The sequence below is a fragment of the Pundamilia nyererei genome, unplaced genomic scaffold (genome assembly GCF_000239375.1).
Source record: "Pundamilia nyererei isolate P.nyererei 1_Seehausen unplaced genomic scaffold, PunNye1.0 scaffold00067, whole genome shotgun sequence".
Lineage (NCBI taxonomy): Eukaryota > Metazoa > Chordata > Actinopteri > Cichliformes > Cichlidae > Pundamilia > Pundamilia nyererei.
Genome location: NW_005187468.1, coordinates 1,792,945 through 1,915,487, shown reverse-complemented (window position 1 = coordinate 1,915,487; position 122,543 = coordinate 1,792,945). Strand labels below are relative to the sequence as shown.

The window sequence follows — 122,543 nt, the reverse complement described above, 5'->3', positions numbered from 1 at the left end:
ACGTTATCTGTTCAGCATCAGTTACCATAGCGATTTAGCTAGACTAAAAGGGAGACACTTCTGTGAAAAGGAAACTACGAGTTTAACCTCGACACAGCTTGCTAAGCCATTCATCTCAGTTCACCAGAAAGGCCTCCTGGGTAACCTGATGTCTCACTTGCTGTTCTATTTCTTTTACATATTTGTAGTAAACTAAAAAAAATCTGGAATATTATATGCACCTCACAGGTAAAATAAAAAACTAATTGTCTCCTCATTTGTTCTTTCCCACAGCATATAACTCCCCTTCTTCACCCAAAGTCTTTCAATTTACTCAGGCAGCACTAAGGTGTTGATTGAAATTTCATTGACTCCACACAAATCCCTGGGCTCTAATCCTCATAATTCTGGCATATTGTATTGTTGTTAACCTCTCACCGCCTGGTAAATACAAATCCTTCCACCTTTCACTTTCTAGTCCATGGATAATTGCTGTAACTTCTCCTCAGAAGCATTCCCATGGGGAGTACCAAGAAGCACATGTGAAACAAACACAGTTGTGCTTGTCACTGTGATACAGAGATTCAGTATACTGGAGATCGCCTGGCATGGAAAGAAGAGGTCTGCCATCATCGACAGAGCAGACACAGTGGCTAATTAGACCTTTGCAACCTCCCAGTGGTGAAACACTTAAGAGTTGAAATTCTAATCTTTAAGGCTATTCCCTGCTGAAGCCAAAGCTTGTTATTTAACAAAATGGAGATTGCTTACTTACAGCTGGATCTCTTTGAGTAGATGCCATAATATATATTATTTTAATAAAAACAAGGAAAACTGATCAATAGAGACAAAATGTATGGCCGTAATCGAAATGACTTTCCTGTCTGAGTGTTGGTCAATCCAATGAGCATTGTCAAACAAATCCTTTTTCTGCTGGCAAATACAAACAGTTGTAGTCAATCATGCTCATTAATTAGAAGTTAATAGGCCTTGACCTTATTAAGTTAAAAGACACCACTTATTCAAAGATTTAAGGGAGTGTGTGGATACATTTGAGCCTGTATACTTTTAAAGTTGTGTGGATTAAAGAAAATCTAAAATAAATTCAAGCTCATTAAAGATGTATGCTGTGCAATCATTCCTCCCTTGAACAAGAACAGTTCAAAGAAATCATTAAACACCCCAAATTACCATGACACTCATGCACATGATGAATGCAAGTAAACTTCTGACCACAACTGTAGGTCAAATGCATCAGAGGGCATCGGAGGGCAGGCCCATTGGAAAGGGGTTAAGGAACGTGCCACTGTCACCAAAAGAAGAAGTCACTGGCTGTAGCTGAAATGAAAGGACATATTATAGGCTGCTGATTACCACATCGTATAACAAACCCAGGTCTGACTAGCCTGTGGCATGATGAAATGGTCAGAACCATCATCAAAGTCACCCCCACATCGAAGACATCTCCAAGTCTCCTCGACAATTATCATTGGGATATTGTGTTTCTAAGTTTTAAACATTACAGCTAATGTCAGTACAGGTATATCGGTACATCTCTAATGTTATTTTGTTTTATATCTTTATATCTATCCTTAGAGGTATGGAATCCAGATTGTAAAATGCAAAAATCTGGGACTAACAGATATGCACGTCTGAACTGAGTTTTCAAGTCATTAGGTAGCTTGAAATGTTGGATGCATCACTGATAATTCACTAGGAATACACCAGTCACTGTGTAAAAGGCCAGACATAAAAACAGCCAGTACTTCTCAAATAGACAGAGCAAAAGAGAAGTAAAAACTTCACATTCGTACATTAACTGAACCCAGTCATGACCTACAACAGGGTAAAACAGGTTATCAGTGGGTTAGCTCATATTTTAGACTGTCAGGGGTTCCTCACTAGCACTTTTCCAGCATTTAGATGCATCTCTTCATATATTTATGTGTCATTCACACATTGGATGACTTGTCTAACATTTTAGATAAAAGGGTTCACATTGTCTGTCTTGCTGAAAGAGCAAGAGGGGCCGCATGCGTGCATTTATGTGCGTCTCTGGCTTGTGCACCTGTGTGCTACAGAGAGAGAAAGCACACAGTCTGTGGCTGAGGAAATCATGCCTGATGAGTAAAATCATAAATACAGTCATTTATGTTACAGTATTGTTGATTCAGATCACTGTTCACTGCAGACCAAAAATAACCTTCAAGCCACTGGACAACCAGAACTGGGGTTCCCGATAGCCAATCTGCCACTACACGCCACCAGTTTCTTTAGTTGTACAGAGCTTGATTTGCCTTCTTGGACTTAACAAGTAAGAATCAATTATTTTTTAGCAAACAAAATATAATTGTATATCATGTGTCAATCATTATGTAACCCCACCGATTTTACCTCACCAATCCTTACGGATATTCCAAACCACAGGAGTAGCCTAGAGGCAAACAGTCATAAACCATCAATCAATATACAATGGCTTATTAATTAATGATTGGTCAAATGTTAGCACATTATCCTGTCATAACTGTTTGCTTGCACACTTCTATATAAGGCAGTTCTGCAAAATTACTGGATCTTGGCAATCGATAAAAACCGCATTCTAGCTGTCCACTGAGCTCAATCAACGTCAAACTGTAACCACGCTGGTATGTGAAAAATTATTTGACTAAAGCACTTTTGATGCTTTCGGCTCCACGCAGATAACATCGCATGCAGTGATCCACAAGATTGAATCAGAGTGAAACTGACTCCTGTAACTCAATATGTAAATGTCAGCCAGGCAAGGTTCACTTGTAGCAATTATCCATGTACAAGATCTTTGATTAAGCCAGCACGGTGCAGTTTACATTGATTGAGAGAGTACATTTCTAAACGGCTGCTGTCTCTCATGATACTTTTTTCCTTACCCAACTCACTGATTACTAGGAGGTGTGGTGGTCATTCTTCCGGTGCACTGATGTATAAGTCAGTTAGCCTTTAAATAGGTGTTTTATATTTGAACAAGAGCACACTTTATAATCATCAACTTTTAAATATCTAAAAGGTTTTCTGTGAAAAAACATCTTGATAGCAAATGTAAAACAGAATGTAAGATTTTTAAAGTTAATGTTGGCATCTCATTACACCTTTATGGTTCCATCTTCATCTTATCTCATCAGATGCAGTCCAAAGGTCTTTTTAATTCTCACTAGAAAATTGGTTGAAAATCATATGAAATATTAATAAGGTGTAAAAATAGCATATTTGTGAGCTAGTTCTTTCCTTTCTTTACACCCTATCTGATAAAATATCAAACTAATCAAGCTCCTCTTGTAACATTTTTAATTGGAAGCAGTCCGCCGGCTACACGGCTTCACAATGTGAGCTGCATAATAAAAACGATTAAATGTTGATATTTATTTAAAATTTTGAATATATATACACACAAAGAGAGTGAAGAAGTGAGATTTTGCTTTCTACTTCCTAAAAAAAAGATAAAGATATATATTTTAGCTTGATTTGTCAGTCGAAGCTGGTTGTGAAGCAATCACACCTCGGCATGTTCCTTGACTCAAGTGTGACAAGCGGGACTTGCCCAACATGAAACTGTGAGTGACATGCTGCTGGTTGGTATGTGCTTCACTTCACACTTATATGCTCCTGCAATGATGGACAGCACACACACACACACACACACACATTCATCTCCACGGGGAGAGATGTTCCAGACATAGGCCATACAAGACATAAATGATCCACAGTGCCCGAAGAATATGTTACAGTGAGTTGATTCATTCACGTTGTCAGCAATCTATCTCTGTTATTCTCTTGCTTCAAAGGAGAGACTTCAGCTCCCCTGCTGCCTTTCAGCTTCTGTAAGCATTCCACGGCTTTGCTGCACATGATTTTGAAATTGCTTATCAAACACAACACAAAGGATTATCCCTGACTCACATCAACAAATAACATGGCGTGAGTTTATCTTATAAGATTAATAAACATGTTTTCACGATTTAGAGAAGTTAGACTTGTACAACACCAGTGAATGTAATTGTGCAAGACTCCAGCAGTGATATTAATGCAGGAGAGCATGTGCACTTTGTAACATAATTAAAAGTTGTCCAGGGGAAGGGACTGCTGCAGGGTGCAATTACTCATAACTGCCAATGTGATAACATGAAAGTCTGCAAATTTCTATATTGTGCACAAATTTAAGCATGTTTCAAATTGGTGAGACACTTTCTTTCACAGGTTGTGTGAACGCGTGCGTGCACGTGTCAGATTAGGATCTATGGGTTTACACAACATGCATCACACATACACACATGTGAATGAATGGACTGTTTAAGCTGCTATCCTGTCTGACCCTTGTGCAGTGTCTGTTAACTTGACCAGTATTATCCATTATCATATTGTAATATGATTACCTTTACATCACATTCAGCGACCCTCATAGCCACTCTAGACATTCAAACCTACGTGGCGAGTAAGCCCATTGTACTCTTGATTCATGACAAGCTTACAGCTGTCACCTCATCATGCCTAACATTAAAGCTAAATCAATAAAAGCTTACATGCCCAGCAAACACTTGTACTTTCATGATAGCCATTTCATGTTGTTGCAGATTTTTTTAACGGGCCATTGATTTGGCAGACGCAAACAAAAACAAGGTGGAATTGCATTTTCAACCGTTTATAATGTAGTTTTGAAGCCACTAAGCTTGTCTGGGTTGGATGCTGCATATAATTAATGTCTCATTGTTTGTGTTAGACAGGGTCATTGAGGTTAATTGAGTCTTACTTCAAAATACTGGCTGGGAGCCACACGTGCAGTCTTTACTGTATATTCATTTTAATTAATATAAAAGGAGTAGGCAGCAAGCTTTGCCAAGACTAATGATGGGCAAATGCTGTGTAAACAACAACAAAGGCTGGCCCTGTTCAGCTGCCTGTGCAATATTAGCAGACATAGCGTCTAATCGTACTGTGGCTGTCACCACTGCTCTCTTTCCGTCGCTGATAGATGGGCTACTCGAGTGAACTGAGTAGAGAGTAAAGATAACCTCCCAAACAAAGCCTTGTGGGTACTGGATGCTGGAGCGCTTGCAACGCACGCCACGATACCAAGCTCTCACACTGCATCTCTTTGAAGCACACTCTGGAGCAAGTAAACACGCTTTAAGGGGGCTTTGTAGATGACCTTTCTGTAACTCTTAACTAAAACACCAATAATTAGCCATATGTTTATATGCGCATTCTAAACTTAAACGCCTGATACATTGCAGTTTGCACGGATTCAAGTCCACCTCTCAGGACGAAAATCAGCGTTAGTGAGCATTCATCTTTTTCCATTATCCAAAAAGTATTCACTCTTGTTCACTATCACTTTAGAGTGACAATGTTGCCAACTGAATTGATCTGACAAGTAAAGAAACTTCAACTTAAGAAAAAAAAAGCAGTTTTTGATAGTCAATGCATCACTTGATTCTTTTATCGAGATAAACGGTTATGATCTCTTGTAGGTACCTGCACTGTTGACTAACAGAGAAATAATCATTAGCTTTAATCATCCATGCATTTTTTGACTGCTTCTATCACCAGACATTTTCCTGTTATGTTTTTATTAATTATTATTTTTTCCTAGATCATCTGTGACATTTTACCCTATTTTACCCACATCTCTGCAAATCTCTATGGCTACGTTCACACTGCAGGCGAAAGCCCATCAAATCCGATTTTTTGACCCTATGCGACCCATATCCGATCATGGTATGACAGTGTGAACGGCACAAATCCGATATTTTCAAATCCGATCTGGGTCACTTTCGTATGTGGTACTGAAACCAATACATATCCGATGTTTTAGAAAGCGACTGCTGTTTGAAGGGTCATGTCGCATTAAATCCGTCTTTTACGTCACTGACACAAGACAGACGCCAATTATTAGCGCCGGAGAAGCGCCCGATAAGACATCGCGAACACTTCGTGGCCAAAAATTGGAATTGAGCATTAACACCTGCAGTGTGAACGTAGCCTTTGTAAGGAAGGTGCAGCATTGCCTCATTTGCTGAGATGAACAGCAGACTTTCTAGGCTTGGGAGCCGACTTTGAATATTACTTGACTCTATATAACATCTTCTACAGTGTTGTAAACTGCAGGTTCTAACGTTTGGCACTTTTATTTGACCCTTAGTGGTAATACTTGCAAAATGTTTTGAGAGTGCCCTATAAAACCTGATGAACTACTGTTCTGAACCCTCTATATTTTTCTTTTATATAGCTAACAGTAGTTTTCACACAGAACAGTTGGGACTTTTTGGATACTGAAAAGTAGGAAGAAAATGGGATTTTGATAATCCTCTCTACACAGTGTCAGCAGTATCTCAGGAACATGAGCTCTAGCGGTGTAAGTCTACCAAGGATTTGATTGTTGCTTGTGGTGTTGACTGCTTCAAGCTCCAGTGCTCCACTGGATGGGAAATTATAATACAGTTCAGTAAAGTTAAAAATAAATAACGTGTAAAAACATGAGTAAATCTGAACATCTGGAAAAATCAAAAACATTTGGGGACTAATTTCTGTAGTTTTTAAAAAGAAATAAGATTTCAGGCTTCATTTTTAAAATATTTGTAAGTCTGAAAACTGTATATTTTGTTCAGATTTTATGGTGCCTTCACAGATGTGCAAATGATGCACCCCACGTGTATAAATGACTTCAGGCTGAGAGAAAATTTGGTCTTTCTGGATATTGATTTGCATAGCACGCTAACCTGGTATCATGGCAAAACATTTAATAGACACAGCGGTCCACAGTGTCCATTTCACGCTTCTCTTCTACAAAATGTTAAATGAACATGCAGAAAATGTGTTTCCAGCAGCAGGAGATATCAGGTACACAAAGCAACAATCAGTTTTTAAATTTCTGCATGACCTTTTGACCTTAACTCTAACCTTGGATTACATACATGCTGGTAACAGGAAAGTACATTTATAGGTTTGTAAAGTTTATTCAGGTGTTGCTGTTGTTGTTTTTTTAATTTGGATCATTTTTTTTAATTTTTAAATTGTTACATATTGATGAAAGGTGAAATATAGGGGCAACCTCAAACAGATGAGAGGACAGTATCTTACAATTTCTGATTAAATCTCATCTAACTATTTTACATAGTTTTAACATTTAAAAATTGAAGTATTTTGTAAATGGTAGCCAGTCAGCTATTTTGGTGAATTAATTGGATTCAGTACATCAGAATCCACCTGATGACTTCTGAAAAATTGTTTTCTTGTGATATACGACTTAACATTGTATTATGTTTTTATTTACATATATATTTCATTTTACACAGCAACCCTACATTTTTCAAAAATGATTTATATAAATCTGCACAAATGTAAATGTTTACCCCATAGCTTCTAAGAATATACTGTGTTTAACAGCTACACGGTGTCAGATGAAACACTAAAAACTCAAAAACCATTACATCCACAGCATGGCACTGACCATACAAATAAAACAAACTCAGCATAAGAAAATGCAACACCCTGATGCTGACAGCATTCTGATGACAGCCGGAGTGTAGGCCCAGAATTGGTGATGCATACAGTGTACATAGGGTCAAGTGTAATCACAGAGAGTTTTACGAGAAAATTAATCTCTCCTTGATTGCACTCTATAGGTTTTCTAAGAGAAGTTGTCAAGTGTGATTGTAACTCTCCAGTTTGCTATCTTGACCTTAAAGGTCTCCTTGAATATCAAGGACCATTCACATGAAAACTAAATCACTCTGGGTTTTGTTATTGTTTGTAGACCAGTTTTTAGGCTCTATCCTGGCGACAACTCTGCCCACAGGCTTTAAGCGGTGTGGTCTTTTTTATATGTTTATCCCATCCTCGTCAATATCATGTCTCTCAGATACCTTAAGAGAATTTCTTCACACTTAACACAAACATTTACTTGAATTCAAATGTGAACTAATATCGTGGTCAAAGGTCAAGGTCAACCGCATACAACACATTTTGGGCAATAACTTAAGAATTCATGGAGTAATTAAGACATACTTTACACAAATGTCCAGCTGGATGAATAATGCCATTCTGCAACCCTAAAAATAGAGTGACTCTGCTCACACTGAGCAAAAACATTCTCTGATTTAAATTTGGCCACCATCCCAGGCTCTTGCTTCATGTGTATGCATGCTGCGTCTCCTCCCCTGTGTCAAAACTGCATCTGCACCTTAAATTTTGTTTGGGGAAAAGGGAAAGAAGTATTCAGAAGAAAAAAATTGAAATTAAGGCATGTGGTGAGAAAAGATTGTGTTAGGTTGGCCACAAAACCCAGGAGGTTACAGTAGAACTGTGCTGGTAGTCTGGCCCTGGTGGACGAATTCATGGCTACGAATGTTGGAAGAAAAAAAAATACTACGCTCCTGGCTATTTTCCTCACTTCATGCACAACCCTTGGTCATGGACAGTGCAGCCTCTTCCACTGAAAACTGTTTGGCTTTGTAGCAAGAGATTCAGCTTTCATCACAACAAGCTTGTATCAACATGCAGAATGGGACAGTTTGGCAGGGAAGCTGATCTTTGCTCTTTGTGCAAGCTTGAGATTCATGGTGAAATATATGTGTTCCCCCAAGTGGGTCAGAATCAGGCTTTGAGCAGGAGGACTGGAGGCTTTCCATAGATGCATCAATCTGACTTATGCAATCTTGAATTTATATCAGGTAATGTTTTTTTGCCCTCCCCGTGAGGAGTTGGGAAATTTCTTGTCCCATTTTGTAGATTAAAAGCGTCAATGTATGTAACTGTGCAGCAGAAAATTCTAGTCATCTTTGTAGCCACAACATTCATCATGCTTTTACTGAGCCTAAGCTTCAAATGTAGAGGTGTCGATTTAAAGGTCATGAAACTGTGGTATTTGTTTTTCTTTTTTCTTTTACACATTCATACTGCTTCACAATCGTAAGCTGGCATTCAGTATTTATTGAAGATAGATGATGGGGACAGTAAGGATGATAACACTAATAATTCAATTGATAAATCAGGTTGGTCAGGAATCTATTATTACCCTGTGCCTTTCTCATCTATAACCAGTGGCTGAACCCCGCTAGCAGTCATTTCCCATCTCACAGACTGTCTGGATGACTGATCAGGGTTGTGATTGTCTCCCTTCTCCCCAACACACCACCGCCACATACGTCAGCAGCAGCACATACGTCTTGAGCAGTCTGTAACTCGAAGCCAGAGTACTCTAAAGCTCCAGTAAATGTTGCAATCAACGCATGAATTGGGCCAATTCCTCATAACCTTGTCTTCACATGGCACCTCACCTTGAATTGTAAGAGTGTGAGACCCTAACAAGAGTTAAATCTGTCAGCAAAGCAGCTCTATTGTTCTAGTATGGTTGAACATGGGAAACGGACTTACAGTTGTCTGTCTCCCGACAAAAGTTGCACTGGCATTGTTGACCTGATATGATGGGCTTGCCACAAACCACGGGAGCAGTATGTGCAATCAACAGTCAGTTGACATTCCACCCTATTTCATGAATCTTTTCTGAGCTCTGGTTTTCATTATTAGGTTTATTTTTTTATTTATTTTAGAGTCTATGTAGACACTTCATAATACAAAAATGTGAAATTGCGCTCACAGGTGTACTTTCTTCCAGTTCCACTGAAAGCCCAAGTACAGAATATTCATTCCCAAACATGCTTCTGTGTCTTCAAAACCATTTTTGATTTGTCACTATCTTTTCTTCACGAGATCAATACCACTCCCTCATAGTTTGAAAAGTTGACTTTGTGGACTTTTGGTGAAACAATTATCTTTTCTTTCAACAAAGCCAAAGCTTCTCCTTCAAAAAAAGCAAATCCCATCAAAAAGACTTCAAAAGGCAGCTAATTTATAACCACATTCAACTTAGCGATGAGTTCCAATTGACCATTGCTGAGGGGAGATGTTCGATCTTCAGTATTATGTTCAGTCTGGTGGCAGAGTTCTTTATAGGGTTTTTTTTTCTAAGGAGAAAAGCAAAATCAATCATGAAAAAGCTACACATGACTCATTGTTAAGGCTCAATCAAAGCAGCCGCAATTTCTCCAAATAATTATGAACAATCTCACATCTTGGATTGCACATCTTTTCTAGCCAATAACAGAGTTGTGTAAATTGACCGTCCTTTCTTCTCTCTGAAAATCTTCGCAAAAATAAACAAAATGTGTGCTGATCAATCCAGTAACATAAGTGTACCTCCTGTCAATGTCTCCAGCTTTACAATAGAGACTTGATGCTTGGAGCCATTAGTTATGACCAACTTGCCAGATGAGGAATTGATCGTTGGCAGGTTGTAAATGCAACAGCAATCATTTCTTAAAGAAAATAAAAATGACCGACTGTGTTGCCATATATGGATGTACGACTTGCTTAAAAAGTGTCAACTTAAACTACTATTAATTTACTCTGAGAGTGAAGTTATTTCAATGGTGGTTGTTACTATACATTTCACTCCTTAACAAAATGCCACTTTTTAAAAATTTCAGCATGAAGTCTGTTCAAACATACAAATGTTTCCAAGTGTGTGCAACTGCTTTTTGAACTGTATTTTGATGAATGCTCTCCTGCTGTGATGACTGACATAAAAGTTAAAAATTGCCGGACCTGTTTTTACATGTGTTTAAGTGGATTTTAAATGTAGATGAAAATATTTTGCCTTTATAAATTTAATTTCATCAAGGACATCTATGTGAGTGTGGTACTTTCACCAGTTTTACGTATCTGAGAAAAAAAGAGTTGCTAGTCCACCCGGAGGTTAAGCTTTCAACAAGTCTACAGGTTTTACATGTGATTCTGTTCTACTCTAAAACCGAATACTTGAAGTATATTTTTATTTGAATGCTTGTGTACTTTAATTTACTGATGTAGGATTTTGAATTTTTGACTTGTTATGGTGTATTTTTACATCAACACTTTTACATAAATAGCAGATTTGCCTCTTCCTCCACCCTGGATTAAAAAGTTCAACATAAAATGAAAAACGTGGCTGTGTATGACAAATTTGGATCATTTCTGTTCACTCCCTTTGTGTTAATAAAGTGTATTCCTAGTACTTTTAATATGGGAGGAATATTGTAACCTATGGCACTTCTTACAATGACAGGGAGACAAAACTGATGGTGGTATGAAGATTTACTGCCAGCTGATATCTGGTTGCCACAACTTCTGAAAGTGTGGAAAACTGACTGAAATATGCATTTTATATTTTAAATTGAGTATTTGTCAAAATGGGGATCTCCCCTGCTCTCGGGCCTGAATCAGCCGAAGTGATTGAGAGCACAGACCGCCATCTCTCTATAGAGGGCACCCACAGACCCAGAATGTCTTGTTTGCTAGAGCTGTGTACATTTTGTATTTGAAAGAGCAGCAAGTCAATGAATCTCGATAATGCGAGAGCCGGGCCACATAACTCACGTTGATAGTCCTTACATTGTGCCAAGAGGCGATAAATCTGCTCTGTGAGACATGAATATGCAGTGGCAGTCAGTTTGGCTTGTTCTTGCTTGCATGCCCCGTAATGCACAGTTTATTCCTCTCCCCCATTCCAAGCAGAAAAATAAAACCAATGAGCCACAGCACTATCTCATCAACAGCTTTCATTAAGCATAAAAGAGTAGCGGTCCATTTTTAAAAACATGCTTAATAGTTGCAAATCATTAATGTTAAAACAAAATATCAATTCATATTTTTTTTTCCAGTATTGACTTGTCAGAAATCAAGCTTAAAAATATAATTTGATTCCCTTGATGTCAGATCCTAGTAAACGTTTCTAGGAAACGACACATCTATCCATGTAGCTATTCATTTTAAAGTAAAACATATATTTATATATGATTAATCAACTAAAAGCATGTTTAATTTAAACAGTTTTATTTTAATCCTGGAGAGCTTTAGCTTTAATCTTCTAAAACTTATAAGGTTAAGTTGCCTGTTTCAGTAAGGTATAACTCAACAAGTAAAATGTGTAATTTAAGCAGCAAATTCCATACATCTAGGCTGTCCAGGCTGTGGAGAATGAGACATAACAAGCACTCTGCTTATGTATATGCATGTGACCTGCAGTTTATGGTTGACGGCTCTGTTTGGGTTTTTTTTTCTTCTTCTTTTAATGGCAGGCAGGCGTCAAACAGTTGGGGGATTAATGCACTCACGGACACTGACAGAACGTCTCCAATAACAACGATAAAAAAAGAAACCTGCTTTGTGAGTGGTCCAATCCTCACTTGGCACTTATTTCTTTCATGCTAATAATTTATCCTATTCACAGTGCTCTAGGCAGCTGGATGTTTTTTCTTCTTTTTACTTGGGGCAAAGAAGTATATTGCAATTTCTATCTAATTTCTATCTAAGTGTCTGAAAAAAGACAAGAAGCTCCAACAACAACAGCTCGCAATAAGACAAACCCAAAAATACTGTATAATAAACATGAGAAGATATTAAGTACCATAATGTACGTGTACACAGCATTTGGAACAAGCAGTGAATCAAGTGATCATTCGGATCCCTCTCACCTCCATAAAACACTTCTTGGACATAGTTGACAACTATGCGTAAGGACGCGTGCCTCTAGTGGCACCGTGGAAGGAGGCTCGTCAGACGCACGCTGATGCACAGCTTTCAGCACTACCTTTCCATCCAGCACAAACTGGAAGATTTGTAAAATCAACACTGTTTAACGGGGGTCCCTTTGAGCAGATTGGACGTTCTTCGATAACCAGCCCTGTGCAATCACCGTGCGCAACTGGAGCGGAGCGTCACGGAGCTGCTTTCCTCCACTGTGTTCTGAACTGTTAGCGTTAATGGAATGAAAGACTGGAGTGACTAAACTCCAACAAGCATTTTATTTCGTGCCACTTAAGTGTATTGAAAATCCTCTGCGCTTTTTCTCTGTTTGGCTTTCGGACGGCAGAATCGTCCGAGACGACCCAAAGTTCCGCAGGCGCAGTTCTCCTCTTCAATAGAGGTGTTGGAGTCCGGCTCGGCTGTTGCCGTGGTACTTGCCAGCAGACAGATAGCATCGTCGGTAGGAGGGGATAAAGAGACTCCTGCAAGCTAATTGTTGCAGCCTGCGTTCGCAGGTGTTTCGCTGATCTGCCTGTGAGGGACTGGCGGCTTCATCCTGATCGGGTCGCTTTTAGACTTGTGAGAAACAGAAAAAAAGAAACCCCGGGAGAATGTTGCACCAAGTACAATGAGCGCTGATTTGTCGCAGACTCCAAAATCCATATATGCTCCGTCGAATTCAGTTTTGATGAGCAATTTTGACTCGTCTTTGGAATTTTAAAAAAGTGGATCCCGCGACTTTACAACCATGCGAAATACTTGGCTGTTCCCCCGGAGTGTGATTAGGGATTACTGGACATCGCTGATTGCATGTCTCTTTTGGATTCAGTACTCTTACGGGATGCCTCATGTTATTCGAATAGGTAAGTTGTCCACGGTTACATTTGCACACACACGTTTGTACTCTAACCCTGAAAGTTGATGCCTATTCAGTGCATTTCAGCGTTCCGCTTTCTCCGCGACAGCAAATAGTTTTTGTAGTAAATAAACAGTCGCTTTCATTTACCGCTCTCCACAGCCGGGTCGGATGTAAATATTCGATTTACTTATACGACGTGCAAATGGTAAGCAACAAGAGAGAAGTGCATTAAAGCGCACGCTGCCAGTAATATCGAGAAACACTCGGAAACCATGCAATGAAATATTGTGGGTTAGTGTGACCTCTATGCACCCTGCTTTGTCTGTTACATTTGCTACAGCCAGCATGTTGAGTCACCAGCTAAATAAGGCTCATTGCCATGCCTTCTGGAAGTAAGTTTTTAAAGACAGTCTGTCAAATTAAAGAACATAGTTATAAATCAGAAAAAACAAGCTCCATCCAAAAGTTTAATATCGTCTTATATAATATATTAAGGGGATAAGGATGTTCCCACAATATCAGTCAAATCACAGAGTAACACGCTTACTATATATAAACAGTAGCATTTTCAGGTAAATCTTGGTTACTTCATTTATCTACACCGACGGACCCTAAAAAAACGAAGCCAGGTGTGTGGTGGCTTTGTCTTTTTCTCATCACTCACAGTGGAACAATGTGCGAATTGTCATCCGGAGCTGGCAATGCGCTGAAACGTTTTGCGCGGCCAAGAGACAGAAACAGAATGAAGATCAATACGTTTTTTTGTCACAAGGCAAATCGTTTTTGACATTTGGCAGAGTGCAGTGCAGGACAATTACTCAAAATGGCACTGGTCCACATTAACATACCATTACAACAGCCTGAGTACAGGGAGTGAGAGCATCTTCCAGCTGTAAATGATGGGCGAAAGTGGAATAATGTTACAAACAGGGATAGCCCATGTGTTACACAGTAACAGCGGGTGAATTGCCTTAATAAACCAGTTGTCTCTTTCTATGACATATCTACAAATCATCAACATCCCACAGTGATTTTGTAATTCATAATTCCTGGCGAGCACTGTGGGTGGTCCCTGAAAAGCTACATTTAAAATAAAGTTATCAGACTCCAACATGAAGATGTATAGCAGCAGTTTATTGCACAATAACCTTGAGTGAACGCTGTTGACCTTCTGCATATTTAATGTGCTTTTTGAATTAAAGCCAAAGAAACACGATGCATACACTCAAGATGTGTGGAATAATGTTTACTGCTGAACATAATATGAAGATATCGGGCAGGCCTGTGTACCTGTGATTGACTACAGTGTTGTGAGGAGCCATGACTCCTGACATCACACTTTATGGACTTTGGTGATGTATTAGAAACTGCATAAATCCTCAGGCTCGCTTTCTTCTGCTCTAACCTGAAATTTTTTGGTTAAAGGGCATTTTTCCCTCTTATTTCTTTATCTATTTATTTATTTTTATCTTGACAGCAGCTCAATTGAAGACCCGAAATAGACTTGACAGCCTTTTATTTTTAAAAATGTCAAAGTGCTGACAAATTTACCCTGAAATGTGCTACAGTCCTACTATCGCTTTTTATAGAATCTATCATAGCTTCCAGTGCAGGATCAGTTTAGTTGTATGTTTTTTTATGTTTCATAAGAGTAGAGACATACAGGAAATTGAGAATTTACCCGAATGCCAAAAATAGGGGAAGAAAAAAATCGAAAGGCTCATCTCTCTATAGGATCTTTTAAAAGTGAATTTGTATGCATGATAGCTATGTGTGTATTCATGTAATTTGTTTACCTTACAGACAAATATTTGAAAGGTAAAGAAAAGAAAATATATCTCACCATATTTACATTGTGTAATTTTATTCATCATAGTAGCTGGAGTGTATGCAGCCTGCGTGTATTATTGTAAACATACCGCATTGTTCTCGGGGACAGAATGTTGGGTATTGTACAGAACAATTTATTTAGGAATGAGCGCTTTTTTAGAGCTGATGTGCAGCAGACCTGTTTTCCCTGTTTTTTCCTCTCTTTTTTTGCAATTTGATACTTGGTTTGGAAGTCTGTGCACGCACTCTGTGTCACAGCCACTCCACTAAAACCAACAGAGGGCTCTCTTATAGTCAGTGCAGGGTAGCTAATGTTGCTCCTCAACACTGGTTACCAACATAAGCGAACCAGTGAAATTCATCGAGGTGGGCGGTGGTATTTGAGCATGATACTCTCTGTCTGTGCTGTGTCTGCTCTTGGTTAGGTGGCCTGCAGTTCTCCAAGTACACCATCTGGGTAATGGTGGGCATCCAAGGTAGAGTTGTTGCCATTGATTTTAGTGCTTTTACAGTGCATTGCTCTAAGTTGAGGCCAGATGGTCGCTTCGTCTCATTCAGCAGCTTCTATTTGTTGGAGGGAATAAAAGACTACTCCTCCTGTATTTGTCCTCTTACATGCTGTGCTCCTCTTTAGTCTCCCTCTGCTTGCTTTTCATAATTCTTTTTCTCTTTCTGATATGTTTTGCAATCTCTCATCTCATCTAGGGACCATTTCAGTTGATGATGCAATGTTTTTATAATAAAGACAAAAGTGCTCAAGGATGCGAGTGCAGTATTTTTTTCCGCCTCTCTCCAAAGATAGTGTGCGTCCTTAGATAATTTGCATGTTTGCCAACATGGAAAAAGATGGTATACAAATGATTTTATTGGATATGGTAGCAGCTCTTTATGCCTTATTCTGTAGCCCGAGTGCGCGGCATTCTGTCTGCAATTTGCTAATGCTCTACACACACTGCTTTCTTCCCAAGACAGGGATCGCCAGATTTGAAAATGTGTTCAGATGAAAATATATTCATAGCGTTCTTGAATTATAATATATCTACCAGTGAAGCATACAGTAATGACAGATTAATATACGTTGTCTCTTTCATCTGCGGATTGATGAAACTAATTTATCATTTGTTGTCTCTTTTTTTCTCTCACTGAGGTTATTCACTGCCTGACAGGGATTTATTGAATAATCAATTACTTTATCTACCTAATACTTACAGCACTTAATCAGTGTCAGTTAATCAATCTCTTTCATGATTTCGTGTTGATTTCATTTCCTCGGCTCCACAACACCTGGTCACATGCATTTTTCACTTAGGTTTCCTAAAATGCTTTGGGCAGGCAAGACTCCAAATTTAATTATTGCCTGGGAAACAGCCCTGACATTAAAGCTCCGCAGCACTTGAAGCTGTATGCAATGTGACCACTCCGAAACTTGAGTGGGATAAATCGGGTTTGTGGTCACCACTTTTGGTTGAATTCTCCAAACACAGAGCCACTTCAATTTCTTGTCGTTATCCCTGCACCAGCAGCAGAGAGAGACTGAGAAGTTTTCATGTGATTAACTCTTCTAGCGAGCTATAGAGTGTGCAGTCTCCTCTCGCACGCTCCCTGAGATCCTTTTTCGCTTGGGGTCTGTGTAAATGTCTCATCTGAAATGACTCAGACATATTTCAAGAGAGCGCAGAAAACTGTAATGGCACTTTGCAATTCTACTTTTAACAAAGTCAAATCCAAAAGAAGGGGTTGTATCGAGAATTACCCAAAGGAGTGTCGCAGAGAATTAAAAAGTGTTTGGTAATGAAAAAGAACAATAAGGAGATATTGCATCAAAATATGTATCAAATTAAGATGGCCATCAGTTGCTGAGTGGGAATGAATATTTCATTTTCATCTAAATTTAATCCCTCCCTAGACGCAGAGAGAGGGAGGAAGCAGGGAATAAGTAGCCTGCTGGCGGAGACTTGGGGCTGGGAGTTGTTGTGGTGAATATGAACAAAGGCTTGTAGAGGTCACAGAAGAATTGGATACAGAGAGTAGCTTCTTTGATGTGTAATTCCATTATCTGTTAGTGAAAGCAGAGATTGAAATGGGAGGAATACAGCGGTTGTTTTACCTGCAGTAACACACACCCCTTCATCCGCTTGTATAAACATGGATGGATAAACGGACTGCAAAAGAAATAGCAGAGGCCTATTTTCAGTGTCTTACACTCTCGGGCATCTGTATCTTAGCTTACACACACGTGCGCGAACGCACGGACACACACCATATAAACCCATATTCTATCCACAACATTTTCTAAAACATATGTCTGGTCTCACTGGGGCTCTTGTACACAATCCAATTCCATTCTCTCTGTCAGCACACTCGTGGCTCATCATTAGCTTCAATCTCGCTGATGAGAAACGGCAGATGTTCGTTTTGTTGAGCAGAGTACCCGTTTCTGAACGTGCTGCCTTCTCTTCGCGTCTGTGATCCTGTTTCACCGCTTTAGAAGGAAACATGCTTCCACAAACAAACATGTGCTCCAAGCGTGCCGTAATCTCTCTCTTCTGACATGCAGAGCACGTTTTTAAGAGAAGTCATTGACGGCAGTAATCATGTATTAAACATACAGCACGAGTTCAAGTCAGAGAATATTTGGTAAATGGTATGTGTGTGTGATTTTATGTCAAAGACAAGGTGCAACGAATGCATAATGCTACGAAATGTGTTCACAGTGTGTATTCTGATCACATTAACAAGAGTGAACTGCAAAGGAAGTGCAGGTACTTAGCCCTATGTTCAGTCACACACAGTAATGATCATCCAATAATCCAAGCCACTAGGGGCTAATAGAGTGGATCTACCAAACAGTAAGATAATCCTGTGACACAGCAGGGCCCTATCTAGCCCCAGCTAGCTTAGCCTAGCTGCTGCTCACACACCAGATGGTGTTTTCATATCATACTACAAAGTGGGTGCTCCACAGTGAAAAGTCTGCTGCAAGCATATGCTTCTGCCTATTGAAATAAATAAGCCGGCGAGTTCCTTATGGCTATAAATTTCCTCATTTTTATTCAAAATGTGTCGCAAACACTTAAATGTTATATGTGTGTTTGATGTTAACTTGCAGTTTAATGTTAAAAATCACTGGTTGTCATTTGTAATCTTTTATGGATAAAACATAGGGGTCAGTGCACCCGAATTACCAAAAAGCTAACAAATAAAAAAAAAGATTCTTATTTATCGCTGGATTATTTCTGGATTAAAATATTAGAATGATGTACTGTAAAATGTAAATTATACTTGAAGAAAAAAAAGCAAAAGGAAGAAAAAGATGTGCCGCTCGCCTACAGTTTAAGGGTATAACAAGCAAACGGTGACCTTGTATTCTTACACTGAATTATAAAGATTATTTGACGACCATATAAATATTCCTGTTAGTGTATAATATCAGGCTACTTCCCAGAATAATTTCCCATTAGGGAATAAATGACATCTCTTATAAATTTTACACAGCTTCTCAGGTTTGTTGTAGTTCAATAGTAGCTTTTCTCGATATGTAGCACCTAAGAATAGTCGGGAACCTCTGATGTCAGTGTCTTTCTTAGCTTACTGCTAAACTCTACTATCCATACCAGCATGGCAGTTGTGTTGGCAGGTGCGTTGCGTAACTGTTACGCTGAAACTTACACCTATCTAACCACTTTATTGCTGAAAGCAGCAACTTAATTAACCCTGTCGGCATGCACTTCACATTGGCTACATGGATTTAATGGTACTTCTTACTACACACTCGAGCTGATCATTCCCCGCAACGCTGCACCTACGTAGCACAGGGGTTAGACTGAGGCGTAGTGATACAAGAGCATCATTACAAGTCAGGTTTCTGCTGCTCTCATCAGCTAATGTAGGGATCTTGAACTGGTACTTTGAAGCACTCACCTTCAGGGGCTGCCCTGCCCCCCCCCCCCCCCCCGTTAATTTGGATGATAAACCTTTTTAAAAACTCATCACTGAACTCCGTGTCGAGGTGTCAATCAAAGAGAATAACTTGACTGGTTTTTTTCCTTCAATTTGCCTGATTTCGCCTGTGGGCTCCTCGGGGACTCAATGTCACTGTAGCACGATGTGTGCTTTTTGGACTTGACAGTGTTTTGAAATTCATGGCATGTCAATGTTGGCTATTTCCTTGTGAATGTTTCTGTACCAAGGCAATGAATTAAATTTCATGCTCTAGCCATTTGTCTTTATTATGTGCCCTTGTCCTTTCCATTTGACTCTTCAATCTCAGCCCTCCTCGGGGCTCTGCTGGAAAAAGTCGAATAACAACATCAAAACTGTTTGAGAAGAGAGCTTGATCACAGGGCATTTCACTTTCAGGGTCATGCTGGTAATAAAACATAGTTAATTAGAATGATCTTGTTGGAGGTAATTCGGTGATTATTTTTTTTTATATTTCAGCACGGGGAGCAATTTGTCTTCACTGTTCCAGACAGACTGTATATGTTTGCAAGCCACGCACACGCCATAGGCACACAAAATACTGCAGGAGGCGGAGGAAAGGGAAAAAGAATGAGGGTGGCTACATAGATGAAGCTAGGGGACTCTTATTTAGCTGGTTAATTAGCTTGAACCTTTTGATCCCAATTTTAAAACTCACCACATTGCAATGCTGGCTTCTTTTGTGTGCTGCCCCAAGCCAGATAAAACGCAGCTTTATTCTTGTGCCTTTTTAACACCAAGGCTTTCACCAGAGCTGTATTAGCTTTGCTTTCCCTTCCTCCAAGAGCGTCATCCTTATCTGTTCCCAGACGCTCTGTGTAAAACCTGGTCACCTCTGACACCTCAGTTACATACAGTTATGCACACGTATTGCAATAACAAGACCTTTTCTTCCCGCAGCTTTAAAGCAATCAGAATTTGACAGTGGAGGTATCAGCCACATTGCACAGGTTTAAATCCTATTTCACTTGGGCTAAGGACAATGAATGGAGGGTGACACTGTTTCATTCTGCCCTTTTAATCAAGCTCTCATTGTTATAGGTGCACTGCAAATGTCAGGTCTTGGTTGTGTGATTCCCTCAAATTGCTGTTCCATGACTGTAGGGAGACGTGAGTGCACGAGCACATGTTTAGGAGGGGGAGAGAGTGAGAGAAAAAGAGGAAGTGTGAGTGTGTGCATGACAAGGGGATGTATAAGGGGAGCTGGCATAGAGTCCCTGGAGCGTAGGGGTAGAGCAGGAGTTACTAATCAACTGTGAGAGAGCAGGCTAGAGAAGACTCACCCTCTATTTCCCCCCAGAGAGAAAGTGAAGGAACAGATAAGACAAACCTCTTCAGGCCAAAAACACTACAAATGAATGGCTATCACCAAAAATATCTTCGGGGGGGGGGGCGCAGAAATCCTTTCCTTCACACTCTGCCTCACACATCTGTTTTCACCCCTTTCCTTTTCATCCCAGCAATAACAAATGCGAGGACTACCACTACAACTGCATAAGACTCAGGGGTTACCTCGCTAGCCCCTCTACTCATCCCTCCACTGATGGATAGCCAGGAGGTTGGAAGCCAATGTCGATTTAGTTAACACAGCCAATACCCAGAAGATTCCACACAGCACTCGCACTGCGTGCAGGCGAGACAATCTGGGATAGTCTGTCCTCCGTCTCAGCAAGTGTTTTACCGGCTGCCGATCTACTGTCCAGGTCGCCCCCGGAGAACAGTGTGGTTAACCGCAAAAATGTTCCCCTGTGACTCATCTGAAGACAGCTTGTCTGCATGTGACCAACCTCAGATATATGGAATGAGACAGAGATTATCATTGACAGGAAAGAGAATGAGAGACTGTGGGTGTTTTGAGGCTGGCAGGACGTTTTAGGAAAGCTATTAGTGATGCTTGTATGAATTGCAGCTTTTAATGTAAAGCCAAAAAAAACACTAGCAACTATCTGTCCCTGAGGGTTTTTTTTATACCCTTTTAGATGAGGTTTGAGAAGTACAGATGGCTGTCATAGTAACCACTTAGTTGGCGATCTAGATTGATTAGTGTAGATTATAGCTTGTGATTAAACAGCAGGTTTTTTGTTCAAATCAATTCTCTATCACAGAGAGTTAATGAAGAATTAGGCTTCTGATTGTTCCTAAATCATGTTTTTCAGTTTCAAGTGCTTCTGTTTTTAGCCTCAAATATTGTTTTCCTCTCTTCAGTGTTGCTGTTGCACTGTCATTGCATCTGCAGTCAGTGTTATTTATATCAGGTTAAGAAGTTTGTTGATGTTGATGTTGCAGCATCTTCTAACTACAGGACATTCCACTTTTTGCTTTAAGAAATTTCATCTGCTTTTGCCCCCCTAAACTTTCCTGCTTAGTGGTTGCAGTGTTTAAGAAAATGCTGCTTAATATCCCATCCGAATCCTCAATGTCAGAGTTATGTTTTGACTCGTATAGAGAAATAAAACAGAATTAGTTCAGTGAAAGATTTCTAATTTCTGAATAAAATCAGACAAACTGCCAGCTATGTTCCTAATTGCTTTTCACCAAGACTGAATATAATACCATGGAATTTGCCTGCTCCAAAATAATCTGCAATCAGGAAGCATTATCTGGTTTGATGAAAAGGATCAATTGAAGTAATGCTGCAATAATCATATGCAAATTTAATGAGGCATCTGCAGTGTATTAGTCTGATTATTTTCACTGCTAAAGCAAACAATGCATGTCCTTCTTGCCTGCCATTTTAGTCAGAAATGGCATAAAAACATTAGCGCTGAATAAGATTAGCAGTTTTTAAAGCACAGTTACAATTTCTATTTACTATGTAAAATGTTGCATTTGCCTCGTTTGCTAAAAATGGCATCAATCCTCAATTAAATGTTGCTTGTAATTTTGGGCCATGGCATCTACATGTAAAAACTGGGACTTGGAGAAGAAAAAAAGAACAATTTACTTTAATAACATGTCTAGGGTTACAAATCTAAGCTTACAAATTTAAACTGTAACACTGTTTAGAAATGTCAATGTTACAAATGTCTTGTAAAGTCTATTCTAATATCACAAACCGTAGGGAAGTGGGAATGATGATGGCAATAAAGATATGCAACTATGATGAGGTTTTTATGTCTCTTGCCTTCCTTTTCTTTTAATTCCTGACAAATACGTATATAAATAATTTTTGTTTAAACAGCCAAACTGCGATTGCAGACATTTGCCTCTCCCATTTACACCAATATGTTTTTTCAGCTATATTGTTGCTAATAATTTTCAGAAGATTGACCACATTAAAAAAATAATTGGCTGCATGCTGGCATCAGAGATTTAATGTTCAGTTAATATCCTGCTCAGCCTCTGTCTGCACTGCTCACATATGGAGCGTATTGTCTGCCAGAGTGACAATTCTTTTAAATGTGGTCAGGTCCATTTAAATTAAATAAATCGATTTAAAATGTGCTAGTTCCTTCTTGTCAAATGTGCATATTCCGACATATATGAAAATTTGAGATTAGATGGAAAATTGTGTGTTATTTTCTATCGGGACCTGGTGCAGCACAATCCACAGGTTTATATTATCTACTAGTCTGTAACATAGCTTGAGCTCAGATAGATCACATCACGTTCCTCATCAATATTCTAACTAAGCACAGTCAGAGGCGACAGGATGAGCGTGTGTGTGCGCCAATGATTTTTTTGAGTGGTGGCTATTAGTGAAGGGAAGCCTCTCCAGCCACTGTTAATCTTGAAACAGGACAGGAGGAGCTATTACCTCCAATTATGTGGTGTGGTGAATTTTACAAGTGCGAGTCCCATCTAGCTGTACGACAGGGCTCCAGTTTTTTGTTTTAATTACACATACCATAGTTAAAGGGACCCCAGTCTTCCCCTTTTCTGGTCCTCTTTCTTGTCTTCTTCTTTCCCTCATCTTCTCGTCCTTATGAAAAGATTAAAATTACCACTTAAATCTTGTTCTTTTTAAGGTGGGTAAAATAAAGCTTATAAGTCGCATTCATCGCTTCACTTCTCTTTTTCACCAGACAAAAACTTTAACATATGCTCATTGTGGTAATTCCTTGCCAGAGTAAAATGAGAACTCCCTTCTCTCACCTTTTTGACCCGTACACCTTCTGTCTCCTTAGCACACTGTATTACAAGACTTGCATTTCAATTTGCAAGCCCAATCATCAGGATCTTATAAGCCTGCTGGTTGGAAAGCAATTGAGCCTCATTCAATCTGCTCCCTTCGTGTTTCCAATCCATTCATGATTTTTTAAAGATATTAAATGGCTTGAAAAAAATCTCTTGCAGAACCAAAAGTTTCTTGGTCTTTCGTTTCTTTTGTCTTTTTTCCTAACCGTTGATTGCACCCTCCAGCCACCTTTGCTTCCATCCAGTACTTCCCTGGTCATTTGTGCACCTTGATTTGAGAGTCGAAGGTTTGGGGTGGGGGTGGAACTAACATGGAAATAAGCTGGTGATTGCCTTCCTTCCAATGTGGTGATGGAGGGCTTGAGTGATCGTGCCCCTTGAGCCCCTCCTTGGTGGCTGATTAGCTGTGGAGCCCTGGAGATCCAGAGTGACACACTGGCTCATCAGACTCTACTCAGCTTGTCAGGGACTACCTTGATTACATGGTGCTTCATAATTGTTCCTCATTCGGCTTCAGTGTCCAGTGTGGTGCAAGCTCATCATCATATGAGAGAATGCACCATATGAAGCTTGACATTTCTTATTGCTGGTCAAAGAAGAAAAAGTTCAAAAAAATGCCATCCAGCCAGGACATATGTGTTGCTAACATACGACAATGTTCTTTAGGGCTTTGACGGCATTGTCTCAGAGTCCTGATCTCTCAGTTACTAAAGATAATCAATGGAAAATGAAAAGTCTATCCAGATGCCGGTAAAAATAAAGCATTGTTATTCTAACTGATGCAAGGTTGCACTACACTACACTGCAATCGCAGAAGAGGTTTATGTGAAGGAGTGCTTGCTCCAGATACTGGTCCCTTTCTGCCAACACCAGCGATGGCAAATGGGCCTGGTGTAATGTCTTTTTTAGTAAGGCAATTGAAAAAGAAGAGAGTCATCATGGCATTTATAATCACTGAGTTGGTAGACATGATTGAAAGTTAAAGCAGTCAGAACTGAGAACTCGAAGGACTCTGACCCGGGTTATTGATTCATATGGCTTATGTGGGTGAACTGCCCGAGGTGTGAAACTCATCAAATCATAGACTGTATTAATTATTTTTATGTTCTGGCATTAGCCTCAGGTGACACTTGAATTCCTTAAAGTTGAGAGTTATGCCCACGCAACAGCAATCAAGCTGTAATTCCTTGGCCAAGTCTAGTATGAAGCATGTGCAGGGCATAGTTCACAATCCTGATGGCCTGAGGAAAAGAGCTTTTTCTTTGAGCGTAGAAGCAGATAGTCTGTCGCTGTGGTTTATAATCCTACTAGTTGCGGCTCTGTAGCGTCAAGAGTGTAGATGCAATGGTACACTCCACTTGGCTGAACAAACTACTTTCTCCATGATCTTAGGCAGAGCAATTTGATTGATTTTTGCTGGCATTCAGTAAGAAGTTGTTGACCTTGCATCACAGTGTTATGTCCCCTATCTCTTCCAGACCTACCTAGAATTGTTGGTAATCCTGCCAATCAAAACTGTGTTAACTTGAGAATGGATTCTGAGCTGATCCTGCCGCAACATTTATCGGTGTACAAATATTGCAGCAAAAGAGCAAGTAGATAACTTTGGGGGCCACCTGTTTTAAGGCATTTGGAGGTGTTGTATATTTTCTGATAGTATTAGAAAAGGGTATATTTGAACCCAAACCATGATCTTCAAATACTTTCTGTACTCAACCCTAAGTACTTGTGCCTAATTGAGATTAAAAAAAATTGTAAAATGTCAATTAAATGTTGAAATTGTCCCAGTTAAGGCAGGAAGTCCAGTCTACTGGTGTAAAGGGGGGTGTTTTTGTGCTACAAGTGCTGCTATCTCACCCTCCTCGTAACAGACTTTTTCATCATTTTAAAGTGGAAGTTATGTTGTTTGATTAAATAACAAGATATGGTTCAGAAAAAAATATCATGGAAATACTCAAAAGATCATTTGTTCAGAGGCCTTATGGTTAACCCCAGGCCCATTAATGGGCTGTTGCATGCTTTGGTTGCTGAACCGAAAGATTAGACTTTACATATTCGTCTTAAGCTAAACATTGCATCCCATGCATCAGACAGCTCTGTTACTCTGGTTATGCTTTCAGCTCCCTCGGACCCTTGCTCTGCCTCTGGGGACAGACACAGCAGGACTGCTGTGTTCCCACATTGCGAGTTTTGATTCAGCAGATAGCTGGCATGACCTCCAGTCACTCAGCCCACTCAACCAAGATACATGAAATGACATATCCGTTGTTTTGGCTCCTGGAAGCTATTGTCCATGTTCAAGTCACAAATGGCAAATATGGAGTATGACTTGAAATGTGATAGATGGCTTCGTGTTTTGTAGAATAACTTGCTGACTATTTTTGATGTGTGCAATGGCATTTAAGACCATGCCACTTTATATCTTATTTCTGTGACCACATGCTTGTTCATGTCGAAACTCTTCCTTTACTCCCCAGTTGGCTTTTTGCAGCTGTCAATCTTTGGAAAAATTCACTTGCTAACATTTGCCAGTGTCCTTTCCTTGGTTTATTTCCTGTCATCATTTTTCCTATAGCAAAAGTAATTGCAGAGTCGTGCCTTACCACTGCAGTTGCTTTTTCTTGATCACCTGGCTTTCTGTGAACTTTTATCTTTGATGGTACATTTGCTTCATTCATCTATTATAATTTAGGTGATTTAAGCGGCTCTACATTTACTAGATGTGGAGTATAATACATCCTTTACTTATAGTGCCGCAGCTCCGAAATATGAAAAAAGGCCTCGGTATAAGGGTGATAGACTTCACAGTGCTTGAAGAGGCTTGTATTGAAAAGTAAAACCACCATGACACTCAGTGCAACCATTTACATAAGAAGCACAGCTGCAGCAGATGACTGAGTCCTAACATGATTGATTTGTTCAGTCAAAACATAAAAACCAGTCAAGGTGTTTGCCATCCACTAAAGACAGAATATCTGCTTCATCAGGTGTCCCTGAAGAACTCTGTAACCATGGTATAAATGATATGTGGGTTTATATCCCTTTTTAAATGGATGTCTGTGTTTACATATTTCTGAGTGGTCACAGGAAAGATAATAAAGATACATTAAGTGATAGCATGACGTTTTTTCCCCCCAAACCGACTATGCAATTATTTTGATCACGTCACTGATGCATGGGAATCATTTTAAGTGCTTTTTTCTGCATTTTGTTGTCCTTTTCATTTGATCTCTGCTCAGTTATTTTTACATAGGAGCACTTCACAACGTAACTCTTCTCAGAGCATGGTATATTGTATGATAAAGATAGAAACCTTTTGTGAAAAAACATTACATTACTTGTCAGTGCTATTTATTTAGCAGAGCAAGTGACCAAGCTAAGTGTTTCTCACTAGTGATTTTGATGAAAATATATATATATATATTTTTTTTAATCTGAAACATTTTAATGCTTGCTACAGAAATGCACCATTGCTGTATATGGTCTTCATTCTAGATTGTTCTGAGGGCATATTAAGGAGAAACGTATGTCTTACGTCCTACACATTTTGCATTGTCAACAAGATGGAATAAAGAGAAACATATAGACTAACTGGTCAAGGTCAGAGGTTTATACAGCGATATCTGTCAGCCAGAGCTATAATTTTGGTAACCAGGGAAATGTCAGGAAAGCTTGTTGCGTGTCTTCTGGTTGGAGCACATGTAAAGTACTGTACCATTCGTCACCTTACTTCACTGCTAATGAAATATATTGGAGGTTATTGTTTTTCCTGTTCAGAAAATGTAACTTAAAGGTTAAACCATTATTTGGGAACTTTAGGCTAAGAATACACTGATTGGATTAAATTGTGGCAATAAAGGATTCCTGACTACATTACCTTTATATTATAACAGGTCATTCTTACAAAGTCAGTGGCGACTGAAGCTTGGAGAGATCCTATCTACTTGCAGGTCACACATTAAATAGTATTGTTTGTGCTTGGTACTGCATGTCAAAATGAATGTGCTAAATAAAAAAAACACAACAGGATTATATCAGATGTGAAGGTGCATTATTGCTATATTAGATTCTTTGGCCAATCTCTTTCCTCTTGGAGGTCATCAATGTGGAAATGATTTACTACTGCTCAGTGGTGGAAGTCCACCAAAGCTGATCAATGCATGAAAAATGGGGCCGATTATTTCTTTGCTTAGTATCAACATTTTATGTGCACATGTGCAATTCTCAGATCTACATTGTCAAGTAAGGTAAAATTAACTTGAACATGCCATCCTACAGTTTATACCAAAGAAAAATGTGCATGGCTCTCATTTCCATGACTAATCTACAAGTGAAGTCTGTGTGATAACATAATTAATGGTTCATGGAAATGTGGACTCTACTGTTAGTCAGTGGCAGACTCTTAAGTGCACGCTGTAACATGAGCAAGAAAAACACAGAGTAAGAAAGACATACTCTCTAAAAGAAAAGCAATGGACTGGAGAGTTGAGACAGTCTATTCATCTAGTACCAGCAGTGATGGAGTCTCCTCCTAAATCTGACTCAGTTATTTTACACTCATACTCGGGGTGCAGGCCACCCGAGACCAAGAGAAATGTAACAGCTGCCTTGCTGCTCTGTCTGGCATTCTTACAACCCTTTCTGTTAGAGCCCCTATGCATCTCTAGTCTACAGCCAGAGGGATAGTGCAGGTGGGCCCATCATTTCTCTGTGCACCAGTTTTCCCACTCTCCCATTTGCACTACGCAAAATGGGTGTGACTCTGCAGCCCTCTACTTCCCTGGACAGACAGGATGTTGAAGAAAGACAGTTTTTCCAGTTTTTGCCTTCACCTCTTAATGCCACACTGCCGTTCCATCAATATAACCAAGAGGGGCGATGGAGGAGGAAATAACCTCAGTCCTCAGGAAGGAAGCAAGGAATAATGACAGTCCTTCAGTTGATGGCACAGATGGGCTTTGTCTACAGTGTTTGCCGCTGTGTAGCCAATTGCATTGCATTAAAGTTCAAATAAAAATGCTTTTTTTCATAGCACAGTGTACATCAGTAATAAAATAAAATTTCAACATTTAAATTTAATCTTATCTTGCAGCTCTACATGAAAGCATTGCCATTGGGCTAATTCGTTGAGGGCTAATTGATCACTGATTGAGGCTGATATCATTTAAATTAATTGATGTTAGTGTTTTTTAATCTCATGTTGTGCTTGAATTCTGTATATCTTGGTATCATTATGGAAATATATGTTTTCTTAAATACTGAAGGTAATGCCTCTTGAATGATACTTCATAAATGAGCACAGAGTGGCTGTTACTGCTTACATCACTCATTTGATGTGTTTTATATGTACTGAAAAAGGCAGCAGGTCAATAAGGTTGCAGGAAGCTATGGAAAGAGTGATTGTTTTTCCATAACCTATATTTAAATGCATCAGACTGTCTTACAGTTCTGATCAGACTAGTCGCTAAAAAAGTGAGAAACCTCTGTCATGGCGGATGCTTGATGTTTTTCAACCATTGTTGTGTAATCAGATTGCTTTATATGTATAAATACCTAGTGTTTTCAGCATCACAAAAATGATCTGAACTTCCATTGTTAAAGGGTGAAACGTTACCCCGAAGTCCACTGTCTATTCTCAGTGTATTTCTTCTGTATTGGCTTAACAATATGTAATGTCTCTCAGCGCTGCACAGTTTCCTGGTTATGCGTCACAGCTGGAGACAGAGGCACTCACCTCAGTTCAAAGTACGGTATGTAATTTTGTTGACAAGCTGTAGCTGGGTGCCGGGGAGTATGCTTGGGAAGACATTTTCTGTATTCCCTCTCGGAAAAATCTGTATCCTGACAGTTTTTCAGTGTTCTGTGCGAAGATCTTTTAAGTGGAACATCTAGATATGGTTGAAAATGTAAGCTGTGTTAACGATAGAGCCAACATAATTAACTGCTTATGTACTTATGACTACTTACCACATGACGTTAACTTGTCCGCCAGTGTGGATGTGAGACAATCATGGTGACAAAGTAGGATCTAGTGAATAAGGCCCCAGTCACCCAGGCCTTGATACTGGCCTGCAACCACTGGCAACCGCTGGTCTTGAAGTAAAAATTAATATTTCCAACTGGTGGCAAGTGGTTGCTGGAGGTTGATGACAATTGCTGCAGCTCTGAGCCACAACTTTTACTTTGGTAGTAAACCTTCTCCACTTCCAATTTGTGTTGCACTTTCTCAAGTTTTACTATAGCTATGCTAATGGTTAGTGAGTATCGCCACACAAACATGAAAAACTATAGGCAACCATGGCAATCCGCTAGCAACCAAAACATTTGGTCAACTGATTTCAACCAGCAACAACCAGTAACATCCAGGAACCACTGCCAGTCAGCTTGGGAATACATATTTTTCTCTAGCAACCCATGTTTGTATCATGTCCAATATAGTGGAGAACTCTTGAAATGTGCGCAAGACATCATGTAAAAAACCTCAAGAATGACATTAAAGTTGTAGCTTTAATGGGTACCCTGTTGAAGGTATCGAGTTGATAGAACCTCAATACCTTAAAAAAGATTAGTATTTGAGATAGTTGTATTTCAGCTTCAGAGATGGCCTTTTGTCATGTAAACAATGAGGTGTACTTGTGTTGAAAATCAGAAAAAATGCTATATATATTTCTTGTTCATGTTTTTTTCTGGACGTAGTGCATTATTCATCTTCAATGCTCCTTGGTTGCTCATTAGCTTTTGTAATGGTAAAATATTAGTGATCAAAACTGGTTGTTCATACGTCTGTGAAGGTTCTCAGTTATCCAGGTCATCGTAGTCTAAGGAGCTTGGAAAGAAAAGCGTCTGGACTTCTTTAAGTTGCTTGAAGACGTTTCACCTCTCATCCGAGAAGCTTCTTCAGTTCTAGGGTCAAATGGTGGAGAGTCCCAGATTTAAACCCCGTTGGAGTTTCCCCCCCAAAGAGGGACAAAAGGACCCCCTGATGATCCTCTACCTAATCACATGAGCCAAGGTGTGAAAACGGGTGTGGGTCACAATCAGCCAAGATTTCGGGTGAGCTCATTGTGAAATCTGGCCCCACCCTATCATGTGATTTCCTGAGGTCAGATGGCCCAGGGTGTGAGTGGGTGTTAAGGCGTCTGGGAAGGGATCTCAAAACTGGATTATAGATGGCAGACAGTTGGTGTCGTAAGTCACCACCTCTGTTCAAAGATGGTCGCCATTTATGTCCACTGTGAGCAACCATCTTTGACCATCTGTGAGCGACCATCTTTGAACAGAGGCGGTGTCTTACAACACCAACTGAGAGAGGATCATCAGGGGGTCCTTTTGTCCCTCTTTGGGGGCATACTTCCACGGGGTTTAAATCTGGGAGTCTCCACCATTTGACCCTAGAACTGAAGAAGCTTCTCGGATGAGAGGTGAAACGTCTTCAAGCAACTTAAAGAAGTCCAAACGCTTTTCTCTCCAAGCTCCTTAGACCGGTTGTTCATACATTCACCAGTTATTTCACAACTGCATTGTATTGATTTGCGATTCTACTACATGTACTGTAGGCAGGTTCAAACGTGCACAAGGAGAGGACCTTCACGAAAAGATCATCAAAATTAACCACCACTAACAAAGTAGAAACACCATAGGACAATTCATTGTTCTAGAGATGTACTGCATTTTGTGCTTTGAAAAAATATTTGTCATACCACTGGTCCTTGCTTTTATCTGCTTGCTTTTATTTAATTCAGTTTCAGCTATAGTATGGTAGTTTTTTTTTAGGATTTTTTGAGTGAGAGATGGATGGATGTATTGGATGGAGTGAGATACAATATTCTTCTTGCTATATCAGGGACCTTGTGATTGCTAACCTGGCTACCCTCATCTTTGGGGCTTGTGAATGCTAAACAGCAAACACTGCCTGATGGTAATGACTTGCATTATGGCCTTGGTCCGTCAAAGGCAAAAGATCGATGTTGATGCACATATTATATTGCTCTACTTAGTGTTTTGCCAAACACATTTTAATTTCACAAACTCTCTGGAGTAACAATGGAATCAATAAGGTTTCCTGCTGGCACTGTGATTAAGTTCTCCACCGGCTTGGGATACAACACTCTTTAGGTCAGGGAGCCAATTGTTTTCTACACAGAATTTGGTTCAGGTGCAAAGTCAGTGCTATGGCTACTCGTTGTTAAGTTGTTGTATTTCAGCATCTTTTAAAGCAAGTCCTACTTTTTAGCCCTTCGACCTTTTCCAGATTAGACAATGTTCACTTTGTTATTCTGTTCATATCTAACAGAGTGTAAACATTATAGGTTGAGCGTATGTTTTATTAGTGTAATTGTCCATCTATTTGTTCCATTCATTCCTATATTGTGCAGACTACTAACCACACACACACACGCACACGCACACACACACACTCGGATAAGACCTTTGTTTTCCAGGCCACATTCTATCACATCAGGCAACGATGAATATGAGACAAGTCATCCATTATAAGAATTTGATTGGTTTTGTAGTGGCAAATATCATGGCACCATTTCATCCCCACACCATGGACATTCACATCCCTACAGCAACAGACACATATCCAGACACAGCTTTGCCCAGCCCATCCTTTTTCATAATTTTCTTGTCAAGCATAGCAGCCAGTGTAACGTGAGAAGGAATGCACCAAGTAAACAGCAGACAGAGTCTAGCTGTATCTCTGCAATGGAGTAATTACCTATCAGTGAGGGAATGCACATTGCTGCGTTCCAGAACTCTAGTTCAACAGAATCAAAAGGAATCTTCAAATAAGCTATTAAAATTTGATTACTAGTATTTTTGCAGTCTGGTTTAACCCAGACCATTTTTAGCCTTAATATTAATTCCCACTGTATCCTCAAAGCCTCTTTTATATACATAGATTTTAATGCATTGCCTGATGATATAGATATAATCCTCATGGTCATGACACAGTCATAAGTTTAGAAACTACAGTATGCTAACTGATGCTGTCTTTTTGGTTGTCTGTGTTTTGTGGGTTCCAGCTGAATGTTTCGAAGCTTGTCATTTTTACTCTTGTCTTTATTAAGGTGAGTGAGAATATAGCTCAAGATGGGGATGGCTGTCATGCAGAAGACTTAAGAGCAGAGCAAGCTGTGTGGCATAGTAAGAATCTGTGGCACAGGGAATCATATGGTTAGAGCATCATTAACACAAGGAACAAAATAAGCTCAAGAATTTGTCTAGCTACGGTGGTGGGTAATGGAAAAATCTGTCAAAGACAGATAGGAAATTCAGCAGGTAGTGCAGAACCAAAAGGAAGTATGGTCAAGGACACACAAGAGACACAAACAGACAAATAACAGGACAAAAAAGGGCTCCTTTGAACCATACTCCTCCCGGTTGATCAGATATTGGAGGGCATAGCCCTGGCAGCACGTATACAGTATGTTTCTAACTGTATATGCAGACTAAGTAATAGATAGTGGAGGGATTTCCAGCATTGCATAATGTACTGAAAGACAAATAATTTATCTGGGGGTCATGGAAAGACTCGTGAATACAGATGGTTTAGGAAGCTGACGTTTGACATTTGAAGGACTAATGATCTTATTCATGAAGAGTAAAACTGGCAAATCTAAGGAAGTGCTGCAGCTGTTTCTAGATAGAGGGTCTTGGACACACAGCTACTGATTTCTTTCTCGGTCTGTCTTAGCCTGCCCACTTTCATTAATATAATCCAGCAATATGACAGAGCTTGCATAAGCCATGCATTTAGGTCCTCCTGCGTCTCTCCTGCAGCTGGTTGTCTAGCTTGATAGCCAGCTAAACAACAGTCCAGAGACAGCTCTTTTATCAGAATGCATGTAAAATACACACCCAGCAGAGATTCACCATTGTGCTCAAACTCAGCTAGAATCCCAAGCTCTTCAGAATAGTGGGGACTATTAGATATTAAACAGTCTTTTAACAACTTCACAACTGCACATAGCATGATCAAATACTTCCTTCTTAAACTCACAATAGATACAGCATCAGCCCAATTTAAAGGGTACTGGTAAGTGGCATCTGGTCACACAGATGAAACTACTACCTCTGCATTTTCCTAAATCCCCAAAATAAGGTTTAGATGGTGTGGTAGACAATTTTCTAAAGTTGGGTTATGGAGGAGTAGGGGCCTGAATGAAAATCAGCTGTTAGCAATTGTTGCCTCTGTGCCTATAGACTGAACATGAGGCCCTGGAGAAACTGATGAATGAATGGGGAGGGTGCAATGAATGGGAATTACTTCCTGAGAGTCAGACACTGCTGGGCCACTGGGTCCTTGTGGCCAGATTGTTCTGTTAATTGGCTATAACAAGTGGACCCCAATGCAGCACAGTAATTAAAAATAGTTTAAGGAGTTTATAGTAAAACTGAACTCTTTTTGTTGTAAAAGCATGCACATGTATCGTTATAGATACTCCTATTTAAATGTGATAGGAATTGCATACTGTATAACTGATGGTATGAACCTGGGATTACTAATCTAACCATGTATTGCAGAGCAACAACCCACAAGTCAAGAAGCAAGTATGAAACATACTGTCAGGATTTTAGTCAAAACAGATCAATATGGAAAATGACAAAATGGTGTTGAAGATGAGAAGGATGGAGTTAGAAACCATGTAGCAGTTTTTTATATTACCTTTCCAGTGTGAAACACAGACTGGGAAGCATGGAAGCTCTCTAGTGTTCAGTTTGTGGAGACCACTGTACTGGTAAGGGGAAAAAAAGAATTATTAAATGTAATAGTATGTAGGAGAGAGAAAAGCAATGAATAAATAAGAGGTTATATAGTGGTGCAATTCAAATCAGCCTTGGATTCAATTTGTCGATAGAATGGTAATAGGAAGGCCAGAAAGGAGGCAGAAAATGGCATGTGATTTCCCCTGCTCGCTTGCATCACACCATGCTAATTTGTGTTTCATGCTCTACAAATGCAAGCATGAAAAGAAAACCTTGGTGTGCAATTAGATTTTTTGTTGTTGTTTTAAATACTTTTTTATTTATTTGTTTATTAAGTTACCTTTAAAACATTCAACCAAAGGCTAGTTTTTGTAATAATCACAAGAGCTGTACAGCTGTTAGGTAGTCTTTCACAAAAACTACTTTCAGTCCAAGTGGTGGCTCACGTTTCATTTCCATGATGTCTCTGTAGCCTTGTGGCTCTCTTCAAAGACCACAAAAAGTGTATGAATAAGAAAGGCACAGTGTAAATGGTCCTCCTAATGACTCTCAGCAGGACTACTCGTTGTGTCTTTTATGAGCCAGGAAGAAAGGCGCGCATCATTATACAGTGCCCATCTGAAATCCACCAGCAGCATGATGCTCAACAAAAAGAATCCCCTCCTGGCAAATCGGGCGTAATGGGACACATTAGCGTATCGTTAGCCTGTTAGCATGCCTGGAGGTCAGACACTTGCTGCCAAATTCCCGCTGCTCTAGAAAAAGAAAAGCTGACTCTAGATGTCTGTTCATTCATTTGTGAACAGATAAAACACTAGCGTTCTTACGAGATACTAAAAACGTTTTCAAGATTCAGTAAGGATAGCAATTAATATGTGAATTCAAACCTAACAACAGGGATATCTTAGCTCATCAGAGAATGATATTCATAGAAGGTTTAAGCGCTGATTCTATTGTAGCAGCTGTGCTCAAATGAATGCTAAGAAAATTTCCAGTATGCATTAGGAGTAAATGGCCTGTATTTGCATAGTGCTTTACACATCCAGTCATCCACCCATTCACACACACATTCACACACTGGTGATGGCAAGCTACAGTGTAGCCACAGCCACCCTGGGGCGCACTGACAGAGGCGAGGCTGCCGGACACTGGCGCCACCGGGCCCTCTGACCACCACCAGTAGGTAATGGGTGAAGTGTCTTGCCCAAGGACACAATGACCGAGACTGTCCAAGCCGGGGCTCAAACCGGCAACCTTCCGATTACAAGGCGGACTCCCAACTCTTGAGCCACGATCACCCCAATATAGTAAATACAGTACCTTGTCGCTCACTTGAAATACATTCAACATCCTTTTAATGTTAGGTCATAAAAAAAGGAGGAGAAAAATTGTAGTTTTACCAAGTAATTTACTTTTTTTCCACTCGATCTCTTCTTAGATTTTGGAGGGCGTATAAGAATATGTGCTTATTTAAAATGGCACTTTTACAAAACACAAGAACATATTAATTATTACAGCTGAATTAATGATAGGAAAATGATTTAAATTTGCAGTTGCTACCAGAGAGTTCACCTACAATACTGTTTCTCCTTGTCATGAGGAGATACATATCCTCATTCTGTTTATAATTGCATTATAAGACAGTTAATAGCCCAATGAACTTAATGTCACTGAGGTAGACTACATGACATCAAGGCAGAGATTAATAGGCAGATTAAAGGAAAGCACAGCTGATGATTAAGATGATTGGGGAGAAAGATGGATGACTATGGTCAGGAAGAGTTTAATAAAGAGAGGGGAAAACACGAGGGCTGTGACTGTGGCTATTCACGTGGTGCCATCTGTTGCCCACTTTACAATGCCCTCTTGATGGGATTTAAAACCAAAATATATCAAAGATTTGCATCACCTTCAAAACACACCATCACAGGATCAATGTATTCTGCATCACAGGAAAATGAATCTTAGATAGTAAAAAATGACCTTCTAGATCCTGCAGCACTATCAACAGTACGCAGAGGCTTCGATTTTCTAGAAATGATAAGTGACATTTCAATGCATCACTGTGCAATCTAGTTAGGGGCAAAAGGTGGGAGATGGGGGAATTGTAAGGCTAAGAAGTGCAGGGGCTAGTCAGCAAATAATGGGAAAGTCATCTGTGAGAGATGACTATCAATTAACGGCACTTAAAGCACTAATGATCAGCAAAGGGTTCCTAATGAGAATATGTGAAGGTGGGATCACATCTCTGGAAGTCAAGTGCAGTGTTAAGATTCCAGCAGTACGCTGAAAGCCATGGCTACACACAGTCCCACTCATCACACTATCAAGGTCATTAGATGGTGTAATCAACTTAGCTAGCATTGTTTCAGGGAGAGACAAAGTTACTTTGTTTTAAAGCAGCGACAGGAAACCATGCGCCATGGTACAGCAGGTGATTACGCTAATTAGTTCCTTCTGTCAGCTAGAAGGCATGCTAATCAGTGAAATCGCCCTGTGCAGTGTTTGGGTGAAATGAAAACCTGCACACTGTGGGCTATTCCCTGTCACACGGTTGCTTATCCCTGTGTTACAATAGAGAACTAGAGACTGTGAGCTCAGCCAGACTGCTTCAAAATCTAGGCTACAGAGTTAAGAAGTTTCAAATAATTAGCTGAAACAATTACAGTTACATGAAATGTACGGGGAAGACTTTTATTAAGCAGTAATTATTTATTAAAATGCCTGTAAGACAATATGCCGTGTACCACGAAATGAAAAATAAACACCAGTTGTGATTTCTTTTAAGTAATATAACCGTTAGATATTTTCAAGGATGCATTTTCTGCTTTATGCGTATGTTTTAGGCTTTAACAAATTAACTTGCACTTGCTAATACAAAACCGCCTAACAGCAAGCAAATACAAATGCCCCTCAGCTCAGCGGCACCATCACTGCCCATACCCTAGAGTTGTGTTAGCATTGTGTCCAGTTTACATCTATCTGCAGCATCTTATGGTACTCCCCATATCACCTGCTGGGAAATGTGAGGGTAAGCAGCAGGTGTGTCTGGGCCATTTCCAGTGTTGTTGTTAATTTTAGATTTTGAAAGTCCCATTCTGTCCCCCTTCACCTGTGCCTTTGTAATGCATGATGAAGCATCACTATTGTGTCAAAATAGCAATTCTTACCTTTATTTATTTGTTGATTAAATTCTTTTGGGAAGTTAAAGATGCAGGGATGGAAATTAGATGAGTGGGGCGGGCTGGGAATGAAGATTGTGTTGATTTTTTTTATTTTCTTTTGGGGGGGGGTAGTTTTTTTATTTACTCATTTTTATCCTATTCCCATTTTTTCCCATGTGAACATGTGTGCATTGTCCTCACCAAAACCCCACGTCTACAAGACCACTTACCTTCAAAGAGGGCAAAACACACCACAATGAATCCAATATCTGATTGTTTCTCAAGCAAGAACAGAGAAACAACATGCAGTGAGGACACCCCCACTCCTATCAGGGCCACTAGGGCCTGAACATCAACACACCGAGTGGCCACATGACTGTAACTTACAGCGAAGACCAAGCTGAAAGTGAACACATGTGTGTTGAGCCAGTAACAGGCAAGAGAGGCCAGTGCCCAAGGCCCCAGCAAGACCCAACAAAGGCCAGACAACACATTCTGGTCCCACCCAGGCAGCTCAGACAGCCAGACAAAGGAGCCTACTGCACTCCAGGAGCTGAGGGACAGTGAACCGATCCAAAGCCCCCAGTGGCACAGGTTGACCCAGCTCCACTGGGCGGCCACCCGATCCCCCAAACCCCCCTCTCTATCCCGCAACAGAGCAAAAGGCGCCCATGCTGCCTTGGATGGCTGGACACACAAGCCAGGCACACCTCCCTCTGGGGGCACTGCACAGTTAGCACAGTGCAGGGGGTAAAAACAAAAGAAAGAGAAGGGTAAAGGGTAAACGAGAGATTGTTCAGTGTAGCCAGAAATATTTTAATGCACCATGACTGAATGAATGACACTGAGGGAGTTGTACCTTCATGATGCCACAAGTCAATTCACAAATTCAACATTGTTTTCTGTGAAACACACGGCAAGGCTTAGTTTCTAAGTTTGAGGTCCATAGTGGAATAATAGAGCTCACCGTTGTTGCAGACATGAACAAATAGTATTTCAAATGACACATCTGTGAAGTCTGCCTGAAAGGCACATGTGTAGTTGTGGAAGAGTCATTTAAAACTGAAACCTAGCATACTCATGGCTGCAGAAACTATAATTCACATGCAAGTGGTCAGAATGGGAGTTCCAGGGAGTGATTTAAAAATAATGGAAACTGTCTGGACATGTCCAGGAAGGTGGCCTTGAATGGGAGGTTGGCCAAATCTTTTCATTTTTTACGTACCTGTTCTTGTTAATTTTTTAGCTACCACAGACAGCCATTTTGCCATCACCAGGTACGAATGGAGCAGAATACAAATCCAGTATTAATCAGAATACAAAACAGGGTTTTGTTTTGTTTTTTAGTTAAAGAGGAAGAGAAAAGTCAAGCAGCTGCTGTTTGTCTGAATACAGAGACTGCCACTGAGAGAGAGCACAGATTGGAAAGCAGTAGCAAATACCGATTAAACTGTAGCACACTGCTCTACAATTATTTATTTAATTATTTATTTTACCTTAACTGTTTTTTCAAAGATATTTTTTTTATTATGTCTGTTGTTTTCTGGAAATATTTTAAGTAGACTTTGTTGCATCAGGAACAGGAGACCTACATTAGCTCTAGCTACTAGCTCCTTCACCAACACACTTTGCAAGCCTGTTGCCGATATCATACTGAATGTTAGTTTCTCAGTAATGATTATGATTATATTTGGGTTTAGGAAACCCATAAATCAAAATTGCATTCAGATATTTACATTATAATAGCTCATTGATGAACATTTGGATTTGTGTTTAATCTTTTAAAACTGAAAATGCATATTTATATATATTTTTTGCATCAGTGTCCAATGTTACAAACAGTGGGATCACTGCATATCCCTAATAAGACGATTTTTTTAACAGTACTATAGTATGTTAATTATTTATATGACCACATGTATCATTTAAAACTTCATCTTGCAGCTCATAAAGTGAGCAGGTCTAATGCACATAAAAAAACAACAACTCAAGCAAAGGAAAAGCGTGAACTGAGCTCAGCTTCAGAAAGAAAATATTGTTTGGGGTGGAAAGACCATGATACTGCTGACATTGCACACTCTCAAGCACCTCCAGGTATTTTATTATCTCCGTGGCAACCGGTTCACTGATGACCCCCATTACATACCCGGCACAGAGGTCAGGCACACACTGTGTCAAATAAAATGTATTTCCTGACAATCTCAAAAAGCCACATAGAAAGAAAATGGAGATGCAGGTGCAGTTTTACATAGTGTTAGTTATGAAGCCTGTCTTTAAATATTATGCACAGTTGTAAAATAGCATGCAGATTTTCTTTTTTTAATCTATTTCTCATTGTTTACCTGAGCAAATAAATAAATGTATATGTAATCAGACAACAAAGGGTATGGTAGTACTGGTTTTGTTAAATTAATTAAAAAATGACAAAAGCAATGTGGGGTGTATAGTTATATTTTAGAAACCAACCCAATTTATGTGTAGTTGAAGTGAAAAAATATTTAGTTTTATGTTTATAACCAATATACCAATATATCACTGTATTTATATTAATGGCAAGACTGTAGTACAGAGAACTGTATATTTGTTCTTGTAAGTCTAGCAGGCCAAACACTGCAACACATTCTGTCATCTCTCAGAGTTGATAGAACATGCTTTGTTTGCAACAGTCAACATGAACAACCTCTACAGAGTGTGGGGTTGGCACACAACCATAAGGAATGCACATGGAGTAAAGTTTGATAGGTGGACATTTGGTTCACCTCACATAGTGACATTAAAAGTATGTTTCATGGATGGAACTATGGTAGAGTACATGCTCTATATACACACAGTTGCTCTGAAGCACACAGTTCACAAAACCTGAAGTTATGACCTATGATGCACAGTCATAACTCAATTACTTTGCAGTTAATGGAGTATTGAAAGAAGCAATATACATATATATACGTAATAAACCTGTACAATGAGCCATCTTGACAGGTTACATAAAAATTGAAAGGGTAAACAACACAACAGGAACAAACCACAACCTAAATGTAACCAACTAACTGCAGAATATGAGCCTTGTGATCATGTGATATTTTTGTTTTCTGTTTTATTTATTTAACAGGGACAGTGCAGTTTAACATAGTCCAAGTACAAAACATGAAACTGATGTAATGCACAGAAGTTTATAGCTATTGCTAATTTTCAACCACTGTCCCTTGTTGGGCTTAGAATCACAATACATACATACATACTTACAACAAAACACACATTTTCATAAAACCAAAATACATCATAAATACAACTACAATTAATAGACAATAAATTTAAAACAACAACAACACCAAAAAATCTGTAATTAATACATATTAGTGGGTGCAAATGTTCTTCAGTGTGGAACAACTTTTTACTTGTGGTGGTACAAACACCATTGGTGACACACAATGTGACACTCCTGAGTCCTAAGTACTTTGCAGTGTTGTGTCAGCAGCTTTCTAATAGTCAACTTTTCTAGGCTGCTGTTTTTTTTCCTGAATTTAGAGATAAAGTGTTTTTCCAGATTCTCCAACTGCAGCCTTTGTCAAGTTCATGATTGACTTTATTGTTGTTATATCCAAAACTGTCTTCTTCTGTGGATCGGACACCTTAAGTGCAGTGGCCAGCTCGGTTTCGCAGTCATTAAAGTGCAATATCTTATATCCAAGTACACGATTCAAGGCACTGAAATGCACTCTCTGTAGCTCAGTTTTGTCACTTCCCCTTGATCTGATTGTTTCTTCAGCTATATACGTGGTGTGTTTTGCTTTGGTTTTATAGGAACAGTGGTTTATGTGCCAGTGGTACTTTCTGTGTCCCAGAGTGTCAGTCCATTTAAAAGATCCATTGCTTCTTCTTGTTCTAGCTGCATAGTCAAATAGCAGGAGAAGCACCAGTGACAAGGTTGGTGTGACAAAAAAATAGAGTCATGAGGGAAATAAAAATGAAAAGACTATTTCACTGTAATACATACCTTGTGAAGCAACTTTGCTCTGATATCTCTCCTAAATTTGCTCTGATCTCTGATTTGCATCTTGTGGCTTGTATAAGTTGTGTTTTGACAGATCAGCTTGACAGTTTGACACAGCTGGAGGACACAGGATAAGAAAAGCCCACCACTTCCTCCAATCAAAAAATACTTCTAATATAGGCATCTGGTTGGGAACTAGTGACTCTATGACAAAAATATAATTAGAAGTGCTGTTTTTTTTTCTTTACTGTGATAGGGTGAAAACATGAATAACCTCTTTTTGTTCCAAAGAGACATGAGGGGATGCTTCTCAAGGTTGATTTGCATAAGCCCATCCACTCCCAAATCATCGGGGCAAGTGTCAGACTCCACTAGCTGCTTAAACCTGAGAGCATCCGTGTCCTGAGTGCTATCATTACCTTCATCACTGCAGCCAGTCAGGATCAGGTGCAGTGGTAACTAGACTTATATTTGCCAAATCATTAGCTTGAGTTCCTACTATGACTGATTGCACATATTGCTGCTGTTCCAAACCATATTCTGATGGCTACTATTGGCCAACTTGCACTTCAGTAGCAAGTTAGCATCGATTCATTTGAAAACCAGTCCCATTCACCTAACAACCTCTGTTACCCATCATGTAACAGAGGCTAACTGGCTTGCCATTAAGTGACGATAATTGTTTTTTTCAATTAGCTAGGCTATACAGGGTTTGTGATCATAGACTGTACATGGTTGTCAGAAAAGAACTGCTAAATTGAAGTTGTTTATCTTTTATTTTGCATTCCCTTGTTAGCCCCTTTATTAACAATTTGTATGATTTCAGTTCAATTTAATAATAACATTTCTCAATGTTATTTTCCAAGAGTGGCGATCGTGGCTCAGGAGTTGGGAGTTCGCCTTGTAATCGGAAGGTTGCCGGTTTGAGCCCCGGCTTAGACAGTCTCTGTCGTTGTGTCCTTGGGCAAGACACTTCACCCTTTGCCTACTGGTGGGCCCGGTGGCGCCAGTGTCCGGCAGCCTCGCCTCTGTCAGTGCGCCCCAGGGTGGCTGTAGCTACAATTTAGCTTGCCGTGAATGTGTGCGTGAATGGGTGGATGACTGGATATGTAAAGCGCTTTGGGGTCCTTAGGGACTAGAAAAGCGCTATACAAATACAGGCCATTTACCATTTACCAAAGTAATTGGAGTATGTCTGTGAAGCTTTTCAGTCAATAATCAAGTAATTGGAGATTTTATCATCTACAGCACATAATATTAAATTCAATTTATTATTAAGTTGCTATATCCACAAATGCATATTAGAGAAAAAGGAGTGTATGTGAAAATATCGATGAAATGTTGCAAGATTCCATTTTTTAAAATGTATTAATTGTTTTGTAAAGGTCTTACTTATTCCAGCAAAACAATGCCAAAGTACATTTTGCACATAACACTAGTATAACTAAACAGACACGTCTGCCTTTTAGGCCTTTCAGCCCCTGAAAAGATTTTAAACATTATGAAAACAAAAAAATATAGGACAGACGAGTCACCAAAATGCAGCCGAAAATCCAGAAACAAACAAACAGAAACATTTTTAATTTCTTCCTCACTGAAGGAATAAAAAATTTTTTAAAACTGCAGCATATGGGTTCCACAGTTTCTACACCCTTAAAAAGTGCATAAATGAAGAGGTGATGCAATTTGATCCAGCTTTTTGGAAAAAAAAGCTTGCATCAAATCAACACGACCATATTTGTGTACTTCTCAAAAACAACGCAGAAAGCTGTATAACCCTAGCCATTACTCAGTACAGGGGTAAATTAAATAATTTACACGGCATCCTCTATTTCTCTTTTCTTTTCTTTTTTTTTTTTGAAAACATGAAGTAGAAAGGCTTATCTAAGTACTGGCATCACTTAAAGGAGTTTGTTAACAAGACCACTACTGTTAACAAGTGTAACCACCTCTGACAAAAATAGAAAGTGAGATTTTTGTGCATGCCAGAAACTATAATTTCTCAACTGTGAATATCATTTTAATGGAGGTATTATTCACCCCATTTCCCTTGGCAGAGTAAAAGTGTGACTGAGTATGTCTGTGTCATTTGGCCATGTGGGTGTTTTGGAATAGAGTGTGAGCTTTCACATATCTTGCAGGTTATTTTTTCCAATCACTCAACTGTGTTAAGGAAATGGGGAAAACATATGCTGTACATCAGCTATTATAGATTTTTTTCACATTAAATTATTTTAAAAATGCCCTTTATAGTTGACAATGGATGGCGTCTCTCTTGAACTGCAAAATAAAGTCATGCCTGCCTGTGTACTTAATACTAAAAAAACAAACAAACCCCAAAACAAAACAGTTTTCTGTGGAGTTCATTTAATATATTTTTTTCCACTACTGTTAGTTTCCTACCTGTGATTATTTTAACAAAAGACAAAGCATATCAAATTCTTCTATGCTTTTGGATTAAAGTCACACTGCATTGAACTGAGGTAAATGATTGATAATTCAACAAACAGTATACTGGCAGAAAGGAAAAAAGACTCTGGCTCTTGCACTATAAAAACTAACACTTTATCTCCCCAGAAGCACTACGCATATTAGCCCTCAGTTAAAATAACCACTGTATATGGAGCGGCTAACCTATAGCGTCACAAATTATCACTGGTGTGCTCAAATGTTTGTCTCTTAGCTAATCAATTGCCCATCTGCTAAACCTTTAGTGCTCATGAGAGCAGTTTATATTCTATGAAGTACACTTGAGGATAAGTACTGACAGTGTAAACTTAACTTTTTCCATTTTTAACTGACTAATGTTTTTTAGAGCAAAGATATAGCAACTTTAAATCCAACTGTTGTTTTTCATTGTTGTTCATTAGTGAAGTCAACATTTAGTTGCTTTACAGAAGCTTTAAATGACTAACAGGGCTCCAGAGGTACCATACATGTACAGCAAACTGAGTCCTGGCGCCTACTTGATGATCTCAGGAGAAGTCTCTAGCACCTTCCCACACCTGCCAGGGAGAGGCCTTCCTGTGGTTGCCTCTCCTCTTCCTCCTCCCACTAGCAGCAGGGCAGGCGGTAATTAATTTCCACATTTTAACTGGGAGGCAAAACGCTAGCATCCTGGGACTGAGGCGCACGCCACCAGCCTACATTCAGGATTCATGGGATTAGGATAATTAGCCCCCGGAAGAGTGGGCAGACAGATGGAGAGAGAAGATGGTGGCACCTCGTGGCCGGGGAGGCTGATCCCCCCCAGTTTTTTCTTCTGTCTTATGGAAGCAAAGAAGCTGTAAACAATAGTTTTCGAACTTAGTAAAATCTAAACACAAACAGATTGCTAAATACTTTTGCCACAAAGCATTTTTTTTTCTCCCCGAGAACATATGGTTTCAGAAAGATTTCAATCTAAATTCCTCTGCTGTGGGAAACTGCTGACTAGTTGCAAACATGCAAAGGAGGCGGTGAATCTGTGCATGTCTGTATGTGGGAACAAATGTAAGGAATCCCTGTTATCTTTCAAAATGGTGCCTGCTAATGTGTGTGATGGTTGGGCAGGGTGTTTTGACAGCATCTCTGCTCTCTGCTCTGCTGGTCTCCAGGATCTCTCCGTCTCTTAATGAAAAAAGAGAGTGGACTTGTTGCAAGTCACTGGTGCAGAAAACAGATTAACTCAGCTGGGTTGTATAACAAAAGCATCACCTCAAGTGGTGGACATGAGCAGACACAGTATAAGAAGGGTGGATAACAGGAGTGAAGTTGATGCAATGTACAGCATTGTAGCATATGACCCTAATAGACATAGACATAAATTGTGTTTGAAAATGTGGAGGCTGTGCTATATTTGAACTCTTAATATTGGGTATTGTTTTCAAATGACGAGACTACCTGCATAGTGCTGCATAATGGCTTATTTTTCTTGGTCACACTCCTCTTTTAGTCAATCCAGATGTCTTTAGGCAGCATAACAGGTTATGTCGTGGTCACGGTTTATATACGCATAGGTAAATATTGCTGGGTTTAGCCCATTTATCAGAGTTAGTCAGCACTAAAAGTGTTTGGATTTTTTGGGATCAGTTCAACCTACAGGCGATTCTGACGGTTCATGTAACATGGCTTAATGTCAGGAAATAAATGTGTGACAACTGAAAAGGAGTTAATAGCACCTCTCGACATTACGGCAGAAATGAAGCAGGAAGAAAATCTGTCAAACAACCTAGAGTTATGGCTGTCACAGACGATGAGCTCAACAGCACAGTCTGAAAAATACATTGGGCCCTAGAGCTTTATATGGAGGATAGGACTGATAAAATGTACTGTAGATAAGTGATAAGTTTGAATATTTTTGATATAAATATCTTTTTTCAATTCATTACATGTACTGGGCCAACCCCCTTCTGAAATGAGGCGTTTGTAGTCCCATTACCACAGGTGTAAAGACAGACTACAGCCATGTAGTCTGTTTTTACAAATGTTGGTGAAAGAACGAGTCAAAGTTGTCAGTTGACTCACTAACTGCAGACTTCCAAACCTTATCTGGCATTAACATCAGCACAAAAACTGTGCTCCAGGAGCTTCATTACATAGGTTTCTGAGCAGGTCCTGTAGGTATGAGGTATAAGATATAGAATAGCATACAAGGGATAACATTATACACATACAGTACAGCATACACAGGCTTTGTCTTTGCCTCCACATTCTCCCCTAGTGTACTGTAGCAGCATCACTGGCAATACTAATGTTACATGGCTCCCAATATGTGTATGTCCTAATGAGTTCTACCACTGGCTGACAGCTTTGGTCATATCTTTTCTTTCTGACTGTGTTTCTGTGCTTTGCGCTCCCCCTCCCTATTAAAAGCACTGGGAAAAAAATAAGTGACAGTTAGCTCCAGAGACTCCAGCGCAGTGGTGCAGCATGTCTGTAGCTGGCATCTGACAGACCACAATAGGGGGCCTGCAGTTGTGAATAGGCTGGAGTAGCAGGGGGTGTGGTGGGCTGGCAGTGAAGGAGGGGAGCCAGCAGTACAGTGAAGCCTTTTGACAGGTAGACAGCAGGTGTGAGTAAAAAAGATATACTTGTACCTGTGCAGAATGGGCTGTATCACTCCAAGTGTTTCTGCCATCACTTTTTTTTTTCCTTTTCGTTTGGCTGTTTTTAAAACTGTGGCATTCAATCGGCAGCTGCTACTCTCTTTGTTCGTTTCATGTAAAGCAATAAATCTCTCCTTTCTTCCTATTTTAGTTATGTGCTTTGTAGATTTCAAGTTGCACTTTTCAAATGTCAGAGAAAGGGTTTGTTTTTTAACAGTAATTACAGTGACCTGGTGCAATAACTCCTCAGTCTTTCAACTTTCAACAACTTTTTTTTGTGTGTGTGTGGAAAAAGCAGTGAATACAAAAGCTGCCTTTGAGGTCACTTCATTGAAGTGTTACTCTTTCCACTCTGTAGACTGTTATAATTAGAGAGCACTCTATAGTTAACAGCATCACATGAATTAGTTCCTGCCACATCTGAATCCCAATCAAACTGACCTTCACTTTTACATGAACTCATAAGTAAAAGCAGCCACCTCTGTGTACGGTCACAATAGTGTTTGTAAGTTGATCTTAAACTGATATTATTTATTTTATAAACAGTAGCTCAATGGTTTAGGTCTTTAGTCATATATTTAATTTTGACAGACAATAAATGTATTATCCTTTCATTTGTTGAATTTGTTGAATTCTTTTGTTGCGGAGGAATGTTTATAAAAGCAAATCAATTCTGTTGTGTGTATCAAATGTCATACTGTAATTCACAAGAGACAACAAAGCTAGATGTGGGTCACCTGGAGTAGAGACAGGCGGCTAGTGAGCAAGCTAAACGTCTTTGTATCTCTGTAGGTTCAGAGGAAACAAAAGTAGAATGGTCCTCCATGTGTGCAATAGATTAAAGCCAAATAAAGTTACAGAACAACATGCTCACAGCTAAATTTTATCAGTACATATTGCAAAAACATGATCATTTAATATCCTGTGTATCATACCAATCATAAATCTCTTCCAGGGAGACGAGCAACATCTAGAGCACATGCATCATTTTATATGCTCCAGTCTAAACTTAGCTTTTTTCATCTTTTGGGAAATGAATACAGACTGGCTCTTTGTCTTAACAACAGCACCTGGCAGAGAGAACAACTCTGTAGATTTTGCACGGTAGACCAATACTTGAAAGAAGAATAATTATGTCCAAATTACCTGGTAAGCAATCATTTAATTCTCCTTGTCACATTGAATAAGGATTAATTTGCAGGCAAATATTACACAATGAATTATTGAATAACTCATCTCCCAAGCCAAATTAATCTTGAGGATTGATGGTGTGGATATAACCTGTGATCGGAGTAACATTTCATGAGTCATTGCTGGTGTGCTACGCGATCACGAGGGCATTACCAAGTGATGACTTGATTTCGACTGACTGTCCCCGTTTGGATCTAGGTTATATAAACAAACGGGGGACATGAGATCGGGAGTAGACGGAATTACAATCGCACTGAGCTCTTTAATTAAGTATGTTAACGGATTATGACAGTGCCTGAAACATTACGCATCACATGTAATGACTCATGAACCATTCCTTTCTGATTCCTCCAGACACCCAAAATGATTTAGCACGGTGTCCTCTAAAAGTTGAGTGAGGCTCCCTTGATGTCTGGGATTGGGACTCGGTGATGCACAAACAGCTACGCCACTGTAAAACGTGATTTTCTGCAGTCTGTCATCCCCCCTCAGAAAACTGTAATATGGACAAGGTAGAGTAGGTCATAAGTTTCTTCAAACACCATAGTGCTTCAGGCTGACTCTGCTTTGAATGACAAAATAGGTCCTTGACTTCATCCGCTCACTGGCTTTACAGCATCTCTTTTTTCACGTTTGAAGCACTGGCGTTGAAGTGACTGTTACTAAACTAGTGCTGTGTGAAAGTCCTTAAGGAAGCAAGTGTATTACAGTTGTTTCTCTGTGTGATAGTCACTTGCCTCGCCATGCTCTTGGCTCTCTTTAGGTCAGGCATTATGTTTGCTTTCGGCTCTTGATCCCATAAGCACCCTTGAGATTGGCCAGGCGGGTGCAGTAGTTGCCTCCTGGCATATGGCCTTTATTATACTCTGTTAGATTGGCAAAAGAAAACAACTGCACTTTTTGCTTTATGTGTAAGAGGCTATAGGGCTATAGGGAGGGGTCTCAGCAGTTGTTCAAGGGTGTCAGCAATATACCCAGCAGCATTGTTCAGGCTCAAACTGCACAACCCTCTCCCTAAGAAGTTACATATACTCTTTGCTGCTAATATTTTCTGCCAAATATGGTTTCAGGGGTCTTTGTTTTGCTTGTATGGTGCATCCACACAGGGAACCAAATGCACAAATGTCAGCATGCCTGCAGTGCAATTCGCATGCTGCTTGTGGTTTAGTTGCACAATTTAAAAAGAGCTTTTTTTTGAAGAAAGGAATTCATCTGACATGATTTGCTTTACTTCTAACAGAAGCGCTATAGGCCTCATTCACTTATCGCTGCAAAAACTGCACACAAAAACTTACCATTGGATTCATCAAATGTGCGCACCACCCAGTTACGTTGATGTGCTCATCAGAATCACCGTAAAATTAGTTTGCACTCCCCACCTGCAGTCTGCGTACTGCCCTACCCCCCTTTTTTCCTTATAAGAAATAGCAGCCTGTAAAAAATAAGAGCAATGTCCGACTGCACTGATGAATCCAGATGTCACAGAAATATAAAAATAAAAAATTAACCGCTGTGCTGAATATTGTTTCCACTGAGACACTCACTGTCTCAATAATTGCCATCATATCAGCTTTGACATCAAACCTGATATGATGAAAAACATCTATATCATCCAGGATCTGTGGGAGCAAATCTTTATTTTTTTAAAGAATAATAAGATAAAAAAAAGAAAAGATGCCTATTAGAAAATATATACAAAATTAAAGCCTTTACCATTTCAGTTAGATGTAAAAAAAATATATATATATTATTGTTGAACTTGATTTTAACTATGAGAGTTTGTGGCTTGTAGTGCTTTGAAAAACTGTTAATAATATAAAAAATATTATTATTGTGTTATTATTATTAATATTATGATAATATTATCATATTAAAGTGACTGAAAAAATTACTTGGATGAGTGATGAAATGTTTCACCCACTGAAAACGTAACATCCAGAACAGAATCAGCTTCATAGCAATTATGATACTACTACTTGTATTAATAAAAAAGGTAATTATTATGTTTAAAGCTTAATGTGTATTTAAATTTAATAAGACAGACAGACATGACTTCATTATTTATTTGTATGCATGTCTGAGGCACTTCTAAATTAGCTGGTAGACTACAAACTAATTCAAGTTAGAAAATATTGATGAATCCCACATTTGTGAGTAACACTGCATTGTTTTTAAATGAGACACAATGCTTTTTGACTGCAAATTTACCTACAACAGATTTGTTTGAGTATTTAAACGTTTTCACATTTCTTCACATATATATAAGCACAAAAACAATTGAACCTATTCCATACCGTCACTGTCATTATATTATGCTGCTATCCTGTATATATTGTACATACTATTGTTTGAGTACTTACGATTGTTTTTTTTGTACTTTTTATATTTTACATTTATATTTATTATTGAAACTTGCACCAAGGGAGTGGCACTCCAATTTCGTTGTACTCTGTACAATGACAATAAAGGCTATTCTATTCTATTCTATTCTATTCTATTCTATTCTATATGTAGATTCTTGGTCAGGGTCACTCATGTCCTGATATTTGAATGAACTGTGCAACATAAATGTCATTTTTTTTACTTGCAGCAAATACATTTGAATAAATGACTCGTTTCCTAAACCTAACCATATATCTGTGGTAGCTAAACCTAAAAGTAAACAGCAGGCTAAGTTCAGTTAAACACTGAGTGAAATTTGAGTTAAATTAAGGGAAAATTAACCGTGGAGTCCATGGTAGTTTTTTCTTCTTCTGCTAAACAGTGTATTTTGCAAAGTATATTTTTATAGTGTTTCTAAATGTGGGAAACAGGTTTGAGAATTGCGATTCATTTGGGGGGAGCACTGTGGAGTTTCCCATGGCAACTGTTTTTCGTTAGGTTGTTTATTTAACTTCTTTGTGTCGCTCTGGAGTGTGTGTATTTTCATGTCAAATCTGCCTGATTATTTATAAAAACCTTAATTTAGATTTCAGTAATATTCACCGATAGACATTTTGTATTTCACTGGAGAAGCTGCAGCCTCCTAAGTTAAATAATGAAAGAAAAAACGTTCTTTTCAAGATGTAAGAGGAGCTACAGAAAAGCTTGAATATGTGAAAGGAATGTATGGGATTAAAAACATGACCTTGACTTGACACCAACCCACCTGTGTTGTTGTGGTCAGAGAGAAATTGCAGCATGTGCAGTTATTTTTGAAACCTTTTATTAGTAAAAGCCCCACAAGAAAAGCTGTTAGCTCGGTGGTTTCAGTGGGTAATGAACTTGTCAGCTCTGAGGTTTTAGAGTTTGTTGGCTTTGTCGTTTTCTGTTATTATTCAATTCAGCACCTTGGTCACACTTCTCCCCCTTCTGATTTCTCAAGTCTCCACTTGGCCGCTTGTTTTGCACGAGGAACACATTTTAGCTTCTCTCTGTGGACCCAAGGTATCGAATTGCCTCTCTTTCAAAATAAATAATCTGCCCCCATAATGCCCCTACTGTGTATTCCAACAAATGCTAAACAGCCGAAATGCTGTTCTAGCAAAGGGATTTTCTGTTCTTTTTCAACAGCCCAACAGTAGTATTAGACCTGCCAGATAAAAGCACTGAGACCTGACTGCACAAGATGGTGAGGTTAGTATGAGGTATGGATTTGCCTAAGTCCTTTTTCACTCCATCTGAGATTTCTTGCCTTTTTCATTTGGCAGAGGAAAATGCCATCGGCTCAGGTAGCACACATTTCTCTGTAGTGGGTGGGAAGAAGTTTTTCTGATAGCCCATATGGCCTTGTAATATTTTGCAGCAGTTTCTGGGACAAAAGGAGTATAGCATCCAATTATATAATGCCCGATGTAATAACTTCTTAATCAGGTAGTAACATTGGGCTTGAACAACACAATGTCTCACAATTTCATAATAAAATGAGCTAGGCTGAAATAACCTCAACAAGCTATAGATATTTCCTCAGGTTTGAAATCAAGAAATTCAATGTTGACAATATTTTCAAAGCTGGTAAATAGGCTTTACACTCTACAGTAATATTACAGCTCCTTTATCATTATAAATAAAAAGTGGCAACATGACAACCTCCCTTAGTGTGGTCAGTTGGCAAGCGTGCCAGTCCCGAGTCGCTTAGAGTAATGTGCACTGATTTGACTGTCTGAGCATAAGAGGCGGTGCAAATTTAAACAAGAGAACCAATTAAAGACCATGCTTCCAATCTGAGACCATACTGCCAAATGAAAGGAGCCCGTGATTACAAAGAAACAGCTTCTTGGACGCCGTCCTATCCTGGTGTCGCATTCAACTTCCTGTTCCAGCAGCTTCGCTGACCTGCACTGTCTCTCTCTCTAACACACACACACAGATATAGTAACCAGCATTTTGATTAGTAACTGTAATTTAATTCCATAAAATAATCGTGAATACAGACTTGTGATCTAATAATTTCGCTCTCTAACTCTTCCAGTACATTTGGCCTCATTTTAAGTAACATCTTTAAATTTAAAAGGAATTCATTTTTATTACAATTTGTAACATTTGGTGTGCTAGAATGTAAGACATGTAATTGTTAATGTCAATGTTTAACATTTTACAAACCAAACAAATAATCAGACAATCAGGAAAGGAACACCACGGCTTCTTTTTTATTTCAAAACATAATTTATAGTTGGTGAAATAAGGACGTAAGAAGCTGTCACTCACATAGGAAACATTGTTTGCACTGATGATAGACAGCCCTGTTGCAGTGTTCGCTGCATGATGAAAATAACAGTGTGGTGGCCGTTTTAGTAAGAGCTATAGGATTAATATTTGAAATATTACAAACTTAAAGAGCTTAAATGCTCTCTACAAAGTGTTTCCCATAATCTTGATCTTGTTTAATTATGATTCCATTAGTTTAACAGAAACTGTACTGTAAACGATCATATCAACCACTCTTGTACCAGTAAATACAGACTAAATCAGGATTCCACTGCTGCCAGGTCAGTATTTCCACTGTATTTTTGGGTCAGTGATCAGACATGATGCACAGCCTGTTGTATAGGCAATTCACATCGTGCACATGTTATGTGTTCTTTTAACAACAAAGTGTCGGATGATTGTCAGTACTCCACATGGAGCTGCTCTAGCAGGGTGCCTTGTGCATGTCAGGGATCAAAGCAAATAGTGAAGACAATTTATGCTGTGCAGCCTGTGTGACCATTGCTCAGTGGGCGAGTAGGGAGGAAGTGATGTGAGAAAGGAAGTTGTGGTACTGTGAAGATGTTGGCAGAAAGACAGTGGTGTTGTTAGGCTGCCCGTTACCTTTTAACTCTGCTGATGTCACTGCAAAGCTCTCCCACCTTGAAGCATTGATCAAGTATTGCCTGTGTATTGTGTGAAAAATATGAGGACACCACACTGTTCTTAGTTTAAAAATGTAAACATTTAATGGAAAGCTTGAGCTTTGGTCATCTGGGAATTGTTTGGATGTATCACACAATGTTATGTGAGAGCTGTAATAGCAAGGCTTTTCAAATATTTCTGTGGCATGATGAACTGTCCTCAATTTTAGATAACTTGAGTGACCTTCAGGTTAAAATGTGATAGAGACTTAAAGTGAAGCTGCATTAAAATATCTGATTTACGTCCTTTGAAGTTAGTATGCTAGAGGACTCCAAAATAAATACACCATGCCCATATAGCTGACAATCTGATATTTCTGGTTAACTTAATGGAGAAAAACAAACAAAAAAAAAATCATACATTTTCCAGAGGATTGCCCGTGGTCTTTATCAGTGCCTGTATAATGAAACACGTAGTTAATGGGTTTGTTTAAAATGGTCTAATGGTGTTCTTGGTCTGTGTCCAAAGATACTCAGAAAAGCAATACAGGAATAATTTTAGACATTTAACTTTAGGCCGTATATTTTTGTCAAGGGCACTGATCTCATTAGAATTATTCCCATATGCCACAGACTGACGTTTCTTTTGTGCTTTGGCTTTTTGACTCACAAGTGTTTGCTTTGATTTCGATTTCACTGCAATCGGTGGTGCGAGGGAACTTGGCACTATGAACAAAGATCAGTGATGAGACTCGTTGCACCTGTCAGAGCTGACCAGATCAGGTAATGAGGAAAGTCCCTCAGGATGTTAACGAAGCCATTAAGCACTCATGTGTGAAACTGCGAGGAAACCGGTGTGTTAAATCGTAGCAGCCAAATTAAAATTCACTGCACATGGCACTGAAATGTAAATATCCTGCCTTTGCAAGGATGAGCTGGCCTCTTTCTTCGTGCTCTAATCGGCTTTGAAAAGACGGTGCAAAGTGCTTAGGAATAATGCTTGTGCTCTGTGATAAAAAAGGCAGCTTTTATTATAAACCTACAATAGTCGAGCCGTGTTTGAAAAAGAACTAAAATAAAAGCTTTGTGCATTTTGCATTTAGAATAAATGCCTGTCATTCTGGATTTAACATGTATGCAACAGTTTGCTCGCACGGTATCTCTTAGTTATCGGTGTTTCATTGCAGAGGATGATAAAAAAAAATCAATGGCTGAAACTGCACATCGATACTTTTTCACCAAACAGAAGCAGAGATTATAAAAATAAAATTAATAAACCTCACTAGCATTATTTGTTTCATGAAACTGCACAACTTGCCACTGAGAATGTGTTTACAAGAGAAACTTCATGTAGGCTGTCAATCACATCGCGCACTCAAACAAGTTGATTTACATACAGTCATGAGGGAAATGTGCTTTGAAGCGCATAATTAAGGCGATATTTTTAGAGGTTTTTTTTGCAGTTATGAAATTTTAATATGATGAGAGTTATATTTGACCTGTAATACTCTAAATTTAGATTCTATAAATGCTGAAAATGCCACTCAGAATGTATAAGTTAATATCCCTCGGTTCACTGGTCCTTCACATCCGTTGCTCCTTGCTCTCTGCTAATCCCCATGAGTACATATCCCACTGTACACGCCCTGAGGGGAATAATCTCAAACCTCATACCACCAGAAGATTTGGAGAACGTGGATAAATCATGTGCCTAGGGCTTCAATTCAGATGTGTTAAGATTGGTCTTGTTCCACAGGATGCATACACTCTAACAGACACAGTGAACTTGAATTTCGATTTGAGTGCCTCCTGTCCCAGAAACTAGCCAGAGGTGTCCCATATGATCTGACCCGCACCTCCTACTCATTTGTCTGCATTAACTTTGCATGTGTGGTCCGTCCAATCTAAAGTGGGGCAGATTTATATTTAGACGTACCTGCAGCCTGACTTTGAAAAGCAGGGTGACTCTTGTCTTCAGACCCTAGTCGAAATCACAGCTCTAGACCAATATGGGTTTATTGCAAATATTGGCTTTGACTGCTACTTTCGCATAAGTTGCGCTGCAATCAAATTCCTTTTTTTTTCTTTATTGAATAAAAATGCAATAAAGTATGTCATAGATGTTTATTGCATTTTGGAGAAGTAAAGCAAGAGATTATAAAAAGATACTTACATCCTGCTTTCATTATGCCACTGGTAAAAGACACTAATTTCTGTGGGTGGATGGGTGGGTGAATGACGATAATAGCACTGTCAAAGAGTTTTATATGAAGCTGAACTCAAACTCGTGTTCTCATTATGTTAAGCATTAAAGCAACTAAGTGGTTGTCAAAGCTTCATGGTAATAAGGTGGCCTAAATTAAACAATTCCTTTTCATTTTACTATGGACTTTGAAGCAGCTTGCAGGGATAAACACAGGCCTTGATATTAATTGCGCCGTCAGTTGCAAAATCAATGTCAATTACAAAGCGCAATTTTTGTTACCCAGAGTAGTTCTCTAACCTTCCACTGTGGAAAACTATACATCTAACCCTGTGGTGTTTTTAACCCTAAGGATAAGTCAACTGGTCTGCAACAGGTTTGTGACAGTAACAGTAAAATGTACCTTCAAAGTGCCGCTAATGAAAATGAAGCCCCGGAGCCCCAAAGTGACCAGACACAAAGAATATGAACATAAAACACCACAGTGAAGCCTTGAGGTGGAAAGTTATCACGTTCAGCCTTCCCTGCTGCTCTTTTGCTGACGCTCATCACTTTATATTGATTTTAACATGAAATATAGTATGATGGAAGCTGTGTGAGAATAAAAAGTGATTGTGTTTGTGCGGTGGAGAGCATGGCATGCATATATAAAGAATGCAAGAGGCTACATTTGTGATGGAATACGATCAATAGAAAGGGAGGTGGTGGGGGGGTAGATGAGTAATAGAGGCTAAGAAGGTTTCAGCTGTTCATATTATATCAGAAATGCTTTTACAACTCTGGAAAGGTAACAGGCTAGACTGATTTAAGGCAATGCTCTGTCCTTAGGAGTCCCAGGCAACAAATGTAAAATACCATCATCACATTTTAAGGTATCTTCTGTACCAGGAATTTGTTCCTGTAGGTTTTTGATTGGTACATTGTTGCAACATGTCAACCCCAAACACACACACACACACCTTGCTTAGAAAGTGATTACGTTGAAATGAATTTCAAGACTGTGTTTTTGTCACACACTGCTGTCGTCTGCCTGAACACTGTCTCACTCTGCTGCAGCGGTTGTTGAAATACTGTTGAAATCACTCTATTTTGCTTGCCTGGCAGGTAGAGCCCCCTTACTTCCACACTTACTGAGATTCTTTTTTAAAGCAATCAAACTGAGAAAGGAAATTTAGCTATGTGGTTATGGGTACACAGCCTGTATTTCCAGATCTAATTCTAAACAAGTGGCACTCCACTGACCTGCAAAGGCAAATCCTTATACATGTATAATACCTGCTTGTTTGCATTGCGTAGCAATATTCACAACTCCATGAATGCTACTGATGACATACAGCTATTGAAAAAAAAAAACAACAGAAAAAGCTGGAGAGGGCAAAGACAGGCAGTGGAATAAGTATGGGGTTTGTGTATAAGCTGGTGTATGTGAAGCAGCATTCCCTAGGCTCAGCATCATATTGCAGTCAGGATAAACAGATTAGTGTAGGTAAAGAAAAGGCTCAAACACAATAATATAGCTAAAGTGCAGCTATTATTTTTGTATTACACAGGTCTATCAGCATTTTCATCTGTGACCAGTTGAACAGACACAGCAGTGTTTGTACTGTATTTTGCACTCAGAAAAGAGGAGGCGGCCAAAGCTTCCTGGTGAGTAAGCTTGTTTAGGGTCACGATCAAATTGCTTATTGACAAATTTAGCAAAGGATATAAAAGTAGCCACATTCTGTATTTATCTTTACGTAAGTCAACTTTAAAAACACACACACAAAAACCCACTTTCAAAAACTGCATTCACAGTGTGGCGCTTTTTGTGCTGTTGGCCACCTTAGCATCCCACTGTGACAAAATGCCAAGGCTGCAGGTCTCCGTAGTTTCTGCCACCATATGTGGACAAAGAGTGGCTGTGGGTGAGGAGATGGATGGGGTAGGGAAGGTGATGGACACAGGTAGCTTGGCACAGCTCAAAGCCTACATCCACCTGGCATTAGTTACCATTGTCTCAGTCCCTGTTTTTCTGGCATAGCCTTTGATTGAACTGGCTGTGAGGTGAGGATTTGGCATGGGGAAGGTTTTACCTCCATGATAACAATAGACCACAGACAGGGGAGGTGGCTGTTTGTATCGTGCATTGTGGAACAGCATTGTCTAATGGAGGTTCACTGTGCATTGTGCAGCGTTTCTGGAAAAGGATTTGCAGTTTGTAAAAGGGCATCTGAGCCCCGCTGCTCGGTTTGGCTAATCAATTCAGTGTCCTCGCTGGGTTGTCCCACAATTGTCCTCATGCAGTATGAGGCAGTTTCTCTTTGCTAAAGAACCTAATTGACACAGCCAAGATTTTATAGCATGCAGGGAGAACCATATATCCATTACTTTTAGTTTGGTTTAAAGGGAGGGGGAAAAAATGGTATTTTCATTGCAAGCACGCCCCAGCACCCCTAATCATGACCAGGGTGCCCTGTACGGTGCAGAGCACAGGCTCCCGCCCTGACAGATTATCCGGTGTGAATGTTTGGGAATGATAATGAGATCAAAACACCTCACTAAGCTGGAAAGAGAGGGTGGAGACTGGAGAGGGAGAAAGCTAGCAGGAGCAAGCAGGGAAGAAGGTGAGCGATAGCTGCGATAAATTGCAGAAGCAGAACCACTTGAGCATAAAATTAGATTTTACAAATGTGTTGTTACCTGACAGTTCTCTGACAGAGGAGATATCACAACATTATAGGGCTGCATGAGTACTACTAATCGTATCAAATAAATAAGAATGCCTCTCAGCTGTGATAGAGCTGGAAGGGGATTCAATGTGGACAGTGATTTACAGGGAGAAATAACATAATTAAAGCAGCCTTTCTCATTATGGACTCAAACATTAGAAGCCCAAATTCAATTTATATGGTAATATACAGTATTGTGCTGTGTGAGAGCTGTACATGTTATTGCATATTTGTCCAAATGTTTTGACACTTAAAACATGAATCTTTTTAAATCTTTTCTAAATTCAAGGATTCAAGATTTCTCGTCTTGATTTAAAAAAAAAAAATGAATGAAAAATGTTTCTATATGATACAGCTTCAAAACATCATGGGCAATGTATATATCAAGGATACTAGAAACTGCATCCTCTACCTGCCATCACTGCCAGATATGTAAACATCATAAGAACTTTTCATGTAGTCATTTGGTGAAACGTATGGAGGACGCTATTGCCTTTTAATAGTTAAAATAAATCGATTCAATTTCGCAAATCATACTATGTGCAAAGAAATATAAACACGCATTCTACATAATGCCATTTGACAAAATAATTGTTTATAAGTGGTGGTTACAATAGTAAGTTAAATGCATCATTAAGGCAACAATGGAGTCTGAATGAGTCAGTTTGAATGACAAATAGAAGCTCTAATTCAAGTCGGCTTCACAGAGACACAACGTGTGTGTGAGAGACGAGTCACAGAAACAAGCTTTATTTACAGTATGCTTCAAGGAGAAAGAGTCTATGAGTGTCAACCCATTGCAATATAAATAAATATAATGAGAGTTTTCTATCCCCGAGGTGATAAATCTGTGGGGAAATATTTTACCGCATGTTTATTGCATGACATTACAAACAGATAAAGATTATCTTAGCCATTACAATCCAAAGGTCTTCACAGTCACTGAATAATAATGAATAATAATCCATCAGACATTAAAGTCTACAATTTAGTTTCAGTTTTTATTCGTTTTAGGTTAGCTGCTATTTTCAAAGAGAGTTAAAGCCCTGCTGTCAGATTTACATATATTTTTAAAATCTTTTAAACAATGTCAGATGTTAATCCAAATTTTGATTTCATCTTAAAATATCTGTTTTTAAACACCAGCAATTTTATACATCTTGCTGTGTCGTTGTTATAGTACCTGCTACTTTCACTAGTATCTCAAATACTGTGGCAAGTAAAACAAACGTACTGTTTGAAGCAAAAAAAAGCAAAAATATTACCAGCTCAGTGGCAGAGTTGCTAATTTTTTCAAGGTTAACAGGTTGATAGGCTAATATTACTATTGTTCTTTGATGTCAAGTTTTATTTACTTACATTTTATCCAGTCTTTCTTTTGCAGAAGCTTTTTATTTGAATGATTTTAGCACACAGACAAAAAATGACAAACTTTTATTTTATTTTCTACATTATGACTTACAGTTCTCTGTGTATCAGTATTATTTTTATTAATGGTAACCAGTGTTGGTCAAGTTACTTGAAAAAAGTAATCAGTAACTAATTACTGATTACTTCCCCAAAAAGTAATCCCATTACTTTACTGATTACTTATTTTCAAAAGTAATTAATTACTTAGTTACTTTTTAAAAACACGATTTACAACCTGAATAGGTGATAAAGTGATAGATCTTTCAGCCCAATTCTACTTTTTCTGCATAATCCATCATACAAAATGTAATCAAATGGAAAAGTCTCTTTTTTTTAAACTTGTTTTATTAGTTTTAATCTTTTAACTTTATGCATCAAGCAAAAATTAAATTATATGCAACATTCTCTGACTGGAAGAAATTAGTTTAACATTTAAACCTATTTTCTGCACATTCCAGCACATAAAATAAAATATTTTTTGTGTTTACACTCACTCTTTCAAATAGATGCAAGTAAAACAGAGCAGAAAATAAATAAAGTCAAAGACTCAGCGGTCCTTTTGCTCTATTTTCACCTGTAAAGCAGGAGTGGGTTAGGCGGAGGTTTACCCTGGTGCAGGTGTGCCGCAGCGGTCAGTGGAAGAATCCACGAGTTTCTCTCTGAGTTTTCCATTACATCGTTGCCCACGAGCTTGTTTAGGGTGTTTTTCGGTGTAAAAAGAAGTTTTCTTCCCACGCACAACGGACGCTAATGTTTTTGTCACTTTTTATGGAATCAAACTCAAAGTAAGGTCAGTACTTCCACGCTTTCAACGCTGCACGCTCATACTCTCTCCAGCACTCAATATATGATCCATTGTTGATCTGCGCACAGCTGTTGTCACGAACGTCGCACTCGCTTACGTCACTGTCATGAGACATTCTCGCAAAAAAAAAATCACGGTTTTAGTAACGCAGTAACGCAGCGTTCCTACGGAAAAGTAACGGTAATCTAATTGCCGTTTTTGCAATAGTAATCCCTTACTTTACTCGTTACTTGAAAAAAGTAATCAGATTACGTAACAGACATGCATAAATAAGAGTATAAAGCCACTGATAACTAGAAGTGTTGTGATCCATATCATCTTCCTTTACACCTAACTCCATAACTGTTGCTGTTGCTGGAGATAAATAATTAGTGGCCAAGTTTAACAGATGTTTCAGATAACATTTTAATAGCTAATTTGTCTTTTGCAGTGTTACACTGTGTCACTTGTGGCATTTTGCACTTAATGTGCGTGCCACTCACATGCACATCACTATCAATTACGCTCATCAGTTTTAATTCAACACTATCAACAGTAATTACTTTTAAAATTGAACTGTCGACATGTTGTTTAGCACAATAAAGAGCCTCAATAGTCGATATTCTTCCGTTTCTCTGCTGCAAACATTTAAACCTTTTGTTAATTTGGTGAGTTTGTTAATAATTACTTTATCGACAGTTCTGTAAAATAACTTACACCACTTATTTCTGATAAAGATTAGAGAGGGACTAGCGCATTAGTGGAAATAGTAGGGAAACAGATTGAGAGGGTTGCTGATGAACTGCTGCACTGACACACGTGCTCACACTAACACCTACAGGTGATCTAAAGTCTGATTCACTTGAAAGCCATTTGTTTGGACTGCGAGAGGAACCCTGAGCAGTGAGGTTAAACCCAAGTGAGCATGCAGAGGAGAACCATAGCTAAGATCAAACCCAAAACTGTCTTGCTGTGAGGTGACTTTGCTAACTAATGAGCCAACATGCTGCCAGACATCATTAATTAACAAGCGCCCTTAATTTCCTCTCGTGATACTCATCATTGATTAAATGTAACAGATTCCTGGCCTGATTTATTTATTTATTTTTTGAATTGTGTGTTATAAAATGGAGCTTTGGCTAAGTTAACAACTGGTCTTGGTATTGTGTAACAGTTGGCCTCTAGTGTTTTTTGTTTCTCATAATTATGAACGGACATGTTCTTCCTCAAATTGGCTGCATTTCTGAATGTTCATGATGAATTGTGTGTGTTTTCTTTATGCTGGTCATTGTTTGCTGCCACCATTGTGAAAATGAGTGTTGCGGCACATCCAGGGAGACAGGAAGCTATTCACAGGGAGATTGGGAATCCCACCAGTGAAGAGAAAGTACAAAAGAGCAACTCTCAGAAATCCAGTGGGCGAGCACACATGTATCCAAGAGCATAATGAACTAGTCTCATTGTTTGGGTTTCTGCATTGGTTTGTATGTAAGCAAGGGATTTTATTTTAACAAGCACAACATATCCTGCAATATGGTCTTCATCGTACAATCATATCTATGTTCTACTATTTCTACAATGGTATAACATCGAGAGTGAATACACAGTAGACTAACCTTCTTTACTTATTCATTTTAAGATTAGTTTGATTTGGGATCAGGGAAATTAATTTAAATAATATCAACTTAATATGATTATAGATAAGGTTAGTAGGTGCCTGCCTAGACCTGTTCAGTGTTTTTTTTTTTTTCGTTTATTTTTTTCATTCTAAACAGTAATAAATAGCAACCAGGATTATTTAAAAATCCTCCCGCAGTGCATGTGAATAAATTCCTGGAGTCAAAACCCCATGAACCTTGAAAATTGAGCTCTCTAACATGTCTTTAACCTTCTAGTTTGTCATCTATTCCTAAGTTTAACTGGGTACTGGTTACTTACTGTAACTGCTAAGGTTTTACCTCTGTAGTTAAAAGATTCTGTACACACACATCTGAAAGGGAAAAATGTGTGTTGTTTAAAGAAAAAAAAAATCCTAGTGACATTTCAGTTAAAAGTAAAACTTTGTGATAACTGGAGAAAAATGCATCTAAGCCTTTGGTTGTTTTCTGCAAAAAGACATGAACACTAATGTTAATTTTGCACTGCAAACAAATCTGACCCCAGTCACTAAAAGAATGAAATTACATTAACACACAACAACACAAAAGTGTGTCCAAGTAGTCCAGCTTTATCAGATGTGGGGAAATTGGTGCAGACGGTAGAAACACGTTACACTCAAAACGATTTTACTGCCAAACTGGACAATGTGAAACTTCCACTTAAAAAATTGGCAAAATGCATCAAACCAAAACGAAAAATAGAAAGCAGACCTCTTTTAATGTATTTGTTTTGGCAGACTGTTATTCTTCCACTTATATCACATTATTAAAGTCAATAAATGCAGTAGATGATGAAAATATGTCTTTTCAGTGGTACCCAGATGACAACTAAGCTGGTTTGCAGGCAGTCTGCCACAACACAACAGCAGAGGGTGGGTTCATGCTTGTGCATTTGCCCACATTGTTTGTGGGCACATAACATGTGTGGCTTTCATGCTACAACATTGATTTTTGCAAGGGCATGTACAGCTAAAATGTGAAACCTCTGATTCTGACACTGCACAGCATGTCTCTGTCAGATCCTTTAGGCCCTGCAGAAGCCGCTGTACCCATAGCTTCTGTTTATGATTAATTCCTGAGCTGTTTTTGCATAAAGGCCAAACGATTAAACGCTTACGTTTATTTTTTTAGTCATCAAGCCCACAACAACCACCAGTCACTAGGGAAAAAAATGTGCATTCCCTGACTGGCTGCCGAGTGGTTTCTGGAGGTTACTGGAAGTTGCTAGTGCTGCACTGAAAACCTGTTTGCTCAATAGCAGATTGCTGCAGACACACCAGAAATGGAGAGCCTCCACCTTCAAAGTAAGAGATGGACCTTTTGAAACATGTTGGTGGCAACGGTAACGCACAACTTTTACTTTGATGGCAAACATTTTCTGTTCAGCTGAACTGAATTTTCCTTCAGTGGTCTTTAAAAGGATTTGAACCTATTATAACATAATCTCTTTTAATAAGATAAAAATGTTGCTTGTTGCAATAGAAGCTAATAAGAATCTGTAACTTAAGGAAGCTATTAGAAAATAACTTTCACACAGTGCCACTAATCGATGGGAATTAATAAGTGATTCAGATTCCATTATCGATATGACTTATTGATTTGATTCCTTTATTGATTCTCATTGGCTCCGTTTTGAGAGCACCACCATTGCTAAGCAGCAGTAAAGAAATTACATTCGTCCAAATTAACTGCATGCTGCGGATCAAACGTTTGTGCGTTTTTGTTGAGGTATTTCCCCTCGTCGCTGTGATTACTGTTACTCAAAAAATTTATTTGATACACATAACACACAGAACACTTTTCTTAAAAGTAATGCAGTACGTTACTCCCGGGAAAAAGTAATTTGTTATACTACTTGTTACATAACTTTCATATTGCCCTGTTAAATAGCTGAAACACATTATCTCATAATGAACATTTCCTAACATAAACCCGAGGCTACAACCCCACACATCAACACAAATCCCTAATGAGGACACGCATCTCCAAGATCTTGCTCTTGGTAGAATACAAAGCTGACCGCACAAAGCAAAGATGAAAACCAGACAGATGAAAACTGACTGCTCATCTGCTTGTTACCTGTTGAAGTTCAGGGTCTGGCTGCTGGGGTAGGCATTCACTTAGCTTTCACTCTGGGTTCTTGGCTAGCTTAGCATTAGCATGCTGTCTTGGCAGGTAGTAGCAAAGAACCGAAGTTGTGTTACCAGTTTGGTGCGGTTGTTTATGTCCTGGATGCAGTTTACCACTTTACTATTTAGCTGGTCCTTTTGTGCAATAAAAATAAATGTCTATATCCACGCTCTAGACTGCGTAACTATTTATGCCCTGACATGCAAAATGAAATCAGCTTATTGTAGCGCAAGTGCAAGAACCGATAAGTGGGATCAATAGGCAGGCAAGAAATTGGACTACCAGACAAGTACAAGAACCGGTTCTCAGTTCCCATCTCTAGCGCCACAGATGAAACACTGTCAATCCCTAAACTTGCTTTATTTTTACTTTTTCAGCACCACTGCTAGTTATGCTTGTTTTTGCTGTCAATACACCACTAAGTTTGGGTGATCTAGTGCCATGTGCATTTTGCAATTTAAGTTTGAATCACTAGCTACAAATACATAATCTTGTGGCTTTTCAGTGCAGCTGATCCACAAAGTCCTCAAAGGACAAATTATGGAAACAGCTGCAATTAGTAGCTGATTTATATATTGTGATAGGACCTTAGAGACTAATTAAAGGCTTTTGTGTTCTTGTCTATTGGAGACATGCTAATTTGAAGCCTTTTGACTGAGAATCACAAGAACAAGTCTGAAATTCATGCATCTCAATTTGCACACGCCCACTGCAATAACGAACATTCAGTGTAGTTGTTAAAATGGGAACTTGCAAACATGTCCCTAATATTCGGATGCCTGCATCATTAGAGTAAATTCTGTATGATGCTAAAAAGAACTGCTTGTCCCTTATCTGATGGAGTTGTGGGAGGTCTTGTGCATTAAACCTTGTTATTGTGCTTATGGTAGATTTCTGAAAACAGGCAAAACAAATTATCTTCTGGATTTTCCTTCCAAGGAGCAGGTTTTCCCCTGTTTATTAAATTTGTTAGAGTGCTTCTGAGCAATGCACATTTTATCTTCTTAACAGTCAAATTACTATATACTCCAGCAATTACTTAATGTACTCTAATGAGATTTCCCCATGAAATGGAAGGATTCATTTATTTTAATGTGACGCATTCTACCGGGTAGGTTTATGCATCACATCCCCTTGCACTGAAACTTTGTCTCATAACTAGTAAGATGAGCTTGGCTTTCAGAACTGCCACTCTGGCCACAGTAACAGAACTATATAATTGTGTGATCCAGGCACTGGGGATCTTTTCAGGGGCATCAGTGGGTCACAGGTACCATTTCTAAGCTAAGCTCTCTGCAGCCAGGTATTCTCTAGGATTAGTAAAATACCTTGTAAAAACAAGCTGGCAGGCAGCATTTGTGTGATAGACGAAGGGAATCCAAAATCTCAAACACATGCTGCAGAAAAAAATATGAGGTAAAATGAAATGTATCGCTTTGTATTCTTGGCCCACTAGCTGAAATCAGCGATGTTGCAATATACCGGTATGGGCGACAACTGGAAAATACAAAATGAAAAATTGCTATGAATAATTGATTTTCAAAGAAATAATTGGTACTGGAAAAAAGGCATATGATAACATCGTAAATCATTCAGTGTCATTATGGTTATGGTTGCAGACTCAGTTTGCAGTTTATCACAGCTCTTTTTTCAGTAACTACTCTTCTGCACCATCAGCCTGTCTATGCAAGTTATTAACAACATTCATTTTTCTCCTACACATTGGAACAAAATTAGTTCCAGTAACAAAGCCAGTACGCTAAACTGGACCACTTACACTACATTTGCTCTGCTGCAGTCAGGCTGTTGTTACATTGCTGCGTGAAGCACCCGAGATGGGCAACTGTTAACGACTTAATTCTTAATTTGATTACTGATTTTCTTTTTATTTGCTCTTGATACGTCTCCCGCTCTCTCCATTCCAAGTGTTCTGAGCATATGCTAGCTGCTTCATTAATCTGTGCTACTGTGTCTACATTTTATGGATGGACTGAGTCCCTGCAGTCTGATATATATTTACACTACCAGTCAAAATCTTCTTCTTATTTAATGATTTTTCTCTATTTTTACTACTTTCTATATTGTAGATACGCACTGAAGAAATCAAATATATGATGCAAGATATATGAAATTATGTAGCAAAGAAAAAATTGATAAATAACTCTAAATGTGTCTTTTATTTTATATTTTAAATAAAAAACATTAAATAAGAAGGTGTTTCCAGACTTTTGACTGGTAGCATGGGGGACTCAGTCAGTAAGAATTTGAAAAAAATAAAATAAAATGTAAAAATTTTAAAAAAGCTATAATTATGATATGGATTTTAAGTGCAAATCAGAGATCATGACAGCCCTAGGTGGCCAATTTTAAACTTTGTTGTATTTATTTGTTCAGTGCACTGTAAATAAATATTAATATTAATGTCATGTTGTGAATGTTGTAATGTATGTGAATTGAATAACGTATTTATTGGTAAAAGTATTTCACTGTTCAGCCCTCGTACTGAATGCTAATCATTGTGTTTTTGAATCTGTAAACTGGAATTTAACTATTCACAAAATCTGTTTACTATTGTCAGACTTCGTATCTTCAACACTGGTTAATAGTCCCTTATTAACTGGATATCTTAAGGGGTTTGACATTAGCATGGACAAATCCAGCAGCTTAAAGAAATCCACTAAGGTATATTATTTTAATACAAGCATGAAATAGAGATGTATAAAAGTACAATAAAAGAATAGGAGGAAAATAATTAGGCACTTTCAAATGCTCTGCGGCATCACACTAACACAAAGCAATTTGTTGTTCCTCCTATCATTTCCTGATTGAATTGGAGCGTTAACATAGACTGGGAGTGATTATTAACTGATATCAATATGAGCCTGAGCCTTGACTCATACACCCTATTAATATGCAGCAGAAAATACTTTAAAGGCATCCTCTGTTGGTGTTTAGACGTGTGTGATCCTGGTGTTTAAAAAAAAGCAAAAAAAGACCTGGTTTTGAAAGGTTGTCTGTATATCTGAAATGATGGGCATAAAGTTAAACTTAAGCACTGACATTTGTAACTTTTTGATGGTGGTGAGCATTTTTTTTGTTCCAGAATTGACGGAAGATGGCAGAGACTTTTCGCTTTGTTACTGAAATGGATAATATGATGAGAGTGGAGGTGGAGGAGCCATTGTCTCCATAAGCTGATGTTCCTGCAGGCATCTTTGAAGAAGCTGTCTAAACTGTCTTCTTTAAGGCTGTAGCCGAGACACGAAGGGACTTTGCTGTCTTACATTTGACAGTTCATGTTTGTTACTGTACCAATTACATATAAATTGAAACGCTTAAACTATTTAACATTAGATACGGCATGCGTTAGCTTGGAGGGGTGTTGAAATAATGTTTTAATGAATCCCAGTTAATGGAACGCAAAACACAAATATTAACTTAATAAAATGAGTTTACAACAGAAAGACTCCAGCACCAGCTTTTTTGTTATTTCTAATTGTGTATTATACAAGGAGTAGTGAAAAGGTGGATGAAAGAGGGATTTCAGCTTCAGTCTATCATGTACATCTAGGCTGCCATAGCCTGCTCTCCTTCAAAGCTAGGATATCGTTCCCCCTCTGCCAGCATCAAAGATCTTAGAATACCTTAATTGCCCATATCTCCAGATCCACTTTTTTGCTGGGAAAAACATTGCACAGTTTATAGTGCATGAGAGTAAATTTACATTGGGTGTATAATTTTACGTAGCAAACTGTGATTTGTGCAGGTGATGAATGCAAAACATAATTAAGTTCTGAACAACTCCCACTTTTCTACTCCTTTAATTTCAAAGGTGAACATTAAAGAAACATTTATCTTTACTTCTGCCACTTAACAGAATACAAAATAAAACCCATTGGTTGATAATGCATGTTACTAAAGGCAGGAGCTCTTTCTACATTTACAACCAGTTTTCAGGGGACTGGTATTAATTTTTAATTGAATGATTACATTTTTTTTTCTTTTTTAAAATGTTTTGACACTAAAAATCCATCCTGATTCTATCGATCATATCAAGAAAAAAAGGTATTCCAAAATAAACAAAAAATACACAATATACAGTAGTGGATGTAGTGCAGGATTACCTGTCTGATACACCTCCGTCTAAAGCAATACTGGACTTTGATGTTCATACAGACATGTTTGCAACTTTAGAGCAGTGGTCCTGGCCATCTGAAAATGGGAAAAATGCTTTCCTTTGAATTGTATGTAAAAGAAGAGTGCCCAAGTCCAGTTATCTGCACCAACAATGTGGTATTCGGGGAAAATAAAAGGATATCTTAATGGAGAGACAAGAGCCTGAGATATTCTGCTGCCCTGATGAAACAGCCAAACACACACACACACCTTAAATCCATTATGGCTTTGGACTTCAAACAGATATTGGGTTTTTTGCGCATTTTTTGCTCCATGTTTGCTGAACAAAATTTTAGATCTCACATAATGTGCACTTCTCCCATCAGTATGCGTCCTAATATTTTCTCCATTTAGTCCTACCTTAATTTGTGTCTGTCTTCCTGCTGTTGTTTTTTGATTAGATTTCAGACCAGTTGTTGTGGTGCTTACCCATCTCTCCTTTTTTGTTTTTCAGGTGGAATTTTCGAACAAACAGACGGACCTGTTTCGCTCGTCAGTGCGGAGGAACATGCCTTTAAATTTGCAGTCAATAACATAAACAGAAACAGGACTTTGTTACCAAACACAACATTAACTTATGACATACAGAGGATTAATATCTATGACAGCTTTGAGGCATCAAGAAAAGGTGAGTAACTTGTCTCACATTTATTCAAGGATTGTGACCACAGTGTGGATGAAGGCAGGAATCTGGTTTGTCACACTGTCATTAACTTCATATTAATCTGTGTTTTTGATTTGAGAATTCCCAAATTCTGCTGTGACAGGACATAAGTGAGGTTCTTCTCAAGCTCTTGTCCCTTTCTCCTCTTCAGCTTGTGACCAGCTGTCTTTAGGCGTAGTTGCAATATTTGGGCCCTCACATAGTTCATCATCGAATGCCGTGCAGTCCATCTGCAATGCACTGGAAGTGCCGCATATCCAAGTGCGGTGGAAACATCACCCTATGGACAACAGAGACACCTTTTATGCCAATTTATACCCAGATTACTCATCTTTAAGCTATGCTATCCTGGACCTGGTGCAGTTTCTCAAATGGAAAACAGCTACAGTTGTATATGATGATAGCACAGGTAAACAGACTGGTATATTATAACATGTTACTTCAGTTACTTGGGGTATATGTTTTATGATAATTTTTGTACTGTTTCTTGTCTGATAAGGTCTTATAAGACTACAGGAGCTGATAATGGCCCCGTCTAGGTATAACATCCGACTAAAGATCCGCCAGCTTCCTCTCGACACGCAGGATACAAGGCCTCTTCTCAAAGAAATGAAGAGAAGTCGGGAGTTCCGGATCATCTTTGACTGCAGCCACCACATGGCAGCACAGATTCTCAAACAGGTTAGTGTATTTATAAATGGTCCTACTGTCAGATCTCGGAATGGGTAGAGAAATGAAAGGATGTGGTCCTGTTCAATATATTAATTCCCATCAGATTGGTTTTGATTTAAGTTACAGAGGATTACACATGGGACCGGGATTGAAGAACAGTAACAGAAAATGCACCACTAAAAATAAGACAGCAGCAAGCTGCTAGGGAGTATGGGGATTTCCGCAATTACATTATTTCTTTTTTACATCAGTGTGATTCTTGTGCCCAGATCGCTGGTGCTGGTTCCAAAAGGGAAGCACAAAATGGACACAGCACTGCTAGAGTGCTCGTCCAAAATTTGGAACCGCTGATATGAGAGAGACTACAGGAATTTCATCAGCGAATGAAGCCCACAAATTCTGTCTGCAATAATTTCCTTCCTACAAAAATTACCCCAACTTCAGATATATGAAGGTACATAATGTTCACTTCTGAAATCTGTTGAAGGTGAGCTGGTTCTCAATAGGCACCAAGGCAGAACTGACTCGGCCTGCACCAGCGTAAAATTGGTAGAAAATAGGTGAAATTGAGAAAACTTGGATATTCGTTTCATTTGGAGGACATTTGGAATTATTTTCTTGTAATCATGAGCGGAGACTGTCAGTGTCTCCGAATTTTGGTTTTGCCCATTAAATATTTGCAAACTAATACGACACTGTGAATTCCACAAGGAAAAAAGAACAAAATCCACATCCACATTCTTATTCTGTTTGCTAAACTTTTAACTACTCAGACAAAAAAAATGCGATCTGAGAAGTTTTATTATCAAAACTGTATATAGTGTGTTTTGATTCTAATGATTGTCAGTCAACAAAGAGCTGTCACTATGATGCATGGAGCAGAGAATATGTAGGTGGTCTGATGCTCTTTGGATGTCAGGAACAGGCTGGTGGATCCCTCCACCCCCACCCCTCATTCAGTTTGCTGTCAGCTTCTGTTAACATTTTGCCAAATGCATCATCTCCTCAAAAGTTATTTGAATAACTCAGTCCACCCCAGTTATTGAGATCTAAGGTGACATATATTCGCTCTTGGCCAGTCTGCACATCTCGCGCTAAGAAACCAGTGTCCTCTTGAGAGAAGTGGTGAGAATGCTATAAGGCAAAAAAGCTCCAGACAGTTGTCTTCCATGACTGAGCCGGCCAGAGCTTTTACATAGAAATAAGGGCAAACTACATTCATTGCTGACTGCCTTTTATGTGCCATGGATCAATTAAAAAAGCTCCTTAAACGTGCATCTGTCAAAGTGTGTGCTGTACTGTATAGTACTGTGACCTTACATATAAAACGTTATTGTACTTTGCTGTGATACATTCTACAATACATTTTTTGTGAGAATTTACTTTACGAAAAGTGCATTAGACACAAGTGCATCATATTAACTGTCAATCCCAGGTATTCATCCAAGCATTATGTTCAGTATCAATTACATGTCTGATATTTTTTCTTTAATTAATAGTTGGGCCTTTAAAATATCAGAAAATAGCGAATAATTGCTCATCGTAAGTGTCTCGATATATTCAAATTGCTTGTCACATCAAAGAGAACAAAGAAAACACTGATGAGATATAATTTAAGACATTTTTACTTGAGAAATTACTAAAATGATCAGCTGATCTTTTTTTCCCCTCTTTCATATGTTGACTGACTGGCTAACCATTTTACCTTCGATAAAGTCAGCTGTGCATACTGTCAGTTTGGTAAATCTTCTTTATTTGTAATGCATGGAACAATTTTTAAATAGAATGCGGTGTGATTGTCACTTAAGACTTGAAATGCAAAATTTTGAATGGATACCATCTGTGCTTTGATTAGCTGGCAGCATTCACTGTATTTATCAGCTACTATTAAGGCAGACTGGTCCATTTATACATTTACAAAAAGGTTGCTCCAGACTAAGATAATGAGTAAAAATGAAAAGCACTGAATTCATTTGTAATGAGACTTCCATCAGGCTATTCATCATTGCAATCTGGATGATGCGACTGAATTTTCCTAAGCTTTACACTCTGACATGCTTTATTGGAATCATTTCTTTTGTCATAACAAAACACTTCTTGCAGCATTCTCAGATTTACAGGTTGTCCTGTCGTCACACTCGTCAGACTGGGCAGGCATATATAATAGAAGATTACCAAAATAAAGAGTAAAATAGAAGGCTGACAGAGTTACGCAGCATCGGGAAAATTACAGTTATTAATGAAAACTCCTTCTTATACTATAAAAAATAAAATAAAATTTCAATGTCATGTGTTTAGCTGTCTATAGATGCAGAAATAAATTTGCTACCACATGAGCATAACGTCTTATTTACATAACCTTGGCTGTTTTTTTGTTTTTTTTTTAAACAACAGATGGTACAATTAAATGGAAAACACAGCCACCATGGGAATGTAGTGCCTTTGAATGTAGATGGAGTGAAACAAGTGGCAATGATGGAGTGTTCAGATATGAGGCAAAGATTACCGAGCTCTTTTGATTGAAAGCTCTCTTGTCTGCTGGGATAACGTCACATGCCTCGAGGCATTCCAAACCATTTAAATGCATAGAAAAGCATCAAGCCATTCTGTAATTCTGTGGACCACATATGGTGCAGAAATCCCAGCAAACGGCAGCAGAATCTCACCCGCAAAATGAACAGCATGTTGGTCAACATGCTCGTTAAAACCTCTGTCTTTTCCTGCATTCCTTTAGCATTGTTTACTCTGACAATGCCGTTGATTCTAAAATGCCCTGACACGACACAATTACAGTCTTCTCTGTCCCGTCTCTACTCATTCACACCTTTCTTTCCCATCTTCTGTCTTCATATCCTTTCAGGCCCAGACCATGGGGATGATGACAGAGTATTACCACTATATCTTCACCACTCTGGTAATGTACCATGCTTGTTAATGCAAATAGAGTCTCGTTTGTTCTCATCTTCCCACCACTTGAGTTTTTGATGAATAGTGGCTAATTGCCAATGGAGTTTGGATCCAGTCCATAACATCAATTTTGTTTGACAAGCCGAAGGCATAATGGAGTCTTCTGTTTGCTGTAGTAAACACTTCGCTTTATAGTAAAGTCAACAGAAGTCTTTGAGGTAGCAGCATGGGGAGGAAAAAAAGGAAAACAAAAAAAGACAAACAAAAAAAAAACAAACCAAACCCAGCAGATTGAGATTTAAAGCTGAATGTGACTTTCAAGTTGGTACAATCATTGTATATATTAAACACACACACATATATATCCTCTTATGTACTTGCAGTTTATGCAGTCAAGCAGCCAGGTGATAGTCTATATCATTTATATTCAGGCACTCAAGAAACAAAAGAAATCGCTGCACGAAGAAACAATGAATGACTGACTGAAAGAATTTAGGTTGATCATTTAGATATGTTTAACAGCTTTTGAGTATGTAACCGTTTCCCTCCCATCATGAGTATTTTTAGCTCCCGCTCTGATGAAATGATCTCATCTGACTAATACTAGCAGACCCAGCAGGGTACCATTGCTGCTCCCTACTGCAACCCTGACTATCTGGTGACTGAATGAGAATGAATACCAGCGTGTTCGGTGTTGTTCCTTTCATTCCCTGTTATTGTCTTTGTTTCTGCCTCCCTTGTGCACTCCGTCTCTCCGGACTTGACCAGTCTGTTGTGATAATGCAATATGACATAGCGGTCCAGGCGTGATGTGTGTCATCTTTCATGCTCAATAGCGTGTCAATGACATTGTTCTGCTATGTGCCATGTTTGTATAGCAAACTGGTTGGTTTAATAGGGAATGCAAAATGTCTTTTCATCGCCGGTGCACTAGTCTGTGTGTGTAAGTGCAGCAGTTTCCTGGCTTGTTCTCTAGCAAGATATTTACTTGAGGATTAACTGAAAAACTTTTATTTGATATGATTTTTTTCATCAACAATATTTTTCACATAAAGGCACTATATCTTTATAGAATCAGAGTGCGATATCTATCTAAAGCTGCAATATACTGTCATATTGACAGACACCCCATTAAGAAGATTATACCTTGCGGCTTGATTTGATCCAAAATGATGAATACTTGCATGGTGTACATGGCAATACAATTTTCTCTCGATGGAATTCACTGATGTCTGTGTTTTATCTTCTGAGGTGAGGGAAATGCCGACTTATTAGAGCATGAAAAGGTAACAGCAGAGTGGTATCGGGTAATAACTTCCTTGTCCTTTGAAATGAGTCTGTCATAGCTCCCGCATTGCCATAGCTATCTCTGAGAACCTAAAGACAAGAACTTTGTTATGTTTGGTACCTGTACAACACTTCTGTGTGTATATAGATATACATTGGGGTTTTCTGGTAAAGAGATAATTGTACGGTTACACAAAGTTTGCATAGCATATGTGTGCGTGGAAGGCAGCAGTGCAAAATTCAGACTTGTAACAGATTGCTTTTCTGGCATTGCAAAGGGGCTAAAGCAACCCCTTTTCCAAAAATGCAGTGATGTGTAAATCATTGCATTGTGTGCTTGTAGCAAAATCAAAATGAGGGCAACAATAAAATCTCAGCGTTTGTTGTCATTGTTAAAAATAAAGACGTATTATACTAAATTTTCTATCCCAGTATTTTTGGATACATAGATTCAAAGCTAAAAAACCTTAAACCTGATCTGCTGTACTTTATTGCTGTACTGCTTTCTAGTGGGAAGGGGGGAAAAAGATGAGAAATATTTCAGTGATTCAGAGCAACGACCGTTCTTTAGTAAGTGTCTTACACGCTCTTGTTCTCCCAGCACTAACCCCACAGGGTGCTAATGAAATATCTATGTTCATCCAAATGTCTTTTCCAAGCCCCCTGGCCCATTCTGACACGACATGTGTCAACATGTGACTTCACACTTCAGCTACAATGGCTTCCCCAGAAATTGCAGTGGCTCAAATTGAATTGCTTTTTGCTTATAAGGTACCAAGGGAATGCAAGTGTTGAATTATTAATATTCATTTTTTTTCCTTTCCTTGTTCTTTAATTCTTTCTGAGCCACAAGCAATAATTAGAGTCTTGCCAAATTACAAAAGTACCTATAGAGATCTATTCACATAAAAAAGCAAAATACATCCTGAGCTTTTAGCTTGTGCACTTGGTTCATCATTTTGTAGGAACTAAAGCAACAAAACAAACAAACAAAAACAGTTAAATGGCTGGCTTTAAAAGGATTATCCAGCAACAAAAGCTATTTAGGTCTTTTGAGGTTTGCCTTATGATACAAATACCACTTTCCATGCCATACTTAAATCCTACTTTATTTCACCTTAATAAAGTTATCGCTTTAATCGGCTGCTGTGACATTATCTTTATGTGTGGGATTGAATAAATACTTAAAGACGCTCAGTGGTACTAATTAAGAATCCACTCTTCATTACTTCTGTCCCTCAAAAGGACCTGATGGCCATCGACCTTGAGCCCTATCGCTTCTGTGGCGTCAACATGACTGGTTTCCGCATCCTCAATGTGGAAAACCCTCAAGTTGCTTCCATTGCAGAGAAATGGTCAATGGAAAAGCAGAAACCACCTAAACCCGATTCAGGCCTGCTGGAGGGCATCATGACGGTATGTGGTATATACTTTTGAAGTCAGTCTTAAAAATCTTTAATCTTGTGTGGTTTGGTACGAAATTACTCTTTACCTCAGGAATTATCTCTGCAGTAAGCTCTTTATTTTGATCTTGTGCTTTACTGCTAGGCTTCAGCAATGACTGAAAAAAAGACAAAGAAGTTCATCTTACACATGGCTATCCAAAATTATGTGTATATAATAAGAACCAATTATCCTTTGAGATGTATTCATCACTCTTGTTCATTTTAGTTATTGGGACGTTGTACCTTGATACATAGTATATTTTTAGGAAAACAATAGAGATGTAATCTTAATAAAGCTCTTTTGGGGTAGAGTGGAGCAGGATGCTTACAGCGTGAGTGCACCAGCCACACACACACATAAAGGAAACGGAGACCATGTTTATTTTTTACTGTTCTCATCAGTAGTATAAATAAGGCAAGCAAATCAAGGTTGAAGGTTGAATTATTAATTAGTGTATAATTGATGTGAAAATAATAATAATTAGTAGTAAGACTAATGGTGACTCAACTGTTTATGTCTTTGTAGAGTGTTTAGCTGAAACAATGTTCACCCCTTATTCCAGACAGATGCAGCTCTGACCTATGATGCAGTCCACATTGTTTCCGTCTCATACCAGCACGCTCCTCAGATGACCGTAAACTCACTGCAGTGCCACCGCCACAAACCCTGGAGATTTGGAGGCCGCTTCATGAGTTTCATCAAAGAGGTGATGGGGCATTGGCCTGTTGATATTTGATATAAGTGTTGTTTATATAGAAACATAGTGACTGAGTGGTGAAAAGGACTACGGTGAGCAGAGTGAGAGCCATGTAGTCGTGTGGGACTTGGATATTTACCCAGCAAAATCAATCTTATCCACATACAAAGTGAACCAAGACTTGATAGACACATCAAAGCAGCATTGTTGTCAGCTTTATAAATTCCCTGTATTCATAACCTATTTTCCAGAAAGCATGTACTGTAACCTTTTGAAAACACAACTTGTGTAATCGTCTCTTATTTCATCTAACATGAGGCCCTGACAGTGCCTCAGAATTCAAAGACGAGTCTGTGCAAAGTGAGAGATTAAGGGTGTGCAGAGATGCTACTATTTGTATCTTCATTTGTACAAACAACAGAATCATTTGTATCTGTGTTTTTCACGGGTGTGGTCGTGTGTGGTGGGGAAGAGTTGAAAATGTCAAGTTACATTTTTCTCACTTAAGAAAATAACTCCAGTTAAAGCAAATTTGAATGACTGTACACAGGCTTTACTTTCTAAAGAAGATTCTACAACTGTGGGAAGCCTTTTTTGGTTATTTGGCAAAATGGATGTGTTGGTGGTGTTTGATATATGGTCAATATTTGTGACCAGTTTGTGACTAGTCCTGTGGTCAGCTTTGGTCACTTTTCTTGTAGGAATCTCAAACACCACTATGATAACGGAGAGGAAATTTTCTATGTACATTATAATAACTGACCTGATACCCATTCACTCTTTTATACAAGAAAAGTATTCTGTTACGTAGGGCTGTTCAATAGTTCGATATAACGATATATATCAGATGACGATATAAAAACGTCGATCGTTTCATTTTACGCTATCGTTTGTTTCGTGGTTTCAAAATAAACTGTTTACGGCAATATTTTTTCATCGTGTTGATGGTCACTGTAGTAGCTATATTAATTTCTTAAAGTTCTCTCTTTCTCTTATATTTAATATAACCACACTACAGACGGACAAGCGCCTGTTTTATGCGTTGTGGTTAGCAACAACGATGGTAACAGCATCGCGTGTCCGCTTGTTTATGTTCCACATAAACCTTTCACAATAAAGCTCAAGATCCTGTTGAGACTTTTCAAAATAAACTGAATCACGTGAAAGAGCAGATTATTTACGGATGAGAATTAAAAAAGAGCCGCCAGGTGCTAAAAAATAAACCTTAGACTCAAACGTTAGAACAGGTTTTTCCCCGCAGCACGCCGTGTAATGAATACTCACAAAGAAAACGGCGGCCGTTACAACTTATGTCTAAAAATGTATCGTTTCATGCATCTGTTAAAACACTGGACTCCAGCTACATGACGCGCAGCTGGAAACACTTCCCACAAGACGAGCTGCCTGAGATTCGCAGAATTTACAGAAAATGTTACATCTGTGTGATTTATAACGTTATGGGACAATAGAATTCTTATATCGGGATATGAGATTTTGGTCATATCGCACAGCCCTACTGTTACGTAATTACTTTTCCTAAAAAAATGCAGTATGCTACTTAATTACTCCTCAGAGAAAGTAATTCAATACACTACTCGTTATATTACAGTCATATTACTTTGTATACTGACTTGAAATGAACATAACTGCCAGTTAATGATATAATCCTCAAGTTACAGTCCTACACAGTGACATAAAATGAGGACGTACATTATGTTTCTTTGAAATTTGTTAAACCCAACGCTGAAAATAGGTAGGACAAAATCACAATAGAGCTGTCATTGTGGATGGTCACCTTCGCGTGTTCCCCCCCAAAAAACAAAAAAAACATGTTCCCTGTGTCATGCTGTTTCACTTACTCCACTTTGCCTTTAATAATAGCAGCAAGGGAGCAACGAGTAAACAGTCTCTCTCATTAATGTATGTCCACTGATCTGTATCTGCAACCAAGCTGCAAAGAGAGGGAAGAGTAGACGTGTCTATAGATCCTTGTGTGGTCCATTTGTTGGGCAGGACAACCCCAAATACAGAGTACGGTATCAGTTGCCACTCCCTTTCTAGTCTAGATTACCAGGAAAATTAAGTGCAGAGAAAACATCATCTGGCTTGCAGCCTTGTTCAGTGATAAGCACAAGTGGAATTGGGGCTCCAAAGGAAAATAAGTATAACCTTTCTTTGCCCTAATGCATTGCTTTCAGAAAGAAAGTGGGGGTGTGTGGGAGGTTTTAAATGGCCACGACTTGTAGCTCCTCCAAGACTTTGCTTCACCAACAGATGGCATACTTGAAAGAACAAATTCTGGTCTGGTCTTTCTATAAATGGTAGTAGACTCCCAGTAAGCATTCAAATACAGTGTTATAGCCAAATCATCATCTGACTTTGCTGAACAGGAAACACTTTTTTTGTTTCAAGTGAAAATATAAGGTGGTATGATTTTTGAGTTGCCTGGAGATGCCTTTTTCTTAGTGGCAGGGATAGCAGTGCATGTGCTTATGTGTCTTGGACTTCCCAGCAGTACACTTGAAGAGACCTGAAATTATAAAGCACACTAAGACTGTATTTGCAGTATTTTATTTTCACAGATATCCGAGTTCAGTTCATTTCATTTTAGACGACTCTGTAATTAGAAATTGGATCATTTGATTCATAGAACAAAGGAAGACGGGTGAAGATGGGTAAATTGATGGGTGAAACATACATAAAACGGTGTAACTGTATATTAAGCAGTTTTAATTAAAGCTAATTAGTTTTAATTAAAGTTTTTTAATTAATTAATTAAAAGTTTTTTATTGATTAACAGTACTGTATTATTACCTTTTACTCACAATGTTGCTGTTTTTAATCATTTAACAACACTAGGAATTTACTACATATACTATGCACTGAAATGTGATATATATTTTGTTAGTTTTTGGCTACACGTTGCCAACTGGAACAGGAGCTATAAAGTCCCGCTGCTGTTTGAGATGCAGTAATAGACACAATTCTCTTTGCCTGCAAAGTCTGCACACCCTATATCTTACTGGTGTCTGTGTGTGTCTGCAGTATTTAGTTTAAAAAAATGCCAGTGTTAGCCATCTTGAAAGGATTAAAGTAAATTCAATATTATTACATGATTGTTCTTATGCAAACATCGTAAGTCTTAGGTTATGAAAGCTTAAACTCAGGCCTAATTTACGCTTACTTCAAGACAGGAGTGTGACATATTCTGAAGGTCGACTTCGCCCTTTCGATGGGATATGGCTGACGCATTTATGTCACTCTCTGAATTAGAGCTGCTTGAACATGCCACCCACCTATATGGCAATAGGCCAGTGGGAATGAGGTATGACAGTGTTTGGAAAAGCAGAGTGCCACAAATTTTTCCTTGAAGCCTCAATATTCTCATGTTCTGGCAAGCTACATGGTGGTTGGACAGCTATAGCCTGTAGTGTTGTCACAGTTTAGATTTTAAACATCAGAAAAGTGTTTATGATATGTAAAGATTCATTACCATGTACAAAGACCCTTTAAAAAAACCTTACAATGCTGTGGTGTACACACTGGGGTGCAATCGCAACCATAAAACTAAAAGAGACAAAAATAAAATGAGTAGAGTTACTTCCTGAGTTTTTTATGATTGCTGCAATGGTCTGAGGTATGTTCGTGTATTTAGTACGGGCCTGCATGTATTTGCCTGTGCACACGTCTGTGGAGGTGGCAGGTATCAGGGAATCATAATAGGGGGCAGTTGTATGTTTTTCCCCTCATGGGGAATCAAGCAAAGGGAGACGGTTGTTAATTAACTCCATAGTCTGAAGGGAAAATGCGTTGGAGGCAGTGAAATGTAAAATGTAATTAAAAAAGAAAATGCAGCCTGTGTGATTTGTGTTTGTACTTTTGGTTCATGTCTGCGTGGGTGTGAATTTGCTTTCCGTGAACGTCAAAGTATGTTGTAGTGTGTTCTGTTGATAGGACTTAAACATCTTTCTCCGGTTTGTTGTTTCTTACTGTTGTTGATGTACCTTGCACCTTCTAGTTTTTGAAACATGTAGGAGCGGTACAATCAAAATATTATATACAGGTATATGGGTAGATGTGTACTGTATATAGGTGTCAGAAAGTAGGTATGCAGTAGCACTAAATTCTGGAAACATGGGTAGTTTGAGCTCATGCTGGGTAAAATATGTAGATATTTTGTCTTTCAGTCCCACTGGGATGGTTTGACGGGTCGACTGTCCTTCAACAAAACAACTGGTCTACGTACAGACTTTGACCTGGACATCATCAGTCTAAAGGAGGATGGACTTGAAAAGGTAACTATTGTTTAATGTAAATCCTTGTTAGATGAGGTGAAACATACAGCAATGTTTCACGGCAAGGAGTATATAAAATGTAGAATTTTCATCAAAAGAATATATAAAATTGCTCATTAAAAAAAAAAATATAAAAAAAAAAAAAAAAATGCATATTTCTGATTTTTTTAATGTTGAATACACACACACTTGGCAATATCATTTACCTCCTAACAAGGAAGCAAATTGGCTGTTTCAACATAAGCATAAGTTAGTGGATCATAAAGCAAATTGGATTAGGGTACACATTAGGGTGTTAATTGCTGCCTCTCTTAATGATAATTTGAGGTGATGCCCAAAATGCTGTTTGGTGTTAATGAGCTGTATAAACATGTTTCACACAAAAAGGGGGTGTGGGGGACTAAAAGGTTCCTACTGTAGAACTTATTTTATTATACTGGAAGGCCTCTGGATTACAACAGCTATTCTCTACTAAAAGGCTTTCATACATTATGAATACATCAAATAGGGATAAGTCCCATTATGACTTCTTCAAGTACTCCCTAAAGGCTCAAGAATATATAATAGCAGGGGCTTTTCAGCTTGTAACTCCTCTGTTCCAGAATGAAGCTTGTAATACTGCAGCTTTGAAATGATTCTTCTTCCCTCTTTTATTGGCATCTTGTCCTGCATGTGGTCAATTAAGTTGAAGCGCAGTCATCTCCTAAAAGTATTTGATGCCATATTAGTGCATTCTCATTGTGCATCTGACAAATCCCACTCTAATGCATGCTAGGGTTGATCCGGCAGCGTGCTGCAGATTGCTGGAATTTTTTTTTTCCCCTTGTATATCCGTGGAATCGGCTTTGACTGTTTGAGCCTATTAAGATGTGGACTTTTTTCTCAACTAATCCATTGTAATTGAATATTAGCCTAAGTTTGAGCTCACGCTGGAATTATGAACAGGTTCTCAGACTGCCACTTTCACTCAACACTGGCATGCTCAGGAGGGTGAAATAAATGTAATGCTCTCCGTGTGGATGCATGAGTAAATAACTTTTGAATCCAGTCTTTTGCTAATCATGTTTAATGAATTGAGCTAATTGTAATTGGGTACAATTAGAAAGAATTTTGCAAAGCGGAAAGCATTCAGATATTTTTAAATCTCTCTCCTGGAGTCCTGTTTGGTTGTGTGACAAGCTGTAACTAATGTGCTTTTCAAATTAGAGCATATGCCTTTATCTGGATTAGGCAGGGAGGACATTAACAAACATTTTTCATGCTTTTTTTCTGGGGTGGGGGTGGGGAGCAAGTTTTTAAATGGATCCACCTCAAGCACAAATCCCAGTGAATATTAAAAGCGCTGTCTCTAGTAATAGAGAAAGAGGGAAGAATGGGAGGAGGGTTTGGTGAAGAGCTCGATTTGCAAACAGAGATTGTTACCGACAGCCACAGGACTATTTGTGCTAATGATATGTTCCAGAGAGTGTCTCTACAATATGCAGAGTTTTTTTGCTTCAGGGCTTCATGCATGTATAACTCCTTTTATTTGTTCAAATCTCTTGGCTTATATGAGGCTGTACAGCAAAATTACTTTCACAATGCAGTCCTAATGGAATCCCCATTCTCCATCTTCATTTAAATTTACTGTGAGCTTGTTGTAATATTTGAAATATTCAATATTTCTATTGGTTTAATACACAGTCGTTTCTGTACACATGTTCATATTACATAGATTCTACATTTATATAAAAATGTTTTGATGTGATTTGATTTATCTGACTTATCGCATTGCAGTTCATTGTTCCAGTTTCTTTGATTTACCCATAATGCTTAATGCTTAACTAACCCCCTACTCCCCAAAATACACTGGCCTGCTGATAAAAGGTGACTCAGCCAATCATCTAATGCTGCCAGAGATGTGTTCAGCCTGGCACTAATGTGGGAGATGGTTGCCGGCAGAGTCTGCTAAGGTCATTGCTGATCAACAGAAAAAGAACACTTAGCTACACACTTTTCCTTTTGCACAGGTGGGGAAGTGGAGTGCGTCTGGAGGTCTTAACATCACAGAAGTGCCGAAGCGAAAAGGGATGAACATCACGGATTCTCTGGCTAACCGCTCCCTTGTCATCACCACCATCCTGGTAGGTCACCTGTGTTAGCCTGGCGTAAAATATGCCATACCCTTCATACCTTCCCAGTTGTCCATCTTATAGATAACACATTGCAATCCAAGCCTTGCCATATATTTACTTCTTTTCATTCTGTTTGGTTCACTGCAGACTAGAATTCTTTAGGCGTGCTTTATACTGAATATACTGCACTATAAGGAAGAGAAGTGGCTGCTAGATACAGTAATATGTTGTACTGACAATTCTAAAAATAACACAAATACTGACACAAATCATAGATATGATAGTAGATATTTTTTTTTATAGCAAAAGCAACTACACAACACAGACCTGTCAGTTTTGAGAAGCCCTGGGGCAAAGAAAAAAAAGGAAACAAAAGAGTCAGTGCTACAATAAACTATTCCTGAGAATGCAATAATTACATGCTCAGATAGAAAGAACTTGGCAAGCCCTCCGCCAGATCCACATTACCTTCATTTGTACAGTATTGTAGATTCCCAGTGGTATGTACTTAACACTGTCACTGGCTGTTGGGGTCTTTGTATAGCTATCAGGAAGGTGCTTGCCCAGATGTTCGCCTGTACACCCCTTTGGGACAGCTACACAAGCTACAATGATAAACACTGTTATTAAGCCTATATTGGACTACAAAGCTATAATTATGAGAAGTGAGGTCAAGGTGGGATATAATTAATGCCTATCAGGTGGCATCTATGTTAATACTGTCTTATACAGGAGACATGAAACAAGGATTTTAGTGCTATACTAAAATATACTAGCACTAGTAGTTACAGACTCATTTCTGTGAGAGTGGTGTAGATTTTGGATTTTTTATCTGCACTTCATTTTCTTCTTAAAGAGTATTTCTAACATTTTCCAACATTTTCCTTAATTTGCTTTTTCTTTGGATATCATTTGTTTAAGATCATAAAACTGACTATTTTCAAATTGCCGAAGAGAGCTCCAGCTTTAATATCAATCTCACGTCTTAGTGTAATGGCATTGCATCAAACTGATTCCAGTGAAGCATGGAGAAGACGTCTGACAGCTTTATAGTGATAACTTCGTAGAAGAGATTAAGGCACTTAATGTGTTTTTCCCCTTACATTAATTGTTTGCACTCCATTGCCTGTAATGTCTCTGCGCAGGCCCACCTTCCTTCCCTGTCTCTTATGCACGCCCATGCTGTGATTGTGAGCATAGAACTGGTATAAACACTTTGCTTTGAGTTAAAACCTTGGGGAATAGCAAGAATTGGAAGGCTAGAAACAGATGGTAATGACTTTCTCCCTTAACATGCAAGCTTTTTGATCAAGTTAATTGGACAACTTGAGCAAAGTTTGCTGCTAAGCACTTGCTCTCGGAATGCATTGTCATCAAGTATTCATAACTTATTATTTATTTAAAAGGCCATCCCGATTGTAATGTCCAAGTAGCTTCATATTTTGTAGACAAACAAAGATCTTGAGCATTTACTGAACACTTTTACGGGCATGTAAGTTTAACTAGGATGCGTAAAATAAATTATTGCCTGCTTGATACTCGGGTTGCTTTACACCTTCTTTTACAGACAACTGAACAGAATTATAAGTGTAAACTTTTTTTTTTTTAATGTTTCCCACCGCTCATTTTCTCCTAAAATAACTTTCTGGGGGACTAAAAGAGTACTGTGACTTTTTTTTCCCTCCCCCTTCTTGACTACATCATTTTCTTTAGTGCTCTACCAGCTACAGCTGAGGGAAAAAATATAAAGAAAGGGGTCACCTTCGATAGAGAATCAATTACCCTGCGTCTGAGCTCAGTTTGTAAATTATACATCTTGCTATTGGAGGCAGTAAATTGTATTACAGCTTTTGCATAAACACACCAACATGTTTTGAAATGCACAGTGAGATATGCTCGTCTATCTGGCAGAGAAATGGTAACAGGCACTAAATAAAGGAAATCATTTATGAGCGGTTCTGCGTTAGTCATTGTCACTGCAGGCATCAGCTCAGTTGCTCTCCCTTGGAGGTTGGTGACAACTGATGAAGGCAACACAGTGGCTATGTTCCATTACACTGCTGCATTCTGTTCCTAATCAAGCTTTTATACAGCTTAAATTATGAGCATCCGGGCAGGATATTACAGGCCAGTAAAGAGTGTCAGCTACCTGACCATAAAATAAACGGTGCACCAGCTATATAGGTCAGTGAGTGGGAGACAGTAGGTTTAGCTATTTGAACACTAACTAAGCTCATTGGTAATATAAATATTCCTTCTGTGTGCATTGCCATCACTATAACAATCACTAGATGCTGATATAAATACCTGCAATATAAATTTTTTACTTTACATTACCATCTTGTTTTAGCTCGGGTCCCGTTTCTTTAATACTTCAATGTAGGAACAACCTCAGCCTTCTTTCATATTTTACCACTGCCTATATCCACACTGTGTACTTGAATCTGCTGTCACTGCCTGTTAAATGCAACAGCGACTCGTCAGCTCAGATCACTTTGCTTCAATTAGGTTCATGTGCTGAAACAAATTGAAAAAGCTGACCTCACCATTGCTTTTCATTTGATCTTTTTGGTCTGAGCAGGAGGAGCCATATGTCATGCTTAAGAAATCTGACAAGGCGCTGGTTGGGAACGACCGTTTCGAAGGATTCTGCATCGACTTGCTAAAAGAGCTGGCCAACATCCTGGGCTTCACGTATGAGATCCGTCTGGTGCCTGATGGGAAATATGGCTCCCAGGATGACAAGGGCCTGTGGAACGGCATGATTAGGGAACTTATAGAACATGTAAGTTTTACTCCTTGTTGACGTCTTTTTTTGACCAGAAGCATTATATGCTCATATGTGCATAATAGATATATAGCTGTAATCTTTAAAAGACAAAACAAAGCAATAAAAAAAAAAGATACGCCTACCAGAACCTCCAAAGCTTAAGACAAAATGAGGTATTTGTTTAATAGAAGCAAAAACAATCAAATTTGTAATTTTATAGTGGTTATGAACCAGACTATTTTTTATTTGTAGGGAGTTTTTAACAAGAAATCATTTTATTATCAAAGTGTAATGATTTAAACTTTGATTTATATGCTCCAAACAGTCTTTCGCATCATCATGCGCACTTACAAAAGCATGCCATTGAGCTGAATTACAGGTTATGTCCTCCATGTGGACAGTGATATAGTTATGATTGAGTACAAGTCACAAGGAGCCTACAAAGCTGTCAGTTACATTTATGGCACAATTATGTCAAGGTTGCCTAAAAGTTACAAGTGTGTTGATGTCATTTAGTAAGACAGGCCATTTTGTTCAGCTGGATAAACCACAGATCTAGGATGAGCACGTAACGCTGCATAGATTCAGGGGAACACAATGGCAATCATCTTTCTGAGGGATAGCGACCAATCGTAGCTGTCTATGTCAAACTCAAAGCCTCAGTGGCCATGAAACTGCTTCGCATCGAAGCGATGGTGGCAATTCTCTGCTGGCATTTCATAAGTGTCCCTGTCAGTGCTCTCTCTTTGTCCTCAGCCCCATCGGGTCAGCGCTGTACTCAGCTGAAAACTTGTAATAGCTTAAGTGGCATTTAGTGCAGGGAATCGTATGGCAGGAGTCAATGGCTTGGTGCTGAAAGGGTTGGAAAAGGTGGGCTCCCACTGCAGCACTTTATTTCTCCGTCCAAGCTTTTTGCTAGATCCGTGTTGATAACAATAACCTTTAGAGGAACAAATAGATTACCAAAGGGAGAGACAGCTGGCACGAAAAGGAGATGCATGACTCCATCATTAAACAACACATACGTTATTGGTGCATTCTTTGGTTTCAAAGAGAGGACTCACAGGTGGCCACAGAGTCTGTTCATCTGCTTCCAGCCAAATAAAAAAAAAAACAAAAATAAAAAAAAACAGTGCAAAACTGTGGCATCTGGTGATTACGACCTTTGCACTCAGCTTAAATATGAACATAAGCTGTTGAACACACATAAACAGCAATGTAACACCATTTAGTCTATAGCTACAGAAAGTGAGAAATTCTTAAGTAACAGAGATTGGAAAAAGGAATAGATTTAAATGCTTTTATGATGCACACATACGGTCTATTTTAACCTTTTTATATCTATTGCTTTTGTAAATAGCAGCAGAAGAGGAGATTGGAATCTATACTGCTGGTTATTGCTTTTACTGCTTCTTATCACATGGCCAAGGATGCAAGACGATTTTTTTGTGGATTTTTAGTCAGTTCTATTTTGTGGTCTAGTGCTTTCCTTACTCCACTGGTATGGATAAGCTGATCGTAATTCAGCAGACCTGAAACGTAAACGTTAAGGTAAGCTCAAGAGATCTGACCCTGAGATGATATGGGAGAACTGTAAGGATACAGATTTCTTCAAACTATACTGCAGCTGTATTTTTTCTTTGCTTTGGGTCAAACTGAGACATGCTGTGCAGAAAGTTTCTGTTTTTCTATACATGCATTGGAAGGAGGATATTTCTATAAAACAGATAACAACAAAGAATGTTTTCACCTCTTCTGTTTCTCTCTTAACAATGAGATACAGAAGGTAGCTGACATTTTTTATCTTTTCTCTGTGTATTTATAATTACTTTATGTTAGCCCCCCATTGCTTCCCCTCTTGTGATACAGATAGATAAGCTGTATAACAGTTTATTGCGGCTTAGCGAGATAGGGTCTTAGGTAGAAAGCAGGGAAAATAGTTGGTTTTGAGTGATAAAAATAGTCCTGAAGCACAAGACTTGTACTTTTATTGCTATCAGCTTGCCCACTGTACCCTCAAATCATCACTGCATTGCATAATTGCACAATTGTCTGTTTAAGTGAACAAAATGCAAGTTTTAGTGTTAAATTCATTCATCCCTGTAGCTTACAGAGATTTTCACACTGATAGCTACATGTGGCAGAAATAGAATACAACCCGTATATATTTTTTAGTATGAAAATGAAAGTCAGTTATGATTTACTCGCCACAGAATTGGAGACTTGAATGAGAAACTGCAGTGTTGCCAAGTGCAACGATTTAGCATTGTGTAACATGTAGCGCTTTATTTTCCTCTGTGCAGTCACAAAGCTCACTGCAGTGCCAAAGGGCATTGTTTAGAAGGTGCTAAATGATGCAACAGGCCTTGTTAAACTTGATTTAGTCACAATAGATGATCACTTTAATCATGCTGTGATGCAAATGTTAAAGGCGTCCTTAACACATCATTTGTTTCTGTCATGGCAATTAATCTTTGCTTCGACAGATACACTGGAAGATTATAGTCAGCCCACTTCCTCTTTGTCTACATTGCTACACAGTTGATTAGATTTATTGCACAAGAAGTAGTTACCCTATTTTCAGTTAAATAGCACATTTTCCAAGGCCTCAAAAATCTTATGATCAGCATATGCTAGATGGACAGGTGTCATTTTGATTGCTAGTTATTTTTATCTTTAGTTTTGTATTTATTTATTTATTTTTTATGTGAGACAGCAGCGTGATATGGTGGTGACAGTGACAGACCCATAGCTGCAAGGACAAAAGTTCAGCTGCCACAACAGCAAAAACATGTCCCGCCTGCCAAGGCACCCTTGAGTAAATCACAGTTACACGCCACGACACTCTGAACCTTCAGCTGATGCAAAGTGACAGTTTCTTGATTACACCATCCCTGCCTCATAATTAACCCTTTGTATATTTCGAGACTACATTGTATAGTATAAGAGGTACATCTATGCTCATGTGCTTTGTATGTATTTCACTGTGCATTTATTTTCCACCAGCGGTTTTTTAAATGCATGTAAAAGTGGCTAGGCATACCATATGTGTTATCTTCCCTCAGCATTCCTATATCAGAAATTGCCGCCTGTTATCTTCAGTAACCATTGCATAGTTCAGAGGAGGGGGTTTCTGCAATTAGAACCCACTCTACTGAAGCAACACACAGTATGCACTTCTATCAGCTCTAAATATTTCATAAAAGGCAGAGATGCACCAGCTGTGAAATTCAGAGCCCATATTGATAGTCACGTTTGAAAAAAACCCCCAAACAAACAGTTTGACCAGAAGCAGACATAGATCTATTTATTTTTCTCACTTTTTCCATGCACGGGAAACAAAGAAAACTTCCTGATGAACATAAATCAACTTTTTTTAAAACCCATTCAGCTTTACGCACTATCTTTAAAAATACAGTGAGCGTGAAATTGATGTGACACAAGAGATAAACATCAGCCACTGCCATCAGAAAACATCATTTTGTTTGCAGATAGGCTGGTGGCAGCTAACAAGGACGTTTGCTGCAACCAATTATCAGTGCATCCGTAATTAAGAAAAAAAAATCCTTATAACCCTTATAACCCAGTATAAAATGCAGATATTTGGTACTAAAAACTACATCCAAGTGTTTCATCAAGAATTAAAATGTTGGTTGTTCAGTTATTACTAGTTAATGACCTTTTAGTGTGCTATATTTATTCATTTGCAAAATACCGGTAATAAATAGCTACAGACTAAGACTGTTATGTACTCTGCGTTCTGTGTACATTCAGTGGGCTGTAAACATGTAGATCATGATGGTTGTAACTTTATGAATCCTCGAGGCTGTTAGGTACAGAACACCACGACGCCCACCATCTGCAAACCAAGATAACACCAAGCCATGTGGCACATAGCAGGGCACTATCAGGTTAGCTTGCTTGTGCCCAGTTTGTGTTGGTAAGCACAAAGCAGAACAAGGACAGGCGGCATGTATATTAGCCCTCCATAGGGATCTGTGGAATCGCATGCTGGCTGACTTTACGGTTGAGTGGCAGGTTGGTTCAAGGCAGTAGAGAAGAGAGGGAGCAGTGTGTGATCTACAAATTTGAATAGTTTAAGAGAAACAGCCGATACACAGCATGATGCGCTGGTTTTCCCATTTTTCTGTCTCTTCAGAAAACGCCACTGTGCATTTAACTACCATGGCGTGGACTGCAGGAGTATGTAATCCGCAGTGCCACATGCAAAGGGAAAATGTTGTCATTCGAACCTTTTTTTACTGCGATGTGGTAGTTATCATACGAATCTGATAGAAGAGCTGCCTAGGACACAGAGAAAATTTAATTCATGTTGAGAACAGCCCCAGGATCCTTAGAGGACAACTTGGAATAAAAGTTGTTTTACGGTATCAACTATCAGCAAACATACCACAGAGTATGCTATATAATAGATGAGTTCCAAGAACAGAGAAGTCGAATGGGTGAATCATTTGGCTAATTTTCATTTCATTAGGTTTGCTTAGGTTTAGCAGGTTTAATTCACATAGGACTAGGTCTTGAAGTTTTGCATAAAGTTCCAAAGCAAACACGAGACCTAATTTTATTTTTTAAAAGCTGTACGGTGAACTGATGTATGAGCAAACTCTGGTTCTCTCCCACTGCTCACTATGTAGAAAGTAAAGAAAGCCTCCCCTTGTGAGCTGTGTCGTTTCTTGGAGGAAAGAGGTATTCGAGCGTGAACTAAGCAGCTGGTTTCATTAACCTCCTGTCCAGCCATGGTGCAGGGGAGCAGTGGGGGCTGTCAATACAAATGGTAACATCCAGAATATGTAGTCATACACATATAATAGGTGAATGCACCTCATCCTGATATGTTCAGCCTTGTTCACTGCATGACGCTGTATGGTGTCATATGTCATTCTTGTGACACTTTATAAAGCCTCATAAATGGGACCCCATTTCATCTATTGGGAAAATGTGTCTACTTTGATATAACTTGATAACTTGATATAGTCAATAAATATCTATATAAATGTTGTGTTTTTTTCCCCTAATACAGAGAGCAGACTTGGCAGTCGCTCCTCTCACCATCACTTATGTACGTGAAAAATTCATCGACTTCTCCAAGCCTTTCATGAGCATGGGCATCAGCATTTTGTATCGCAAACCCAATACTACCAACAATGGCTTCTTCTCCTTCCTGAACCCCATGACTCCCGACATATGGGTCTACATCCTCCTGGCCTACCTGGGTGTTAGCTGTGTCCTTTTTGTCATTGCCAGGTAAGTGCAAAAGTTACATGCTATTTCTCTGTGAGGTCTTCCAGTAGACATAGTAATTTACTCTATCATCACAGACTGGGGTTCGAGTACCCAAGCCAGTTCATCATACTGCGTTAGTTGCTGGGTAGTGATCAAGGCAGTTTTGTCTGCATGGGCTCTCTTCAGCGCAGCAGTTGGGGAGGAATACAAAAACCTCCAGTTGAGTTGCAAAGTCCTATTCAGAGGGCAATTTCTTGTTTCCTGTGTGCTGTCTTTGGAATTGGCAAAGCATCTTGAACCAACCCTTCAAAAAGTACTCATTTCGCCTCGAGCTAAAATAAGAAAAAATATCTATAATTGTCATATTCAGCCATGCAAAAAGAAAAGAATATATACACCTGATGTAAAATTGCATCAGAGTAGGCTATTTATAGTTGATCACCAGCATTTACATATATTATAAATAATGAACTTCCAGGCTGGTACAAGTCAGTCACAGTTTTAATGGAGGGAGATTATCTGTTTGATTGGGTGAGAAGTATCTCACTTGTAATTTTTTTTTTTTTGGTCATGAATATGATGAATATCTTTTTAGTGTCATTGTCTGTATTTCCTGCTGCTTCTCATGCAAAGTGGTGCTTGAGGAAGTTATAGAAAAGCGAGCACTGAAAGGAGTTCAGGGGCTTGAGAGCAAACAGCTGCACTCTATCCTCATTTGCTGTTGTGAGACCAAACAAATTCTGGAGTGGCTTCACATAAGTGCAAAATCATCTTAAATTGTTGCATCAAGTTTTTGAAGGCTGGCCTAGATAGCTGAGTCGCATCCCTAAAAGTGCGTCATAATTGAGCATAAAGCAGATGACAGAAAACAGAGAGGGGGCTACTCCAAGCACAAATAGGCCATTTCAAATGCTGGAGATTTGCGTCAGTGTATTGTCATCGATATTAGGCAAATAAATGTAACAAACATATTAGAAATATATGAAATACAATATTTATGATGTGAAGGATCACTTATTTATCCACAGATAAATAGCATATAAACTATGCTGTAACACTGTGCTGGAAAAATCGCCTATATATTAAAATTAGAGATGATTTCTGAATATTTTTGCCTCACACATTTAAAACCTGAAGATAATACATCCGAAGAAAAAACATTGCCTCACCAATAAATCTGAAAATCTCTGTAACTTGTTGATGTGGATGAGCATTTATACTCTCACTGTCTGTTTAACACGCTTAACACACACAACTAAGCAAGTGTGTGGTTTTACACAACATATTCAATATGTAAAGATATCGTGGCTTCTTGATCCGTTTAGATTTATTATACAGAGATATCCAAAGGATCTGAATAGTGATATCCATTCAAAGATCCACTAAGACAAAACACAGACAAAACCTGACAAAACACAGATCCTACTAAGAATGATTACCTGTGTTTCCAAAGCCTTTTATAGTTTATTCCTCTGTGCTGAGGAGCTCTGTTGTTTTTAAAGAAAACACATTTTTGCACTGGGTGACCTGTTCCTTTCCATGAGCCAGTCTCACTTTCAAAAAGAAATATCCCCCCCAAATATACAATTTACTTCTGTTGCCTAAAAACAAATCTCTAAACCACAAAATCCAGCGTTTGCAGGCAAAGATTGGAATCAACACTATATATGTGTTGATTTTAAAACTGTTAGATTTTCACTAAGAACTTGGTCCTTTTGTGGGAATTAAATAAAAAATATAGACTGTTGTTAAAAAAATGTTACAATCCTTAGAACCACAAAGGTGTATTTAGATTAAATGTGCTACATTAAATCAGTTTGCAATATCAGCGCATTTTGCCTTTTTTTTTTCTTGTCTAGTTAGTCTTGGTATTTGTGTGCTTCCTATGAGATCAACTTTATTTAGAGCTAATTGCAAGACATGTCTTTGGGTAAGCTTTGCTCGCCACATCGAATAAATCACAGATGCTGATTTGGTCCTCCAATGATCCAGACTGAAATCATTCACAGACAACAGGGAGTGCTGTTATTATAGTCTGAAAATAGATGTAATTTAATAACTGGCAGCACTAACATTTCAACAGAAAAAAATTGACAAAAAAGTTAAAAACTGTGCCGAAGTAGTATATATTTAGCAAGCTAATGTTTGTGAATGCAAAAATGAGGCTTTTGCTTTGTTACGTTTAATTACCAAGCTGTCTCCAGGTCATTATTTCTATGGGTATGCAGTTGGTCTAACTATATTCTTGGTCGTGTAGAAATGAAGTTTATTTTCCCTCATAGCCACATTATCAAACACTGTGGAAAGCAGAACCTATAGTCGCTTTCTGCATTTGTAATGGTGGAAAATTAATGGTTATTTGGGACATGTGCATTTAGCTAAAGAAGGTACACGTATAACAAAGTGAGACCAAAATCTCTAATACTTCAGCCACTGTGTCATCAGTACACTTTTGCTTGGCTACCTACCAACTACAGCGAGAAAATATGATCAAAAAGTCCACATCAAGTGGAAGTATGGCCACAGGAGAATTTACAAAAAAAAATGTTGTATTAGAGTTTCCCTTTTTACTAAAATCACAACTAGTAAATCTAATAACATATATCAGCAACACATGATGTATTGAATGAATCCAAAAAACTGTCATTTGCAGTCCCTACCCAGGAGAGTACCTTGTTCCGCAGCATCACTCTACTGCATGTAGGCTGCTGCATGAAGTCTGAAACATGCTTATGGCTCTGGTTGACAGCACAACCTTTTTAGACATTAGCAGAGAAATCAGGAGGATTGAATCAGTACTCTCACATTGCCTATGTAGGAGATGCTCTGAAATAATGAAAAAAGGCATTCTGGTTTTCCTTATTTGTGTCCTGTTTAAGTCCTGTTCGTGTGTATTTTGGCTGCAAAAATCTCTCCTATTTTCCAAGCCTCTATCACATATTACATGGCCAAGGCTTTCAATTTAAGATTAAAGTAAAACAAAATGAGACTGAAGGAATTCATTAAAATGTTAGAGAGCACCACATTTGTACAACAGCTGCCCAAGGCCTCTTTGATGTCTGCAAATGTTATTAAGGGCAGATGAGTCGCGAATGCTAATGGAAACACTTAAAGATAGTAACACTGGTGAGTATATGTGGCTGTTGTCATTTTAGTCTATGGGAAACAACACTTAGGCAAGATCACAGTGGGCAAATACAGTCTTTTAATGTTCATCAGTTCATATATCTGGATGCTTAAATAAGACTAGAATTAATGAATGACGCCTGGAAAAGCCTCTGTCTATTTCATGATTAACCATCGGTTCAGTTCGCCCTCAGATTAAAATAGATTGCTGACATATTAGAAAATATTTCTGCGCTGTGTAATTAGATTGAAGTCTATTAGTCTTTTCATAATATACATTCTAGTTAATTCAATCTTTCTAGATTATTCCTGCCATATCCCTTCAGAACAGAAATATGCAACCAAAGATTCAGTATAGGAGAGTCAGTGGACTGTTTTAGTTACTCATTATGTCTAATGCCATATTCTGCCACATTAGCAAATAAGACACGTCGGGGTAATGATGACACAATTCTTGCCACGAGCATGCCAGAATAAAATATAGTTAATATTAATACTTTTTCCCAGCCTCTGTCCTCCTGTGCAGTAAAGTTGCATGGGGTGGAGGGTGGGTGTCACAGATATGGAAAGTTGCATATGCTTTATGCTTTCATGTGACTTTAACAGGGGTCCTTATTCCTCACATTCTCAAACATGACATTTTACACCCTCTGAAAAATTGTATTTTAATGCTTCAATCGTCACCTTTAACTACAAAGCATGTTGGAATAAGTCAAGGGGGTTTCCAGAGGTAAGGCTTAAAAAACTAGGACCAGTGTATTTAAATATTTGATGTGACATTTGATAATAGTTTGAAAAAACTTTTGCACCTATAAAACCATTCCAGCTACTGCATATAAACTATATTATACATATTTCACCCAGACGTTATGGCCATGTTCGTGGCCAAAATAACCGACTGACTCCGGAGTCCCCCATAGTGACTCCCCTTTGTTTTTGTAACTCATTGTTTTTGTGTTAAAGCCCACAAATCTATTGCTTGCATTATTCCTTTGTATTATTAAAAGACTATCAGAGAGCTACTCTTAGTGAAAAAAGGCCTAAAACTAGCTGTACAGTTACTACCCAGAATTAAGGCAGATGATGGAGACAAAATTCTAGATTAATTACTTAATTGATTATTGGTGTTGATCCTTAGCTTGACAGATGTTTGCTTATATGTTCACCAGATCAACTGTAGAGGCTAATAATCAGTCCAAGGTCGTATTTACAGCTTAATTTGCTGCTAATAATCAATTAATCGTGCTTTAAGTAGTGCTTGTAGAGTTGCTGTCTAATGCATCATTATCTCTTTTACTCTAAACCAAAGATGAAACTCTGAAATAGCAGTGCTATTCAACATTGTTCAAGAATGATGTAAAAGATATAATACTATTGTTCTTTGATCTTGTGACTGGTAGAGGTTTTTGACTCCTTTCCAACTTCTCTTAATCCCAGATTCAGTCCATATGAATGGTATGACGCCCATCCTTGCAATCCTGGATCAGATGTGGTGGAGAACAACTTTACCCTGCTCAACAGCTTCTGGTTTGGAGTTGGTTCCTTAATGCAACAAGGTAAGGCGGCGCACACATCCTCTTTCCTGTCAGAAACAATCCTGTCACCCCCACCCTCCTTTTCTCTTCACCACCACCTCCCACTTTCTGCCTCTTTAACTGACAAGCTCCATGATTTCCATTCCGTGACTGTTTCATAAGACATTTACCTGTCAAGAACAACTGCCGAGCTCAGTCTTACATGACAAAGGGAAGCTGTTGTCACCTACCTGCTGTTTAAAAAGGGAAGAGTATGTGCCAGACACTTGTCAGAGATTGGCGGGTAAGGGTGGAAAACATCGTTGCATTTATTTCCACGTTACACAGTCACTGGCCCTGCTCAAGAGCTTTTTGAATGTTGAGGACGCAAAGGGTAAGTTGAGGAACATGTTTGACAAATGCCAGCTGTCAGCTATGCTCGAACTGGCTGCTGTGACGTGTTCAGCACTGCTTGGCTTGCGCTAAGAGTGGCCGGGTGTAGAGAATCCATATGTTTCAATTATAACTGTCCAACAAGTAGCCCACCAACTTATGTCACTGTTGATGCCTTATAATTTTGAACTCAGTCATCATATATTTTAGTGTCAGGTCAAAAAGCGTATTGTCGATGTAATATTATTAAGTAAAAGCAGAGGGATATAAATAAGTGTTTGCTGTTAGGCCATTGCTAGGTGTCCCTGAAAGGGATAGGTAGGCAAATAAAGGCCCAGAAATAACATAATGAAGTCAACTGTGGAGAAAAAGACCAACGTAACAAAAATGTTTAACCTTAGTGTAACAAGACAAATCAAGGAGGCTTAGTGAGACTCGGCAGTGGATCTTTGCCCGTAAGGATAGCAAACACATTCAGCAATTCATTAAGCACAGAAATTCGGCGGCACTCTTGTGAAACTGCATAGCAGCTCTGCCAATTTGCTGGTGCAGTCAGAGGGTTATGAGTATAGCACCAGTGGGCTGGAAGGGAGAGGAGAAAGAAAATCAAAACAAAATGAGCTAGTTAGTAGCCTATATTATTAAACTAAACTGGGGAGAATTTTTCATTATAATTCATAGAGTGTTGTCTGTAAATGCCTCAGCTCCAGTTCTTCTTATTTAGCCTGCTGGAGCTGACTAGAGCTGCGTCTGCTGCTAATCAGCTCTTCATAGTTCATTGAATACATTTCTTCACACCAGGATATCAAGTTAATATAAGGTTAGTGTTCCAATAACTGTTTCTCCGTGAATTTTTAAAGAGGTACAGTCAAACGTATATTTCAACATTTAATGCATCGACGTGAAAAAAAGCGACGACGCAGACTGATTCTGGGATTCGGTGACACACATTTGTGCTATGGTACCTTGCACACATGCTGCACGGTGGGATCTGCAGCGAGTTATATTTTGTCTGTGTCACATAAACAGACTTCCCTTGCTTGTCTGCCAAACACAGTGACAGCAGCTGAGACGGAAGCCATTTCCTTGACATGTTTAAAATGCAAATGGACGTGTTTGAGAAAATCCAAAAAAATCTACCAGCTTGTCTGTGGGAGGGAGGTGTCCTAGACAACACAAAGAACATAAAATATGAGGAGGTGCAAAAGCAAACACTTTGTGTGCTTCAGATGTGTTCCTGGGGTCTCGGTAGGTTTTTGCTCACATCATGTCTGATCGTTTCTTGCAAACTGGCTTCTGCAAAATAAGCACTGCAATGCAGTTTCTGATATTTGTGATGACATCGTTTCTTTATTAATTAAAGCACATCTCCCTGCATAATATAAATAGGATTGTGAATGTATGTTTACCATGATTTTTTGTTTTAAAATTTTAAATATAGCATTCTTTATTTTGTTATTTACACATTATTACATTGAGGTGGGTTTCTCTCACTCTGGTTGAGAAACTGGAGCAGTGTCCTTGCTTTTTTTTTGTATCTTATTTTTTTTTAGAATGGCATCAAAATTAACTTAGCCTACTTTGCGTGCAATGGGACAAACATTTCCATTCACAAGTGTCCTTATTTTAAACCAATTAAGTAAAAGTAAAAGCCTCAAGCTTGGAAAAGGAGTTTTTGTCTGACTCCGTAGAAGAGAATGCTAAGTGCAGGTAGCTATTCTCATGGGAAAGCCGAGTGCTAGTGTTGAGGTGAGACATTGCTTGCGGGAAGAAACACTCCAAAAAACCAGGTGCATCATACTTAGCACGATGCATTTTTAAATTCAAAGAGAAACTCTTACTCTCCCCCCCAAAGGATGACAACTCAAAAGGCATTATTAGATGCAAAGCAATCTGTTCGTTTATTGAGAAGAAAATAACATCATACTGTCAAAGAGACTTCTTAATTATTGTGTTTTGATGAATGTATGTTGAGATGTTAGTAGCAGCTATAGAGATGGTATATTTATCATGCATTAGCTTACAAAACAAAGGAAAAATCCTTTTACAACTCAAACAACTATTTCAAAATAGATTCATTCAACATGATATAGAACTCGTAACATTATAATATTAATATAGAATCAAAATGCCTCTATAATGCAGACTCTTCAATAACAAGTGAAAGATTTCTAGTTCCATTCCGGCAGGAGATGCAAATCCCTGTAGGGTTGCATCAGGAAACAAAATAAATCAAAAATCCGGAGCCACCTGCTGTGGCGACCTCTTGTGAACAAGAGAGCAACCGAAACTAGTACTGCATAATGCATAATCTTACGACTTAAAAATGCAACACTACAATTTTTACATAATTCAGTTCAAATTAACTTTCAAAAATCAGTCGGGCTATTTTTTTTTTTCAATATTAAGCGATGACCATAGTTTTTGAAGCATTGTTATTGCTCACATTTAAGTGGAATTAGCAAAGTATAGCAAATCAAATGCTGTAGTGAGAAAGGATTTGCTTTGCTGTATCGGCAATAAGAACTTTATAATGTGCAATAGGAGAGATCTGATGCAATGGTAAGAAGACACAACTGTGACATGTTTTAACATTTACAATTGTAGGCATCATGCTTGTTTGTGATGATGACATACCTTACCATGAGAAAATGAAAATATTTTGATAATATACATTTAAATTTAATTTTTTATTTTATTTGATAATAACAAAAATATACCAATTTAAATGCTATATAATGCATTACACAAATAAATATATCCAAATGATTGGATGCTGTATTGTCAGTTTATTTTAATTACCAGATCAAACATCTGTAATGTCACAGTCATCAGTGTATTTCAGTAATACATTTTTACCTTGAAGTTATAGCTTGCAGTACTCAAAATCTATATTAAATTGAAAGTATATAGGCTAAACATTTTTTTAAAGATAAATTATTATAGTACTACAGCAATGTAATTATTTTGCTGACTACTCCTGTTTGAGACAAAGCCTAATGGGTTAATTTGATGTATTTTTTTCAGTGGCCTATAGAATTAAAATATTATAGTCATGTCCTTATTAGTGAAAAGATATCAACTTCACCTTTAGTTAGTGCACATGTATGTTAATTTTATCAAAACATTGCTAGTGTTTTGGAAGCAGTCTGTGAGTTATTAAGAAAAATCTTAAACATTTTTAGTCTCTCTCGCCTAAAAAGCCTTTATGAGTTAACTTTGAACTTGTAAAATATGATATTTTCTTTTGAGAGTATGCAATATAATACGGGAAGTTTCACCGCTTTTTACTGGAAAATGTATACATCAAGGGACAGTGAATTTTTATTTCAGCTAAAGGTTAATAGGCTATTGATATTGCTATAGCTAGGTTAGCTAACTAGTTTAAAACCATTTTTCTGCTTGTTAAACATAATATATACACTGTTTGTAATATATATTGTATATATTTTTAGAAATACTTTAATTGGTTATGGAAATAACCATATCGACATTTCTTCTGAGAAAGTTTAGAAAAAAAAAAGCCATAATGCTAATTAGCTTAGCATTAGATATATACTGGATGCAAGAGAAAGCTAACCAGAAGTAAAATGTTTTGTTGCAAAATAGTAAAATATTAATCAATACACACATTGTTTCATCTGTTACTTTGTTAATTGATCACTAAAAAAGGAAACATTTCTGAAATTTCAAAAAAGACAGTGTAGCTCCTGGACACCAAGATGTGAAGTGCTGGCTACTCATAGGATCTGTATTGTTCTCCCAGAAAGTACTTTGTTATTTCCTCAGTTTACAAGAGACCTTCAAAGAACTGTATGGTATATTGACCCCATTTTATTTCCCTGGCACTACATGACTGATCTGCTTTTTGTATTTATTAGAGTTTTCTGATACAGCACCATATACTGCTCCCTGCTGACAGCAGCGCTTTATAGTGTGGAATTCAATTGAGTTACACGTTGCTTCACTTCATTTTTAGTGCAACAAGAGAATGCATCTGGATCTTCCATCTCTGAAGTCATAGTGAATTAAAGGATGCTACTGTCTTCCCTTGTTTGTAACCAGGCAGAGTCTTTGTCAGACCACAAAGGACAAATCCAATCAAATTTGGTAGAAGAGGTTAAAGAGCTGACCACTCTGCCCCTCTTCTGTGGGCTTGTTACTCTTCAGAATTGCCCTCGTAAATCTTCTCAGTAAAGTAACAGAGTGCACAAAGCACAAGGGTATTTTAAAGGTTGTCAGAGATGAGATATAAAGTAACTTTAACACCAGTCAGTGAGCCATTGTAAACATAGTATTACTCAGCAGAGGACCACTCAAAGTCGAGGTTGATGCAGAGGTGCACTGTCAGTCCGGCTAGGTATTATAGCTTACCTTTATTTTCTTCTCATTTTTATACTGGTGTTGATGATTTGACACAATACCTCAATGTAAAGAAATGATAAGTTATGAAATGCCATGAGGGTATAAATAAATAAGCTTTTCATCAGATTTCACATCCTATTTTTTCACAGATTAAGTTCTTTTGCAGTTGCTTTACCAAAGCTGACTTTAAGAAAATATTGATGACTGAATACAATCAAACACATCAATTATTTCATTTTCATCTTGCTTGAAAAAATAAATAAATAAAAGTAATGTAAAACTCTAAGCACCATACAGTTTTACTGATCTGATCTGCCATTTTTGAATTCTAAGCTTAGAGTGTGGCTAACCTGGCAAGCTCGCATCAGTTTCCATTTCCTCATTGACAGTACCTTGATCAACACTAGTGGCACTGCCAAAAACATTTGCAGACCAATTAACAAAAATGCATGGTCATGTCACTGAATTTGTTTTATTCAGTTACACTGTTGGCATGTACAGTTTTGTATAGCTAATTGTTTAATAGTCTCTCACTCTACATTGCCTACAGGCTCAGAATTGATGCCCAAAGCCCTGTCGACCAGGATAATTGGTGGGATCTGGTGGTTCTTCACGCTCATCATCATATCATCCTATACAGCTAATTTAGCAGCTTTCCTCACTGTGGAAAGAATGGATTCACCTGTGGACTCAGCTGACGACATTGCAAAGCAGACCAAAATCGAGTACGGCGTGGTCAAAGATGGTGCAACGATGTCTTTCTTCAAGGTACAAATGGTAGTATTATTATCAGAATTATATTACACATATAAATTCAGTTACATTTTAATTCCCACAGCAAAGGCTTTTTTTCTTTTTAGTTTCTCCACTTCTCTACACCGTTTGATGTGTTCCAGATGATGTTTTTTTATTCCGAAGTTTCAGCGATTGCCTGAAGGGTCTTGACTTTATTTCATTATTTTGAGCTTTGCTTCAGATGCTTCTGCTGCTGTGGTGCTGAATAACACATGTAACAGAGTTACAGTTTCTCAGAGTAAGAAAATGAAAACACTGCACATTTCTATTGAAGACACATAAGATTATGATATTCAATTGGAATAAAGAAAAAAAAAAAGAATACTTTTTCAGGGCCTGCCCTAGTTTTTTTTGTTGCCCTGCAAATCCTGTATTTTAGTTCATGAATACTTTAGTCTTCACTGTCGAGTTTGATTTATGCATATTTTCTGTTGATAATGTTTACATTGAAAAACAATATTGATGTGCTGATGATTAATCGAATTGCATTTTGCTTATGTAAAGGAGTATCACCATAATCCCAGTTTACCATGTATGCAGAAATAATCTGTATTTCTGTAACTTTTTCCAATGTAAAACTGTTATTTTTGATCAGTTTCAATACTTTGATAATCACGGTTGTGATTATTGCATCATAAATAGGAGACACAGGTGTATAATTATCCAAGACTCACGTGCCCTCTGCTCCTACTTGCTCTTACAGAACGGCTTAATGATGTTAACTCAATGAGGCAGAGAAGCATGATAAATACTGATGAGACCAGGGAGCAGATAAAGCCTCTGCAAATGGATGCATTTGGTCTTAAACTTATTTAGAAAAATATATTCAACTGTTCGTAGCTTTGCTCTGGATGGAGTCACACGTGCTGTGTGCTGCACATACAGAGGACTGAGGTCAAAAAAGCTACCAAAAGGTTGTGATACCAGATGATTTCTGTTACTACCATTTGGGGATTAAGATTGTATTGAGATTGTGTATAATTTAAGATTTGACTGATTATTTCAACACATTTATAACACAATCTAAGTCTAGTTTTACATTTATCCAGAATAAGACAGCTTTCAAATCATGATCGTGAAATTATAATAGTGTTGTAGCACATGTTTCGTTTCTCTAGAAAAAGAGTCAACCACTATAGGCCAGAACTTATCTTATGAGCTGCCCATTGGATTAAAACAAGTGCACTAAGGAGCCTGTCTATGACTATTACCACCTACTAATGATAGGCTGAAAAAATGCCTGATGTAGCTCCCATTGTTCACTGGGGAAAGATGGGGAGACGTTCTTTATTATGAGTCATTCGTAATTTACACACTGCTGTAACACAAATAAGCCGTACTAAGCTACCATATGGTAAGATGCCAACTTGGCAGCATTTGCCATACATCTTAATTGGTGCTTTAAAGTTTTAATATCAGACTATCATATCTCAGTTTTAAGCAGCCAAGATTGTGCTTATACTGCAGTTAACAATAATAGAGGGCTTCTTATAGTGGCATCTTTCACAATTTGAAATGGCTTATACTCTTTAAATAGTAATTATCTAGGATTAGACATGGCATAAATGTGACCTCCTAGAAAATTGCATGAAATACCACATAGCCCGATGTAACACTAATGGCAAGGCTGTCTATTATTGCTGCTTCAGTAGCACTTATGAGGACAGATATGTACAGAGCTTTAATTTACTGTCCTTTAATCTTGTGACAAAGAAGATATGGGTAATCATTTAAATCTATTTGATCACAGGCTAAGAAACTGTATTGTTAAGTGCTGTAAATGAACAAGTGTCATCTCTGACATTTTCTATTACATTTTTTTTAAAAGAAGGAGAAAAAATCCCCCTAAGTTTTTCTTCCAGTGGGACTAGAGAGATTTCATGGTTAGCAGTATTTTCAGATTTAACACCTTGGGGCATCTAACATCTGAAATTTATTTATTTAAAATTGATTTTTTTTTTTTAGTGGCAGAAGCATTGTACTTTTTTTAGCTACTTTCTCTCGCCTGCAGCTAGGGAACTGTTAAAATGAGTCACTTTTTAAAAACTGCATCTTTTCATCCTTTACAGAAATCTAGAGTTTCTACTTTTGAGAAGATGTGGGCCTTTATGAGCAGCCGGCCAAGAACTTCACTGGTGAAGTCTATTGAAGATGGTATTCAGAGGGTGTTGAAGTCAGACTATGCCCTCATTACGGAGTCCACCACTATTGATTACATCACTAGAAGGAACTGTAACCTGACACAGGTGGGAGGACTTATCGACAGCAAAGGCTACGGCATCGGCACTCCCCTCGGTAGGACTTTTAAATGGCTAACGAGTATATTTGAGACTAGAAGTTATAAAAATTGAAAAGTTTTCAAAAGTTATGTGTTACTTTTTGAAGAAGGAGGTTGAGGTATTACTATTCAGATGTGGCAGCAACATAAAACTTTTTTTTTAAGCTACTAGTGAGAGTGTGTCACAGCATGTTTATGAACCTTATTATCACAGAGTCCAGCTGGTGTTTCTTCCAAAGTAAAATAGGCCTTATGTTGCTTCCAGGCTCTCCATACAGAGACAAAATCTCCATAGCAATCCTAAGCATCTTGGAGGATGGGCGCCTACACATGCTAAAGGAGAAGTGGTGGAGTGGGAGCAGCTGCCTGGATGAACGGCATCGCGAAACAGGCCCCATGGGTATCCAGAACCTGGGTGGTATATTCATTGTGCTGGCATCTGGCCTAGTGCTATCTGTTTTTGTGGCAATTGCTGAATTCATCTACAAACTACGGAAGACTGCGGAACGTGAGCAGGTATATGTCCTCATAAATTAACAGAAGAATATATTTTTTTTAAGTATGCATGGAAAATTACTTAGAAATTAATTTAATTACACTGTACTAGCATTTGATTCACCTTTTTGCTAAGAAGTTGGTGCATGTGCCATTTTGTTATTTTGCTGCGTTCCATATAGCCGCTAAACCAAAGCTGTGCTCTATTCATGGCTTTTTTGTTCAAACATGTTATAAAAGGATTTGCATGCCTTTGGCTAATCCCCAGGAGGACTTGGCCATAACACCACAACATTTACTTATTTTAACAAGCATAATTGCAAATTGGAGCATAGAGACGTAATCCATTATTAGTCACTGGCGATGTCAGAATATCATGAGCGCCTTTGCTGTTGTAAATCATTAATTTGAGTCATGTTAAGAAAATAGTTGCATGTTCTCACACCAAACTTTTTTGACACAGAAACAATGAATTGTGTGAACTCTACGCGGGGTGGTGTTGCAGTTTGATATTGATGACAGCCATGCACATGCACACAATGCAAACATACCAGAATTAACCCAACATAAATGTTTTTATCCATTTTGTGCTCCTTAGACTGCCGACACTCTCTGCTGTCAGAACAATTTAAAGCTAAGGCATTTACCCCCCGTCCCTTTCCCCTCTTCTCCTTCTCGCTGCCCTCTCCGCATCCTCCCTTTTTGCCCAGAGGTCTTTGTGCAGTGCCATGGTGGACGAGATCAGACTGTCGTTCACCTGCGAGAGACGGGTGAAACACAAACCTCAGCCTCCAGTCATGGTGAAGACGGATGCAGTGATCAACATGCACGCCTACAACGACCGACGACTCCCAGGAAAGGACAACATGAGCTGCAGCACTGGGATGACTCCTGTGTTCCCGTGACAATGTGTTCCCCACAGGGCAAGAGCCTGCTGAGCAATGTTTCAGGGGCACTGCCAGTGACTAGAGACAATGGTATAGATGGGATCACCAGATACAGCATTAACCACAGTGACATGGGAACACTAACAAAACATGGGCAACTGAAAATGGCAGCATCAGCCACACAGGTATGACAACATTCACCATTGTAATCCAAACTGAAAGAGGTAAAAGCAGGATTCAGTGAGGTTCTAAGAAAAGAAAAAAAGCCCATTCCTGAGAAAGGAAACAGTATATACACTCAATCAGTTTCAAGTCTGATGTTTACGTGCGCAACATAGAAACACAAGGAAAAAAACCACAATGTTCAAGGAATCCTGAATCAGGCTGAAAAAACTTAGCAGAACACAGCGAGAAGAATGGCTCTATGGACAATGGCAATAAATGAAAGATATACAATACAAGAACGGAAGGCGATCTGATTGAAGTTCAGTTTTGCCACATGCAAAAATTGAGTTTCTACCTTTACCCAATTGATTGATTTACACACTTCTAAATGGCCTCAGACAGCAAAAAAATAATGTTACCTCAAACTTGTTGTCTGGGCTTTAATGGTTGCCATTGAGTCAAAAGGTATAGGAAAACTAATTTAGTATGTGCAGTATTGTTATTGGTGGACGGCTAGTTAAAAGTTGAGCAATTAAGTTAGTTGTAATTTGTAATTAATTATATTGATAGACACAAGCAATCATAGTCACTGATGCAAAGTGGATTGTTGAGATGTATTAAAAAACGAGAGATACAACCTTGCTATAATGGTCCTAGTAATACCTTTTGTGTCTAATAATTTTGTACATGACTAAATTTTATTAACTTAAAATGATGATTGCCAAAGATATGATGATTCAGTAGAAGCATTTACATTAGCATATGGGGCAGAACGGTTCACTTAGGAGCACAAATCTTGCATCCAATGAAAAGTCCAATGAAAAGCAAATTGGAGCGTTTTAACTTTTGTTGTAATAATCTTGTTGTAATATTTGTTCAAACCATGCAGGGTAATAGGTATCCTAAATACATTATATTTTATGGTTAAGCAAACCAACTTAGATTAAAAAAAATGTTTATCAAAATGTAATGTAAAACAATTATTGCACAAACAACACAGGAAAACTTATTGATCAATTTCCTGTTCAAAAGTCAAAAATGTCAAACAGTTTTAATAATAATACTGAAAATATTGAAGCAGTTTTGACTAGTTGTGGCAGCCTGCAGTTTTTCTAAAATCTCTAACTCTTGATTGGGCTGAAGGGCATTAGTTCAGGCATTTCTGTTTATATTACAACTGAGAGACAGAGTTTGTTTTGTTTGGGTTTTTTTGTTGTTGTTTTTTTTTCAAGCATTTAAGCATGACATATTCACTAAAATATGTGTTTGGTCTGTGTCTGAATGTGGCCACAGGACCACTGAATGTCCCAACTGCTTCTGACATTTTAAACACTCCATTCATCTGTGTGATCTGCAGGCTTTTTGGACAAATGATTGGTTTGCGTTATATATACTGGGCATAAGTTTGGGTTTAAATGAGCAAAGCAAGATTCTGAAGGTCATCTGCGACCAGAACGTCCGTATTCTTCTTTTCAATTACCTGATGTGGACTGAATTCATACGTGTCGTGTGTGAACATACTGAAAGACAATGTGGTGACAGATCACAGTTTTGTGTGCTCATATACTGTATGCTATACTGTATCTAAAGCGAGTGTCGTGCCCAAGAAAGATTCGAGGAGTCTGTGAGCTGCTGTCGCCTGAAAGCTGAATGAACAGCAAACCTCTGTGAGGTTTAAATTGTTGATACGCAGAAACAACATCAACAACAACAACAACAACAACAAAATAATAATTTGTAACTATCTATGATTCAAGGAAACTCCAGTCTGTAATACTAAGCATTGATTTGGTAGAGATTGACTGTGTTATTGTTTTATCAATTCCCTCCTGCAAAGTAGAATATGTAGATAAAATCAGCAGGAGAAAATGTATTTTGCTAAATTTATACTGTTATAAATGAATTCTGTTAACAGGTAAATATGTTCTAGATGCTATTTATTTCATTAGAGAGGTCAATTTTAACTACTTCCTCACTTTACCCCAAATCCATAGCCCCACACCTTTTTTTTAATTTATTTAAAAGAAATGCATTATATGATATGGTATATTGGATTAATATCATCCGGATGGAAAAAATATACAGTATGTAAATCTTCTTATATGATGGCGAGAATATTTCTATGAGGTGAAAATGAAATGGAAATGCTGAGCTTTCCTAAGAATTTGGGGGACGTTGTTTTAGAGTAGGATTATATTACGTAACCCTAACCCGGACCTTCACTCTTCATGAAATCCTGATGACAACCTGGTCTAAGGTACGGCTGTGGTTGATACATGGTTCTGCTACGTTACTGTTACCCTCATGTGAACTGTAGCTTTTCATGCAGGTTATTGAAAGACAAGATTGCTTTTCACGTCTGTAATATGTGAAAGTAAATCAAAATGTCATCCGATTAGTTGGAATTACAACAGGGTTTCGGATTTGGCTGATCCAGTCAGTTTGATTACTGAATATATATGTTTTTTAAGAAATAAATTAATGTGAATAATGTCATTTTACACAAACTTGTAAGAAATGTGGGAGAAAAGTGTGTTCCATTAGCAGTGTGTGATATGAATTTTGATTTTCTAGCAGTCATGATGGTATGCCTTCTTATGTATACCTTTCTTTTCAGTTGCAAAGCTTCTATCATTTGGCAGAAAACCTCTCAAACAATATGATAAATATGTTGGTGCCAACCAGGGTTTTCTTTGTGGACATGCAGAATTTCTATGAATATAGTTTTTGTAAGGTTTTGTAAAAAAGAAAAGAAAAAAAAGATTTTGTTTTCCTAGTAACTGTATGTGTTAAAAGAACATTAGAATAACCCACAGCCGAGTAAAACATGGGGAAAATCGACAAAATACTATATAAAAGCTACTGAATTATTTTCTTTTTAACACACTGTGAATAATTCAATTGTACAGTTTGCTGTATGGGTTATATGAGGTTTTAAATAAAAATACAAACTATTTATATCTGTTGATCTACTGACTGATTAGTGATGTTCCATCGTGCTAAAGATGTGGCTTTAGCATGTTATCACTGAATATCTTTGAGCTTTCAGTATCAACACATTCAGAGTTACAGTTAAACGTTTTGCAGTGAGTCTCACATTCAAGGTACTATTTGCATTTCTGTGATTTTGGTTGCTTCGTGTTAGAAAGCTTGCAGATGTGCCCAAAATTACTGGATTAGATTCAATTTCCTCGAATCAGATTTTGATTATCATTATGAAGAACCTGTTAGTGACTATGCATTATGCCATTATGCAGAATGCATAAGGAAACATCAAAGACATAACAAAAATGTATAACAGCAAGCGATGATGATGAAAATATATTGTCTAATTGCAAATACAAACAACCATGTGTGGAAAGAGAAGTCAGTGCCCACTGTTTAAGGACTTTGACTCAACATCTGATGCTTTCAGGCAAAATTCGAGGATTTGAAATCAAACTGAAAGGTGCTGGAACCATGCTTTATGGATTTTGGTCCATGCTGACATGATAGCATCACATGCTTACTTGATAAATAGTATCTTAAAGGCATGTCCCTAAGAAATATGAAAAAAATCCATCAAAGACCAAACTCTTTGGCACTCCCTTTGAGAACTCTTCCTGAAGACTAAAAGAAATTGCAGAAAAGCTTGCCTAGAAGAGTTCAGGCTTTGTTGAAGAATAAAAGTGATCATTATCTTTCAAGCTCATTAAAATTGTACACACTCTGCCTTATATACTATATTTGATAACATTACCAATTTTCTTAGCTGAAATATTTCCAATTTTCTTAGCAAAGCATAATGAGGGGTGGCTCAGTAGGCTGTGGCATTTAAAGAATATTCAACCCTAACACTAAAACTTGGTTGTAACAAGCGGTTATTTGAGTTACTGTTGGCTTCCTATTTGCTCAAACCCTCTAGCCATTCTCCACTGACCTCAATGAAGGATTTCACCCAGAAAAATGCCTCTCTCTATTTTTTTTCTTTTCCAGATTCTCTGTAAATTCTACATATGGTTATGCGGGGAAATCCCAGTAGATCAGCTGTGTCTAAAATAGTGAGAGCAAATGGCCTAGCACCAACAACCGCGGCACTCTAAAAGAAAAAATGACCTAGTAAAGTGGCCAAAAAGTGTATAATTTGCAACAGTAAAACAAAACTGATCATATCATAACAGAACATAGAAAAATGACAACATAGATTATACATTCTTAACAAAACAGGTCTATGTGCTGAAACTGAGACATTTTGAAACACCTGAAGACTTGACATATTCTATAAGTATCCATATTCTAGATTGTTATATTTCCTATTTAGTTGAAGATTTTGTATGCTGGTATTTTTTCAAATTCTCTAGATTGTTGCATTTGCATACAACAGCGTGCACATATCCAAGCTTCTCAACTCTGAGAAAAAAAACAAGAAGAGAAAGAATAAATAGACATGTGTGCTTTAAATGGCTTTCATGCATGAACAAGTATGTGTCTTGAGAGAGAGCCAATCTGCTACGATAGAGAGAAAGAGATTAACCTTGCTGGCGTTGGGATGGCAGATGTGTGTGTTAAAAAAGCCGGGGAAACCCCAGGCCATGCCGTTGAGGAGCAGCAGGTGCATAATGAGCGATGGGCAGGGGCCTTGCGCCTAATGGGAAGATTTATTATCTCTCACTATCAATTAATCCCTTTGGACAGACTAGGGCCAGCAGGAATGCATCAAGGGTATGTAAAAGAGAGAGGGAAACTTAGAGAGAAAGGGAGCTAGACTGATGAAGAGAGATGTGAAAGGGCATCAGAAGTGAGGAGAAAAAAAAAGATTACGAGACTATGAAAAAATTAAATAAAGAAAATGATTCTAAAACAGTTGGGTAGCCTCAAAGATTTGAGAAACAGAAATGAAGAAAGAGCAAATAATGAGTAAAACTCCACTAGATAAAAGAACCCAAGTCATATATGAGAAACTTAGAGAGCATAAAACAGAATTTGGGAGACTGATAAATACTTTTTGAGATCAGCTTGGAATCTGGACTGGTAGTGCAGCACTCTGGATTATCTCTGGAAGTAGTTCAACAGATGTTAAGAAATTACACTTTCTGAATAAACTACACAATCACTAAATGGATTTAATAAAAAAACAAATCAATTAAAAAGCTGTTACATGCAGTGTTGTTTAATTATGTTGGAGAGGCTTTTAAGAAAAATTACATTTTTTTTCCATTTTTTTCATTCTGATGGATATTCTGTGTTCAAATTAATGTTAATGGCCTGCAGCCCAATGTTGAGCCATAAATTATTTATCTAGAGGAGAGTTTGTCGAACTCGTTTTAGTTCATGAGTCATATTCATACAGTCCAATTTGATCTCAAGTGGGCCTTGCTGATAAAACCATTGCAACACTCTATTAAACAAACCTTCAAAAATATTATTTCCCTTTAGTGTTTCAAAAGTAGAAAGGTATTCTTTATTGAAATTATCATGTATAAGTCAAATGTGCTTTAACCTGAGATAGCTTATGTAAATATGTGTTTAGGTTTTTTTTTAATTCGGTAATGTGTTTGTTGTTGGACCTGCAGGGAGAAAATGACATCCTGGACAACTACTCTTGTGTCATTTATATACAGTATAATGATTTAAGAGACAGTGGTTCCTGGTGCACAATGCAGCGAAACTGATATCATCCTCATTAACAGTTATTCACTCTACAAAACAGTCCATTCTGTTGTGTGTCAGTGCTGACATCTCCGATCTAATTTTTCATACTGGTGTCCATGTTGTGACTAGCTAAGCTAATAAATGACATTAGTACTTTGCAGCACCTTTTCAATACCATGTACTGTACAGAGATCATTCTCAAATGTCTGCCACAACAGTAAAACCAAAGACAGGCAATGCGAATGTCTTTATGCAATGATACCTGCCAAGGGACGTGATATATTAGGCAGTTGGAGAACGGTTCTTGAAGTCAGTGTATTGGAAGCAAGGAAAACTGCAAGTGTAAGGATCTGAGCAACTTTTAAAAGCGCCAAATTGTAATGACAAAATGACTGGGTCCAAGCACCTCAAAAACAGCAGGTCTTTTGGAGTGTTCTTGGTATGGAGTGGTTAGAAGCCAACATACTAAAAATGGTCCAAGGAAAGACAACTGGTGAATCTGTGCCATATTCATGTGCAGCCAAGGCTCATTGATGTTCATGAGGACTGAGGGCTGGCCAATATTCTGAGTCCACTCTTAGGAAAAATGTGGAAAACCTCAATACTACAAATGTTTCAGTTCACACACTGCATATGAGCTTGCTCCAAAGTGGAGTGGAGCTACAGACCAGTAGGGCAGCAATGACCTTGAAAGGGCCGTCACTGGATGACGTTATGCTTGACACTCCAGGGCAATGTGCAGTCATTCAACCCATTTCGGCACCGACCCGTGCCATGCCCATCTCTGTGGACCCATGGGTGAGAGACCCATCTCAGCTGAAGCTGAACCAGCACCAGAGGATTGGCTTGATAGGAAGGCCAATGTGCGCTGAACCTTATTATAGGCAATGTGAAAACTGAATTCCCTCCAGGGAATAAAGGTTATATAGCTGTAAAGAATGAGGCTGAATAAAAATTGTTCTAAAGGAATGGAAAAACATGAAAAAATATTACTTTTTAACACAAGACAAAAAACAGGGCATGAAAAGTAAAACTGAATATCTATGTTCCCTAAGATGTTTATGAAAGCACGCTCCATATTTGATGCTATATATGGTCAGCATTTTCCCATTAGTATCTGTTCAATGCATTTACATTCTGTAATTACTTTAATAACTTACTTCTTCAAATACATTCTGTTATTCTTGTCAGTTGTACAGTCTGCTTTTCCTGTCTTGAATTCAAATTGTCTTCACATAAAACGCACACACACATGACTCATACGAACAAAAGTGGCACAAAATCCACATAGACTATATAACAGAGCTGTGCATCGCCACCCTGTGGTTTGTGGATTACTTTTTGGAAAGCTCAAATCTGACATCATGTCCACTGCCACCTTGATGCGACCACATAACACCTGAAACCACATAAGGGAAACATAGCTCCAAGTCCTAATATCTACCTAATGAGTGGTACATTTAAAAGGCAGTTTTGCATTAACGGGACCTTTCTGATCTGTTGGCTACACCCGTCCATTATAGAAATCTATTAGTGCTGTCAGCGTTAATCTCATTAACATGACGCTGGACGGGGTCAATGCGCCACGCACGGAGCGATCCCCGGTAACTCGTTAATGGAGATTTGTTGTGTTAATGCAGTTTTGGCGTTAACGTCAGTTTAACGAGATTAATGCAGACAGCACTGAATTCTATAGCAATCAACTATTAAGTCAACTTTAGTTCAATGGACTAAGCTTCACTGTTCACTGGCTACTCAAATGACTACTAAATCCTAATCGCACTAAAACCAGTTAGCAAAACATGGAGCAGCTATTATTACAATGTTGCTGTGTGTTTGTTATAGTCATTATTCATTTAATCAGCATCTTTCAGCAGATCATTTAGTTCTGATTGTGTCACTACTGCAACCAGAAAGGAAAGCCACAATAAGGTATCATCCAGCTCCTAATGAAGGTGAAGTGTATCTAGATATCACCACTACCAGGAGCAAAACAAATTTGCTGTCACGTCACATGATAAAATCTGAATCCTTACAATCACACGAACACGTGAATGTTACAAGTCACACGTTGAAACTGTACTGACATTGATACATTTCCACGTTTAGTTTTGGACAGTGCGCCAGAGCAGAATTACGAGACTAATAGGTCGATAGCCGTGACCGTCCCTATAGCATTAAAAATGATGAACAATTGATGAGAGTGTAATTACAGAACATCGTAATGCTCTAATGAAGTGATTCCACAGTGGGAATACTCATGCATATTCTGCATTCCATAACGATCTCTGCATTGCATTTGTTGTATGTGGACTCGGAGACGCCATATGGCAGAGTGTCACAATGAGACAAGGCCGTTGTCTATTCCAGACCTAAATCACTGCCACCGTCACTACGAGAGCTTTATCTTGACACCATCGTGCTGAATTATCCATTTGAGTTTAGGTGAAATAGCGTGATGGAGACGTTGCCCGTGAAATGCCTTAGCGGATTGCTCTCTCTATTCTCAATCTTTGACCCTGATAATGACTGGAATAGAGGCTTTTCATGAATATAAATATACATGTGCATGAAAGGCAATTTTCTCCAGTGTATAACACTCTTGAACATTTAATTTAGAGCAGTGTTTGTCAAGAAGGTGCTGTGTTGTGCACATAGTGGCCACTCCACCATTTCATTTTACATGAATCCGTCACGTCCCTTGAGAAGTCATTTAAGCTTAAACATTTTGTGATGCTTATTTACACAAAGTTGATGCTATAATGAAATGCTATTGTTTCTGAATAAGGGATAACTGACTGTACCACCATCTTAGACCAACAATTATAGTGGGTAGCTGATGTAACACACACAGCCGGCAGTGCCAAGAAAAAACAAATTTGTTCATGAGAGGTGTCAGAAACGAGTGTGCTGACAGATGGGCCACGAAAGAATAGACAAAAATGTTGTGCAAAGGGAATTTCATTAAAACACAGTTCACTGAACCTTAACCTTGACAGGTTATGGTAAAAAAGTAACTATAGGGGTAGACTATGATTGAGCAGTGGAGCTCTACCAAAAATAATCGACGTTTCTGCTTTGACATGCTGATGGGCGGGTGTGTGTTGTGAACAATATGGAAGGAAGAACAGCGATGGACGTGCATTTTATGCCAATAAAACATCATCTGTATGAAAAGAATGGTGGTTTAGATTGTGCAAATAATATGCAGCATAAAATATCCACGTACCAAATAAGTGTCGCAAGGTAACAAGAAATTAATTCAATTACAAAAATATAGATCTGTATTATGATTAACAAATTAATTGCACTATTCTGTCACATAAAAACATTTCACAAATTAGCAGAAGGTATACACTTTCAAAATAATTGCACTAAAAGTTATATAGCAAAAATATTGATATTGCTTTAAGAAAAAAAGAAATTGTAGTGGGTTTTTTCTACCCTAGGATGGTGCCAGGAACATAAGACTCCACCAGCCTTCATAACACTTTCAGTTTTTGAAACACCTGAAAACTTGAGTTTTCAGTTTTGCTCACCTGTCAACAAAAGCAACCAGGTCCTGCTAAGGAGAATATATCTGACTAAAAACCAAAATTGTGTGTCCGGAAAATGTTGTTTTTCAGCTACACACTACTACCACCTATTAGCTCGTACAATAAATCCCCAAACAGAAAAGGACTTTGAGATGAAACGTTAGCTGCATGAATGTTTCACTAATGTCACTTTAGAAAATCCTGGATGTTTTCCAGTCATCAAAGACTGGACTCCTTTGAAAGCGTCTTCTCCACACACAGAAGAATTCTGTTTGTTCTTGATGAAACAGAGACAGCTTTGCATCACTATAAATGATGAAAACCTCCTAAAGGCAAACCTCATCCCTGTGCAGAACTGTAAAGTGCACTGCCTGCAGAGCTACATTTACAGAAGCTATTGCTTTTCTTGCCTGCAGGTGGCACATATAAAAGGGTTTTAGCAATGACTGATTACTTCCTCTTTTGGTTAATACATAGTCTGCTAAAGGCAAGTCAATCTGTGATCAAGACTGAATTGCAAGTCACTATACTTTGAGTCGTTTTGTTTTCTACACAGAGTCCCATTGAGCTCATCTACAGTCAGTACAGTTAATTCAACACTATGAGACTTAAATTCAACTTGTACCTACTTTTGACAAATATAGGATTCTCTTTAAACTGTTTTTAAGTCTTAAAAAGTACTTAATCTGTCACAGAATTGCACACGACAGAATAAAGTGCACAAAATAAGCACTTTTGCTTAAGTACCAAAAACTGTATTACTTTGAATAAACCTTGAAGCTGTTGAAACAGATCTTTCCCAAGAGACTCCACGATTTGTGAGTATAAAAATATTCTTTCAATAACTTGCCTGTTATGCAAAAACAGTCTGTTTTTATTAGACAAAGTTATTATCCTAATTAATATCAAACTAAATTAAGGACATTGTTAAATAGTGCTAGTGCTAGTCTGCTCTCTTGTCCAAATATGGCCACTCCGGGTTTCAAATTATACAATATTGTCACACTTGATGTTTTAAAATGGTCCCTGTGGCTATTTCCATGTGTTGCATGATTGTACCATTAACTCATTAGTGATGTCCTTAAATGCAAAGAGAAAAACAAACACACAATGTTGTGCCTACAAGTGAAATTGCTGGTCATACTGCAACATGTCTTCCTCCACAACATTAACTGTGAGCTAAGAACATTTTACAATTATATTGTGGCTCACAAATAACACAAATAACAGTAGTGATTTACTTAAATTTATGTCCAGCGAAACATTGTTTTAGAAAACTCACGTTTGACAGAGAAACTCATGTTTGACAGAGACACTAGTCATCTTGAAAAATCAATACAGTGTGGAAATTTTTCCAGAATCTGACACTCAACTCCCCGTGTCAACAACTCAACTGTTTTTGAGGAATAATTCACTTGCAGATCCATTAAATTATGTTTTTGTGACCAACTCTAATACTGAAAACGTAACACTTTTAGACATGTGTAATATAACCTAGCTTGGTTTACTTAATAAAAAGTTAATACTGTTTGTTTTTTCCATCATTAGCCAGTAACTTCAAACCGTTTTGCTCCACCCTGAAGAGATACTGTCAGTGTTTCATTCCTGAGTTGCCTGAAGTCTATAGCAAAACTGTTTGAAGCTGGATCTAGACCAGACCCCATCGGTTCCAAACGGAGGTATAGTTCACCAGCAGACGATTTGCTATTCTCTAACAAACTCAATCCCTGCATCCCCATTGAGAAACCAACAATATATATATTTTATATAAGCTGCCACAAAATTTCTTACAGTATACCAGTCGAGACTGTACAAACTCAATATCAAAATCAATATAACGGTTTGACATGGACATGAGTGACAGTCAGTGCCTGACATATTCTTGTCAGTTGAGTGTTCAAATAACTTTTTATTTTTAATAAGTTTAGAGTTTGCTAGTAGCATATTCACTATGACTAGCACGTCAATAATTTCATTTTCTTTTAGTATGAAATCATTTGCTGCACAATTGCTAAGATAAAGTAATTATTATTAAGCTAAATTCTAGTGTGTATTTTTGCAAAAGCTCTATTTGCCTATTTATTAAAAAAAATCTTACTGGTGAAAGTCAGTCAGTCTCTATTCTCTCACTTTTTCTCTTCCATAAAATACATTATATGACCAGTCCATTGGGGAAGGTGTCTGACTAGCTGGGGGGACATTTATGGTCTGTGAAGGTCAATTTAATCAAAGTGCAGACTAAGAGCTGCTATGGCACCTCCACACTTTACTGTTTTCCAGTAGAACATTATAGAAAAAAAGAAAATAACTTACTTTAGGTAATAAGACTGTTGTCGAATAGTTCTACATTACTTGATATTCAGTCAGTGGCATAGATATCAGTTTGTAAACAGCTCATTAATATTAAACAGGAAAGTGACAGTTGGGGGGACTTGGCACACATTCTTGGCAACTTTAGCCAAACTGCTAGTGCAGTGAAGGCTGGGTGCTTTGTTTAACCCAGTGGTTCTCAAACTGTGAAATTAAGCTAAATGAATATTATTATTATTGTTGCTGATATGTTTTAGGAAAAAATAAGTAGGCAGGATTTTGCCTGTGGACAGTTCTGAGGTTCTGAAGTGGGACATGCTAGAAAAAGTCTGCGAACCACTGATTTAATTCAACATGTTGAAGTTGCTTCTCGGACAAGTTCCTGCATGCCTAGTCGAGATATGTTTTCAGACTACAAATCCTAATATTCGATGATAATTTTACAGAAGGTCACATCTGCATTGTAATAAAGTCCTTTCTGCACTGGTTTACAGTATAGTGGTCTATCAAATGCAACGTGTTTTCTTGAATAACAGAGTGGGCATTTAAATCAGAAGCAAAGTAATTTTTTCACTGTTATTAATTCATTCTTATTAGTATTTAAAATTCTGTTCTGATGCATGGCTATTCAAGGTCTTGTGGATCTATTTTCTATAACAGACTCAGGCAGTGTTAGGCAGTTAACTAACACCACCTTATGTCACACACTAAATATGCAGTTGTAAACAAAGCTACACGCTGCTGCCACAAAGTGAATGAACAACACGTATGTCAAGCTTTCAGTTTTTATGAGAGATGACTTTCATTTTGCAAGACCGACTCTAATATCAACACAAAGCTACAAAAATGTTAATACGTAGCCACTGAAAATAACAATTTATGCCCTCTATTGCACTTTATTTGTGTGGCTCATCGTTGCTTGTGTTTACAAGTAAGGCCAAATGTAAAGTCATATTTAATTACAGACAATTATTGCTCAATGAGGCTTTTTTAATGCAAACTTGTGTCTCAAAAATAAAAGATAACGAGTCAGCACCTGTAGCCAAACATAAATGGGGTAGTACACTACCTCTTTCATGACACTATGTTAACTAAGCATTTGTTTTATGACTGTATTTTGGAGATATGTGCAACATATAATTCTAAATTATATATTAATTTGATGAAAAGTATGAATAAGTATTGTTGGTTTCTTAAATGAAGGAGATTTGGATTAATATGTCTTAAGAAAGGGACCTTGAAAGCAGCTTAGAGGTATTCCTCCTTAAAGTCAAGTGGCATTTCAGCAATAAAAAGCCTCCAGATCTGAAAGAAGATTCGGGACCCCCACACCACATTCCAATTCCATACCGTTGACTTCTGCAAGCAAAAGACCGTTAGGAAACGCTATTTGGCATGAAGCGAGTGGCACAGACTTCGTTGGCGGTTTGTGCCATTGCATATGGGAAGTCTTTCAAAGTCAGCCGTCATGCCGCAGGCAGCATTCTAATGAGGTCATCAATAACCCGCAACAGCTGCTCGGAAAGAGAGACCTCATCTGTTGCGCTCACGCCACCAGTGACTCTGCTGTAACTGAACAAACAGCTCCAAAAATAATGAGAGGTATTCTATGGAACATACAGCAGTACTTTACTATGAATCATTAATTGGTGCAACTGCAGTGAATTTTATATAGTGACAACAATGAAAGTGAATGAGCAAATGGAAGCAAATCCCTCAGGGGCTGTCACCTGCTCTGTGGTTATACTGGAAAAATGAGCCTTTAAAAACAAGTCACATGTTTGGGCCAATTACAATTTTGTCCTCATAGTTTTCAGCTACAGATCTGAATGGAAAACTGCCAAGGGAACACTTCTTTAAATGATATTATGTTAAATTTAAAGATTTATCACTATCAAAAAGCTGGGACATTTATTACACGCTGATGTTTAAAACAAGGATTAGCAGTGCCAGATATAAAGGATCATTACTGAGGGATAGGCGCAGACCTACATGTAGCCTACTCTATCGTTTGCTATTATTCACCAAGGGAAGCACTTGTTGGTTTCTTGTTCATTTTTTCTAGGTTGACAAGACCATAGTGGCATCCATGTTTTGATATTGGAGGTAACATTTGGGTGAATGACAGATTTTCAGTTTCCCACCTTTTTCTCTTTTTAATTTTTAAAGTAATTAACTAAAAATGTACCCATTTTTTCCACACACAGTTTTTAGTTTTAGTTAACTATCATAATTTTGGTGATGAAAAATCATGGCTCAAACTACAGTTCAAGTCCTTTTTCATTGATTGTTCTGTCTCAGAGACCTTAGTATGTTACAGTAGAACTTTGTGTTAACAGTCATTGAAAAGAATAAAAGTGAGGCGTGCTTCTGGCCTCACTCTTCACCAGACACATTGCTTCGGGCTTAAAAACTGAACTTTTCAGCTGAAAACTGCTGAGGATAATGGTGAAATCATACAGCGTACAGTGGACTTGCAGAGAGCAGATTCCTAGTAATTGATCTAAAAATTATGCTGGAAGTTCACTGGAAGACATGCCTGAGAAGACGACCTTGAATGGGAGATAGACCTCATCTACAAAATCATCATTTTTACCGGCCCATTCCTGGACCTTTTTGTTGACACCTCATGTTTGATGAAACTTTATAGTTTGGTCAGTCATTCAAACATTACTATTCTGCTAAATATAGCATCTTATTCATTTTCCTTCAATCATTTGCTGATACATGTGGGTAACAAATAACAGTACAAATCTGCAACCTTGCGCTGTAAAAATATTTACAACTGTATTCACTTGGATTACCTGTATGTGTGGATTTCAAGGTCAAATATGCACAACTTTGCAGTTCCTGTTATACTGTTTCCTGAAGCTTTCACAAAAACAACCTAATACGATTCTACACTTTGGTACCTTTGCCGAGAGAGTTGTTAAAGAAAGATGTGTTGTAGCAATCATGTAAGTAGCACTTATTAAATAAATTCTATGGATTTAATTAACCATAGAGCTAGTATAAAGATGCTCTAGTTTGCAGGACTTGAAAATGCAAAACACTGCTGTTAAACGTCTGTTTTATGTGCAAATTTTACTCATGATACTTATAACATGAGCGTGAGCAAGGCTTGGTGAGTAGGTTTCTGTGTGACATTGAGTAACATGAGTAAAATTTCTGATAAGCCTGCTTTTCTCTGTAGTTCTGCCAAGATGGCTTGCATGCAGGAAGAAGTAGGGAGGTGGTGAATGGATTAGGGACAGGTTATATGTGAGGCTCAGCTGCAGTAGGGCACACTAAGGGGTGAGGATAGAAGTTCAGCAGATGCTGCTGGAGCCTGGCCACGCAGTCACAGATATACAGGCTCAAACTAAAAACACACTAACTCGCTGGAGCTTCTTTACAACAGTTATATAAATTTAAAAAGCTGCTATTGAAAAAAACATTGTAAAATACATATTTGCGCTGTTCTTGTTAATTTACCACTTGAAAATAAAATAACAAGATAGCAAGCTGCTACCTATGCTTATATGTGGACTTAGGGCTCTTCAAAATTACACATTTTGGCTTATACACATTTACGTTAGCTTGTCTGTAAAGCAAGTTGGGGCATTGGAGATTGAGCTATCATTTGTTACAAAGTTACATTTGGCAAAACAGGAATTAGCAGTGACTGCCAAATTATGCACATCACATAAGAGGTAAGTCAGGTGGGAAAGGATACCATAAAGGCCCCACATAAGAGACACTGGATGTATTTAAGGAGGCAAAAAGTGAGAGTAACATGGAGTCTGACCTCTCCTTGTCCTCTCTGTAACTTCAGCAATAGTTAACATCATAATGCTGCTATTTATGGCACCTGTTAAATAAGGCAATATCTCAGGATCGATTTTGCTGCAGCTTGCTCTCCCCTTTGGCACTCTCTTCTAACACACGTTGGATTTGATAACTCAAGCTCTATTGATTTTTATATAAGCAAAAATAGCCTGTATAGAGGCATAAACAAAAAATATCGGTTGTGTCCACATGATTTTTTTAAGACAAATATTTGCATGTTTTGTTTTGTTTGTGTGGGATACTGTAACTTTGTATCTAAATGAGAAATGCACTGGCAAATAATGAAAAAGATGTACCAAATGAGATGTGATGAGATAATTCTTTAGTATTCCCACAGTAGGGACATTTAATTTGTTATAGAAGCAAAGATATAGCAGCATAGCAGCATAAACAGTCCCATCTAAAGGGAGAATGATAATAAGTAAAAGTAATAAGTATAAAGAAAGCAATACTGAGATGATAATAAAAATAAATCATGTTGAAGGTAGGCACTGCAATGGCTTATATTATTTACATAAGGCACACTGTTTTTTCAATACTGCAGGAGTGATTATGCATATGTTAGCGTTTAATCTAAAAAGCACTGTTGGTCGTACAGTCTAACTGCAACAGGGACAAAGGGCCTATGTTATCTCTTCTTCAGTCATATTGGGTGAAGCAGCTCATCACTGAAGGAACCATCTATTGATTGGATGTGTCTGACCTGTCCAGTTCATCGTTCGCGTGGACACCCGAATATTTATAAGAGTTCACAATCTCAATGTGTTTTTGAAAGAGAGCAACTGATAGAATGGTACAGATAAATTGCTTCCGTTGCGTAAACAGAAATGCAGTCTATGCAGCAAATGTAGAAAAGGGTAAAGGCGAGGCAGTGTCTGAAAGATCTTACAGGCTGGGGTGAAAAAAAAAATCTAGCGGAAAAATAGAAAGAGATGCACCATAACATTCAAATACAAGATTGCGATCATGCTTCCTGAGTTGGGGAGAAAATGACAGAGACTAATGGACTTTTGTACTTGTTGTGATTAAGAGGCTGTACTAAACCTTAGATAATGTGCTGATATCTGCTGGGAGCTGCTTGACGCTGGCTGATCATAATCAGTGGACCCAAGACAGTCTGCGTTGTTCACCCCTCTGCAGTATTGGGCTGGCCCTGCATGTCTGGTCTGGTTCTGTCTGATCCATCGCCTCTACAATCAGTCTCTTTTCAAATAATACAGGGCTGATTTGTTTCAAAGTTTTAACACTTGCAGGTCATGGCTTACTTGATTCACAGAACAAAACGGATGCATAAGAATGTAGGTCTAAAAAATGCTAGTGAGTAGAGAGCTAAACCTCTTGTAAATATTACTTGTTGAGAATTCACAAACCAAAACCTCAAGTTTTGTGGAGTAATTGCTTGCATTAAGCATTGCTGACATTCTTACACATGCTGCTTGGGCCTCACTGTGCTGTTGTGCATTTTAATTGTAATCTTAATCAATGTTCCGTGCTCTAACGAGAGCACTGGTTTTTACACGCCTGTTGACCTGACAGATGAGGATGCACTAAATGTGATCAGAGTCTTATTAGCCTTGGTAAGGTAAGCGATCTTCTTACAACCTTACAGCACCATAACAACTACGCCAACCAATGCTTCATTGCTGGAATTACCTTGCTTTTTTCAAAGGAATAACATTCTTTGATAGGAGAGGGTATCATAAACCAGCGGTCCCCAATCTTTTTGCGCCACGGACCGGTTTATGCCCGACATTATTTTCACGGATCGGCCTTTAAGGTGTCACGGATAAATACAACAAAATAAAACTAGTACCGGTACCGAAAAAAAGAAGATTTATTCATAACACACATGAAAAGACCCAGGAAAACCGAGTTAACGATAAAAACGATAACAAAATAACGCTGAAAACCGATAAAAACCCTGAAAACCATACATTTCACACCTGAGCCTCAACTCTCGCGGCCCGGTACCAAACGACTCACGGACCGGTACCGGTCCGAGGCCTGGGGTTTGGAGGACCGCTGTCATAAACCATGAGTGAGTCTGTTATGTAACATGTAGAACTATGACTCATGTCATGTCCATCCATTCCTTACTGTCATTACTACTTAACTGGTCCAGTGGGAGCCCTTTATTGCAGAATAACAAGTTTCTGCATTGCAACAACCATATGTCCAGGGATTCCCTGGGGAAGATGCCTCTGGCTACTCAGATCCTGTTCCCTTGCTGTCAGCTGCAGACAGGAGAAGCCTGACAGGTATATATGTTGTCCAGCCAAGATGGATTAGGATGTGTTACTGTGCTTTCAAGTGTTAACAGACATCTTTTACAATATAAAGTCCATGTTGATTAATCTTGTGTGTGTTCTGCTCAACTGTAATATTTTTGATTGTGTTTAAACCAATATCACAGGCCTACAGATAAGAACCTTTATTTTTTGATACAGGTGCTGTGCACCACATAACTAACTGACGAAATATCACGTTTAAGGTCCAGACCCTTTGAGACAGTTTCTGGTTGATCATCTTATCTCCCCATGAGTGAAAATTGATAAATCCGCATTGAGATTAAATTATCACTCTGGCTTGTTCTAGATAAAGGTGAATGAGAATAATGATAAGATGAATATAGCTTAAAGATAGATGTAGGTATAACCTGGAACAACTGTACTACCTCTGAATATATTTAAACAGAATTCTTTTTAATGCTTATTAATGCTGCTCTGTGTACTTACTGGCATTTTAAGAGTGATCTTTTAAGATTACTAACTCTCCATGCACTGACAGTTAACAATATGATTCGAATTAATTGCATAAAAACGTAGAATATCTCATTTGTTTATTTTTTTTTCTCCCTTTGTTCATTATTGAATTAAACGACACAATCCAATTAGTGGTGTGCATTACCCTTTCTTGCAGTTCGATTAAGCAAGTAAAATATTAAGCCTGATGCTCAGCCAAATTATGTTGCATTACAAATCCTCAAAATCACAGCGCTTTCATTCATGTGCAAAGATATAATTCTACAGAAAGTCTCTGAGCTGCAGGATTAGAACAAGAACGCCTGCATCTGTTAGCGGTTTTGGGTTTATGCTTTTAGGAGTGACCAGTCCAAAGACATCGAGTATAATGTGGATTCCATTAATGTTAAGAAATGGATGTTAATGGATTTTCTTACATAGAAAATCATTTTCTTCTCACTCAAACCCCAGTGCTA

At 38.3% G+C, this 122,543-nt stretch overlaps 1 protein-coding gene and 1 long non-coding RNA gene across 3 annotated transcripts; both read left to right on the top strand.

The window, feature by feature from the left end:
• Positions 1–12: 12 nt before the first annotated feature.
• On the top strand, positions 13–1,098 carry LOC106456251 (uncharacterized). The gene is made up of 2 exons (XR_001290411.1): positions 13–140; positions 274–1,098. It is a non-coding gene; the product is annotated as an uncharacterized LOC106456251 (long non-coding RNA).
• An 11,495-nt stretch (positions 1,099–12,593) lies between these two features.
• On the top strand, positions 12,594–104,949 carry grik3 (glutamate ionotropic receptor kainate type subunit 3). Of its 2 annotated transcripts, XM_005736111.1 has the most exons (16): positions 12,594–13,436; positions 68,362–68,535; positions 68,723–68,980; positions 69,071–69,252; positions 72,104–72,157; positions 74,683–74,853; positions 75,446–75,589; positions 79,768–79,875; positions 81,885–81,998; positions 84,571–84,774; positions 89,801–90,024; positions 94,567–94,685; positions 99,952–100,169; positions 102,266–102,491; positions 102,740–102,990; positions 103,680–103,927. In XM_005736111.1, the coding sequence occupies exons 1-16, from the start codon at positions 13,322–13,324 to the stop codon at positions 103,872–103,874; spliced, it is 2,757 nt and encodes a 918-aa protein (XP_005736168.1). In that variant the 5' UTR covers positions 12,594–13,321; the 3' UTR covers positions 103,875–103,927. The 2 variants fall into 2 exon arrangements, with proteins under 2 accessions (XP_005736168.1, XP_013767054.1); XM_013911600.1 differs by lacking the exons at positions 12,594–13,436; positions 68,362–68,535 and having other exon boundaries at positions 68,694–68,980; positions 103,682–104,949.
• Positions 104,950–122,543: the final 17,594 nt, after the last annotated feature.

Coding starts and splice junctions, on each gene's coding strand:
- grik3 (XM_005736111.1), top strand. CDS start 13,322: ATGCGAAATACTTGGCTGTTCCCCCGGAGTGTGATTAGGGATTACTGG. Junction 69,253..72,103: donor CAGCACAGATTCTCAAACAG/GTTAGTGTATTT, acceptor ATATCCTTTCAG/GCCCAGACCATGGGGATGAT. Junction 100,170..102,265: donor CAACGATGTCTTTCTTCAAG/GTACAAATGGTA, acceptor CATCCTTTACAG/AAATCTAGAGTTTCTACTTT.